We start from the raw sequence: 126952 nt of genomic DNA on the forward strand, positions 1-126952 counted from the left end.
ATGTAGCAATAATTAAAAGAATCAGGTGATATATATATCACCACTGAAGAAAGTAAAGAATGAGAGATATAAACAGGAGATCTTGCTTTCTAATTTAATACTGTGTAGAGTAAGCTTCCAAGAATAAATAAAATGTAACTCTCTCATGGAAATTTCAGATTTTAATTAACATATTTTAAGAAAAATTAAGGCGGTGAAGGAGGGAACCCTAAAGAAGATCAAGGAGAATCAGCCTTCTAGATCCATTATTCTCAAATACTCAGATTAGCGTCATCACCTGGGAACATGTTAGAAAAGCAAGTTCTTGCATCCCAGCCCTTCTGAATCAGAAATGCTGAGAGTGGGGTCCAGCAACCTATGTTTTAATAAGCCCCCAGGTGATTCTGCTGCATGCTAAAGCTTAAGAACCTCTGATGTAGATAATTAATAAAGACCATTTCCAGGTAGTTTCTTTTTTTCCCTTTTTACGGCCACACCTGCTGCATATGGAAGTTCCGGGGCTAGGGGTCAAAATGGAGCCGCAGCTGCAGGCCTATGCCACAGCCTTAACCACTGAGCGAGGTCAGAGATCGAACCCACATCCTCACAGAGATAATATCGGGTTCTTACCCCTCTGAGACACAATGGGAACTCCTCTTGTAGTTTCTATATGTTGGTGATAAAGATTCTGTTGAATTCTTCCTTAAAGGCAGAATGGGATTAAAATATCCTTTACTTAGAACTTCCTAATTATAGAGATTCTGAACAAGACAGCAAAGTAGGAAACAAAGTAGGCTTATTGACAAGTTTCATCCACTCAGATGTTCCTCAAACTTGGTTGGGGTCTATAAACCATAGTGCCTGTGGTATTCAGTAGGGCACTACATATAAACAACATATAAGACTGGTTCTGGGAATTCCCGTCGTGGCTCAGCAGCCAGCAAACCCGACTAGCATCCATGAGGATGCAGGTTTGATCCCTGGCCTCGCTCAGTGGGTTAAGGATCCTGCATTGCTGTGGCATAGGGCAGTGGCCACAGCTCCAATTAGACCCCTAGCCTGGGAACCTCCATATGCTGCAGGTACGGCCTTAAAAAGATAAAAAAACAAAACAAAACACAGACTGCTTCTGTCCCCAACTGTGTAATCTTGGGGCAAATAAAGTCCTAGTTTCTCATTTGTAAAATTTGAGCATTAAATGAAATAATTTTTCAGGTCTCTCTTGATTTTACATTTGCATGATTCTAGGTCTCCTGGCTCCCTTTTAATTTGTTGGGCCATCTAAGATTCCTGGATCACTTGAGAAGAATCCTCCCTAGGATTTCTTTAATTCTTTTTTTTTTTTTTTTTTTAAACAAGTGGCTGCACCTGCAGCATATGGAAGTTCCCAGGCCAGGGGTCGAGCCACAGCCACTGTAGAAGCAACGCCGAGTAGTTATGTTGTGAGCCACACGGGAAGTCCGGATTTCTTTAATTCTAAAAACTTAGTGTAAATCAATATTATGTATGCCATATTACCCCTCAAAATAGGAAGAAACCAAGGGTTACTATCCCTGTGTCTTTAACAGGAGAAACTGAAGTCGTGAGGAATGAAAATGCTTCATTTAATATAGCTTAACACAGGTGTCCCAACTGTAGCTTTCAGAAAGCCTGATGACTTTTAAGATTGATTTTTTTTTTAAATCCAATAGTTTTATTCATTATTACTATTTTTTTGGTCACTCCCCAGCATGTGGAAGTTCCCAGGCCAGGGATCGAACCCAAGCCACAGCAGTGTCGATGCAGAATCCTTAACCACTAGGCCACCAGAGAATTCCTCCTATTTCTTTAAATTTCAAGTGTCTTGTTTCAAATTTGGGCACTTCTCTACATTACTAAAATACAGTCTCAGAGTTCCCATCTTGCAGAGTGCAAATGAATCTGACTAGGAACCATGAGGTTTTGAGTTCAATCCGTGGCTGCCTTCAGTGGGCTAAGGATCCAGCGTTGCCGTGAGCTGTGGTGTAGGTCACAGACACGGCTCGGATCTGGTGTTGCTGTGGCTGTGGTATAGGCCGGCAGCTGTAGCTCCGATTAGACCCCTAGCCTGGGAACCTCCATATACCTTGGGTGTGGCCCTAAAAATGAAAAAAAAAAAAAAAAAAAAGTCTCTAGGGAGACCTTTTCTTTGCAGCAGTTTAGTGAGAAATGTGAATATTTCCCAATAGAATAAAGCCTTATCAGACACAAAACTAAGTGTAAATAATTTAACTTATTTTCTAAAAGCAACAAGAGATACATACTGTAAGTTTCTTCCATGTTGGAAACGAAGGTGCCAAATCCAAGTGCTGGAGGGGTGGAGGGGAAAAAAAAAGGCAATAGTTCAGAGAATCAGAAATGAAAGGTAGCAAAAGTAGCTCTAAGAAGTGGAGTCAATCTAGAATTGAAGTTACCCAAGTTCAATTTATATCGAACACGCTTAGAGCACCTCCCCACCCCTCCCCCAGCTTCTCCTCTTTAAGGCATTCTTTGCTACTTTGAACCATTTTAAAATCATTGCCTAATTCACACTCTTGGAATAAATTCTAGGTCTCACCAACAGTTAAGAAAAACCAAATATGACTACTAAAACTGTATTCAGGTGATAAGAAGTCTTTTCTAAGTGCCCTTACAAACACTGTTTGTCACTGTTTATCGTCTATTAGGGTTTGGTACTATTTAACATTAGAGAGGCCAAATCAAACCCACAAGAATACTGTTATTTAAACTTCAGGATAAACAAAGGAATAGGGTACTATTTTAAAGCTCCCCTTTCAAGTCCTTAAAAATACAGGATGGGCAAGGTTGCCAATCTTGCTTCCCCTCCGGGACCTGGGAACCCTGGAAGCCTCTATCAGACTACACACTCAATTCATCCAATGTGCCCAGAGACATTCTAGTTCAGTACTTCCATGACTTTTCTTTTCTTTTTTTGTCTTTTTGCCTTTTTCTAGGGCTCCTTCCCGAAGCACATGGAGGTTCCTAGGCTAGTGGTCTAATCAGAGCTGTAGACGCCAGCCTTCGCCAAAGTCACAGCAACGCGGGATCCAAGCCGCATTTGCAACCTACACCACAGCTCAGGGCAGCGCCGGATCCTTAACCCACTGAGCAAGGCCAGGGATCGAACCTGCAACCTCATGGTTACTAGTCGGATTAGTTTCCACTGAGCCGCCAAGGGAACTCTTGACTTTTCTTAAATAAGATCAGGAGGGAGTTCCCGTCATGGAGCAGTGGTTAGCGAATCTGACTAGGAACCATGAGGTTGCAGGTTCGATCCCTGCCCTTGCTCAGTGGGTTAACGATCCAGCATTGCCGTGAGCTGTGGTGTAGGTTGCAGACGCGGCTCGGATCCAGCGTTGCTGTGGCTCTGGCGTAGGCTGGCAGCTACAGCTCCGATTCGACCCCTAGCCTGGGAACCTCCATATGCTGTGGGAGCGGCCCAAGAAATGGCAAAAAAAAAAAAAAAAAAAATACGATCAGGAGTGCCACACTCTTTCCAGTTTGCTTCACCTCCCCCTTCCCCCCATCTCCTATGCTAAAATGGATAGAAACTTGGTTATTTAAATCTTTCCAGTTAATACTTATTTCTTCTACGCATTAAGGGAAAACTTCTGAATGCTAGGACTTAAGAACTGTCCATTTTTGGAGTTCCCATTGTGGTGCAGCAGAAACGAATCTGACTAGTATCCATGAGGATGTGGGTACCATCCCTGGCCTCGCTAGTGGGTTGGGTATCTGGGCTTTGCCGTGAGCTGTGGTGTAGGTCGCAGATTCGGCTCAGATGCTGTGTTGTTGTGGCTGTGGTATAGGCTGGTAGCTGTAGCTCTGATTCGATCCCTAGCCTGGGAATCTCCATATGCTGTGAGTACGACCCTAAAAAGCAAACAAACAAACAAACAAAAAAAACCCAAAACCAAAACCCTCCCAAAAAACTATTTTATGCGTAACACAGTCATAAAAGAACAAGTCTGTAACAGAAATGTGAAAAATTAAAAGACAAAAAAAAATTTTTTTTTAAGTTTGAATCCTCTTCTGAGATCCCCTTATTGAGCACTGTGATTAAATAATCACTATGGGAAAAAACTAAATTTAGGTAAAACCATCCCCATAGGAAACTTCTGAAAAGTGGCCAGATTTACAGCTCTTGTCTCCAGAGGCAGCTCACCTTTGCCATCTCATATAATTCCACACCCTTCCCCCCCATTCTATGACATAAGCAGCCTTGGAACCTATGATAGGAAATACAAGTGATCAGCTGGAACTCTAGTTTAGTAATTTGCTGCAGCTCCCACCTGTAAATGCCCATCATTGGGGGAAACTGCCATAAAAGTTTTTTCATGTCTGGATTAAGGAATTCTGACTTTCTTTTTGACACGTTTTACTTATACATACTTTACATTTTTTCAATAAAAATAAAAGAATTGGAAAGAAGAACCAAGTACTATGTCCTCTGATTTTAAGACATTTAAAGGCATCAGTGCCAGCTTCAACACCTTAGAGGAAGCCACCCTATCCTTGGGGGGCAAAAAGACTAAATTACAAGCAGATGAAAGGCACTGGAATCCACAGTCTCATCAGTCACTCAGCCCTGTCCACTTAAGTATCTTCCGTACCAAACTGTTAAGAAGTGCTTCTTTACACTTTCCCTAGTACCAGGCCACAGAGAAACGGACAAATTACGGTTGGTCCAGCTTGGGGGCTGGTTGTGTGTAGTTTGAAGAAACTGGTTAAAATCGTAACAGAGCTGGGGTCTCACTAACACCGTTTTTTCTTCCTTAAAACAATCAGAGTTGATTTAAATCATGGAACTAAACTGGAGAGGGTGGGGAAGGTGGTTCAAAGAACGGAGACAAAGGAGGCGGGGAGGCCTTCGAGGGGACGAAGCAGCCGCGGCACCACCAGTTGCCAAAACTCACGAGGCTGAAAGCTCTGGCTGGAAAAGAGAAGATACTAGACGTGACGGTGTCCCAGCCCATTAAAGGGGAGTTGTTTGAATGCCCCAAGCCAGGGCCGGGGTACTTTTCCTACCTCGGCGGAGACACGCTCTCCCTACAGCCGCCTTCTCCAGACACCCGCGCCCCAGCAACGCTCACTTCCGGCCCCTGACGTTAGGGGGTGGGGCTCCCACTTCCTGTGACGGAGGTGGCGTGGGGGAGGGGCTGGGCTGCGCCCGAGCGAGGGCCGTGGGCCTCCTCGGCCCTCCCGCCTCAGGCACCTCTCACCCCTCAGGCCTGTGCTTTGCTGGCTCCCTGACGTAACGACCCTGACCGTGGCCTTGTGTGGATGGAGCTCACCCTGCCTCCCCCAGCCTTGCGGCGGCCATCTTAGAAAAGACAATGGGCGCTTAGAAATGGGCGTTCGAGTCGGGGATGGGACTCCTTAGAGGTTGGTGGATACCGGTGAGAAAGAAGCTTGTTTGTGGAAGATGTCCAGGTAGTAAGATAAAGTAGATTTTTGAGGGTAGGGAAGAGGAAAATTGGAAAGGAGAGAAGCAGACGGAACCGGCCCCCCCCAACCCAATAACTAATCTCTGAGAATAGGAATCTAGTTGTTTTTGTCTAGCACACGTTTTAGATTCTCAAAAATCAATAATAGTTTGAGACTGCTTGGTAGGATGGATGCCCTAGTCAGATTAAAGGGAGTTTTATTTTATTTATTTTTTTGTCTTTTTGCCTTATCCTAGGGCTGCTCCTGTGGCATATGGAGGTTCCCAGGCTAGGGGTCGAATTGGAGCTGTAGCCGCCGGCCTACGCCAGAGCCACAGCAACGCGAGATTTGAGCCGCGTCTGCAACCTACATCACAGCTCAGGGCAACGCCGGATCCTTAACCCACTGAGCAAGGGCAGGGACCGAACCTGCAACCTCATGGTTCCTAGTCGGATTCGTTAACCACTGCACCACGACGGGAACTCCTAAAGGGAGTTTTAGAGTTGAGGTGAGAACTCAAGGTAAAGAGGGCTAGAAAATTATAATTTGATAGGGGAAAACCAAACATATTGTGAACCTTTGTTTTGGAAACTGTGATACCAAAAAAAAAAAAAAAAAAAAAGGAAGCAGTAGTTCTTGTCTCCAAGGTGCTAGGAAAACAGGCCCCAAAGTGGATAAAAGGTTAAATGGCAGTGTAACAGATGCTAGAAAAGTGGCTGAGACTGTAAATTATATTAGGAAATCAGTGGGGCCCACAGTGACCTGAGGAGGGCTTTATGGAGAAAAGGGACTTGTGACCTTTGGAGATTTAAACAGGAAAAAGGAAGGGGTTGACACTACAGGTAGATCTTGCATTTTTCAAAACCAAGAAGTAAAAGATATTACAAATTTTTGTATTGCCCAAGGTAGGAGGAGGCACTCTGGGATTAGTCTGGTGCTGAAATATTGGGGGTTTTAGAACATTTCAGTGGTTTATAGAGCCTAAACATGATTTTGGAGAACTTATCCTGACAGCAAGAACTAAATGAGGCTTTAGCGAAAAAGATCATGAGACATTTTATTTTTACATAAATGATGTGTAAGCATTGCTATCAGTCCCCGCCCCCCCAACTTGCATCATGAGGAAGTTCTACAGCTGGAGCTCAAACCCACGCCATTGCAGTAACCAGTCATTGCTGTGATAATGCCAGATCCTTAACCCCTGAGCCACAAGGGAACTCCTGTTGTTTTTTTTTTTTTTTAAATAATCATCCCTGAGGCTGAAGAGAGTGTGTTTCACAGCCTTTGGTTCATATTAAGATCCTGAAAGAAACATGATGGAAATAGGGCCCAAGCCATTCTTGTTTGGAGGCTACTGTTATCTTTGGGTTTTTTTTTTTTTTTTGTCTTTTTACGGCATGTGGAGGTTCTCAGGCTAGGGGTCCAATTGGATCTATAGTTGCTGGCCTACACCACAGCCACAGCAATGTGAGATACAAGCTGTGTCTGTGACCTACACCACAGCTTATGGCAACGCTAGATCCTTAAACCACTGAGTGAGGCTAGGGTTTGAACCTGCGTCCTCATGGATGCTAGTTGGGTTCTTAACTGCTGAGCCACTGGGAACTCCTGATTCTTAATCTTATTTGAACGTTAGAATCATCTGAAGGGTTTTAAGACACACTAGGCCACGTTCTGGTCCCAGATCAATTAATCAGAAAGGGCTGGGCATAATTATTTTTTAAAAGCTACCCAGATGATTCTAATGCTCAGTCAGGGTTTTGAACCACTGACCTAGGCACTGTTTTGAATTTACAAAAGCTCTTCTTTCACCTGCATGGCCTAGATGATTCCTTGAAGGAGGAGCAAGCTGTTAAAGTGCCTTTCGAAAGATGATTGCTAAGAATGAAAGCTTCATTGTAAGCTCAGCACAAAGCTTTTTAGAAAAAGCTGCTGTTTTGGCAAACCAGTTTCAGATTGTTAGGAATATCTTAAAAGTAATGTTTATGAAATCCTAAACCTCTGGATTTATTGCAGCATCATTCATGTAGAATTAGTGGGACCAGTGTGATCTGAATCAAAAGTGATTTTTCAGGCTTTAAATTGCAGTAATCTGGTGGAAATTTATGGTGACCCATCCATTCTTTTCATTCAGATACCTGCAGATTGAAATTTGTGGGAAAGAAAGAGCTAAGAGCTTGAGAAGACAGGCAGTGGGTGCCAAACCAGAATCCAAAGTCAGGCTTCAGTGCATTCAGTAATGGCTTGTCAGGGTGACAGCATTCTCAGCTGATAAAACTGTTCCATTTAGCACCAGTGAATGAGCCCACCAACTTTCAGACAAACAAACAAAAATACCAAACCTGTCTTTCAGTGGAGCGATTTTAAAATAAAAATGCACCACACATTTATTCTTTCTATCCTTAAATGCTTTGTTGGTTCTTTTCCGACCCAGAAAGTTCCTGTTGTATCTGAGAGTCCTGCTGAGCTTTCTTTCAGACTGCTTTTCCAGCCAGGTTGAATATTTTTGAAAAAGAGAAAAAAAATTAAAAATAAAGAGAGACACCAGGCACTTACACAGGGTCATTCTAAGAGCTAGCTGGGATTAATACCCTAAACTGATTTTGATGCTTGCTGGTTCTGCCTGTGGATATGATTGCATTTATCCCTAAATCATAGATTATATTTTTAGAGTTAACAGTTATTAGTTAAAAATAAAGATTCTGGAGTTCTTTTGTGACACAGTGGGTTAAGGATCTTGACACAGGGGATTCGGTGTTGTTACTGCAGCAGCTTGTGTTGTTGCTGTGGTGCAGTTTCAGTCCCTGGCCGGAAATTTTGGGGCACGGCCAAAAAGAAAAATAAAACCCAAAAAACTCTGAACTAATGAGACATCTGTATGCTAGTGACTGAAAAGAAAAATCTTTGTGAGAAGATGAGTTTTATCAGCTTTTAGGCTTGACGGAATCCCCATAGTCCTATCAGATTCTTTAGACATTTTCAGTATTTCAGAAAGCCTGATAAAAGTTAAACTTTTGCCCATCAAAAAACTAAAACATCAAATTTCTCTGTTTCTGGCTTGAATTTTACCAACTAAATCCTGGTTCTCTCATCTAATTATTATTTCTGATTGGTAGTTAAGTGTACAATTTTTTTTTTTTTTTTTTTGTCTTTTTGCCTTTTCTAGGGCCGAACCCATGGCATGTGGAGGTTCCCAGGCTAGGGGTCTAATCAGAGCTACAGCTGCCGGCCTACACCATAGCCACAACAACGCGGGATCTGAGTCGAGTCTGCAACCTATACCACAGCTCATGGCAACGCCAGATCCTGAACCCACTGACCGAGGCCAGGGTTCGAACCCCAACCTCATGGTTCCTAGTCGGATTCGTTAACCTTTGAGCCATGACGGGAACTCCCTAAGCATACAATTTAAAATTAGAAGAGTATTCAGTAAGTGCTGTTGCAAAATATTTCAAGAAGAGATTTATGGGGGAACATAATAGTTGTTCTTATTGGTGGGATAGTTTGGGAAGTACTACTTTAAAGAAGCATGAAAAGTTGGAGCTGGTTACAACTTTTTAGGCAAAATAGCAAAGAGAGGTGTTGCCACCGGTGAGCCACTGAAAATAAATTTGTGTTTGAAAAAGAGTCACCGATGGGAGTTTACCAAGAACTGCCAGCATCGCACTCTAGAAATACAGGATGATACAAGATAAATGAAAAAACCAGTAGTGACTAAAAAAAATTTCAGTCATTAAATTCATTTTGTGTCCTAAATATATAAATATTATACATCTCTGTAATCCACATTGCCTGTAATAGTTGTCAGTGTACCTGAGCAATCTGTTTTCCGTGTTTTTCTTTGATTTCTAGGTAGTTCCTTTTCCCAGGACTCAGCAGTAAATAGCCTCTCACACCCATTCTGGTGCTGGCATCTAAGATGTAAATTGTAAGTCAAAGTTTGCAAACCTTTGGTAAAGCTTCATGAACAGATCAGTAAGGAAATGGAAATTTCTTCTTTTTTTTTAGGGCTGCACCCGAGGCATATGGAAGTTCCCAGGCGGGGTGTTAAACTGGAGCAGTAGCTGCCAGTAGCCACAGCAACTCTGGATCCGAGCTGCATCTGTGACCTACACCAGAGCTCATGGCAACGCCGGATCCTTAACCCACTGACCGAGGCCAGGGATGGAACCCACAACCTCATGGTTACTGGTCGGATTAGTTTCCGCTGAGCCACCACGGGAACTCCAGGAAACTTCTTGGAAAAGTTGTTGGAACGAAAAAAGATGGTGGAGTGGCAGAATTATCCTAAAGAAATTTTATCTACTAAAAATTGTGTAAAGGGCTTTTACACAACAGTTCTAAAATTTCAATATTTCTCTTCCTTTGATGTTATTTTAAGGAATGTCAGATGTTTAAACCCAAGAGTCATTTTCTTTTTGAAGTATTCACCTAATCTCTGCCTGGGATTAAGTTCTCATGTTTGCTTGTAACCCCCTTTCCTCCCAATACTTAAACTGTGTCATGCCAGTTCTCAAAGTGTGGTCTCCAGACCAGCAACATCAGCATTACTTGGGAACTGGAGAAAATGCAAATTCTTGGGCCTTGCTCCAGACCTACTAAGTCAGAATCTCAGGGGTGGGATGCCCTACAGTCTGTGTTTTAATAAGCCTTCCAGGTGATTTTGATACTCACTAAAATTTGAGAACTGTTGCCTTATACTCTAGTTGTTAACACTTTTCCTTCATCATGGACCATGGTTCTTAACATGGTGCTGCAAACTTAGTAGATACTTGATTGTTTGACTTGAGAGCACAGGTATACTTTGTCAGGTCAACTGTAAGACATCATCTGTCTTGTAAGAGAATACGTGAGAAGAAGAGATTAAAATATGTGAGGTTTTTTTCTTGTTTTATATCACAGCTGCTTGGAAAGCCTGAACAAAAAGGCCCATAAAGTATGGACCAACAAAAGGATAAAGATGTGGAATCAATGAGATGTGTTTTGGTATGTATCTAGGATATGAGTAATGGGCCTCAGCAGTTTTTTCCCGGCAGTTAATACTGTGAATGTAAGGGTAGAAACCCCAAAACCCGATTTCAGGGGATTAACTTTATAGCTGGAAAGTCTTACTACTGTTACATAAATTAAAACGCTGTGATGGGACTTTTTGGTGAAGATGAGTGAACCTGGTTACCAAGGTTTTTGAAAGGTTGATTTATTCAATATAAATATTTAGCCCAGAGTTCTGAATTTCTTTTTACTGCACCGTGTGTGTTGATTCTGCATATTCAGCTACTTTGATTTTGTGTGGGGACAGGACTAGTATATAGTCAGATCATGTCTTTCCTAAAGCATATTGTGATTTAATAGTAATAAACCAGAATGAAAGGAGGTTAAATGGAGACATAAGCCACCTGTTATGGGAGCTTGGAGGAATAGTTAGGACTTTGGGGAATTGAGGCAAACTTTGAGGCAATTCTTTTCTTTTTTTCTTTTTTTGTCTTTTTAGGTGCGGCAAATGGAGGTTCCTAGGCTAGGGGTCTAATAGGAGCTACAACTGCTGGCCACAGTCACAGCAACGCAGGATCCTTAACCCACTGAGTGAGGCCAGGGATGGTACCTATATCCTCATGGGCGCAATGTCAGGTTCTTAACCTGCTGAGCCACAAGAAACTCCTCAAACTTTGCTTTTGTAAAAAGTATTTTCCATAAGTTTATTTGATCTTTTTGAAGCTATGACCGAATGTTAGAAGCCAAAAAAGTGATATTTTAGCTTCTATTGTGTCTTCTCCCAAGGGGCTCCAAACCTCTTACAGCAAGATTTGAAGAGTTCTGGCAACTGTGTTTTAAATGACACAACTGCCTAATAAGTAATAATTTATCCCTTTAGACTAGGGTGACTGACTTGGTTTGCCTGGTTACTACCCCAGGATAATTACTGCTCCCCCTTTCAAGCTCAAGAATATCTTGGTTTGGAGGGAAAATTATGTGGTCCTCCAGTTAAGACTGCATGGTCTTTTAGGGGAAAATTCTGTATACCTGAAATATGATGAAGATATCTTTATCTTTGGGGGCCATTTTTTTTCTCTTGGAAACCTTTTGTTTTTATATAGTCTGATGTTAATATACCAGTGTGTAATTTAAAAAATTCAAAATATGTGTCAGGACTTAGTCAAGAGATAAAAGTAATTCTTGTTTATGTTATGTAAAGCTAAGGGAAATTCAGTAGCCCCCTACCCCCTCCACTTTGTACAAAATATACTAGAATGTGCTGGATGCTAAAAGTGTTTAGTTGTTCTCCCTTCTATTTTCTGTTCTAGCTGATGAATAAAAAAATCATTTGAAAAGGATCTAGAAAATACTTAGGGGTAAAACTACTAAGGGCAGAAAATGTTCATTTAACTTAAACTTCTACTTTTAATTGTAAGTCTAAATATATCTGAACTAGTCAATAAACTAGAAAAACCCCAGACTTATTTTAAAAGGATTAGCTAGCTATAATACAAATTACAGCTTAAGAACTAATTTTGGCCTCTCTTAAATTGGGTTTTGGTTCAGTTTAAACACCGAGGGTTTGAATATCTCCTAGATACTTAGCACCAGGATAGTGGTGGAAACAAATAGAAAGTGGAATGTGATTCTGCCTTCCCTCATGAAGTTTTGTGGTATGGTTGAGGTAGGAGACAGGGAAGGTTTAAATGAGGTGAGGATTCGAATTGGACTTCAGGAGTTCCCATTGTGGCTCAGCAAGTTAAGAACCTGCCACGGTCTCTCCGAGCAGGTTTGATCCCTGGCCTTGCTCAGTGGGTTAAGGATCTAGTGCTGCCGCAAACTGCAGTGTAGATCGCAGATACTGATGCAGCTTGGATCTGGTGTTGCTGTGGCTGCCACTCCGGATTTGACCCCTAGCCTGGGAACTTACATATGCTGCAGGTGCAGCCTTAAAAAAAATAATTGGACTTAAAAAAAAGCTAGAACATGGATTTGAATAGTTTAAGGGCAAGTGGTGATGTTTAAAAATGAACAGGGTGAAGAAGAATAAAGCATATTTAACGTGGGAGTAAACTGACTTCTGCAGTTAGGAAAGTAGATTTGGAGCCATGTTCCAAACTCAGCTTGTCATAAAAGCTATATCCTTTAAGCACGGAGGATTTGTATGGAGAATTGACTGAAGAAGGTTGGTATGGTGGTCATATAGTAAGTGACTTGGAAGTAGGAGAAAAAAGTTGGGGAATAAAGAATCTAATCAGAATTCCCTGGTGGCCTAGCAGTTAAGGACTTGGAATTGTCACTGCTGTGGCTCGGGTTCAGTCTCTGGCCCAGGAACTTCTGCATGCTGCAGGCATGGCCAAAAAATAAAATAAAATGGAAAAATCAACCAAACAAATCTAACCAAAGGTTGGCATTACAGCCCACATGGTGACTATTTCCCCTGCTATGGGAAATAGGCAAATGAGCCCTCTAACCATTTGGCTGATAAATGAGGATATGAAACAAGGAAGAAAATAAAAAAAACCAAGTGAACCTTGTCATAGGGAAAATATTCTTTATTTAAATAAGTAAAAACATGTTAAAATGCCAAGAATGAAAAGAGTTTCTACCTAAAACTTAATAGTTAAAAGATTTCCTCAAAGTTTTAAAAGGACATAATAAATCTTCCATTGGCTGGCTCTTTAATCCACAACTCCTCCATCAGTTTTCCTGACCTAAGGGTAGAAAGAGAACATTCAGGCAGTGTCATTTTGATGGCAAGCATTTTTATGGGAGACCTGATGTAAGCTCGATGTACATCAGTAGCATTTCAAATAGAGTACTAGACAGCTTTCTCCAAAGTCAGATTTAAAGGCATCAGGACTTTCCCTGCATTCTGTTGTGAGAGGAGGAGGACATAGAAAATACAGCTTATTTTTTAAAGAAGATAAGCTCGTCTAAGAATCTTTGAAGATTTAAAATACAATTAGTAATATTAGTTAAAACTATGCTTTTTTTTAAAAAAACTATGTTAATACATTAAACTATGTTCATAAATGTTAAAAATATGTTAAAAAAATTACCTTTTCTCCAGGACTTAGGGTTGTTAGGATGTTTATCATCCATAGTCTCTTTTTTAATGTCTCTTGAGTCACTGTAGGAGATGACCAAAATAGGAAAGTCAGCTGTAAATCAGAACTAGAAAATTAGTCTAGATAACCAGTTCTAGGAGATTAAAGTGACTTTAACAAAAATGGTTGTTACTATTTACATGACAGAGAAGGAATTATTGGTTTTATACTAGCTTCTGTTTTTTTTTTTTTTTTGTTGTTGTTGTTTTGTCTTTTCTAGGGCTGCACCCTTGGCATATGGAGGTTCCCAGACTAGGGGTTTAATCAGAGCTGTAGCTGCCAAGCCTACACCAGAGCCATAGCAACTCGGGATCCGAGCCATGTCTGCCGCCTACACCACAGCTCACAGCAATGCTGGATCCTTAACCTACTGAGCAAGACCAGGGATCAAACCCGCAACCTCATGGTTCCTAGTCGGATTCATTAACCACTGAGCCACGACAGGAACTCCTAGCTTCTGTTTTATGTAATTCCTTTGCACCTTTCATTGCCTTTGTGTGTCTGATGGGTAACTCCATTGATGGCTCCTCTAACTCTTGGCTGTGCCCTTCAAGCTTGTTTGGTTGGGGATCTTGACCTAGTTCATGTATAATATGCTAATTCTTTTCCCTTCATAGTTTTAGGAATTGGTTTTGTTTTTTTTTTTTAATTCTTTGAAAATCTTAACACAGAATTGAGAACCTTGTGTAGTCAAGACCTTTTAGTATTAAAGCCCTAAATGGAACCTTAGGGAAGGAATCGAAGTACTCAGAGCCCACGAATACAGCTCTTTTAAAATTTATAATTGAAGCTTAAGCCTCTACCATGCCTGTGATCTAGTGGCCATCTCACTCCAAGAGTCTAACTTAAAAGTTATTCTTAGAATATTCTTTATATTCCGGGAACTTCTATAAGGGATTTATCTTACCTTTCACAAAACAGCGTTTTTGGAGCAAATGACTTAAGGACAAATGGAGAACGTTGTGTGTTATCTAGAAAGAAAAAAAGAGCAGTGGAAACACAAGTACTAAGCGTTTTTATATTATTGCAGAGAAGGCTAGCTGGCAGATTTGAAGGGTAGCTGGCCAGAGGCCCTTCCCTAATTGTTGCAGGGACTACATTCCAAGTCAGATGTGGAAGGTGATAGTCAAGGGATAAAAGGAGCCTGTGTTCTTGAATCACCACCCTCCTTGAATACTTACAGTGAACTGCATTCAAGGAAACTTCTGTTGGGTTAAACCATGATCTTAACATAATTTGGACATTATCTGTTAAATAATGCATTTAAAGTTTGCATTGTTTTAAAACATATGTATATCTTCATTTAATGGAAATATACCTTATGAGGTAGATAGTATTCTTCTTATAGATGAGGAAGATGTATTTGAGAAGTAACTTTCCTTAAGGCCAGAGCAGATAGTTAGACATAGATCTGTCTGAAAAGCTAGTGAGTTCTTCAGTATAACGTGCTGCATCTTAGAGAAAGGATATCACTTGAGAGAGCCAGGACCAACCTTTCAGATCACAAATTTCAGTTATACCAGTAGTTTTTTCTCTGGAAAGTGACTAGGTATTGGTAAGATAAGAATTTTTTAACTGTTAAAATTTTTTTTTTTTGCTTTTTAGGATCGCACCCGAGACACATGGAAGTTCCCAGGCTAGGGGTGGAATCGGAGCTGTAGCCACCAGCCTACACCAGATCCATAGCAACTCGGGATCTGAACCACATCTGTGACCTAAACCACAGCTCAAGGCAACGTCGGATCCTTAACCCACTGAGTGAGGCCAGGAATTGAACCCACGTCCTCAGGGATGCTAGTTGGGTTCGTTAACTGTTGAGCCATCATGGGAACTCCTGTTATAAGTTAATTTAGATTTAATTAGACTTCTTTTTACTGGGTTGACTCCAGAGACAGAAATTCTCAAATTTACTCTTTTTTACTCAGCTGTGCCTACAGCATGTGGAAGTTCCCAGGCAAGGGATCAAACCCTCACCACAGCTGTAACCAGAGACACAGCAGTGACAATGCCAGATTCTTAACCCACTGAGCCATGAGGGAACTCCCTCAAATTTATTCTTTTGATTGCATTGGTGGAGGATTTTGTGGGAGGGAGTATTAAGATTTAATCACTGCAGGGCTGTGATTAAGCCTTTACTTATGACTGTGTCCACTGTCTCACCCTTGCTTACCTATGTTCCAGACATCAGGGTCAGGCATCTGATTGGCAGCATTAGGAAGTTTTTCGTTTGGTTCCATACTTGGAGACATAACCGTTGGAAGATTAAATGGCTCTGAAATAAAGCAGACCAGAAGTTATAGAAGCAGAGTAGAAACTTTCTTTTGTTTATCATTCCTCATTTGGCTAAGGTTTCACTATGAAATATGGAGGGTGGGGGCAGTAGAACTTGTCTCCACTTATCTGCCTCCCCCCCCCCCGCCCCGGTAAACTTACCATCATCTATAGCAGTTCTGTTGGCACAGGTAGCCTCATGTTCTTTGAGCGTTTTTATTGGGACCACATGACAAGCATTATATTTGCAGTTAGCCATCTTTTTAGCTACCTTTGGATTTTTCTGAAAGGAAGAAGTTCTTGTTAAATGGCTGTTAGGTTTTGCCTGTATTCCACCCTCCATTCCTTTTTGGAATACTGAAGGCCTACCATGTTCCAACATTAAGAACTTCCAGGTGTTGTCTATGGTCAGAAGTTTTTTTTTTTTTTGTCTTTTTGCTATTTCTTTGGGCCGCTTCTCGGAGCTGTAGCCGCCGGCCTACGCCACAGCAACTCGGGCTCCGAGCAGCGTCTGCAACCTCTACCACAGCTCACGGCAACGCCGGATCGTTAACCCACTGAGCAAGGCCAGGGACTGAACCTGCAACCTCATGGTTCCTAGTCGGATTCGTTAACCACTGTGCCACGCCGGGAACTCCAGAAGTTCTTTTTTTTTTTTTTGGCCGCCCCATGGCGTATGGAGTTCCCTGGCCAGGGATCAGATCAAGCCACAGCTGCAATCTGTACCGCAGCTGCACCAACACCAAATCCTTAACCACTGTGCTAGGGCAGGGATCACACCCTCATCCCTGCTGTTGCAGAGACACCATCAATCCTGTTGTGCCACTGTGGGAACTCAGAATTTTATCTTTTTTTTTTTTTTAATAAAGTCTTTAACCTTTTATATTCTGAGCTTATTTTTCTCCCTCCAGTGACTTAACAGTTTTCATCAGTGGAACTTACCATTCTACATGATGCCAGGTGATACTGTAACCTGTTGGCTGGCACCCTGTGGTTTGGGTCATAAGGACATGTTTCTAAGGCTTCTGGCTCCATGAGGCCTAAATAGCAGGAACCATAGGTTCCAAAGAAAATATTGACATGTAAGATCAGGTAATCTTAACATAGGCTTACTTTCTGTTCTCAAAGAGTGGTATGAAAGATATGGGCGTCTTAAGGCTTACCCATGAAAGTTTTCGATAACTAAACAATAGCCTAGCCAGTTAGATAATAGGGAACAAATTCACTGCTTATATGCCTTGGAAGACCAGAAATTAACACTCGTACATATTTTTTAGTCTCAAAGCTAGTATTACATAGCTTTTTTTTTTTTTTTTTTTTTTTTTTTTGGTCCTCCAATAGAGGATTAAACAGGCAGGATTCCTTGGAAAACTCACAACCCTGGGGTAAGATGAATTTTAGCACCCCAAGCTTGAGTGTTGGAGAAAGCAAGGCTGGGCAGCTGACTCCTTTACTGTTCACTGCTCCCTTCCACCTCTTCACCAAACCTGTCTAAATTAAGCTCTTTGCCAGACAAGGATGTCACTTGTCAGATAGGTCAGCATAGCCAAAAAGGGGATAGGGATTTGGAAGAATGAACAGTACCATGTTCAAGATCAGGCTATTTTATGATTATTTGAGAATGCCAGTCTGAAGAAGGTACTAACATATGAAGACTTCAAGAAGTGAACTAAGAATACACTGTCTCAAGTCTGCCGCATTTTACTGCCAATAGGAGGCCTCCTTTCCCTTATGGCTAGCTGTCTTTAGCTATCCTCGCAGACATTCACTTCAAGGACTCCCTAGTTTCCAAGCAACAGCTACAGCTGAGATTTCTGCAAAACAGACAGCATAGTCTGATGGGGGTAAAAAAGATCAAGGCAGACTGGCATAAGCAATAGGGATAGAAAAGTGCCTAGAATAGCCCATTTCAATTCTACTTTGCATCATGCCTAGGGCATAGACAAAGGGCACAGAGCTAGACTGTTAAATGTCAGATTTTCCTGAGGGCACTTAGGTGATTAAGTCCAGGGATTTAGACTCAGGTATCTTTCAGGAGCATAAGCCAAGATGTTTTTTTAAAGCTTACAATGCATATTAATGACTACATTAGAGCCACGAACACTTATTATGAAGTGAACTGTCTCCCTGAATATAAAGGCTGCAGTATAATTCAATATTGTACAGCTAGCTTTAGATTCTTAAAGATGATAGAAAAAGTTTTAATACCTAAATGTAGTCTTCAGATCACCCTTATTTTTAGCCAGCAGCCTAGAAAAGTATGAAGTTTGACTATACTGATAAGGCTGGTGGTTTGGTTTTTTTTTTTTTTTTTTTTTTTGGTCTTTTCAGGGCATGTGGAGCTTCCCAGGCTAGGGGTCGAATCAGAGCTGTAGCTGCCAGCCTATGCTCAGCCACAGCAACGTGGAATGTGAGCCGAGGCTCTGACCTACACCACAGCTCACGGCAATGCTACTCAGGTTTGTTAACCACTGAGCCACGATGAGAACTCCACGATAAGGCTGGTCTTAATAAACAAAGAGTGCTGCAGAATGGGCCTTAAGAATCGGTGACCTGGGATCATTCATCTAACTTTTGATATCTGAATATCCCATGTAAGAGGCCAAGACTATAATGGAGGCCATTTGGTTTAATACATGTTAGACTCGGCAAGGGTATTTCAACCTTGATGCTAGCTTGACACTTAAACCTAGTCTAAACGTTCTTTAGACCTACCTTCTTCTTGAAGCAGTGTCTCTCAACAATCCAAAGGGAAGTGTCACTTGAAGAGGAAAACAATCCTTCTGTAAGGCAAAACAAGTCAAATAGCTGAAGTTTGACAACAGAGAAACCACAGTACATTTCAGTCTAGTGATGTGAAGCAGCTTTCTGTTCAAGCTATTCAATTCCTCATCTCCCACTATGTGGTTTCTCAAAGGTTTGGAAGTTTTTGATGTCATAGTTAAAGTCTCGAGAAGTGGTTCTCAATCCTCCTTGTGCATGAGAATCACTGGGTAGTTTTAGAGTGGCAGAGCCTTTGGCCCTACTCCAGAACCATTGGATTAGAACCTTTACAAATGGGGGAGTTCCCGTTGTGGCGCAGTGGTTAACAAATCCGACTAGGAACCATGAAGTTGCGGGTTCGATCCCTGGCCTCACTCAGTGGGTTAAGGATCCGGCATTGCGTGAGCTGTGGTGTAGGTCGCAGATGTGGCTCAGATCCTGTGTTGCTCTGGCTCTGGCGTAGGCCAGCGGCTACAGCTCCGATTCGACCCCTAGCCTCTGGGAACCTCCATATGCTGCAGGAGCGGCCCAAGAAATGGCAAAAAAGACAAAAAAACAAAAACAAAACAAAAAACAAATGGGGTCTGGCTAACTGACTTTAAAAGAGTTCCACAGGGGATTCTGATTTGTAACCAGGGTTACTAGACCCTGCTCTGGAGTAATTAAACTACCTTTAGAAGGATTCTTAAAGAATCCTTCCAGCAGGAACTGCCGCATAATGTTTCTAATGAAGTTGCTCTAAAGATTACCTGTTGGTATGATTAATCTCATCTTTAAACCCGGCCTTTTTCTTTATGGGGTGCCAAATAGAATTCTCACAGAAAGCAACATAACCTCACTACATGCCAAAAATAAATAAATAAATAAATAAAAGATTTATATTTGGCTTTCCTAATATAATATACTAGGCCTGAGCCAAATGTTTACATATACTGTGTCATATAATTACTTCCTTGGTTGTGTGCGGGATTACCGCCATTGCATAGATTAGGAAATCAACTCAGAGGTAATAGCCTAAAGTTACAAAGCTAGTGTTTGAATATCATTATTAATATTATTTGGGAGTTACCATTGTGGCTCAACAGTTAACAAACCCTCGGCTAGTATCCGTGAGGTTGCTAGTTCGATCCCTGGCCCAGCTCAGTGGGTTAAGGATCTGGCATTACCGTGAGCTGTGGTGTCGGTCGCAGACATGGCTTGGATCCTGAGTTGCTATGGCTGTGGCACAGGCTGGCAGTTGCAGCTCTAATTTGACTCCTTGCCTGGGAACTTCTATATGCTGTAGGTACCGTCCTAAAAAAAAGCAAAAAGCAAAAAAAAAGAAAAAACCCAAAAAACCCAACCCACCAAAAAACTCTACTAACCCAGATGGAGGCCGCTGCTGTACTGCTACTCAACTTCCTAGATGTTGGTGTCTTACTGCCTGCCCTTTATTCTCTCCCATCAAGGTGAAAGACCAACAGAAACCTCACAGATTTCTTTAGTAGAACTTGAGTTTCTTTGGTAACAGCAGGTGATTCAAATATTCAGGGCCAATATCATCTTATACGAGGCCCTTAGCCTTCTAGGGATTCAATTGCTATAGGTAAATTGGAAGGCAGATTCTGTTTTCCAAAAATGCTAAGTCTACCTTAGAGATGTTTGAATTTTTTTTTTTTTTTTTTTACCATCTTCTTGTTTCTTTGAAAACATATTGGAAAGGAGGTAGATATGAAGATAATTCTATTTAGTTTAGAATTTTCTGAGGACTTTCTGCTTTTTGCCTTGAAAGAAACTTGAAAGTGAGTTGATTTTCTTGAGTGAGGGAGTTAAGGCCTAACTTGGAATGGCAAGAGTATTTCAGTGCTAAAATTTATCTGGTCTTCTAAGATTTAAAGTCTATTATTAATTTACCTTCGTTAATCTCAGTTAATTTTGTTCTTCATGGGGCTTATTTGCCAATTTAATCTTAATAATTGGATAGTTAAATCAGCATATTTATTGAGTGGCTTCTGTGTCCAAGACATGGTGTTTTAAATCAGGGTTTCTCAACATGTATCTGATGGAATCTTTGCACCAAAACTCCCTAGGGTACTTGTTAATGCAGACTCCTAGACTCCACTGCAGACCAACCAAGCCTGACATCATTGATCTCAGTTTCATAAGCACCTTTAAGAATAGTACTTAAGTACAAACCTGAGAGAACATTGAAGTCACCTGGAGGGCTTGTTAAACCAGAGTACTGGATCCTATCCCAGAGTTTCAGATTCAGTAGGTCTGGGGTGGGACCTGAGGATTTGCAGGTTTGCTAAGTTTCCAGGTGATGTTGATATAACCACACTTTGAGAACTACTATGCTAGTTACAAAGAAGCATTAGATATAATTCCTGTCATTAAGGAGCTTAGGATGTAGTTGGGGAGATAAGACATATTCTTAAAAATTTATAACAAGAAATTCAACATTATGTGCAATATTTGACATTGAATGGGGGTAATTTGGAAGAGGTGGGATTTAATCTGGGCCCTAAAAAGGTGGATAGGCCTAAGTTCAGAGAGAATAATAACATAGGGATTCTTGATGGGAATATGAAAGGGAAAGTGTAAAGATATATGGGAGAGTAGGGTGGTTGATACTTGTTTGTCTGGTCTCTATAAGGACACTGGTGGAACGGTAAGGCCAAAAAGATTGATGCCAGCCTGTGAAGAGCCTTGAAAGCCTGCCCCTCTCCTCTACCTCCACCCATTTCACAGTCTGACCAAAAATGCTGCACAGCTAGAAAGAGGAAGTTTCCCCTGCTGAAAGAGCAAGAGGAAGCACAGAAGATTCTGAGGGCCTGTGAGGCGTAATGACTGCTTTCACCCCTGAGCCAATTGTAGAAGTTACAGGAAGATCAGCGCACCAACCAGGCTGGGTGCCTCCGCCCAGAGGGTGTCACCACCCAAGCTGAAAGTGTTTGGGGAGATCAGGCATTGCTGTCCGGATGCTCCTCTCTCTTGGCCATCATGTCTTTGACCTCTGCCTACCAGCATAAATTAGCAGAGAAGCTCACTATCCTGAATGATCGAGGTCAGGGGGTTCTCATCCGAATGTATAACATCAAGAAGGTAAGCATGGTCAGCTGGGCTAGTGCTGATTATCCCAGCAATAGTAGGGCAGGGAACCCTGAGGCCTGCAGTTCCTTGGTTAGACTCTCTCCACTTTCCTGCTGGTTTAACTGGCCTTGAGTCACTCGTATTATATAGGGCAGCTGGTGCTGGGAGGCAGAAGGGGAGGCTTTTTTTCAGGACTTCCCCCTTTCTTGGTATGATTCTCATCCCAACAGGAGGGTCTGCTTTCTCCTGGGTATGGGGGTAGAGGTGGGATGGGAAATAATTGTGTACCAAGTTGTCTGGTTAAAGGTCTGGGGTCTAACGTTTTAGGTCTTACTGTTTAGTACTAATCCTCCACACTCTGAAGATATCCGAAGTTGGGTCTCTGGCAAAAACTTTTTCATGAAAGTATTTTCCCTGAAAGGAAAAATTAGAGGTGATATTTGGATAAGAAAAGAGTAGGTACCTTTTGAGGTACTTAGAGTCTGAGACAGTTCTTGCTGTGGTTGTATGTATGTGTGTTTAGGATAGGAACTGTGGCACTGAGTGAAGCCGATGGCAAGAGGTGGGCCAGGGGCCAGGCCTAGTGAAATTAAGACAAAGACGGGTGGGTGTGGGGAGTTTCTGGAAGAGAAAACAGGGGTTGTAGAGGAGGGGACTTTTGTGTATTTCATAATAAAACAAATCACTGGGAACATAGTTTCTCTGTCCCTGTGTCTCCTATAAATGTCCTTTGGGATGAGATGCTTATATGATGGACATAATTGTGACACTGGGTCTCCCACAGAGTCTTAAATCCTGAGCAGCTGCTTTTCTCACTCCTTCCGGCTTCGGCTTAGGGGTGGGGAGAGAGCTTCCTCTTTGTGCTGGGCCAAGCAGACATTAAGCTTTACCCAGCAAGCCGAGATTCCCAGGTTATTCAGCTCTTCTGATAGTTGGGTTAAGGTCCTGAAACTTGTTCCCAACCTACTCTTATGCTTTTATAATTAATTCCCAGATTCCCTTTCCCTAAGAGAGTGTGTGAGAACGCTTATGCAGGAAGAGGTATGTTTCCGAGGAGCAGGAAGAAGTGTTGAAATATAGTGTCATTTATCTATGCAGACTTGTTCGGACCCCAAATCCAAGCCCCCTTTCTTACTGGAAAAGTCCATGGAATCATCTCTCAAGTACATCAACAAGAAATTTCCCAACATAGATGTCCGAAACAGCACGGTGAGAATGCCATCTCCTTGCTCAGAATATCTCTGTGCTCAGATGTTCAAACTCTCTTTTGACTGCCTCTTTTTGAACTTGGCAGGGGGTGGAGTAAGTAGCCTTCTTTTAGTTTTTCTAGGCTCAACCACCAGGCTTCAGGTTGTAGATAAGATGGGATTCTGCTAGGATAAGGTGGAGCAAAGCCGTGCCCCTTTCTCCATTGTAAGATTCGCAAGAATACTTTGTTCTTATGGAGAAAGACAGCTCTATCGACCCAAGAGTTGCATGTATTTTATTGTTTTTCTTGTTTCCCACTCAGTGCTTTCTTATCTGAGAATTATGCATCTAGTGACATATCCTTTACTTCTCTCTTATTAAATGTTAGCTCTAGGTTTCTTACCATCTTGCCTGTTAACATCTCATTTTGCTTCTTTTGATTGATACAAGTAGTAAATCTCTTTAGCTGAAAGAGACTTTGAAATTTCTTCTCATTTCATGCCCTGTATCTAGTCAGGATTACATGCACCCATCCTACCTAAAGCGAGACTATCCTGTTTAAAAAACCTTCAGAGTTTGAAGATTTTTCTAACTTCTCTGTTAGTGTATTTTAACCCTTTTTAAGAATGTTTTAGGTATAACCCCTGTTCTTCTTGGGTTATTTTGATCAGTTATGTTCTTATTTTGTGTTTTTTACTTTATGTTTCTCTTAGCAACATTTAGGACCAGTACATCGGGAAAAATCTGAGATAATTAGATTCCTCACCAACTACTACCAATCATTTGTGGATGTAATGGAGTTTCGGGTGAGCTCTCTCTAGTCCAGGTCCTCAATGTTGGGATGTTCATTTATGTTCCTTTTCACTCTTTCGTGAAAAAATAAGATATACGGATATGGAAGGATATCTAAGTTATATTGTTAAATGAAAGTGAGTTGCAAAATGGAATAATAGAGACAATTAGATTTTTGTTGTAAAAGATAAACTTATATGCACATAGTATTGGTATATGCATAGGAAAGATTTGGAATATACATTAAACTGTTAAAAGTACCTACCTTTGGGGGTGGATTGTTATGATTGGTTTATTACCCCGTACATTTTTGTATTGTTTGAGTAAAACATTTTAAGTATTATTCCTCAATATTTTATTACACATCTACTGAAAAATTCTAAGAATAGTACAATGAGTATTGTACTACTTTCCCCTGGATATCCTAATTTTTAATATTTGGCCATGTTTGCTTATGTTTTTTTTTTTTGAACCATTTGAGTTAGTTGCAGACATCATGACATTTCCCTTCCTAAATACTTTAGCGTACATCTGCTAAGAACAAGAATATTTTCTTGTATAACCCTAATATAATTATCATACTTGGGAAATGTAACATTGTTACAAATGTTATAGTTAATATATAGCCCATTTTCACATTCCTTTAGATGTCTCAAGGATCATACATTGAATTTATGATGTCATGTTTCTTAGTAGTTTCGTCTCTTTAGTCTTTTTTTTTTGCTTTTTGGGGCCACACCTGCGGCATATGGAAGTTCCCAGGTTAGGGGTCCAATTGGAGCTGCAGCTGATGGCCTACACCACAGCTACAGCAATGCAGGATCTGAACTACATCTGCAACCTACACTCCAGCTCATGGCAACACTGGAACCTTAACCCACTGAGTGAGGTCAGGGATGGAACCCACATCCTCATGGATACTAGTTGGGTTTGTTACCACTGAGCCACAATGGGAACTCCCTAGTCTTTAATCTAGGATAGTTCCTAGCTATTTTTGTCTTTCATGACACTGACCTTCTTGAAGGGTCCAGACTAGTTATTTTTCATAATTTTCCTCAGTTTGAATTTTTGTAATTGTTAACAGTGTTTGGTAACATAATACATGGATTATATTTTATATGAATTTTAAACAATTAACAGGTACTTTTTTGTAAACGTAGACTGCAAAAAATTATTTAGAGTAATGTTTCTGAAGCCCAGATTGATAATGGTGTTTCGTGAGTCTTAAAATACATACCTTTATTTATTTATTTATTTTATGTCCTTTTAGGGCCACACCTTTGGCATATGGAAGTTCCCAGACTAGATGTCAAATTGGAGCTGCAACTGCCCGCCTATACCACAGCCACGGGAATGCCAGATCCAAGCCGCATCTGTGACCTACACAAGAGCTCTTGGCAGTGCTGGATCTGTAATCCACTGAGCGAGGCCACGGATTGAACTCGCTTCCTCATGGATACTAGTTGGGTTCATTACTGCTGAGCCATGATGGGAACTCCTCTCATATGTTAGTTTAGATACAGCCTTTTGGGGAAGATAACTTGGAAACTTTTTTTCCCCCGTATGTTTAAAAGTTTCATAAATTTATATACCTGGGTAACAACCATCATAAAGTATATAGAAAATATCCATCAACACAAAGGTTCCCTGTGACTTTTTTTTTCTCAGTCAATCACTACCTCCCCAACTCTACCCCAGCCAACCACTGATCTGCTTTCTAGATGAGATTTTTCTTTTTCAGAGGTTCATGTATGTAATTAGAATCTATATTCACTGGCTTAGAAGCCAGTGAAAGTCTGGCTTCTTTCACTCAGCATAATGATTTTAAGGTTTGTTGTGTTTCACATATCTGTGATTCATTTTGTTTTTGCTGAGCACTATTTCATTGTATGGATACAGTCTGTCCATTTACTTATTGATGGATTTTTGGGTTATGTCCGGTTTTTGGCCATTATGCATATGTTGCCATAAACATTTGAATACAAATCATTGTGGGGACATACTTATCATTCCACTTGGGTAAATAATATAGAAGATGAGTTACTAAATCATATGGTTGTATACGTTTAATTTTATAAGAAACTGCTGGGAGTTCCTGTCGTGGCTCAGTGGTTAACGTATCTGACTAGGAACACAAGGTTGCAGGTTCAATTCCTGGCCTTGCTTAGTGGGTTAAGGATCCGGCGTTGCCGTGAGCTGTGGTGTAGGTCACAGATGCGGTTCAGATCCCGAGTTGCTGTGGCTCTGATGTAGGCCAGCAGCTACAGCTCTGATTCGACCCCTAGCCTGGTAACCTCTGTATACCATGGGTGTGGCTCTAGAAAGAGACAAACAAACAAACAAAAAAAAGAGAGACCCCAGAAAGCTTCCTTGCCCCTGCCACTGTATAAGGACACAACAACAACAACAACAAAGAAACTGCCAAACTTTTTCCCAAAGTCTTTGTTCCATTTCCCCTCCCCTTCCCATCAGCAATATGTTAGTGTTCCAGTTGCTCCACATTCTCATCAACACTTGCTATTATCAGACTTAAATTTTAGTCATTCTAGCAGGTATATAGTGGTATCTTGTGGTTTTAATTTACATTTCCCTGATGAATAATATTATTGAGCATCTTTTTATGTGTTTCTTGGTCATTTGGATATTTCTTATTTTAAAATTCCTGTTCAAATCTTTTGGCAACATATTAAAAGAATGAAAATACATATACTCTTTGATTTAGCAGTTCTAATTTTATAGAAATTAAAGTACCACTATACAGTGGTTAGGGCTAAGAATTGGAACAAAGCAAATACTCATTAGTGGGAAAAAGGCTGAATGAATTGGCCATACCATGGGCTATTATGCAGCCATTAAAAAGAAGTGCATTAGTGCTCTACCAGATGACTTGAGGACTTTTAGCAGGTAAGGTTGAATAAGAAAAGTAAAGTGTCCCGAATGGTGTAATATTATCTCCATTTTGTAACAAATGTTTTTTAAAAAAACTCTCTCTCTTTTTTCCCTCCCTCTCTGTCTGTGTAGGATTATATAAATAGGGTGAAAATTAAGAAAGGACATAACAGGTTGCTAAGGCGGTTTACCTGAGGGTTGGGCAGGATGGCGGGTGGATGCTGATGTTGGGGGAGGGAAGTCTCTACAATAAAACCGTATGATTATTTAGGTAAAATTATGTATGAAAAGAAAAAGAATCATTCTCACACTGGATTGAGGGTTAAATGAAGTATATGCAATTACTTAGTAAGTACATAGCAGGTGATCAGTGAATAGAAATATGTAGAAAGTTGGGTAGTATTCCCACTTATTAATGATTAACTTCTGAGAAGAGATGAAATCAAAGAAATGAGTCTGATTTTTGGTATTTTAGAAAGTCTATCAGATGATCTGTATTTTGTAACTTTTTTTTTTTTTTTTTTTTTTTGGAGGAAGGGGACACTGGGATGATAAGATCAGGAAAAGTGCGCATAATGTAGTAGTGACTTGTGCCTGTGGAGACCTGGGCACTGGCAGGGTATCCAGATGGGGGCCCACGACACCTTATGGAGGAGGAACTCCCTCCACTCAGCAGGCCTCCCTTGTGTTATTCAGTGGCTCTTTAGGATCTCCAAGGGAGAGAAGCCTTCCCTTGAGTTCTGGAAGTACATGTTATCTTCTCTTTATTCATTCTCATCTCCAATTCTACCCCCAGGATCATGTATATGAACTTCTCAACACCATTGATGCCTGCCAGTGCCATTTTGATATCGTAAGATTCTTTGCAATTCTCTTCTATCCTAAAGCCACAGAAATGGTCTCCGTTGGGGCAGTGTGGAGTCGGTTGGGACTAGAAGAATGGCTGTTTCCCCAGGACTATAGTACATACTACATAATGAATGAATTGCTATTAATTTCAGGACTATAATTCTTTTGTAAAAAGTATTGAAGTTAAAGTGTATTTACATGTTAAACAGATCAGCATTGTGATTTCTTTAATACAAAATGTATGAAAAATGTTCTTATTCCCCTTCTTCCAACCTCTAAATGCCACCTTATTTCCTGGCCTCCTTAAAGCTTGAGCTCACTTTTAGCCCCTGACTTTTGTTCCAGTTTTGTCCTTCTGAATTTGCAATCTTGTCAGTTTCCCCTTCTAAATAGACCTTTTCAGAGTCTACTTAGCACCGTCTGGAATGATTGGGGAAGTAGAGATTAATAAGCCTTGCTGTTCTTGGCTTTCTGTGTATTTTCCTTGTAGAATCTTAACTTTGACTTCACCCGGAGTTACCTGGACTTGATTGTGACTTATACCTCAGTTATTTTACTTCTGTCACGGATTGAGGATCGACGGGTACTCATTGGCATGTACAATTGCGCCCATGAGATGCTCCATGGACACAGGTGAGTTAAGATGAAGAATCTCATAACATGGTGCTATGAGGTAAAGGTGGGTACAAGGGAAATAGATGGCATACTTTTTCATGTGAGAATCTGTAACCTACATGATGATCCAGGCAAAACAAAACAATTCGGAATAAGGGCATACACTAACAAGTGCACTTTTACATGTAGTTAGCTCTTGAATACCTGCTAGTGGATTATCCAGTTTGCACTGTCTCTGATCATTTTTTAATCCTGGGCTGGCTGCCACTCTGCTTTTCAGGTTATTGTGAGAGGCAAAAAAAATTATTTTTAGTATTGGTAGGAATAATATTAGTAAGGTTAAAGACATTAGCGGTGAGTAATGTATGACAGTACATTTGAAGCCAGATATAAATGGATTTTGGATTATCTGTAATTCTTTGCCTTTCCATTAGTGCAAGTAAAAGTATTTAAGGGCTGAAAAAATGAAGACCAGAGAAATCAGAGTGGGCTGTGTAACTTTGTTCTATGTATGATATGTATTTCCATATGCCTACATGAATACTTAAGCATGTGACTTACCATTTGCTTTGAATGTGTGTGCGTGTGTGTATACACATACATATATACATAGACACATATATACTTTTGGGTTGTATACAGATTTGGGCCAAGCCATATTACTTGATTGATAACAATCAACATGAATTTATAGAGTACCTATCATGTGTCCAACCCAACTTCAGGTGCTTATGAGGTAGAAACTTTCATGGACCTGCCCCAAACCATGTGGTTCTGTCTAACCATAGCTCAGTATACCTGGGCCTGGAGTAGGTATATGAAACTCTCAGTGTAGTATCTTTGGAGGGGTGGAGAATGCCAGCCTTTGTACACATAGTTATCCTGAATGCAGCATGAGCATTTCCTCTAAATGTATCATGAGTGTTTACATCGTGTTTAAGGGAGGGCTGTAACTCCTTTTTCCTATGCTTTCTTCCAGTGATCCCAGTTTTGCCCGTCTGGGTCAGATGGTCTTGGAGTATGACCACCCTCTGAAGAAGCTGACAGAGGAGTTTGGGCCTCACACAAAGGCAAGTTCCTTGAGAGAATGGAGAATTCCTCAGGCGGAAGTGTATTGTCTCCATCATTGATGTTAAGGATTAATTTGTTTTCCCCCCACAGGCTGTGAGTGGAGCCCTCCTCTCTTTGCACTTCCTCTTTGTCCGAAGGAACCAGGGGGCTGAGCAGTGGCGCAGTGCCCAGCTTCTCAGTCTCATCAGCACCCCTCCAGCCATGATTAACCCTGCTAATTCAGACACGGTGAGTTCTCTTTTCCTCTCGTCAGTGGAAGCATTTTCTTTCCAAAGCCATCTCTGTAGAGGATGCTTCTTTTCAGGAAATATCAGCCCTAAAGAGTACTTTTGCCCTCTTCCAAGGTATGCCTCCAAGTTGAACACCTCTTGTAGCTAAAAAAAAAAAAAAAAAAAAAATCATGGTAGGGTTAGAGCTTTTCTTTGGACCCAGATTAGTGTGTGCCTGCTCATAGAAGGAATTTAATAAATGTTCATAGAATGGATGGATGAAACTGAATCATTAGGCACCTATTCAGCTGAGCAGGAACTTGAGTATAGATGTCAGTTAATTAACAGATGTTTTTATTCAACCGGTACTGGCCCAATCAAAAAACTTACAGTCTTGTAGGGAAGATATGCCATGTAGTCATAAACATACAAATGACAGTACGGGATGAAAGAGAATCACCGAATGAGTGATTTATTCTTTACATGATAAAAGAATCCAAAGGAGGGAGAAATCATGAGAGATTTTTGAGTTTACTCTCCTGAACTGTTGAAGAGAAGTTATGTCAAACCTTTTGTTTGCCCTGACTTCCAGGCCAAGGTCCTTTTTCTTTTCTCAACTGTATTTTTTCATTCAGTGCACTTCTACTGCCTCACCTCCATCATTGACAGGTTTCCCAGATATTGACTTATCTTATCCAGTCTAGTAAAGTAAATTTAGTTTCGATACTCAAATTCTGACTTGACTGCTCTTGTCTTGACTGCCTTAATCTGTAGGGCAGACCAAGTTAAACAACTGCTTGACCATCTCGGCCTCTCTTCTCATAGATGGCCTGTGAGTACCTGTCTGTGGAAGTGATGGAGCGCTGGATTGTCAGTAAGTTTTGTGGGATGAAATGGGAATAGATAGAGCTGCATGTTACGTGAATATCAAGTTCTAAAAGCCTTCCTCTGCACTGTTTTACCTACCTGTAGTCGGGTTTCTTCTTTGTCACGGGTGCCTCAACTCCAATAACCAGTGCCAGAAGCTGTGGAAGCTGTGTCTGCAGGGCTCCTTGTACATCACCCTCATCCGGGAGGATGTGCTCCAGGTGCACAAGGTCACCGAGGACCTGTTTAGCAGTTTGAAAGGGTGAGATGTGAGAGCCCAATTAATCTTCTTTGGGGATTTTTAGCCCCTCCTGACATCCTTCTCTAGTCTCCATGAATGTCCCAAGTATCAGCGTTAAGGATTAATTCTTTATTTATTTTTGTCTTTTCAGGGCCGCATCTGCGGCATATGGAGGTTCCCAGAACAGGGGTCTAATCGGAGCTGTAGCTGCTGGCCTACACCAGAGCCACAGCAATGCTAGATCCAAGCCACGTCTGCGACCTACACCAGAGCTCACGGCAACACTGGATCGTTAACCCACTGAGCAAGGGCAGGGATCAAACCTGCAGCCTCATGGTTCCTAGTGGGATTCATTAACCACTGCGCTACGATGGGAACTCCCATTCCAGATTTTTTGATTCTTAATCCTCTCGCTTTCCAACGTACCATGTAGAGGATGAAATAATTACCCACTAGGAATGCTGTGGATTTGAATCCTGATTTGATTAAAATACTTTCCAACTCTAAATTTCTTTGATTCTGTGCTAAGCTCAATAAGGGGGGTGTTTGGAGAAGAGAAATGAAAGGTTATAAATTCAACTAATGTGGTGACAACAGATGCGGGACCAGAGAAGACATATGTAAGAGATATAGAGAGCACAGAGCCTAAAGTAATGTGGGACTTTTGAGCATGGGTCACTAATAGAAAAAAGAAATTTGGTCAGAAGAATCAAATATTGCAGATAAACAAAGCACAATGAAAAGACCATCCAATTTGGTGATTTCAGAAGTTCATGGTGACCTTAGAGAGTGGAGTTTTGTTTACTATCAAAAGTTGTGTGGGCTTCAGGGGTCAGTGAAAGTGAAAAAGTGTAAAGGTATTTCTGGAGGAGTTTGGTGCTGTGGCAAAGTTCAGTAGATTGTCATGATCAAGCCAAGGGGAACTTCGTGTAGTGGCAGAAGAGAATAAACCAGTAGAGAGAGAAACATTGAAGTGACAAAGGTACAACAACATGGATGGGCCTGGAGGATATTATGCTTAGTGAAATGTCAGAAAAAGACAAATACCCTATGTTATCACTTATATGTGAAATCTAACATATGAGGCAAACAAATGAATATAACAAAACAAACAGTTACAGATAATAGAGAACAAACTAGTGGTTATGGGGTGGGGGCTGCTGGGAGGGGCAAGATAGGTGAAGGGGATTTAGAGGTACAAGCTACTATGTATAAAATAAATATGCTACAAAGACATATTGTACAGCACAGAGTATAGCCAGTATTTTATAGTAATGTGTTTTTTTTTTTTTTTTTTTTTTTTTGTCTGTTGTTGTTGTTGCTGTTGTTGCTATTTCTTGGGCCGCTCCCGCGGCATATGGAGGTTCCCAGGCTAGGGGTTGAATCGGAGCTGTAGCCACCGGCCTACGCCAGAGCCACAGCAACACGGGATCCGAGCCGCGTCTGCGACCTACACCACAGCTCACGGCAACGCCGGATCATTAACCCACTGAGCAAGGGCAGGGATCGAACCTGCGACCTCATGGTTCCTAGTCGGATTCTTTAACCACTGCGCCACGACGGGAACTCCTATAGTAATGTTAAATGGAGTATAATCTATAAAAATATTGAATCACTATGTCGTACACCTGAAATTCACATAAATAAATATATTTTTAAAAGGGAAAATACTTTGGCTACAGGGTTGTTAGGGTGATTAAATATGAAATGAATGAAAAATAGAGTGCTCTAGCAGATTATCAATAAATAAAATTAGCATTAGATGGAATGCTCAAAAAAAAAGTGACAAAGGGATAACTGAGAAGGTTATATTCTAAGAAGAGGTGGGCGGGAACCGGGACCCAGGGGAGAGCTGGAGTAACTACTTTTACTGGAGAACAGGGCCTGTGTCATATTTGTGTACTCCTTCTTTGTATTTCCATTAAACCTGGAAGAGTACTTTGGCCTGAAGGTGTCAAGGCAGGAGGACAGGACAAGAAATCTAGTCCCAGCTTTGCCATTAAAACCCTATGTGACCTTGTGCAAGTCACTTCTCCTCCCTAGGTATTATTTTTCTTTATCTGCAAAATAATGACAAGAACTGTATCATCTCTAAGCTCTATGAGTCTGTTGTAAATAGGCCAGGTAAAAAGTAGGGTTTGGAAAGATCCTGGTGGTGAGGGCTGCTCGTGCTCCCCACAGGCTGTAGTTGGAATCTCTGAGGACTGGGAAGGTGGGACAAGGCCTCTAATCGGTGGTATGGCCAACCTTGCTGTGCTTGTGTCAATCTTCAGGTATGGCAAGCGAGTGGCGGACATAAAGGAGAGCAAGGAACATGTAATTGCGAACAGGTAAAGGTGGGGAGTGTGCTCTCCCAGAAGGGATGGAATCAGAATCTTGACCTTTGGTCTCACCTAAGCCACCCCAGTTTCTCTACAGCCTTATTGTCTCAACCCAAGAACTGGCTGCTGCCCCACAGGTTCTTTTGTTTCCTTCCTAGTTCTGAGACATTGAACCTTCCTCCTGGCTGACCCCCCTTTCTAAATGCAGCTCTCTTCTGCACTGCCTTTGGAGGATTTTTAAGGGTGGGAGGGGCAACATCTTCTAATTTCCACTTTCTTTCCTCAGTGGCCAGTTTCATTCCCAACGGCGCCAATTTCTGCGGATGGCTGTGAAGGAGCTGGAGACTGTGTTAGCTGATGAACCAGGACTACTGGGTCCCAAGGCAAGAGGGGGCTGATGTCCAATGATAGAAGACTCTGCTATGGGCAATGACCTTGGCGTTCACGAGTTTTTGCATTTCTTGAGTTGTGTGTGTGTGTGTGTGTGTGTGTGTGTGTGTGTGTGTGTGTGATCTGTTTGTATATGTATATACTGATTCCCCTGAATCTTCTTGGAGGATCCCCAACCCAAACTTTTTGTATCTCTTTTTTAGGCACTACTATAGTATATCTTACAACTATTTGTGTACTTGTCCTATCCTTTGAGTGTGAACTAATTGAAGACAGAGCTTACTTTTTTTTAGGGCCGCACCCGAGGCATATGGAGGGTCCCAGGCTAGGGGTCCAGTCGGAGCTACAACTGCTGGCTTATACCACAGCCACAGCAGTGCCAGATCTGAGCTGCATCTGTGACCTATACTACAGCTCACAGCAAGCTCAATCCTTAGCACACTGAGTGAGCTAGGGATTGAACCCGCAACCTCATGGTTCCTAGTCGGATTCATTTCCGTTGTGCCACGATGGGAACTCCAGAGCTTACTTTTTAAAACCACATAAATAAATACTTAGTAAATATTCCTCTTCTCTCTCTCTCTCTCTCTTTTTAGGGCTGCACCTGCAGCATATGAAAGTTCCCAGGCTAGGGGTCGAATCAGAGCTGCAGCTGCTGGCCCACACCACAGCCACAACAATGCCAGATCTAAGCGGCCTCTGACCTACATGGCCTCTCACGGCAGCACTGGATCCTTAACTCACTGAGCAAGGCCAGAGATCGAACCAAATCCTCATGGATACTAGTTGGGTTTGTTACCGCCGAGCCACAATGGGAACTCCCCAGTAAATATTTCTAAAATTTAATTTGATAAGGAGATAGTGACTGTGAGCTAATGTCAACATATGTACATGTCTGATTCTTGTCAGATAGGTTTCTCTGAGTCTCTGTGTTTAATATTAGATACTATTGTTGATATGGTTACACAGTTGTATCCATAGGTATATTTTCATGATAGTTTTCTTTGTGCTTGGAAATCCATTTTTAAAGTTGAAAAGTCTCATGGTTCCTTGTCCCCTCCTTAGGCCCTTTTTGCATTCATGGCCTTGTCCTTCATTCGTGATGAGGTCACTTGGCTAGTTCGCCACACAGAGAACGTCACCAAGACGAAGACACCTGAGGACTACGCTGACTCGTTAGTACTTGGCGTAGTTAAGACGCTTCAATTTAGATGGATTGGGAAAAGGGACCGGGGGGGGGGGGGCATCTGTGACCTTGGTGGGGGAGGTGTCACAGTTTCTGCCCTGTTGTCATTGTCTTTGTCTCAGGTCAATTTTTCAGTCTCATACAGCTCTCTGTTCTCATCATTGACTTTGTAGGAACATTGCAGAACTGCTTTTCTTGTTGGAGGAGATTAGGGCTCTGGTCCGAAAACACATCAAGGTGATACAGCAATACCACCTTCAGTACCTGGCCAGATTTGATGCTCTTGTGCTGAGTGACATCATTCAAGTATGTTTAAATGATGATACTTTGGAAATATCGGGGTGGTCCTTGGTCATTTCCCCAAGGGGCCACCTTGGCTGAATCTCATGCTCTGTAGATTGTGAGCCAAAAAGCCTGATTTCTCTTTCTACATTTTTTTTTAAAGGCTAATAATCTCAGCACTTTTCTCCCCGAAATGAAGCTACATAGAAATAGGAGAGAGAAATAGAGGGCACAGTTGGGTATCAGCATGGCAGGGAACCTGGGGAATTTCCTCCATGTCTTGCTTGGCACTCTCTCACTGTTTGTGGCACTTGGCACTTCCTTCCTCCTCATGCACTCCGACTGAGCCTGGTGGTCCTTGTTTCTCTCCTGGTGGAACTTATGCCCCCTCGATGGTAACTCCACCTTCTCTTTTAGAACCTGTCCGTGTGTCCTGAGGAGGAGTCCATCATAATGTCCTCATTCGTCAGTACTCTCTCCTCCCTGAATCTCAAACAAGGTAACTGGAGGGAAGTGGAGGAGGAAGAGTATATGTGAGGATGAACATCTTTTTTTTTTTTTTTTCTCTCTTTCTAGAATTATTTATCTCTTGAGCCAGGGAGTGGGCCAAGATGACTTTGAGGAAGACCTACTGTTCCACACAGTGGGCTATAGGTGCTGTTTTATTATTATCTTTTAAATTTCTGTTTTTCTTGCAGTTGATAATGGAGAGAAATTTGAATTTTCTGGATTGAGGCTGGACTGGTTCCGTCTACAGGTACATCTGTTCCCGTTTGTAAATGGTCCCCCATTCTCAAGGTTTTTTTTCTCTCACAATTCCTTCTTTTTTAATCTCTTAAATGGATGATTCAATGCTGAAAACTGCCAAAACAGTTGTGGACAAGAAAAACCCCAGTCAAACTGTAGTCCCGAGGCTACAGTTTTCATTTATCTTGTTTTTCTCCTTCCTTTTCTCAACTCCAACCATAGGCATATACCAGTGTGGCTAAGGCTCCCCTGCACCTGCATGAGAACCCTGACTTAGCCAAGGTGATGAACCTCATTGTCTTTCACTCCCGAATGCTGGACTCAGTAGAGAATATGCTGGTGGAAACTTCTGATTTATCTACTTTCTGGTATGTCCTGATTCAGAGCTCTTTATCTTGCCCTATCTCTTGCCTGGCCTCTATGGAGGACTCTTAATTCCCCCAGATAGATTGGAACAGCTTGTTTTCTTTGAGATCTCCTTAAGGGCAGAGGCTCAAATCTATGGTTTCCTCATACAAACTTTCATCAAGTGTTAGGAATTTTTTGTTTGTTTGATTTTTTAAGGCTGTAGTGCAGCATGGAAGTTCCCAGGCTAGGGGTTGAATCAGAGCTGCAGCTGCTGGCCTACACCACAGCCACAGCAATACCAGATTCAAGCTGCATCTGTGACCTACACCATAGCTCATGGTAAGGCTGGATCCTTAACCTACTGAAAGAGGCCAGGGATCTAACCCAGGTCCTCATGGATACTAGTTGTGTCCGTTACTGCTGAGCCACAACAGGAACTCCTCAAGTGTTAGGAATTTGAAGTTGATCCCCTTTTGTGCTGAACTTTACACAGCCTTCACTTCTCTGGGGTAATTAATTCATCTATTGTCTTTTCCTCACTGTTATCTTTGGACACTTCAGCTTCTCTTTATTCTTGGGGCATTGTGATTTAAAAGAAATGTGGAAAACTTGGAGGTTTAGTGGAATGAACTGAAAATAATTGGGAGGCCTGGGGAACAGGGCCTTTGGAGAATGCAAATTAGTTTGTCTTCCTTAGGTATCTACAGCATTTGCTAAGTGACTGCTGGTTGTGCATAACTCTACCCTTTGAGAGATCACACAAACCACAAAACATGTTGGCTCTGCTTCCTGCATTTGACACAGGTGGGGTGGGGAAGTATAATACATGACAAGGCCATCAACCTAATAATTACAGTTATAAGAAAGTGGTAAAAGGAGTGGGATGTTGAGAGAATGTTGAGAGGACACAGGGTTGAAGAAAGATCAATCTCATGGAATTTATCTGAGAAAGTTTCTGGAGCCTAAATGTTATATTTTGGGAGAGATCTGCATTAGTAGTATTGAGGGACTTCTAAATCAGAGCCCAGCTCATGCAGAGGTTCGGAGGGAAGAATAGCAAATTTTGTACAAGAAGAGGGAAGAAGATATTACTAACCTGCCCTGGGGTCCAGCAAAGAAGTCTGAGAGGGAGAGTTTCCTCTGTGGCATAACAGGATTAGTGGTGTCTCTGGAGCATCAGGATGCAGGGTCAATCCCTGGTGTGGCATGGTGAGTTAAGGATCTGGCATTGCCACAGTTATGGCAAAGATGGCAGCTGCAGCTTGGATCTGATCCCTGGCCGGGAAACTCCATATGCTGTGGGGTGGCCAAAAAAAAAAGTCTGAAAGGGTTGAGTTTCTTGGGGTTTCCATCTATCTTAAGGGCAGGGAAATTAAAGAGGGAAGGGTTGAATATCAATAAATACTTGTTACGGGGAGTTCCATCATGGATCAGGGGTTAACGAACCTGACTAGTATCCATGAGGACGTGGGTTTGATCCCTGGCCTCGCTCAGTGGGTTAAGGATCTGGTGTTGCAGTGAACTGTCATGTAGGTCACAAGCTAGGCTTGGATCTCGAGTTGCTGTGACTGTGGCCACAGTGGCTACAGCTCCAATTCGATCCCTAGCCTGGGAACCTCCATATGCCACGTGGGTGGCCCTAAAAAAGACAAAAAAGACCAAAAAAAAAAAATGTTGAAAGAATGACTATTCTCTCTACCTCAGAAGGACCAGCTCCTAAATCCTGGTTCTAAGTCTTCTCCCTTTTCCTCAGCTTTCATCTCCGTACCTTTGAGAAGATGTTTGCTATGACCCTGGAAGAACCTGCCATGTTGCGTTATGCCATTGCTTTTCCCTTGATTTGTGCTCATTTTGTCCACTGTACTCATGAGATGTGCCCAGAGGAGGTGAGTACCTTGAACTCCAAACCTTGTTATCTCTCTAATCACATCTCATTCTTATTCCCCCAAAACACAATTCCAAGGGTCGATTTTGGTCCCAGGAGGGGAACAAACATAGGTATCTGATAGAGGTTCCTAACTGTCTCAGCGTTCTCTACAAGGTGTCCTTCCTGGGTCGCAGTTTCTTCTTCTGTAGGAGTGGGTGGCTCAGGCAGGGGGAGCAGAGCAGTATCATGAGGAGGAAGTGGCCGTCTTGGTGATGACAGTTTCTTCCTTGGTTTCTCTTTCTCAAAGTACCCCCACCTGAAGAACCATGGCCTTCATCACTGCAACTCCTTCCTGGAAGAGTTGGCCAAACAGACCAGCAACTGTGTCCTGGAGATCTGTGCTGAGCAGCGAAACCTGAGCGAGCAGGTAGGCTCAGCCCTCTCTCTGTTTCAGTCTCCCCTCTGCCATGCCTCCGTGCCTTCCCTCTACTTCCCTTTGGCTTCCTTTCCAACACCAAGTTCTCTAGCCCTTTCACAAGGGAGTTGGGCTTTTGTGTACTTAAGTTTATGGCAGCTCCTTTTCTTAGTGTAGTCCTCCAGTCTTTACTCCCTTAGCACTAGATAGAGGTGTCTAAAAATACTCTTATTTGAACAGCTGCACTCAACAAAATCTGTGCTTTTTGAAGAGTTCCAAGAGATGAGTTAACTTTCTAATTTACTTCCCCTCCTCTCTGCCCAGTATACATATTCTTGAGGCAGTGACCCCTAGGTCACCTGGCTTGTCTCGCCGTTCTCTCCATCTGCACCCTAATCTGTGGCCATGTGAACATTTTCAGGCACTTCCTCTGTGTTTATACTCAGGGCTGCTCTTGTGGCCTTGTCTGTTGGTTTCCCCTCCCGCCCTTGACTGAGTCACAGCACCTGGTCATGATTAACTCAGCCTAAATTTACAGAAAATTTGAAAATGAGGAACTTGTTCTGCTGTTGCCCTGGAGTCTTTTAGGTTTCCTAGACTACCCTCCCTTCCTGGGTTTGAATCAGGCTTTGTAGCAACTTTGGTAGGAGGGGAGTCAGATTGTGTACATGTGCATGCGCGTGTGTGTGTGTGTACATATGCACAATTATATTATTTAACCTTTCCATTTTCTCATATGTAAAATGGGGATAAAAATAATTTCTTCATAGCAGTATCATAAAGATTAAATTAAGGAATAGGTTAAATATTTGATATGCAGTTTTCAATGGATGTTAATGTCTATATATTTGATACTTATTGGGCACTAAGCCCTGTGCTGGGTTTTTGGGATGGAGTTCCAGAAGGAAAGGTACACTGTTTCTGCCTTTGGGGAATGTCCCAGTTTAAGGGAAAAGGCCTACAAATACGAGTTTGAAAGAAATTTAAATTATTAATGAAAGAAAGCCATGTAAACAAGTATAATTATTCACCAATTTGAATACCTACTACATGCAGGGGACCCAGTTAAAGATACTTGTTCAGTGCTGTGTTAGAAATGACTAAATCATGATGCGAGTATTGTTTTCACACACACCAGAACTTTTGCAAATGAATATTGATCCCTCCAAAGTTATCATTTTGAATAAATACTTAGTGATGTTGCCATTAGTAATGGAATCACATATTTTGCAACTACTTTCAGAATCTACTACAGACACCTTTGCATAATTTCAGGGTTGACACATCTTTGCTCATCAAGGCAGACTTGAATTTTTGGGAACAGTAAGAGCTTGGACTTAAAAAAAAAAACAGCAAAGTGTGACTATAAAGTAATGAAACCAGTTTTCTCATGGCTGTTATCCTGCTCTAAGAATAATTCCAAATGAAGAGTTTCCAGACTCGTTAAAGGAGATGCCTGAATATATAACTCTGTCTTATGTTTTCTGAATGACTAATGGGTGTCTCAGTGAAGAGGAGAGGTACAGGATTGATGTTTAACTAGCAAGACACTTAAAAAAAAAACAGTGAAGGAGTTCCCGTTGCGGCTCAGTTGTTAACGAATCTGACTAGGAACCATGAGGTTGCGGGTTCGATCCCTGACCTTGCTCAGTGGGTTAAGGATCTGGCATTGCCAGTGAGCTGTGGTGTAGGTTGCAGATGTGGCTCAGATCCCGTGTTGCTGTGGCTCTTGTGTAGGCTGGCGGCTACAGCTCTGATTCGACCCCTAGCCTGGGAACCTCCATATGCCGTGGGAGTGGCTGAAGAAATGGCAAAAAGACAGGAAAAAAAAAAAAAGTGGAAAGAGAATGCTGGCCACATTGTCAACTCTCAGTCTTTGGAGGGCTTGGTAGTATGGGTGACTATCCCTATGAAACTAAATAGGAAGGAATGTAGCAAAAGAGATGGTAGTTCAATCCTAGCAACAAACTTATCTTCCCAGATTGGAAGACCCTAGAAAGCACAACTGGGTGGAGCTCTTAAATCTTTTTTTTTTTTTTTTGTCTTTTGTCTTTTTTTGTCTTTTGTTGTTGTTGTTGTTGTTGCTATTTCTTGGGCCGCTCCCACAGCATATGGAGGTTCCCAGGCTAGGGGTTGAATCGGAGCTGTAGCCACCGGCCTACGCCAGAGCCACAGCAACGCAGGATCCGAGCCGCGTCTGCAACCTACACCACAGCTCACGGCAACGCCGGATCCTTCACCCACTGAGCAAGGGCAGGGACCGAACCCGCAACCTCATGGTTCCTAGTCGGATTCGTTAACCACTGCGCCACGACGGGAACTCCGGAGCTCTTAAATCTTATTCTTTTTACTCGAATTTTTCTGTGAGGAAAGGCCCTCTCTTGGGAAGTGTTGGGGATCAATGACCTGATCCCTGAAGGACACTGCCATGTTGAAATGTTGAGCCTATACATGGGGAGATATTTAATGAAAACTGAAAGAGGTGAGCACACTCCTCATAGGCCCCTATTAGAGAAAGAAATGCGTGGAAGGAGAGAGAGAGAGGCAGAACAAGAAAAGAACAGACAATAAGGGAGGCACCTATTTCTGTCAGGTGGACTCCTTGGAAGTTTTAGGAATGAATCTCATTTCTCCATTCACTTGTCTTTGTTTCTAAAGCTTCTACCTAAGCACTGTGCCACTACCATCAGCAAGGCCAAGAACAAGAAAACCATGAAGCAGAGGCAAACTCCCAGAAAAGGAGAGCCTGAGAGGGACAAGCCAGGCGCTGAGAGTCACAGGAAGAACCGCAGCATTGTCACCAAGTGAGGACCTGGGCCTTTGAGAGCCAGCCGGGCACTACATTAAAGAAGGGGGAACAGGGAGGAGGGAAGATGATGCCTCAGAAGAGTACGGAAGGGGTGGCGGGTAACGGCAGATATGGAAAAGCACTTAAATGTGAATTTGCTGCTTTGTCTTTGAAATCAGCATCAATGTGTACTTGTTGTAGGCTGAGCTTTTCTAGAAGATGAAAGGGGTCTGAGGGTCATGGGCCAGATAGCTACTTCCCAGATACTAGTAGACAGTGCCAAACCTGTTATCAAGGCTCATCTCCCTTTCTCGATTTTACCCAGCATGGACAAGCTACACCTAAACTTGACAGAGTTGGTGCTGGCAATGAATCATGTGCACAGCTTCTCTGTATTTGAACACACCGTCTTCCCTTCTGAGTATCTCAACAGCCATCTGGAGGCCAGACTCAACAGGTAGCACTGCTTGTCCTCTGTTTGAGTGGTATGGTAGTTCTCAAAGCTGGGTTCCATTAGAGTCGTCTTGGTGGTCATTCTGATGCAGTCAGTCTGACACAGGTCTCAAACATCTCTATTAAAAACAAATAAACCCAAAGAACCCCAAACCTCCACAAGTGGTTTTGACGAACAACCGGAACTGGTCATCACTGGTTTAACAGAGTGAGTGGGGCCTTTGCAGTCAGCAGACCTGTGTTGACATCCAGGGTGTTAGCTAAGACACCAGAGCAGGTCATCTAACTTGTTTGAGCCTTAGCTTCCTAACCTATAAAGTAAGGATAATGATATTTACCTTATAATGAGAATTACCTGTAATTGAGAATTGGTAGAGAATTAAAGATAATGAGTGACATATACAGGCCTCGACAAAATAAATTCCCTTCCCTCTACTTTGACCCTCATTCCATTGCCCCCTAAGTTTGCAAGAACTTTCTTTATATTGAAATTGGGCACTGTAGTCAGCAGATTAGGGGAATGAGGGCAAGAATTATTATGAATAATCTCCTAGACCTCTCTGTTTCTTTTTGGAATATGCAATATATTTATTCATGCATTCAACAATTATTTATTGAATATCTGTTGGGTATCAGCAGTGTTCTAGGAGCTGTTGATATGGCAGTATACAAAAGAAATTAAGATCCCTGGCCATGTAAAGCTGACTTTCTACTGGGAGAGAGAGCGACAAGCCAAATAAGAAAGTAGGATATGATATGTAGTAGATTAGATAACAGTAAGTGCTAAGCAGAAGAATAAAGCAGGAAAAGAAGAAAGGAAGTGTGCGGCGGTGGTAGAGTGGCCAGGGAAGGCTTTTGCTTGAGAAAGTGACATTTGAGTAAACTCATGAAAGAATCGAGGAAGCCAAGTGTGTGACTATCTGAGGAAAGAAAATTCTAGGCAGAGGAATAGCAAATGCACAGGCTCTGACATGGGAACATGCCTGGTGTGTTTAGGGAACCTGAAGGAGGTAGTGAGAGGCAGGGGGAGATGGTAGGACACGAGGTCAGAGGAGGGGCAGCCTGACTATTCACGTGCCCTTGTAAGCACTTCGGCCTTGATTCTGAGTCCGGCAGGGAGCCTCAGTGGGGTGTGAGCAGAGTGGGAACACGTTTCACTGGTTATTTAAATAGATTCACTAGTGGGGCAAGGACAGAGTAGGGAAAAAAGTTAGGAGTCTGTGTTTTGACTGTAGGAGATGCAGATTTATTTTTCAATTAGGTTTTTGCGTAGGTGACAGTAAAATTAGTTTGTTTTCATTCCATACACTTTGGCTATGTAGAAGGAAGTGTCTCAGGTGCAAACAAAATGTCAAGATGACAATTTGATAATCATCCATGTGCAGACTTTCAGAAGCTGGCAGTGGTTGGTTTCTAGGCCCTGGAGCTGCATGGTTGCGATGTTCTACTTTTCCCTGAATATCTCTAATAATTTCTTTCTTTCTTTTCTTTTTTTCTTTTCTTTTCTTTCACTTTTTAGGGCCATACCTGTGACATATGGAGGTTCTCAGGCTAGGGGTCAAATCGGAGCTACAGCTGCCAGCCTACACCACAGCCACAGCAATGCCGGATCGTTAACCCACTGAGCGAAGCCAGGGATCAAACCCACAACCTCATGGTTCCTAGTCAGATTTGTTTCTGCTGCACCACGATGGGAACTACTCTAAAAATTTCTTAATCGACATCACCATTCTTCAAGCCCTCAGGTTAGCCTAAAAGTTTGACTTGGATGAAAACTCTAAAATAGATTAGGAGTTCCTGTCGTGGCACAGCGGAAACGAATATGCCGTGGTGCGGCCCTAAAAAGACAAAAGACAAAAAAAAAAAAAAAAGATTAAGCTTGCCTCCATTCTGTCCCTTCCATATTATTTTTCCTCAAGTGGTACCTTCTCTCTTTTTCTTTTCAGCTGGGGAACAGACTCCTGTTCTCTTCCGCTCCTCTGACATAAACATTTTTTCCAAAACACAAAACAAAAAACCCCCAAACATCTGTGGCTTTAGAAAGAACTGATGAACTCATTCATATTGATGCACAGATGACTGACAAAAGCTTGTCACTGGCAAAGTCTGATGTTCCTCTTTCCCCTCCTGTTCACATTGTAACAAGGAAGAAAGCCTTAAGGCAGAGGACTGACTGTTAACTGCAAATCCTCAGGTTCCTGGGAGGGTATTCGGGAAGGAGCTGGGGGGTCTGGTAAGGAGGAGTGTTCCTGGCGTGCCCCTAAAACACTACAGTGTGGGCAGTTTTTCTGCCTCCTCTAAAGTTGGCTGTAGCTGTGCGCCAGCCAAGTGTAGTTTCTCCACCTGGCATCCTGTGGCCACCTGGGATTGCACTTCACGTCTAAGGATTTCTGGGTGTGGTTTTCCATTTCTGACAGTGGCTGGAACTAATTCTTTCCAGGGAGAAAAGACGGGTGCTGGCCCTGAGAATGCAGGTGGTATGAACCAGCACATAGAGTTAGGTGGCATTGAGGAGCCCAGGTCTTCACCACCTGACCTAATTTCTCCAGAGGCGGCCAAGAGCATAGTGGGTGAGGATGAAATGTTATTGGATTCAGGTCCCAGCTCTGCCACTTGCCAGCTGTGTGGTCACCATAGATGACAAGTGGCTTACTATCTCTGTGTCTCAGTTTCTTCATCCGTAAAATGGGGATAATAACTGCACCTACCTTTTTGGCTTGCTGTGAGGTTTTCATGGGATAGCACATGTAAGTTCCAGTGCAGCCCCTGGAACACAGTATAAATGTGATAACTGTTACTGTGCTTGTCATTATGATTGTGACTGTGGTTTTTGTCACCCAGGGCCATTGTGTGGCTGGCTGGTTACAATGCCACAACCCAGGAGATTGCAAGGCCTTCTGAGCTGTTGGCAGGAGTCAAAGCGTACATCAGCTTCATACAGTCACTGGCCCAGTTTTTGGGTACAGATGTATCCCGAGTCATCCGCAATGCCCTCCTGCAGCAGACACAGCCTCTGGACTCGTGTGGGGAACAGACTCTCACCACTCTCTACACAAATTGGTCAGTGCTGCTTCTCTCTCACTGCCTTCCTTCTGTTATCACTTTTTCCTTCACGCAGTAGGACCTCAGAATCAGGCACTTTAGCACCTAGGGTCATAGACCCCCAAATAGAGGCTTGTTTCTGCTTGAGGGCTGGAGCTGGAGCTGGGCCAAACTCAGATCCCCTTCTGTCTACCCAGAGGTTTCATTCTAAGCTTCCATGTGACATCCATAGACCTACTCTGCAGCAATTTGACCTTCTCCAATTAATCTGCAGTTCCTAACCTTCATTTCTGTATTCTTACTGTTTTAATTTCAAATGATCTCTCTTTCTCTTTCTGTAGTTCTCTTATTTCTCTTTTGTCCAGCTTCTCCCTCTGAAGACCACTGTCTCTCACACCATCTCTCCGGAGCACTGTCTCCTCACCTCCTGACATGACCATGTCGAGAATAAGCAGATTGTTCTTCATAGGGAAGGGGACCCGTTCCCAAAACTGGAGGAGGCAGGAATCAGCAATGTTTCCTTTGAGGTTTTAAAGATGCAAAGGAGCTGGATTCCTACCTCCCTAAGCCACTGGGTGGCGCTCTTAATCCAGTATCTGCTCTTCGGAGTCAGTCTGCAAAGAATCCCACCCCCCAGGAGGGGGAAAGACGGGGGCAAGGTTTGCAGCACAAATGCCAACTGGGGCCTGGCAGGTAAGGTAAAGGGGTGCTGTGGGCTAGGTGGGGACTTTGAGTACTGGGAGAGGGCATGCCCCTCTGGAGGGGACAGCCACCACTTAGCTCCACCTGATCTTTGCCCCACTAAATCCTTATTTTTAATGTAAAATCTCTCTGTTTCAAAATTTTGACAACTAATTCAAGTTAAAAAGGAAAAAACCCTCATGTCTGAGTGCTAGATTTGACCTGCCTGTGGCTGGCTTATGACTTATGTAAGACCCAGGCCCAGGGGTAGTGCCTGGGTGAGTGGCAGGGGTTGGCCAAGCTCTCTGCTGACACTGGCTGGAGGCCTTCTCACATTGCCCAGACAGCAGAAGGCAGTGTTTGGAGACTGGATGACAAGTTCATGGGGCTTCTCTGTCCAGGAGGTTTGACTTGAGATCCGCTTCCAGGATCCTAGGCCCTTAGTCCAACACTCTCATTGGAGAGGTTGAGACAAGTATATTTCAGAGGAGCCCAATTAGTAGGAATTTTTTCCCTGTCAGCTTGGGCTGGTCTTGACTGATCGAGAAAGGCCCAGGGTAAGGGGAGTCAGTAGTTGAAAAAAAGGGGGCAGCGTACACCGTTACATTTGACAGCACAGCGAAAGGCCCTGCAGGGTTTAGAGGCAAAGCGGAGTCACTTTGCTGCCAGGGGTTTTTGAGCCAACAGCTTGGGATGTTAATTAGGATGTCGTACCATCTACTGAGTCTCTTCTCCCCACCCCAGCCTTCGGAGGAGTTTCTCTTCCTGGGCCCAGTGGTGGTGGGAGGGAGAAGGGATTGAACACTAATCTTCTGTGCTTTCCTGGCCAACCTTGTAGGTACCTAGAAAGTCTGCTTAGACAGGCAAGCAGTGGGACCATCACCCTCTCACCAGCCATGCAGGCCTTCATCAGCCTCCCCAGAGAGGGGGAGCAGAACTTCAGCGCAGAGGAATTCTCAGACGTCTCTGGTGAGCCCAGGGCCTGGTCTCCCGTCAGGGAGCTGAGCCTTTCCCCTCAATACGCGATCTCAACCTACACACCCCATCTAAGTTCTCCTACCTTCCCAGAGGCTCATTCTATTCTCTTCTCAGGTCTCTGCTGGATTCCACTTCATGAGCAATAAAAAGAGATTCCCAGTGAGACCCAGATTGAGGGGTGGCTTAAAGGTTAAAGGTGGAGAGGGAAGATGAGGGGAGTTAGGAGCTAGGCAGGGGCATCTCAGGTCACTGAAAGGATTTATTCTTTGAAGGGTAGTAAGTGGTTATTTTCCATTTCCACAAAGGGTCAAGAGTGAGACATATAATAGAGGGTAAAGGATGATCGCAAGGAGGACATCCTGATGTTTGGAATTATTAAACAGTGGTGTGACGTTCTGGCATTTTCTGCTTTGGGAATACATTTTATTTTTAAATTAAAAAAAGTTTTTGGCTGCACCTGTGGCATGTGGAAGTTCCTGGGCCAGGGATTGAACCCATACCACAGCAGTGACCCAAGCCACAGCACCAAGCCACCAGGGATCTCCTTTAGGGATAAATTTTAGAGCCTTAGCTAGGGCTTGGACTGTTGATGTTGATAATGATGATGAGATAATGGATGATGTTTAGTGTGGGCGAGGTTCTAAATGTTCATGTGTATTAACTCCTTAATCCTCACTACAGCCTTGAGGTAGACACTTTTATTCCCCACATTTTATAGATGAGGACACTGAGATGCAGAGGTTAAGGAGCTTGATTAAGGTCGAACATTCATAGGTGGTAGAACTGGGATTTCAACTCAAGGCAGTCACATTCCAGAAACTGGGTGCTTAATATTTTTTTTTTGGTCTTTTTAGGGCTGCACCCACAGCGTATGGAGGTTCCCAGGCTAGGTGTTGAATCGGAGCTGTAGCCGCTGGCCTACACCACAGCTCATAGCAACGCTGGATCCTTAACCCACTGAGCAAGGCCAGGAATCGAACCTGCGTCCTCATGGATGGTAGTCAGATTTGTTTCCTCTGAGCCACGACGGGAACTCCTGGGTGCTTAATCATTATGTTGCACTGCTTCCCACTGTATAGCAGTGCTTTTGTGTCTCAAGGCAGGTGAGGAGTGTGTTGTGAATGAGTTGGAAAGTTGTTCTCTTTTTTAAAAGAGGGCTCGAAACCATACAGATCCTTTTTAATAGATTTGTTTCACTGACTCACTGATTCATGAACAGTCCCAATGCTTCCTCCTTCCTCTCACCTCCATGTAAATCATGGACCCCACATGGTATCTGTGACAGGTAGGAGATGTTTCAGTGACCCTGTCCTCTCCATTCTCCCCCTTCCCTGGGGGGTGTTAACCAAAGTCAGAGTACACAGTTCTGTGTTCCCGCCTGCCTTCTTCTTACCCTCATACTGACTCCATCAGTGAGCTGACCCTACTCTTTACCTGCTGGAGGCTTCAGATGTCCCCTTCTCATCAGTTCTTCCCACAAACTGTAGGCAGCATCTAAAATCAGCTTTAGGTCTTGCTGACAACTGACGAGCAGCAGGAGGTAATGCTGATTCCCCCTTCTACCACCCCCACCCCCATTTCCCTGGGTTACCATGGTGATGGGGCAATGCTGTTGCAAAAATAGATAGATGGATAGAGAAGGATGCCCTAGGGTTACTAGCCTAGAGTAGAGAAGGCTGGAGTAAGGAAGGCTGGTAGGCCGGTAGATCAGTGTGTCTTTTCCCCAGAGAAGGCAATTCAGCCCCTCTGCTTCTCTGTCAGCCATTTTAGCATTATCTCAGTTGACCAGTTAGGAAATCCTTTTCTAGTTCTCAGCTCAGTTGTTCCTGTTGTAAATAGGTTGCTCTAAAAATGTCTAGCATTTATTCCACATGAGGTTCTGTGTCAGCTGCTGTGACCAATTTTATTCCCTCTGTCAGTGGTAGACGTGGAGATCAACTGGTCCTGCCTTTAAACACTTGTGGAGCCTCGGCTTCCTTTTCCCTCTGAACTCTTACTGTGTTCAACTGACCTTTTTTCTCCTGGTCTCTTGCTACTTCTGGTCTTTATGGTTTTCTCTGCTGAGATGGCCCATAGCCAAAGATCTTCCCTTTGTCTGAATTTGTCACTAGCTTTTTTTTTTTTTTTCTTTTGTTTTTCCTTTAAGGGCTGCACCTGCAGCATATGAAAGTTTCTGGACTAGGAGTTGAATCAGAGCCGCAGCTGCCGGCCTATGCCACAACCACAGCAACGCAGGATTTGAGCCACGTCTGTAACCTACACCACAGCTCACAGCAGCACCGGATCTTTAACCCACTGAGCGAGTAGGCTAGGGATCGAACCCGCATCCTCATGGATACTAGTCAGTTTCATCTCTGCTGAGCCAAAACGGGAACTCCTGAATTTGTCACTAGTGTTTTCAACATGGGATTTTCCCAACTGGGTTTTTAATTAATTCACAAAGGACTAGAAGGAAGCTGGTAGGGAGGGAAAAGGTAATGGGGCCAACTAGAAGGAAGAAGGATTTAGAGGGAAAAACAACTGGGACTCTGAGGATGTGTGTTGATTATGTTCTCATGTCGACTCTGGGAAGTACTGAGGATGGATATTAATTTCTTCATTTTCAGAGAAGTAAACTTGGAGAGGGTCAGTGGCTTGTTTAAGGTCTTATACCTGATAAAGCTAGTGCAGCTGGCCCAGCAAGAGTAAAGCCCAGGTGCCATGCAAAGGGACTTGGGAAAGTATAGACTCTTATAAGAATGGAAGGTGAATAGTTATCATTTGTGGTATATCTTGGTGGGGAAAGTGTAAATTGTCCCATAGGCAGGCCAGACCTGTCACCTGAATGCATGATTTCGGGCTACTTTTGATCTCCAACTTCCCATTTCTTTCCCTTGCTGAAAAACATTTAAAATGTTCAAATGACCCTTTGGCCATTGTGCAAATGCACCAGTGCCCTCTGAGTCCCACCTGGGACTCCTGCGACTCTATTCCAGAGATGCGGGCCTTGGCTGAACTCTTGGGCCCCTATGGCATGAAGTTCCTGAGTGAAAACCTGATGTGGCACGTGACCTCGCAGATTGTGGAGCTGAAGGTACTGTGGAAGCAAGCCCCCCAGGAAGAAGGTCCAGCCTCAGGGGTAGGGGGACGGGAGTAGGAGACTGGGGGGAAGACGTACCATGGGTCTCATCTTTTCCTGCTTAATGGCTCTGTGTCCCGGCTGCAGAAGCTGGTGATGGAGAACATGGATGTACTTGTTCAGATCAGATCCAACTTCAGCAAGCCGGACTTGATGGCTTCTCTCCTGCCCCAGCTGATGGGTGAGCATGTCCCCTGAAGGGAGAAGGAGCTATGGGAGAAGGATTGTGGATGGATGACAGGGGTTTTTGGAGATCTGGGGGCCAGGCTGGGTCTGAAGAAGGAACGCTGTTGCCATTCTCCTAAGTTCTCTTCTTAATGTTCTTCTTTCTCCTCAGGGGCTGATAATGTGCTGAAGCGCATGACCATCATTGGCGTTATCCTCAGTTTCAGGGCCATGGCCCAGGAGGGACTTCGGGAGGTGATTTGGTCGGGGGGTTGCCACAGAAGAAACAGCCACCTCCCTGAGTGGGGCTCGTATGGGAAGCTGTGGAAAGGGTTGTGAGCGCTGAGAAGAAAGGAGCTTAATTCAGTAGAGGTCCTGGGAGATCTTCGAGGAAAGATGAGCCTAGAGGCATGAGGAGAGAGGGAGCCTGGGAAGCAGGCAGTTTTTAATCTAAGCAGAGGCCCTATTTTTGGTGTTTGTTTCAACTGATATTTGAAGGCACTGCTGCTGTCCTGTGGACTCATTTGTCCTCTTTCCTCCAGGTTTTCTCCTCCCACTGCCCATTTCTTATGGGTCCCATTGAGAGCCTGAAGGAGTTTGTCACTCCAGACACAGATATCAAGGTATGAGGGAGTGCGAAGTGGAATCAGGAGATTTTGTTGTTGAAAAAGGATGGAGCTCAACCTTGTAAGGGAGAGGGGGCTCTGAAGAACACTGCAGAGAGAAGGGCCAGGATTTGAACTAGGGGAGGTGTTGTGGAGGGAGGGGCATTGGTCAGGTATATTCTTGGAGAGAGAGTGCAGAGCCTCGGAGCCCTAGGGGCATGGAGGGAAGCGGGAGTCTGGGCCCCTGTGGGAGATGGAGAGGAGTAAGGTCTAGGATAGTATCTATAGGTTTTCTCCTCAAATGTGCAAATTAGATACCAAACTATGTACAGACAAGTCCCCTCTTTAGTCAGGAGCTTGGGTCCTTTTTTGTAAAATGTGTTCCTTCCATTTCCACCCACTCTGCTTGCCCTCAGAGCTTTCTCTTTTTCTGGCCTTTCCTTCCTCCTATTTCCAAAACTTTCTGGCTCCTCTACATGTCTGTCACCTGCCTCAGGCCCCATTTCCTACAGAGATGGAGAAAGCTTCGAAGAGGGGCCTCTGTAGCTGCCTAAGTTATATATATCCATTCCCTCTTCCCTCCCCCACCTCACGTCATCTCGCCTTTGAGACACTGGAACAATATGTTTTGCAGAAAATACAGCTGAAGTCTGGGAACAAGGTCCTTCAAATCATAAGGCAGGGTACTTTGATAATTCATTCCATTAACGGAAAGAGGTCTGTGAGTAAAGGAAACCAGTTAACAGGAAGTATTATTATTATTATTATTATTGTCTTTTTGCTGTTTTCTTGGGCCGCTCTCGCGGCATATGGAAGTTCCCAGGCTAGGGGTCGAATCGGAGTTGTAGCCACCAGCCTACGCCAGAGCCACAGTACACCACAGCTCACGGCAACGCTGGATTGTTAACCCACTGAGCAAGGGCAGGGACCGAACCCACAACCTCATGGTTCCTAGTCGGATTCGTTAACCACTGTGCCACGACGGCAACTCCAACAGGAAGTATTAAAGTTAGATGTTAGGAGAAAAAAAAGGAGTTCCTTACCTTGAGGTCAAAAGAGTTATGAAAATTTCCCCTTTCTCTGCCTGAAGTCAGATGAGGGTCAAGGGGTCATAGGCCATGAGGGGGCGATGTTTCACTGGCATGGCTGCTCCTTTAAACCTGGTCTTCGATTTCACAGTGAGCCTGGGTTTCTGGCAGCTGTTGATGTTGGGGCTGAAGGCTCTAGCCTGTCAGGAGCACGTCTGGCTGGCATCTCAGGGCAGCTCCGAGGAGCTTTAGGCTCTGTCTACCTGTGAAAATAAGCAGGCAGGGTAGGGGGAAGGATGCCCTGTCCATCAGAGCTTCTGTTATTGCCTCAGGGGAGCGAGAAAATTAGGAGGAAAGACACTTCCTTCAGTCATCCCTTTCTTCCTCCAGAAAACTATAGGTCAGGGACCAGGCCCCTCATCTCCTAGGTCATGGTTGCCTCGAGGTGGGTTATTTAGTAGGGAATTTTATTTTATTTATTATTATTATTTTACTTTTTAGGGCTGCAGCTGAAGCATATGGAGGTTCCCAGGCTAGGGGTTGAATTAGAGTTAGGATCTGAGCCACATCTACAACCCTACACCACAGCTCATGGCAACACTGGATCCTTAACCCACTGAGTGAGGCCAGGGATCAAACCTGCATCCTAATGGTTCCTACTTGCATTCATTTCCGGTGCTCCACGACAAGAACTCCTAGTTAGTAGGGAATTTTAATAAAGGGCGGGGCAGAATGTGGGTAAGGTTTGCCTCCTGTGTCCAGTACCATAGACAGTGTGTATTTATTGTTATGTCTGTGGGGTTCTTCGCATAAGATGCTCTACTTAGCTGTCTACTATTGAAACAATTATCCTTGTTCTCTCAGAATTTTTTTTTTTTTAATGGCCACACCTGCAGCACATGGAAGTTCCCAGGTTAGGGGTAGAATCAGAGCTGTAGCTGCCGGTGAGATCAGCAATGCGGGATCTGAGCTGTGTCTGTGACCTACACCACAGCTCTTGGCAATGCCAGATCCTTAACCCACTAAGTGAGGCCAGGGATCGAACTTTTGTCCTTATGGATACTACTCAGGTTTGTTACTGCTGAGCCATGAAGGGAACTCCTCTCAGAATGTTTTTAATTTTTTTATTTTTTTTGTCTTTTTGCCTTTTCTAGAGCCACTCCTGCAGCATGTGGAGGTTCCCAGGCTAGGGGTCTAATCGGAGCTACAGCTGCCAGCTTACACCACAGCCACAGCAACGTGGGATCTGAGCCAGGTCTGCAACCTACACCACAGCTCACGGCAACGCCAGATCCTTAACCCACTGAGCAAGGCCAGGGATGGAACCCGCAGTTAACCCTCAGTTAACCACTGAGCCATGATGGAACTCCTCAGAATGTTTTTAAGTCATTTTTTTTAACCTTAAAAGGTGTCCAAGTACATGGGGTAGGGGTAGTGGTATGGGGCTACATCTTGGGAACCTGATTTTAAGTTCAATGAGGGATTGAGTAATCACTCACTAAATACTAATTGAATGCCTTCTATGTGCTTAGCATTGTGTTATAACCTAGAGAGTTTAAAAAGAAATGCAAAGTTCCTGGATGTTCAGTCTCTTAGTGACTCTGTGAGTCATTAGAGTAGGTGCTTTACACATGCGGTATAATTTAATCTTCACAGCGACTCCTTGAGGTGTAGGTATTATGATCCATTTTACAGATGAGAAAACAGAGGCTAGAAGAAGTTAAGTAACTTTTAGCTGAGTTCACACATTTAGTAAGTGGTGGTGCTAGAATTTGAACCCAGTTCTTCTCACTCCAAAGCTTTTCTCTCCCCTCTCTCTGCCATGAGATTAAAAAAAATGTATAATCTAGCTGGTGAGATAAGCCATACTCTCACCTCCAATCTGAAAAGATAACTGATGGTACCAGTGTGATCAGTGTAAGTAAGCGATACCAGCTTAAGGAGGGAGAGATGAGCTTGGGCTGAAGTTAACAGGGAGGGCTCCACAGAGAATGAGATTTGAGTTAGGCCTCAAGGGTGAGTGTCACTTAGATAGAAGTAGAAAAGAGGTGATTAGGACAAACTCTGGTCTTTTTCTCCTTCCTATGTAGGGAAAAACCTGGTTCTTCCCCTACTCTGTGTGTCTATCCTGTGAGTCTCCTTTACTCTCCCATAGAACACTGTGACACTTCTGGTCACCAAATGTGTGGAGGTTTTCCTCCACACCAATTCTTTGTGACATCAGTTGGGTGTCCTACAATTTAACTCAATTCTGACACTATCTACCAGGAGACAGTGTCAGATCACATAGGTTAAGGGCTCAGCCCCACAAGTCTGCACCTCCTTCTCCCCTTTCAGAAGCCAGTTGCAAGCCTGGGTAATCACATGTGCTTCTAACCAACCGGCTACAGATCAGAGGTTCTGATATCCTCCTCCTTAGGTTCCATTAATTTGTTAGAGTGGCTCACAGAATTCAGGGAAACATTTACTGGTTTGTTAAAGGATGTGATAAAGGATGCAGATGAGCAGCCAGATGGCAAAATACATAGGGTGAGGCCTGAGAGGGTCGTAATGGCAGGAGCTTCTGCCCCGTGGAGTTGGGGTGCATCACCCTCGTGGGACATGGATGTGTTCCCAACCTGGAAGGTCTCTGAGCCCCATGCTACTGGGATTTTAGAAAGGCTTCCTCATGTAAGCATGATCAATTATTAACTCCATTTCCAGGCCTTCTCCCCTCTCTGGAGAAGTGGGGGGAGGGTGCTGAAAATTCCCAGATTCTAATCAAGGCTTCGTCTTTCTGGTGACCAGCCCCTATTCAGGAGCCTACCTAGAGTTGCTGCATAGGAACAAAAAATGCTGGTATTTTTATCACTTAGGAAGTTATGAGAGTTTTAGAAGACCTGTGTCAGGAACCAGGGGTAGGGACCGACATGCATCTATCTTATCTCTCAAGAAGAAAGGACACTCTAGAAGAGGGACGCACGTGAGCCAAAGTAAATTGTAAGAAAGTAAATGGTAGTTTGGAGACAGTGAATAAATTGGCTGCACTGACTGAGATTGAAAAAGCAAATTTGTACTGTGAAGTATCTGAATGCCAAGCTAAAGCATTATTTTCCACCTCCACCCCCACCCCCCTACCCCTCTAGTTTTGGGAGCTCTATGAAAGGAATATTTAGAAAAGCTGGTAGCACACCAAAGGTTTAAAATCTGTGATCCAGGGGTCTTGACTACCTGTAGCTTCTGCCAAGCACTTCTCTCCTATGATACTTCTCCAGAATGTCATTTTCTTCTCTGCCAGGTAACTCTGAGTGTCTTTGAGCTGGCATCTGCTGCGGGGGTGGGCTGTGACATTGACCCAGCCCTGGTGGCTGCCATTGCCAATCTGAAAACAGGTAAGATTTGGGAAAGGGGGCAGTGAAGGGCTTGGGCCCCATTTTGGGGTGGGAAAATGTCACTGTCAGAGAAGGCTTTATTTGGGATTGTGAATTCCAAGGTTAGAAACTGGGAGCTAAGGAAAGACTTAAAGCACAGTCCCTAATCCCCAGAAAATTCTTCCACAGGCAATTTAGATTTCTAGTAAGGTTCTATCCAGTTGATCTGTCAATCAGCTAAAAAGTATTCAGTGAGAGTCTGATACTCAGCAAGTGCTCAAAGGAATTTCCAGTCTGGTTGGGGAATAAGATTAATGCAAACAAAACAGCGCATAATACGTAGTAGGCATGATTTCATGCTAAGTTGTGTGATTTAGCATCCAAGTTCCCTAGAATGATCTTGTGCTCTCCCTTCCCCTCCTCTGTAATCACCTTGACACCATTCACTTCTTCCCCCGGTCTCACACTTGTCTCTTAAATTTCCATCACATATTTCCTCTGATTAGCACATTCATACTTGTACACACTCAGAATAGGATGGAAGCAGGGGGCTGGCATTAAGCCCTTTCAAAATTGCCAGACTTACTCTCCTTCTTCTCTCGGCTTTGATGAGACTCTTTCCTCTCCTTCCTGCCTCTCCACCCCATCAGGCAGCTGACAGAGTGCCCTCAGACTGCGTATCAGCAGAGCCCTTTGCCAAGGGCTCTGCTCAGATGACAGGGAAGGCCTCCAGGACCCAGGCACCTCACTGTAAGTGGGGCTGGTACTGTCCCCAGCACAATAATGACTTGCCTATAGTGGTCTGTATTTTCACAGATATTTTCTCATGTGATCCTCCCTGTAATTCTGTGAAGAAGGACCCCATAGAAGAAAACTCCTAGGAGTTCCCGTCGTGGCTCAGTGGTTAACGAATCCAGCTAGGAATCATGAGGTTTCGGGTTCGATCCCTGGCCTTGCTCAGTGGGTTAAGGATCCGGCGTTGTCATGAGCTGTGGTGCAGGTTGCAGATGCAGCTCGGATCCCAGGTTGCTGTGGTTGTGGTGTAGGCCGGCAGCTACAGCTCTGATTAGACCCCTAGCCTGGGAGCCTCCATATGCCGTGGGAGCGGCCCTAGAAAAGGCAAAAAAAAAAGAAAACTCCTGTTTGCTGACCTTACTCTCTTTTCCTCTTTCCAGATGCATCATCCCCTGAGGAAGAATATAAGGTGGCCTGCCTGCTTTTGATCTTTCTTGCTGTTTCCCTCCCCCTCCTTGCCACAGACCCTTCTTCCTTCTACAGCATTGAGAAAGATGGTAAGTAAGGAGTAGGCTTGAGGGGCCAGTGCAGTTGAGGTCAGTGTCATGGGGTAGGGAGATGAGATGGAGACATATATTTGGAAAATATAGACTTTTGACTCAGATGTAAAGTTCTGTTTCAAAAAGCGCTTGAGAGTGAACGGTCCATAAAATTCAATTCTAGTAAAATTTCATAGGACTCTCGCTCTCCTAATCCCCAAATACCTTCCAGTCCTTTGGTGTCAAATAGGGGTAGCCTAGCCTGAAAAAATGAGAAGTGACCGGCAAGGGTGGCTTGGAGTGGCTCACATTCCTTTCCTTTTTCTCCCCTTCCATCAATAATAACCTAGGTTACAGCAACAATATTCACTGCTTGACCAAAGCCATCATCCAGGTGTCAGCTGCCCTCTTCACACTCTATAACAAGAACATTGAAACGCACCTCAAGGAATTTCTGGTGGTGAGTGGGTCTAGGTTATAAAGAATGGATGATTGCAAAGTCTGGGGGGAACTGTTTTGACTTAAATCCATAGACATTTATTGTTGAGCAGGCCTTGGCATCTAAGTCCCATCCTGTTCATTCATTAAGCAGTGAGAGACCACTTTGTGAAAGGCAGGGCTTTCTTCTAAGTTCCCCTATAGCTGGCATTTCAGCCTCTGCCCAAGTGCTTGGCCTAAGAGTCAGCAAGTCTGAGTTCTAGTTCTGGATCTGCCACTGAGAAGTTGTATAACCTGAGGAGCCAAACTTTTGGGGGCCTCAGTTTTCCCATTTGTTAAATTGAGAGATTAAACAGAATCCATGATTTACTACCTTGCTGTACATTAGGATATCCTGAAGAGTTTCTTGAAATACAGATTTCAACAAACAAACAAACAAAAACCGGATTACTGATCCTCACCCCAGACCTACTGAAGTAGAATATTCTAGGGTGAGTCTGTTTTTAAGAACGTGTCCAGGAGACCTGATGCACAGTGAAGTTGGAGAGATACTGAGTTTTATAATCTGTAAAGCCTTTTCCAACTCATAACACTGATAAAAAGTCAAACTTTTTTCATATTCTCAAATTTCATTGTAAATCAGCATCTCCTTGAAAAATTCTGATTCAGTAGATTAGAGGTGGGACTGGAAAATTTGCATGTCAACAAGTTCCCAGGTAATACTGATGCTGCCCATCCTGGTGTCTCACTTTGAGAAGCGCTTGTCTAGCTTTCAAGGAACTGGAACTTACAGTTAGGCAGCTGATTTTATTGTAGGTTATGTCCAATTTGTTTGAAAAGTATTGTTAAAATTTTTTTATTTCAGCTGAAGTTTGACTCCCTGTAACTATCATCATTGATCTTAGTTTGGCCTCTGGAAAAACACGGAATAAGTAATCTCTTTCCATTGTTGAAAGAGGCCCCAGAGTTTTCCTTTCTAAATCCTCCATGGAGAAATCCTAGCCATACACTTCTGATGCATGGTCCATTACCCATTGCCTGCTAGAGCATTCTCAGCAATGGGGAGCTTATTCCTTTTCAAAGCATGGTCGTGATTTAAAAACTAGGGCCTCATCTGTCTCCATGTTTTGGAGGAAACAGTAGATCATATTCTCTATGGACTCATACCTTTGTCCTGAGAAGTATGTGTCAGAGACTTGGAAGCTTAGTGAGAGGGTCTCTATTTAAACTGGGGCAGCAAGCCAGACAGAATGGGGTCTGAGCCTCTTAGATATAAAGAGGATTCACTCCAGATCTCAAAGATGGGGTGAGAAGGGATTTTCCCCCTTCCTTGTTTTTCCCTCTTTGTTTGCTAAATGCAGGTAACCTGGGCCTGGGTTAAAATTAATCACATTTTCCCCTCCCTCTTTGATCTATTGGAAGCCTGGAGGTGAATGGAGAGAGCAGCCATTTGGGAGTTGACAGGAGGAGAATAGCAAAAGCACTGTGTCTGAATCAGAGGCCTAGCTCTGCCTCTAGTTGGCGGGGGGGGGGAGTTAGCTGTAAACAGCCTGATGACAGTGGTGTCTGGAGGCTGCCCAGGAAAAGAGATTAATCTATTGCCATTACCTGCCTCTGTTGCAGGTTCTTTCTTTGCCCCTTGCAGCCTCTCCTTCAGCACCCCCAGAAACCTCCTGTTGTCTGCACTGGCTGATTTAGAGGCAGTGTGCATTTCTGAAACCTGGGGGATTTGCCACTTTTCCACCCTGAGCCTCCAGGAATATCCCAGCCCTTCTTAACTCTCCTCCTTGATCTTTTCTTGACTTCCTGTAGCCCAAGGCTGTCTACTCTGACCTCCATAAAAATCTGCTTCCTTACAAATTCTTCTCTTACAGGTGGCCTCTGTCAGCCTCCTGCAACTGGGCCAGGAGACTGACAAGCTTAAAACCAGAAATCGGGAATCCATTTCTCTGCTCATGCGCTTGGTATGTATCTGGTTTAAGTTGGCCTTAGAGGAAGGGCTAGAGGGAGACTCCTCTTTAGGGTCCTTGGCTCTCAGCCACTGTTATCACCCAAAAGCATTAATTTAGAACTTAATTCTGCCTGAATAGGTCTAGTCCTCACATTCTGGCTGATATTTTAGACTTGTGCTATAATCCCAAGGTAGGGTCTTCCTTAGCCTCTTGCTGACTGGGTGCCTTTCCCTGCAGTCTTCTTGAGTCTGATCTGGTGCAGCAGCTGTTCCCTAATCCATAAGTACCTACCTGTCCAGTATGTGTGTAGTTTTACTTGATCACTTTCTACTGCTGTATTTCTTGTCCTTAAAGAGTACCATGAAGGGTGTTCCCGCTGGTGCAGTGGGTTAAGAATATGACTGCAGTGGCTCAGGTCCCTGCAGAGATGCGGGTTCGATCCCCACCCGACACAGTGTGTTAAGGATCCAGCATTGCTGCAGCTGTGGCATAGGACACTGCTGGAGTAGGTCGATGCTGCCGCTCAGATTTAATCCCTGGCTGGGAAACTTCGATATGCCGTGGGTGTGGCCATAAAAAAAGAAATGCCATGAAGAAGATGCTGAGTAGCACAGAGCTGAACTGGGGGAAGAGGATGGGGGCTCAGGGGAGGGAAGGGATATTTGCTGAAAAGCTATGAGGGAGGGAGCCAAGTGGGCCGAGAACCAGGCAGCTCCTGCTGTCTCTTCTGTCTTCCCAAGCTGTGGGCTTTCCCCTATTTTGGCAGGAAGTTCTGGGAACTCTGACTCAACTAACTCTTAAAAAATCTTTTCTTCATGACCCTCTTTCCCTCTTAAGCATGCTTACTCACTCTTTCGCTCTAAAGTTGGATTCCCCAAGCTAGTGCTACACTTAGATGGGGACAGGAGGGGCTCCTGCCCAGGGTCCCGCTCTGGCCTACGGGGTGAGGACATGCCTACCTGGAGCCTGTGCTGGAGATTTCTGGGGCCTTCTCTTCTAAGCAGCTCCAGCCTACTTGTAGGGCTTGTGTGGGTCTTCCTCAGGTCCACCCTACTGAGGCGGACTGTGCTGCTGGCAGGTACACCTCTAGAGCCCACAGAATGTTAGGCTGGAGTTTAGATGTACAGATAGGAAGTAGACTGAGGGTGGGAGGGAAGCAGGGGGCAGACTGGAGGCTGATTCTCTCTTTTCACCCTATTCTGGTGCAAAACTTTGCAGAATCTAAGAATTCTTTTTTTTTTTTTTTTTTTTTTTTGTCTTTTTGCTATTTCTCGGTCCGCTCCCGTGGCATATGGAGATTCCCAGGCTAGGGGTCCAATTGGAGCTGTAGCCACCGGCCTACGCCAGAGCCACAGCAACGCAGGATCTGAGCCGCATCTGCAACCTACACCACAGCTCACGGCAATGCCGGATCGTTAACCCACTGAGCAAGGGCAGGGACCGAACCCGCAACTTCATGGTTCCTAGTCGGATTCGTTAACCACTGCGCCACGACGGGAACTCCAAGAATTCTTAATTAAAACCTGCCTTCCGTGAAATTGTAAAGGTGCACTCAGCCCATCATATGCACAGGTTCTATAGCCACAGATTCAACCATACATGGATTGAAAATATTCCGGAAAGTTCCATAAAACACAACTTCAATTTGCCCACACCAGCAACTATTTACATTTCATTTACATTGTATTTACAAGTGTTTACATAGCATTTACATTGTATGTGGTATTATAAGTAATCTAGAGATGATTTAAAGTTTATGGGAAGATATTGTAGGTTATATGCAAATATTGTGCCATTTTATATAAGGAACTTGGGCAACCATGGAGACAACTACATATTGTGAAGGCTGAAAGAAAGAATATAATAGTTTGTCTGATTTATTTAGTCATATGGTATGTGGGCTTCCATTTGTACTCTTGGCCAAGCCCACAAATATTAGGGGCGGGCAGGCCTGAGACTCCCACTGGGTATTCTTTAAATACACAGCCACTAAGTGGAATCTGTATCTCTCTTTCTCCAGCTAGAAAAAGGCCTAAGTTAGGTTGATTAAGAATATTGGTGGAGGAGTTCCCATTGTGGCTCAGTGGTATGAATCTCACTAGTATCCTTGAAGGATGTGGGTTTGATCCCTGGCCTTACTCAGTGGGTTAAGGATCTGGTCATGCCATGCATGAGCTGTGGTGAAGGTTGCAGATGCGGCTCAGATCCAGCGTTGCAGTGGCTGTGGCTGTGGTTTAGGCCGGCAGCTGCAGCTCCAGTTCGACCCCTAGCCTGGGAACTTCTATATGCCATGGGTGCAAAAAAAAAATAAAAAAGACACAAAAAAGAATTATGATGAAGAGAATGGACATGAGGGTGTGTGTGTGTAGTGAGGGTTGAGAAGGCAGAGGGGGAAGGCCAAGTGCAGTGTGCTAGATAGAGCACAGTCCAAGCAGCATGACCTGGGCGAGTTAATTAACCTTTCTGAGACTCTTGATTCTTTAGTCCTAAAAGTGGGCAATTATCTTTTTTAAGAAAACTTTAATTTTTTTTTTTTTGGTCTTTTTGCCATTTCTTGGGCCACTCCCGCAGCATATGGAGGTTCTCAGGCTAGGGGTTGAATCAGAGCTATAGCCACCGGCCTACGCCAGAGCCATAGCAATGCGGGATCCGAGCCGCGTCTGCAACCTACACCATAGCTCACGCATGGCAATGCCTGATCCTTAACCCACTGAGAAAGACCAGGGATAGAACCTGCAACTTCATGGTTCATAGTCAGATTCGTTAATCACTGAGCCACGATGGGAACGCCAAGAAAACTTTAATTTTTAAAAAATTTTACAAAATTTTATTGAAGTATAGTTGATTTACAATGTTGTGATAATTTCTGCTGTACAACATAGTGATTCAGCAATACGTATATGCACATCCATTCTTTCTCAGATTCTTTTCCCATATAGATTATCACAGAATGTAAGATGGACAATTATCCTTATGATAGAGTGGTGAGGATTCATGACATAGTATATATGAAAGTGCCTACCACATAGTAGATGCCAAACAAATGTTTGTTCTCTCTCTCTGCTGCTCATTTTAGTTTCTGGATGACTTAGGCATGCCTGTTCATTTCCTTGAGAAGTTTTCACCTCTGTAAAGCTGGGGGTGATTCTGTATTGCCACTCAGCACTGCTTCCTCTCTCTGTTTTGTGTGCCCCCCACTTCCCCCAAAGCGTGGGAAGGTGTCTGCCCCTTGTGGCGTCATAGTGAGGCCTGCACAGTGGCTGGAACAGAGCTAGGACCAGGTGCTTTTTGTAGGAGGGACGAGACAGAGGGACTAGCTGCTGCAAAGCAATTTAAATGCAAATATTTCCCCAGAGAAATTGGAAATGACTGAAGGGAAGGAGCTGTATTCTGAGTTAACAGGCTACTCTTGTTTCCCCAAATCCTGGCCAGGCACCTTTCTCCCTGGGATCTTCCTGTCTTAGCTCTCAAGCCTCAGCAGTGCCCACTCCCACTATTGCCAGATTGTTCCTGGCATGGGTTTCACAGGGGAAGGAATGGCTCTCATAGAATCATGGAATCCTAGATGTCAGAACCAACCAGATGCTGGCAGTTAGTGCAGTCCTCATAACTCATAGGTGAGGAAAGGGAGGGAAAGATGAGAGCTAGGGTTTACCCCCAAATATATGGGCAGATTTAGGGCTAGAATCATTTCTTGGCCTGCACGCTAGGGCTCTTTCCACTACTGTGAATTTCCTCTAGTTAGGAACCATGTGATTTCCTGTGCTTAATAGAGCAAAGAATAGAAGTCCTGGGCCAGTGGATCCTCCTTGAAGCCATCACTCATTTCCCTGCACCCGAGGGTCATAGCCTGGAAAAGAGGTCTTATCTCTCTCCTGGCTTAAGGTTTAAAAGTCTTGCCTAACAGGAAATTCTGTTATCCAACATAAGATCAGAGCTCCAGTTTTACAGGCAGATTTCCTTTCCTTCAGCCTGCAGTGTTGGCTCTTCTGAGGTTGTTGTGTGTATTGTGTGGGCATAGTTTGAGAATAGTAGTATCTTACAAATTTTGAAACTTGAAAGGACTTCAGAGAGAGAAACATGTTAGAGTAGAGATGGTAGCTTGTTTTTCCTTAGTAAATTTTTAGGAACTGAAACACCAGACGTATTGGGAAGGCCTATCTGTGTGAACTGCCAGAGGATATGGGACACTTCTCTCTAGAGTGTATTTTTTAGTCCCACAACCTCTTGGATGAGGAAAATAGCAAAGAAAACACACGCTATTTCTTCCTTAGGGAAGGGGACGCTCTGGCCCAGCACTAGGCTATGCCGCTCTTGGCTTATATCCCCCTGCCCCCTCCCCTCAGCCTTACCCAGGCATCTTCATCTGTCTTTCTGCATGGCTGTGGGGGCTGCCGGGATTACCACAGCACACAGGCTTCTAATTAAACTAATTAATCATGCCTGCTCCTTTATGCAGCATCCTTACTGTTCCCTAAGCGCTGTACTAAGGGAGGGAGGAGACTGAGGCCCAGCACAAGGGGACCCATGTGGATTCGAGGCCCCTCTTTCTTGGCTTGCAGTGGTGACTGTTTGTTTCTCTGCAAAGCTTTGTCATTAGCGCTTTTATCCATCCTTACCTGCATCTGTGCTGCCCACCCACATATGATTTGGCATCTAGAATGGGAAGAATGGGAGTTTTTCTGCCGCTAGAAAAGGGATTCTTTGCTGCCTTCTGCTTCTGAGCCCTTCATATAACCCTTAGGAGGGGCAGGGGTGCCATTATAATGGAGCTGAAGAGGCTACATTGCTTTCCTAGAGCGACGTGAAGTGAGGGAGGAAGCGGTCTTGGAACCCTGTTCACCTGTAACTCTAAGGGTCCCCGAGGGCCCAGGAACCTGAATAAAGAGGGGCAGGATGTCACAGAGGTAAGCGATACTTGGGGTTCTCATCTCTCTTGGCCCCTTCTCTTCCAGGTGGTGGAGGAGTCCTCCTTCCTGACCCTGGACATGCTGGAGTCCTGCTTCCCTTATGTCCTGCTTCGAAATGCCTATCGCGAGGTGTCCCGGGCCTTCCACCTGAACCGAGTGCTGGCCAGTACCCACTGAAGGGCCCTTTGCACCTGCCTGAATTCATGCTGTCCTGGAAGCTGTGGTCATTGTCTCAAAGGGTGGGGTCGCCAGGGAGAGGATCAGCCAGAGCTGGTAATGAAGGATATGGAGGAACAGCCCAGGGCTGAGGAATCCTAGAGAAATGGGGCTGGTGGGGGGTGGTGGTGGGGGAAGATGGAGGACTTTTTTATGGAGAAAAGTTAGGGGATTGGGGCCACATGTATCAATTTTTACAATGAAAAAAACGTGGCATGCAAGTATGTTTTCTGTCTTCTGGGGACTAGAGCTTGAGCTCTGACTGGCATGGGTGTCTCCGACCTTCATCACTATTCTAGGATAATGCTGGCGGGCAGAGATGATCAATCATCATATTAAACCATAATGAGCTTATAATCCTCCCACTGGAGCTGCTATTGTCTCCTGCACATTCATTAGGACGATTATCTCCTCTCTTCCTTTTCCAAATGTGTTCAGCAAACATTCAGCCTGCTCCTCCTGCAAAATAGTCTCAATGGAACCCCTTTTTTCCTTTGGGGGGGCTCTTTTAGAAGTCGTGGGTCTCTTCCTGTGCTTCCAGCTCCACAGCCTGCAGGGGCAGTGAGGGAGGTGCTTGTGAGAGATTTTCATTGCCCCAACACCCCCTTCACCTGCCCTACCACACCTTGTAGGTAACCAGTAAGTTCTCTCGTTTAACCCCTCCTGCTTTTCCTTGACATCGCCACAACCCAGAGCAGAGGGTGAGTCTAGATTAGTTCTAGGTCATAGGAAAACTGACTGGACCAGAGTCATGTGAGTTTCCGTCACATACCATTTTAGGGGTGTTCTCCCTCCTATTTGGAGGGACTAATTTAACCCAAATCCCCTTGTCAGCCTGGGTACAGCTGTTGCTCCAGGCAGGGATTTCTCTTCTACATCTTAAATTTCATAGACCTCATTAGTTTATAGGGACCTGAGAGTGAGTATACTTGAGGGAGTACAAGCTGTTTCAACTTAGCCCTTTTCTGCACTAATTAGAATTTCAAGTGTCACAAAGCCTGGGGCGCTCAAGATAGCACTAAACTAGGTTTAGTTAACTCCCAGGAAACAGTGGGCCCCATCCATCACTTCTGTGTACCCAGTGCCAGGGAGGACTAGAGCAACAGATCATACATATCACCAGTATAGAGCGGTTGGAATGGGCAAAAATAATTAACTAGTTAATTAGGCTCACGTCTATACTTCATGAAAAAAGGGATGCACTTGGTTTTCAAAAACCATCCGGAGTTCATTAAAGCTATTTGTTAGCTGTTTTTAGATTTTTGTGTGTCTTGATCTTTATTTCTCAAGACCCAGGCTTAGTTAATATTTTTAAAACTTGGCACCCATAATCACTACACAGATTTTTCATAGCAACAGTTGTCTACTCTTTAGGATAGAAGCATCAAAGGCTCCTGCTTTGGGCATCCCCTAATTGTCCTTCCTTGCTGTGGAAAGAACATTGTGTTCTTAGGAGTGATTTGGGGTCAGGCCTACTGAGACTGAGGGCGAATTTGATGAGGAAGAGAAAGCTCAAAAGTATCTGAACAACTACCCTTACACTCTTATTATCTCTGCTGGGATCTTCCTGAGGAGACGGGAGATCCCTTTTCCATCTGCATGTGGAACTGCTTAAGAGGAGTCTCCCAGAGGATAGCAAGACAAGTCGCTGCAGGGGAGTGGATGGTAGATATTAATACTTGTAATATTTTTTAAAAATTTTATTGAGATAACTGATGCACATGCACTTTTAGGAAATAGTTCAGAGAGGTCCTGCGTACCTTTATCAGTTTCCCTCAGTGGTAACGTCTTGCAAAACTATAGTATACCATCATAAGCAGGATGTTGACATTGATCCAACCCACCAATGTTCTTTATAGATTTCTCCAGTTTTACTTGTACTTGTTTCACTGTGTGTATTTAGTTCTGTACAGCTTTATCACGTGAAGGTTCGTACATCTGCTACCATGGTCAAGATCAGAATAATTCCATCACTACAAGGACCCCTCATGTTGTTCTTTTATGTCCCTCCCACAGCCCCCTTCCTCTTCAACCCTAATCGTTGGCAACACAAATCTTTTTCTAAAATTTTGTCTTGTGACATAATATCTATGTATAAGCATATACTTAACAAACACACTTCTCTATCATACTTTTTCAAAGTGCTCTTACATCCTTAAGGCAATTCTGCAAGGTAGCCAGGGATGCCTTTCCTATTTCAGGCCAGTAAGCAGATGCAGAGACGTAAATGACTTAATGAAGGTCACATGTTTGGCAGTACATCTGGGACTGGGACCCAGGTCTGACATTCAGTCCTAGGCGACATTTGCACTGACTGCCTCTTCACCTGGGAGGACTTAGCTGTTAGGATCAAGAGAGAGTAGAAAGAGCAAAAATAGGAGGAGGTGAGGATATATGGCCTTTACTGCCTGGAACAAAAGATGAATGTCTGGAAGTGAAGAACAGATGAGGTATCAGAACCTATTGGCATTTTAGGCAGTTGGTTTCCTTGACCAGGAGGATCTCTGACCTCTTACAGTCTGGGATGAAATCAACTATGAACTGGTTTCTGCTCTCAGGTTCCCAGCAGGCTTTATTTAGGCCTAAAAGGAACTGAAGAATGAATATCAGAAAGAAATTCTGACCCCAATTGTTTTGTCTCGCGGGCAGAGAGTAGGTTCTAGCCTCAGCATTTTCATTAGTTCAGTGTTTTCATTAAAATCTCCATTAACTTGTTTCAAGCAGCAATGAGATGGAATTATCCCTCCCACCAGACCTGGGGCGAGATGCTAGCAAAGGAGCTTTGGTTCTTTGGGCAGTAAAAACAGTGCTTCCTCCACTGCGGTGTTCAGTCCAGTGGGCAGGTGTGGGCAGCCTCTACCCTTTGGCACTTTGCCTGTGAGGAAGTGAACAACCATGGTTTGAGCACAGGGACCCAGAAGGGTAAGGAGGTCCCTGCTAGGGACATGACTTCCCTAACCTTAGGCCTTCACACCTAGATCATTTCTTCGCCAACAAAGTTTGACTTTGAGAAGAAGCTGGCACATGGTTGAGCAGCACTCACGCGGTTGGGGGAAGAGTGTTCTTCCAGTCCTCCGCCCTACAGGGCCTCCTGCTCTTCCTAAGTACCTGTCATCAAAGGAGACGAAGATGAACCCCCCCCTCAGCCCCCACACCTCAATGAGTTGTCAAGCTCTCTCCCTCCCACCTGAATAGGAAGCAGGAGCAGCAGGCCAGATTGCAGGTTGAGGAAGTCAGAAGTGAACTTGAGCTGAGTTTGCAGCTCTGGAGAGATTGAGGAGCAGGCTTTTCTCTTGTCACTTTGGAAGGAGAGGATTGTGAGGCCGCCCCTTTAAATAGCATTCCCGTGGGAGGTAGATCACATCCAGCCGTCACCTGCTGCCAAAGCATCATTTTTGGTCTCTATCAAACTCAAAGCTTGTCGGAAGGGATTGCGGGGTTAGGGAATTGAGGAGGCATGGTCTCCAAAGAGCAGGGGCAGTTTGGAAGCTGAAAAGGAGAAGGATGAGGTTGAGCAGAAGCCTGGGAATGCTGCCAGTGGGGGACAAGGGGGAAAGATGGAGTGAAGAGCAGTGGTCTTTTGAGCCTATGAATGGAGCAGTCATACCCTATTCTTATCTCTCTAGCGGTAGGATAAGGCAGAAATGGGATTGCACTGAAACAAGAGGGATGAGGTTGAGGTTAAATGCCAGGACTGGTGATGAAAGAAAGAGAAAGAGAGCCACAGAGCAGAAAAGCACTAGAAAAGAGACTTGGCCCTGGTTTTATCACTTACTCTCTGTGGAACCGCATAATTTTTCTGGGCTTAGTTTTCCCATTTGTTAAATAAATTGGGTTAGACTAGATGACTATGAAGTATCTTTCATGAATAATGTGTGCGTGTGTATGAGACTTTTTTTTTTTTTTTCTGACTGTGGCATGCGGAGGTTCCTGGCCAGGAATTGAACCCATGCCACAGTAGAAACCAGAGCCACAGCAGTGATAACTGCAAGATCCTTAACCTGCTGAGCCACCAGGGAACTCCAATTTTTCCTTTTCTTTCTTTTTTTTTTTTTTTTTTTTTTTTTTTGCTATTTCTTGGGCCGCTCTCACGGCATATGGAGGTTCCCAGGCTAGGGGTCGAATCGGAGCTGTAGCCACCGGCCTACGCCAGAGCCACAGCAACGTGGGATCCGAGCCAAGTCTGCAACCTACACCACAGCTCACGGCAATGCCGGATCGTTAACCCACTGAGCAACGGCAGGGACCGAACCCGCAACCTCATGGTTCCTAGTCGGATTCGTTAACCACTGCACCACAATGGGAACTCCTCTTTTCTTAAAATGGGTTAGGAGCTGGGGACCTGGGAGAGCAGGAGTGGGATATGCCTCTGTTTTAACAAGAAACATTAAGAGATCCCTCTGGAAGTACATTTCCTGCCTCTTTCCCATCTCTTCTAGTGAAATACCTGTCTACTTTGGGGAGCTCCTTAGCTCTAATCCCAATTTCCTAACTAGAACTCTTTAGTTCTAATCGTATTTTGGAATTCTTTTATAGGTTTCTATCCCATTCTTTTTCATTTGATAGGGAAAGTGATTGCACTCAAATTTTGAGAACTGGATTGTGCAGGAGTCTGAGTTGGGTCTCAGATGCAGCTCTATCCTGGCTGGGATGGTTCCCCTGGCCAGGAGGGGAAAGGGCTGTGTGTGCTAAAGTTAGATGGACAGAAATGCCAAAGTCCCGATGTTCTTACTGATTTTTTTCTCCATCTCTGACTGCCATCTCCTTCTGCCTCCATACTTCCTGGAAGCCGGGTCTGCTGATACTTCTCTGTCCTGCCAGATCTGAAGGCCTGTCCTAAACTCATTGCCTAAAAGGCAATCCTTTTATGTCAGGAGTCTTCACTTTTTTTCTCCACTGACTGCGGAGGGGGTGCTTCCACCTGATATTTAGAATGGAGTACATGCCTTCTTCTGATAGCCCCTCCCTCCAACCTCCAGAGTTCTTGAAATTAAAACTCACATTCAAGATTCCTGAATTAGTGAATACATCTCCTCTGTTTACATAGAATTTCCTGCAGTGCCAAAGTAGGTGGTCATTAAGGAGGAGAAATTTAAGGAAATCTGACGTGGGTCCTACCAGAGTCCCAGGTGGGACTCAGTTTGGTGGAAGAGGCTTTGCCCTGTTAAGAGTCTTGAGATCAAATTCTGTATCATTCGTTCCATAGATGTTTTAAGCAGCTAAGCTGTTTTGTGCTGGGCCCTGAGCCATTAGATTCCTTTCACAGAAGACAGAATGAGGGGAAATAAACTGGAAAGGCCATAGGAGGGGTTGAGATGAGCTAGGAGTGATTTCCTGGCCTTTACAGAGTTAGATATAGTCAAATGAAGACCTGATGCTGTCTGCTCAGGTGGATTCTCTCTGCAAGGCTTGACCCTTAGGAGAAACTCCCACAGCCAGGTGGGTATTTAGAGGTACCAGGGGGAAGGCCACAGGATGGAGACGTGTCAGGAAGACCAAGCTAAGGGAACCGGGGAGAGGAGCGGGATACCACGGCCACTTAGAGCAGGCCCTGGACTTTTCCTTCAAAGGGAAGAGCACACGCGTGAGAGTCTGGTCTGGGGCTAGGTTCCTTCCGGGGATGAGTGGCTTCACTCAGCCCGAGCGCCCAGGACCCCAGGCAGAGCTCTCATCTCCACCCCCATCTCCCCGCACACCTGGGATCCACCCGCGGCTAGGCACACGTGGATACGACACGCACATACACAGAACTCAAAACACACCCCCAGGGAACCCACACAACCGCCCACAGCGAAGTCCTGCCGCCCGCCGCCTGAGCCGCACTCTGTAAACACGCACTCGCATCCACCCGCGCGGGGCACGCGCAGCCTCCCGTCCCCGGCGCCTGGGTGCGTGCCTTCGCCCTTGGGCGCTGCTGTGTGCCCCCCCGCTTCCAAGCGATCCTTTGAGAGGGGGAGGAGAGGCTGCGAGGAGTGAGAGACAAGCGGCAGGCAGAGGAGAAGGGAGGGGGGGAAGGAGGGGAAGCCGGCCCGGGAGGAGGAGAGAGGCGAGGAGGCGGCTCTGGCAGCGCGCGGCGGCGGCGGCGGCGGCGGCGGCGGCGCGGAGAGCTTGGACCGGGAGCCCAGAGCTCGGCTGGGCAGCCGGAGAGGAGGAGCCACAAGGAACTGCAGCTCAGCCAGCTTGGGCCGAGCCTAGAGACACCGGCCTGGCTGGTCCTCGCCAGCCGCAGGTGGGAAGGGGCTGGGATGGGGGGTGCGGGTCTCCCGGCTAGGGGCTGAGTCTGAGCCGAGGTGCTGTCTCCTCCCTCTGTTTCACAGACAGAGGCTGAGCATGGAGCTGTCCCCCCGCAGCCCTCCCGAGATGTTGGAGTCGGATTGCCCGTCACCCCTGGAGCTGAAGTCAGCCCCCAGCAAGAAGATGTGGATCAAGCTTCGGTCTCTGTGAGTCCCCCCGCAGGGGGTGGGGGGTGGTGGGGGGAAGGGATCTTAGGGAGTCTGGAAAGCGGGGCGGAAGGGTTGTGGTGTAGCTGAAGCCAGGCCGGTGAATTCTCTTGGGCACACATGTTGGTAGGTGCGAGGAAATAAGCTACCCTGACACGCGTGGCCAGGCCACATGTGCAAGGTATGTGCGGAGCAAGCCGGCCGGTTGGAGCGGGTTTAGGAGTTGCAGGGCTAACAGTGTGCCTGCGGACACCCCCCCCTCCTCCGGTGACACATGCAGCACAGAGAGGTGGCACAAGATTTGCAGTGTGGCAGGGCTGCGGACCAGCAGCATTCAGAAGGTGCCAGGCTGACTCACACGTATCCATGCGCAGGGTTGTGCAGATATGACACACAGATCACATGTGTGTGCATGAGTGTCCAGGGGTCACAGAGGTCTGTGTAGAGTGGTTGCATACAGATGCAGATCTAGTGCATGGGGATACTTGTGCCAACCTGTGGGTCATATATATGTCGGTTGGGATTGGTGGTTTCTGCCTCCAGCAGCCTACAGGGCATGGGGGTGGGGATCGCCCCATACCTGAGCTGCTCATTTCTCTTGGGGCCTGGAAGCCCACTTTTCCTGTCAATGCTAGGTGACCCAGCTGGGATCTAGAGAAGGGGTGGGCCCCAGACCTGGGATCTGAGGAGGGGGTTATGGAGCCCCTACCCAGGAGCTGGGGTGGTGGTGAAGAATGATTGACGGACAGGGGCAAGGTAACTGTCAAAGCCTTTTTGTTGCTGAAGGATCCCCAAGCATATTTAGGCATCTTCTCTTATTGTTGCAGGAAGAGGGCATGTGGGGAGGAATAAATGGGAAAGGGAAGGACTCAGGTGTCCCATACTCCAGTTCCAGGGATGGAAAGGAACTTTTCTTCCTGTTCCTCAGAGGAGATGATTGGGTCAAAGACAAGCCATGCATCATGTTTATCTCCCCATCAGTGCCATCGGGTAATCTCTGCAGTCTGTTGGTTCTTAACCAGAGAGTAAGGGAAGGTGCTCCTCTCCTGCTCTGAACCCCCCACCCCCACCCCCGTGGCCCTATGAAAGAGGCTGCGGATGTTTGGTGAGAAAATACAGGAAACACAGCATTTAAACCCAGTTCCTCCCCAATATCCTCAATAGTGAGCATTGAAGCTTTCCATTTCAGGGTTCTGGCAGAGGGAGGGATGGGGGTAGAATATAGATAGATGCTTATGATTGTGTCGTTTTAAAAATACTGCACCTGTGGCGATGAGACAAGATGACGCCTTTATATTGGGCCACTGGGTCTGATTTACACACTAGCGAGGCTTACACTTAGAGAGGCTATAGGGAGAACGGAGGCATGGTGGGCAACAAGGCTTGGAATCCAAATGTGCTTCTCCGTCCCCTCCTTTACTGCCTCTGGCCAATGTAATCTGTGGGCTCCATGAAGCGCAGCCTTGGAATGAGGTTCTGGGATGAAGAAATGGAAAACCGGATTGATTTTTGTTGGGAGGACCACCCAGGTGATTCTTGATAGAAAACGCTGCTCTGTTAATGGTAACTAAGCTGGGAAGAAGAGTAGGTAAGGATGTGGTTGAAAGGTAAAGCAGGGACCCCAGGGTCTAAAGGGGGAGAATTCAGGCTGTCCCAGGATGCTTCCCCCCAGCACTAGTGGCTCATCGCATTCCTCCCTGGCCTCCATTCCAGATAGCGGGCCTGCAAAAGAACAGATTCTACCAGGTTCACTTTCTCCCACACTTTTCTAACCAAAAGCCTTACCTGGAAGCAAATTGCTGCTATGTCTTCCTTCAGTGTGAGACGTGCTCAATGGCGAGAGAAGAGGAACCTCAGAAGGAAATCTGGGGAAAGAAGAGAGTAGAGGCAGCTGCTCCTGGAGAGTGTGCTGGCTGACATGTCCTTACAGGAGATCAGAGTGGACAAGGATCACTAATCTTATTGATGAGATCGTTCTGGCTTTCACTCACTTCAGCAGTCTGTTCCTTAGGAGTGCTAGTTGCATGTAATAACTTACCCAGAAAAGTTCCGTCTCCTCAAAGTTAATCACCAGGAATAGATTCCCAGTCTCATTATTTCAAAGCAGCAGAAGATCTTGATATCAAGGTAGATCCCGAGTTGATGGCTTATTGGATTTGGTCCTGTTTGAATATTGAGGAGGCTTCGTCAATCAGATGAAAGGAAATGAAAGGATTTAGGGCTTTTGCTGAGTAGGAGAGAGAAACAAGTCTGGGGTCGTGCGGTTTCTGAAAAGGTGAGCAAAGGGGGCATTTCCTCCTTTAAAAGGAAATAGATGCCCTACCCCACTCCCAATAGGCCTGGGTGGAAAGGGACTATTTAGTCTGGGAATAGGGGAGTGGACCTGATTATCTCAGGACTAGATACTGAATAGAAATGAAAACGGATGGAATATATATATATTTATTTATATACTGATATATAAATAAATATATATATATATTTATATACTGATATATAAATATAAATATATATATATTTATATATCGATTCCCCTTCTCAACATATCCTATCTCCCCCACCCCAACTACCCTTTTAATTTCTAATCTGGGACACCTAGATTCTCTCTAGGGAAGCTGGGCCTGGTGTTTTTTTTTTCTCTGGTTGAAAAAGCCCATATTAATATAATTATGCAGGGCAATTTCTTCTTGGGAAGGGCATCAAGCAGTTCTGTTTTCCATATGAGCGCTCTGCCAAAGATAAATTCAGAATCTGGAGCATATTGGCTGGAGAGTCTCTAACTGTGGGATTTCACCTCTACCTCGCAGGAAATTTTCCTAACTAGTTAGAGTCATACACTGAGGCCTGAGAGAAGCTGAGACAGACAGTTTGGGGATGGTGGGTTGACCAGGATGAGTTTCAGCATCTCTAACCTAAGATGAAGGATTGGACTTGCCTCCTCTGAGACCAGAGGGCCTTGAGGAGTATGGGGAGGGCCAGTAGAAGTTGAAAGGGTTTTCTGTGTCTTCTGCGAAACAAGAAAAACTGTGAGCAGAGATTGCTTTACCATTCTTAGCTCATTCTGTCATTCAGCAACTATTAATTGAGTGCCTCCTATGGGTCAGATGCTAGGGATATAGTGGTGGACAAAATGTACATAGCTCCTGATTCTTTGGCTTGTAATTAGGTTCAACTCCATCAAATGGAGTGGAGAGTATGTTAGAACAGGCACTCAGTTCTTCGTTTTGCTACACCCACCCAAGTGGTAAAATTCAATCACTTTGGTTTCTGCCTCATCTTTTCCTTTGAGGGGGTTATACACACAGCAAAAGCACATACATGAATTCTCTCTCTCTCCCCCAGGATAATACAAGTATCACTCTGTTCTTCTCTGCTCCAGTTTCTCCTGAAAGAGGGACAGAACTTCCCTCTTCCTTGGGACAGTACAGACACAATCCCTTTTTCTTCTCCCTTCTCCACATGGTGCTTACTGAGGCTCCTGTGGTCTAGGCCCAATGTCCTAAGCTGTAATTCAAGGTCATTTCAGGGGAGTTGAAGTAAGGACCCCAATGGAGATTATTTTTGCTCATCTTTGTTTCATCAGAATCTAGTGTGGTACCTGGAACATAATAGGTACTCGATAGTTGCTGTTAAATGAAGAAATGAACAAATGAATTAATGAATATATGTGTATATGTCACAGAGCCAGTTCTGTCTCTGATTCTGTGGTGCATGAGTTCCCGTGTGCAGGGGTGGGGGAGAGGGGGGGAATGGGGATGAAAGAAAGGAAGAGGTTGTTGTTGTTATTGTTTTAAAGGATGATATTCAAAAAGTGTGGGGGTATGAGGACCTCAGAACAGAGTCTGGAACTGAAGGAGTTACAGAGAGGATACAGAAACAATCTGGACATGCAAACGAGACGTATCAGGATGAAATTGTGAATGCCTGATGTGTATACATATATATTTGGGTACAGGTTGATGTGTGTGACGAGGACAGTTGGTGGAGTCAGACCTCTGTGATAATGCCTTTGTTTTTATGTTTATAAATGGCATGTGCGATGATAAATATGTCAGGATAATAAATATGCACTTAACCTGAATACCCGAAGATGTCCTGTGTATGAGTGAGATGATAGATGTGTGTACGTGAGTGTATGTGTAGGTAATGGGATAATACGTTATGTGTGATCTGGTGTGTGTATTTGTGACACACTCAGATTTCTTGACATTCCTGGGGAGAGCTAATGCACAGGCGGAAGAAGCCGAGGGACTGGGCTGGGTGCTTCACTGATGTATCCCACCTTTTGGCCTCATTTTGTATGTGCCTCATGGAATGATCTTACCAGTTTTGAAAACCTTTCCCTGCATATGGCTCTGGAGCTGCTGTGAAGATTGCAGGATAAACTGCAAGTGGCTGCCTAGACCTCTGGAGAAAAAGGAGCATCATTTCTCCCAGGCCTTGGCGGGAATGATTTTCAGTGCCTTGCCCCCTGGATCGGCCCTTCCGCCTTTATTTCCAGCCATGGCAAAGGGGATCTCTCCTCCTGGGTTTCTCTTTCCACTCTCCCATCTGATGTCTCGATTTTCCTCTATCAGCTCTGTCCTGAATGAGGCATCTTTCGATGGTGGAGGGTGGAAAATTCCTGCAGGAAGGTGAAGGGGAGGTGCAGAGATAGGGGAAATCAAATTCAAATGAAAGGAAGAACTTCACAAACCTCTGGTCAGAATACCTGGCTGGAGGGAGTCAGGGAGGCTGGGGGTAGTAGCGAAAGAGCATAGGGAATAGTGGGGGGCTTTGGGTTTGAGTTCATGTTCCCACCTTGCTAAATACTAGCTGCATGATCTTGAAGTCACGTAGTCTCTCTGCATCTCAGTTCTTTATTTGGTATCATCCACGCGAAAGTGGTCTTTAAATGGTGAAGATTGGAGTTCTTTCAACATGGGCGAGCTTGCTGTGTGAAGAGGCAGCAGAATGGGAATACACGGGTGACCACTGGCTTGGATGGGGAAAAAATAAAGACTGAGGAGGCAGAAATAGGAGTTCCTGTTGTGGCTCAGCAGGCTAGGAACCTGACTGGTATCCATGAGGAGGCTGCAGGTTCGGTCCCTGGCCTCACTCAGTGGGTTAAGGAGGCGGCGTTGCCACAAGCAGCTGTGTAGGTTGCAGATGCAGCTTGGATCTGACATTGCTGTGGCTGTGGTGTTGGCCCTCAGCTGCAGCTCTGATTTGACGCCTAGCCCAAGGAACTTATATATGCCCTAAAAAAAAAAAAAAAAAAAAGAGGTAGGAATAATTGTGACGTAATAGGTTTGAGTCCTGGTGACTGGGACATGATTTGGATCTTGTTGAGTGGTTGTCTGGAGCGGGTGAGGCGAGTGTCTGAACTTAAAGAATAGAAGGCTGGACGGGGCTGGAGGAGGGCTGTTCCACAAAGGGTGTGGGTCCCTGAGGTCCAAAGAAAAGAGAGAAACTCCTTGTCATGGCTTTTCAAGTGGTCGAACTAGAAGTGGACGAAGCATGTGCAGTTCTAAGATGTGGTGGGTGTAGGGAGCCCAGGAACAATTGTTGGTGAGTCCTGTGAGCCTTGGAGGAATTCCCCACTGGCATTTATCCTGTCTTTGGGCCTGGAGGTGACATGACCAAGGATGACACATCCTATTTTAGAGCATCTCTGAAGTCCCTTAAAACCCAATATCACTCTGCTTGCACAGGAGCCCCAGGAGGCCGATTAAAAAGACAGAGAGGAGATCCCACATTGGAGGTTGCATTTATCACTTTGGCCAGGAGGAGGGTGAAGGGTTGGGGATGATGCTATGGGACTGGAAGGCCAGGTGAGAGACTCAGCAGGAGAGATAATTGGATGCCTCTAGACCCTAGACCTGCTCCACCTGCCCCCTGTCCAGGAGCTCCTGAAGTCAGTGAAGTAAGTGCTTGTCTTTTATCTCCTCCCCCTCCCCCTTTTTGTCACTCCCATCAAACTGGGAAGGAGGAGCTGGGAATCCTTATAACAGATCTTTCCTTTTTTTTTTTTTTTTTTTTTTTTTTTTGTGGGCGCCCACAGCATTCTGAAGTTCCCAGACCAAGGACTGAACCTGTGCCATAGCAGTGATTGTGCCACTGCAGTGATGCCAGATCCTTAACCTACTGTGCCACCAGGGAACTCCTCTTTCCCTCTCTTTTGAATCTTTCAAGGAATCATGGGAGGATTTGTTTCCAACTTTGGTGCTCCCCCTGCTTTCCTCTTCTTTGGTTCCTCCTGCATCCTTTCCTCTGCCCCCTCCCTCCTTTGCTCCTGTCCTTCTCTGGTTTCTCTTTCTCTGCTGGGCTCTGCTTGCTCTCCTCCTCTCTCTTTCCTTTCCCTTTGACTTAGCCCCTCACTCTAGCCTTCAGTGTTCCTACTCCTCCCTCACCTTGGCCAGGAGTCAGGAACCCCTGGGGCTTTCCTTGGCCCAGGCATTGTTGCAGGGATGGTTCAGAGCAGGTGCACTGCAGGCACTCTTTGGGGCCAGCTTAGGAGTCCAGCCTCAACTCCGGTATTCCGCAAGGGCCTGTATTTTGCCTCCTCAGTGACCTCATCCTTCCAGTTCCTCTGGGGAGGAAGCCAAGTAATTGCCTTTGGATCTCAGAGGGGCTGATTTTCACAGGCCCGGAAGTGGAGGAGCTATTTTCCAGCTCTCTTCAGGACAGCAGCAGAGAAAGGGGGACAGAACCAGGGCAGCAGGTGGGGTGCAGCAGAGACCAGTGGAAGACTGGAAGTGGTTAGATAATGAGATTCTCTCCTAAGGGAGGACGACTTTGTGGTCTGAGAGAGCTGGGGGAGAGAATCCTGGGAATGGTGAGGGGGGCAAGCTGGAACTTGAAGGGAAGAGGGGCTACTGAGAAGGGCAAAGGAGAAAAGCGAGTTGTGATCCATTCACTGCAGGGAGGTCCCTGGAGTCAGTGCTCTTGCCCCTCTGTCCCCCACGTCCCCAGCTCTGCAGCTGCTCTTCTCCCCTCAGCTCCTGCTGCATCTTCTCCCTGGCTGGGAAGAGAACAGCAGGTTAGGATACGACTTCAGCATCCCAGAGCTGGCAGAAGTCCACTGACGGAGCTGCGATGGGGTTTTGTTGCAGAAGGCGGGCTTGGAGTGGGGGAGGGCATATCCACGGAGAGGCCTGGGTCCAGGAGCTGGGAGGAAAGCTAGAAAGGGGGTGCTCAGGTGGTACTGTTGGATGCAGCCAGGCCCCCAGGTCAGTTGAGTCCGCAGCTGCAAATAATAAGTCAGAATTTGCAAATAATTATGGTGGCTGCAGCGGGATGATTAGGCTGCCAGCTGGTGTTGGCACCATTTAGGTTGAGAAGGGAGCTTGGCTTCCAGGGGGCTTAGTGATTGTCTGGCAGGCAGGACCTGGGGGCTAGAGAAGCCTCTTTCTTTCCGATAGCTTGGCTTCCATGCTCCCCTGTTTATCAGCTTTTGCACATCTAACTTGGCACCATCCCCCTAGTTTTCTCCTCTGTGCCCACCTTGTTTGGAAACTTCTCAGGGCCTGGGATGAGTGAACACACATACACACAGTGTTGCCAAGCTCCCTAAACCCCAACAATCTCCCTATAAGCAGTAGCTTTAGAGATTCCATTCTGAAAGAAATATAATAAATCTCATGGCAGCAGACTCACCCCAAAGACTTCTTTGCCTCGCCTGTTCTCGTCTTTTTTTTTTTTTTTTAAAAAGGCTGCACTTGCAGCATATGGAAGTTCCTGGGCTACGGGTTGGATCAGAGCTGCAGCTGCAGGCCTACACCACAGTCATAGCAACACTGGATCTGAGCCGTATCTGCAACCTATGCTGCAGCTTGTGGCAACTCCAGTTCTTTAACCCACGGACACTATGTCAGGTTCATAACCTGCTGAGCCATGATGGGAACTCCCCTTTGTGTCTTTTTTTGAAATGCCAAGAAAATCTGCTGCTGTTTTCATTGCAATGAGATGGATTGAAGACAGATGCAGGAGACCTTCTGGAAAGTTCATGGAGGTTAGATGTAACCTTCCCATGATAAAGCCAGCTTGCCCTCCTTTAAAGAAAGCATCAGGTTAGGGCTGAGCTGGGTAAAGCAGTGAGCCATTCAGAAAAGATAAACTCCAACCAGGGAATCAAGACCCAGGCGCCTTCCTTCCCTAGGGCCTCCAACCCAGGCACTGAATCTGGGGACCACAGCATCTTGTTACGGTGGGAAAACTGATGCCTATGAATAGTTGGTAATGTGGAGGGCAGGGCTGGGACCAGACTCAGGTCCCGCTGATCCACAGTTTAGGGCTGCTCCCATCACACTGGCAGTCGGTCCCCTGTCAAGCTTCCAATTCACATGCCCATTCCAGGCCACCTTCAACATCTGTTAGGTCTCCTGGAAGCAGGGCATCTGCTGGGAACATCTGTTGAGATGTGGTTTGGAGGGCCGGTGGGATGGTCCACGTGGAGGTAGTTAATAAGCAGAATTAAATAGTGCAGGGAGGGAGTTCCCGTTGTGGTGCAGTGGAAACGAATCCAACTAGTATCCAAGGTTTGAACCCTGGCCTCGCTCAGTGGGTTAAGGATCTGGTGTTGCTGTGAGCTGTGGTGTAGGTCACAGATGCAGCTCAGATCCAGCGTTGCTGTGGCTATGGCTATGGTGTAGGCGGGCAGCTGCAGCTCTGTTTTGACCCCTAGCTTGGGAACCTCCATATGCCCCAGGTGCATCCCCAAAAAACAAAAACAAAAAATAGTGCAGGGAGGGAGAAGAGGTCTGGACAAGTGAGCCAGAGCCTGAGTTTCTCGGGACTGGGGGCCTCCTCTTTGATTAGCCTTCCTGAGCTTCTTGCCCACCCCGCCCATGTTCTCCCTCTTTCAAGGGCTGAAACCTGAGGACGAGGTGACTCACTTGTGTGCTGAGCAGGGAGCTGGGATATTTGGGTTCTTATTAGTCTGGGCTGAGGCTCAAGCTGCTTAGATCACCCCCTTCCTCAGCTGAGCTGAGCTGCTGGGTTGTTGCTAGGAACACCTGTTAGAAACGGCTCTGGTCAGGAGGTGGAGGGGGAGCTGTCTTCAGACACACACACACACACACACACACACACTCCTCCTCCTCCTCCTCCTCTTTTTCAGTGTTTCTCAGACCTTTTATAGCACTTTTTACATCTCCCTTCTCTCTCTGCCCCTCTCCATCATCTACCTCTACTCAACTGGTTTCTATCCCCCCCATCCTGCCCTGTTCTCCCTCGACGCTCCCTCCATCCAGCTCCTCTGTCCAGTGTCTAGAGATGTCTCACCACCGCTGCCATGTCAACCTGAGGCCTGCCGCCTCCCAGGATGGCACCCCAGCTCTGCCACCAGAGGGGCTATTTTTATCTCTGGAGCCACCCCCGCCACTGTGCCCAGCCAGCTGCCAGAAGCGGGGCTGCTTGTATAGTAATGAGAAGCCAGGGGAGTGAGGGGAGTGGCAGTGCTTGGGGAAGGTGGGAATTTGGTTGGTTCTTGTTTCGTGAGCTGTGTATCCCCAGCTTCTGCTTCCACTGCTTTGATGGTCCCTGTGGAATAAGGAGCTGGGAGGGGGAGCCCCAGACATCTGGCGTGGTGGTGGTCAGGAGACAGGGCTTTTCCACATCAGGGGCCCTAGGTATGTGGGTGGGCACAGGGACTTGGTTCATGGAGGACTTTTAGTGAACATTTGCTGGACTAAGTAAAAATTACATAGTTTTGCACATATGCATCACTTTATAGTTCCCCAGGTGCTCTCATATGATCTCATTTGATGCTTGTGAGGATTCTGTGAAGTGTATATTTACCTGTTTGGAAGACATGGAAACTGGAGCCCAGAGTGTCATGTCCAAGGTCACACATAGTGATCAAGTCTAGGTAAAATCTCTTGATTTTAATTCACTCCTCTTTCTATTGGATTTAGCCATTTTCCTCAGTTCTTTCAATTTCTGCGATTTTTGGAGCCTTTAGATCAATCAGCCAGTTAGTTAATCCCTTTCCCCACAACCTCCCCCCACCCACATTCACCACCCCCCCTTCTCTGACCAGAGGCAGAGTCTCTTATGGTTTGTTCTTTCCCTATTCCAATTCCTGTTCTTCAGTGCAAATGGGGAAGGGTGGGGATGGACCAAGGAGGGAGGCATTATAGTTGGGCTCCTTTAAAACTACACTTAAGGGCTAAAGGAAAATTCACACTGGGGTCACCACATCTAAGCCTTGCCTCCCACCCAGAGGACAGTCTCCTTAGCTCAGAAAGAAGCAGAGTGTGGCATGTGTGTATATGTGTGGGTGAGTGGAAATGTGTGAAAAAATTTAAAAACCATTTATTTATCTATTTATTGGCTGTGCCTGCAGCATGCAGAAGTTCCCAGGCCAGGGATCCAACCTGTGCCACAGCAACAACCCAAGCCACAGCAAAGACAATGCCAGATACTTAACCCACTTAGCCACCAAGGAACTCCCATATGTGTGAATGTTCCCCCCCACCAAGGAAGGAATGATGGTTGATTAATATCCTTTGTAATTAGGAATAGTAACTAATGGGCTGGGGTAAACGTGTGTGGGATGCATGCTGGGGTGTATGTAGGTGGGGTGATGTGGTAAGCCATTATTTGTCCAACCAGCTTTGGTTCTACTGGGCAAAAGAGCAGAAGGATGGGCAAGATATCTTCTTTAAAGCTTTTCTAGTCTAAGAAATCTCTACCTTTCAGTCGGTAGGTTGAAGTTAGTGCCTTTTTGGCTTAGTTGGTTGGGCCTGGAGTCAGGTGAGGGAGAGGAGGGGGACTGGTTTGGTGTTTTTTGGTGTTCCAGGCTGGGTGCAGCTGGCTACCACCTGCTCACACTCTCACCCACCTCAACCTCTCCAAGCGAGCAGAGAAGGCCAAATTACTTGTCCCACCTCTCCTGGGTGCAGTTATAGGTCTCTGAGTCTGGGTTTAGTCCTTTCTCTCTAAAAACACTTACCACCACAACAGACCTGCTTCGTGGCTACCAGGACTTCACTAGAACGCAGCTTCGTAGTCATTTAACCTCCATTCCTCTCGTTCCCACTTCCACTTGTTTTGGTAATTTCCCAAACTTCATTTGTTTATAATCCCTCAAGGTTATGGCACAGCGACAAGGTGTTTTAATTTCTCCCTGTTTTTGGTGGGTAGGGGTGCGGGGAAATAGACTTCCCATCATAAAATCCTGGCTCTTGGCCCTTTTCCTTTCCTTTCTCCTGTCGTACTCATCCCCACACTGCCCCCAGCCCCTATATGAGGGAGACTGTAGTCCTAGAGAACTCACTTCACCGGCTGCATCTGGCTTCACCCCCAGCTCTCCTCCTTAGCCCCGCCCAGCCTTTCCACTGACCAATCGCAGCCCCAATGCACTTGTGCTGGTGACGTCATCCCACAGCCAATCAGGAGGCGGGCTGGGGCTGTATGCGCACGTTCACTTACCGCTGCAGCGGCTGGATTCTTCTTAACCTGAGCAAGAGCAAAGCTTGGAGGAGGAAGAAGGGGTCTTGGTCCTTAGACCCTTTCTGGGCTATGCCATCATTTCTCCCTCTGGGCTGGATTGACCTTACTCCAGTTGATTCACAGTTATTTCCCAGGACTCGTTTTACAGATGAGAAAACTGGGGCTGGGAAAGTTAAACTTGCCCAGTTTCTCAGTTTTGATGAGCAAGTCCTCCTGACTTTCGGTCCCTGCTTGAGCGAGGGCTCCCCTCCCTGCTGAGCAGGTCTCTGGGTAGGGATCCCCGGATCCCTAGCTTCAGCAAGCCCCTCCCCTCCAATTTCTAGTTCTCCTCCTGTCTTGCTTTCATCCTTTTAGGTGGGTTGAAGCTCATTTTGAAGAATGGCCCTGGCAAAAGACCCTGGGAGGGAATTGAATCTGCCTTAGTCCCGTTGGGGGGCTCCTGCTGGGCCCCTTCCTCTCCATTCCAGACTTCCTCTCCGGGACAGATTCAGGATGGTTCCCTGGCCCTGCACCCTTAAGCCTCCTCTAACTCATTCCTTCTCCCCAAAGAGGAGCCCCACCTCCTTAGAGCTAAGGGCTGGCCTGTGCTATTTCTGTCCTTTCTGGGATTCTTCTGAGAACAGATTCTTGTTTTCAGTCTGATTCAGATGTGAAACTTTTCCCGTGGCCTCTCACCCAGTTGTTGTGGGCTGGGTCTCTGCCTCATCACTCCTTCCTCCAGCCAGGCTCTTCCTGTTCCCCTCCCCAAAATTCTCTCTGGTCAGTCACTCAATTTTGCTGAGACCTGGAGAAGGAAGTCAGGGGCCCAAGAGGGAGCCATTCCCCTCAGGGGCCTGGGTGCCCTGGGGACAGCATTTTGATATTCCGAAGTAGGAAACTTTGATTCCCATGGCAAGCCCTGTTCCTGTGCAAAGGAGTCACCTCCAGGGCCCCATCCTCAGGTAGGCCCAGGGATGAGGAAGGGAGAGGGGCGGAGGAGGACAGGCTGCTGTGGGTCTACTAGTTGTAGTTTGGTGGAGGGGAGGGATCAAGACTTGACACTCCCATATCGTGTGTGTTTGTGTGTGTGTGTTTGTGTGTGTGTGTGTGTGTGTGTGTGTGTGTGTGTGAGAGAGAGAGAGAGAGAGAGAGAGAGAGAGAAAGACTTGGCAATGGCAAGTGATTTAGTGTTTCCCCTCCTTCTTGCCTTCCTGGCCCCCATCATCCTCAGGATCTCACATTTCTCCAATATCTCCTCACCTGGTCCTGAAAACCCAAAAGGGAAATAGAATTCTTCTCTCAGCTCCCAGCCCCGTAGCTTGAGGCTGCCCTGTGACGTTTTAGGGAATGTGGATGCTGAAAGTAGCAGCAGGGGGCTTGGAAATCATCAGATCATCTGATGGGGCCTGGGGAAACTGCAGTCTTCTGGGACTTTGGGATTGGTAGCCGGGAGCTGCCTTTTCCAGCTGGCTGCATAGAGACTGGGGCCTCCAGGGGTCAGAATCTGAGGCATTCCTGTGGTGCAGGGACAGAAGGTAAAGGAGGGAGAGGTGTGCTGGTGAACCAGAGCGAGGGGTGGCATGGAACAACAGTTGGGAAGCTTCCAGTTTTCCTTTGGTCTGAATGAGAACTGGACACGGGTGAGCATCCTGCTCATGCAAGCAGAGGGGTGGCAAAATGAGGGCTTTGGGGAAGTCTGGGGTGGGGGGGGTGGTTCGTAAGTCTGAAGGACGTTAGAATCCACGAGGCCCCCCGCCAGGCCAGGAAGCTTTGTGCAGGGGAGTTATGTAACTTCCCGAGGAGGAAGGCCAGCACCTGGATCCTTCCAGCTGCCTGAGTCCAGGTCCCCTCCTTGGACTCCTCATTTGTCAAATTTATTCTTTAATCTTTCTTGCCCTCCTTCCTGCCTCCCTTCTGGTATCTGGAGGTGTAGGGTTCAGATTTCAACAGGAGCTCCTGGACAAGATTGAGAGGTGGAGGAGGCGGGAGGCACTTGGAGGGAAGGCCGTGTTGAAAGCCAATCTGCAACCTCACTCTTCTTCCCAGGCGCTCCATTCAAGTTTCACAAACCCTGGCTCTGAGATATCAGTTGTGAGTGCTGGGGGATAGCACCCCGCCTGATTGATCTGTCCCCTTTCCCTTTTGTTTAATGAACATTTACTGAGCATGTACTGTGTGCCCTGAGCCCAGCAGCCTTGATAGACGAATCACTGTCAGTGCCATCAAGATGCCCCCAGCCTCTTGTGGGCTGGCAGACATGGTCACCCCCTGAAGCACAGATGACTGAGACTGAAGGAGCTGTGAGGCAGTGGGGTCCAGCCTCACCCTTGACGTTTGGTGCACAGTTAGGCCTCAGGAGCGTGAGTTGTAGGCTTGCTGACCTGATTGAGATTGACAAGCTGGTTGATCTTGGACTAGCCATATAACCTCCCCCAAGATGATTGTGAGGCTCAGGTCAGGTTTGTAATTATAAAGAAGTGATCATGGCCATTATCATCCTCTCATTTCCTGATGGGGCGGGGGTGGAGGGCTTCCTAATTACCAGCCTCCATCCAAACTAGGCTCTCTTTTTTCCGCCCGGACTTGGGATGGCGAAGGCACGCGCTTGCTGGGTTTGAGGTGTGAGCTGGGTAAGGCCTGTGTGTGATGCTGATCAGTTAATTCCCATTCAGGTCATATTTATAGAGCCTCATTGTATATGCCAGGTCCTTAGCATACATTATTTCATTTAATCCTCTTATTAACAGCCCTTCACAGGTGGTTTATTATTATCCACACTGTCTTATAGATGAAGGAACTGAAGCTTGAAAATAAAGGTTCTCAAACTTCAGCGTGTATGAGAATCATCTCTGATGTTTGTTAAACATGCAGATCCTTGGACCCAAACCTTAATGCTGTCCAGGGAGGCCCAGAATCTAAAATTTTCACAAGTATCCCAGGTGATTCGGATGCCACAGGTCTACAGGCCACATTTTGACAGGCACGGATTAAGAATGAGTGACTTGCCCAGGGCTCAGAGGAAGTGAGAAGTTTGAATGCAGGACTCTAGCCTCCCAGAGCTGTGCCAGGAACCCGTTTCTGCATTGGAAATAGGGGTAGCCATGCCTTCCCGCCTCCCTCCCTCTCTCTAGGCCCATTGTGAGGATAAAAGGAGATAATGTAGGAGAAAGCGCTTTTTAAAATGTAGAGCTGGCAGCATTGTTAGAGATTATGCGAATACATGCAAATGAGCACCCGTGGGCTTGGCTGCTCAGTTGGGGAGCCTGTGTTTCCCAAGGTGGCTCAAGAAAGAAGAGGAGTTCCCCCTTGTGGCTCAGCGGGTTAAAAACTCTACTGGTATCCATGAGGTTGTGGGTTCAATCCCTGCTCTCGCTCAGTGGGTTAAGGATCTGGCATTGCCATGGGCTGTGGTGTAGGTCGCAGACGAGGCTTGGATTTGGTGTGGTTGTGGCCAGCAGCTGCAGCGAACTTACATATGCTCAGGTGTGGCTGTAAAAAGGGCTGATCCAGGTGGAAGATTTAGGCTAGGATGGGAATCTGGGGGGATATGGAACCAGAGACATTTTTTCTTTCTTCCCTGGATTGTGTGTCCCCAGATTTGAGGTCTCCTGGCCACAGGGACTGACCGGGAGAGGGAAGCCCCAGCTTGTGCCTTGGCCCCAAAGGTGGAGCCAGACCTCTTTGCTCTGTGAGCTCCAGTTGGCTCCTAGTCGCCCCTTTCCAGCTCATTGACTGGAAAGCCTTTTTTATGTCATTCAGCCTCTATTCCTCCTCCCCAGTGATGCCTGAGCTGAGGCTGAGCTGTACTGAGCCCAGGCTCTTTCTTGTTGAACAACCTGCTCTTTCCACCTGGAGTTGGGATAGCAGGAAGGTGGGCAGAGGGATTTGAAGGTAGCCCACCGAGGAGGCTTCAGTGTCACCCTCCAACTTCTTTCCCTGCCCATTTTCCCCTTTCCTTTCTGCCCCACTTGCATTCAGACTTGTCCTTGGCCAGGACTGCTGGTCCCGGAGGTGAGAGTTGACCAGTGATGATTCCTGGGGCTGGCTGGCTATTTTGGGCACCCCTATTCCAAAGCTGCTGAGACCCCAGGTTTCTAGAGTTGCTTCTGTTCGGGAGTGCCATTGTTCTCCCTCCCCCGGCATCCCTGGGAATTGATGCTAATTTCAGCCTCTGGTCCCTGACTCATTCTCTTCTCCTCCCTGACTCATAGGGCGACCTTGGGCTTCTGAAGCCCCTCTCAGTGGGGAACTGTGCCGGTCACTGGTTCTCCCCACCTTGGTTTTGGATGGGTTTGGGCAGGGCTGGGGGAAGGAGCCGGAGGGAAATGTTCAATCGCTTTCTTTAAAATTACCATCGAAAGTCAGAGAGCTTTGCTTTGTGATTGCCTGGGCTGGACTCAGACAGTCAAAGACCAGACTTTTAAGAAGCCTCCCAGTTAATCACCATCCCCCAGAATTTGTGAGTGCAAAAAAAGTGAGGGGTTGTCCCTTCAGGCAAAGCACTCAGGAAGTGAGACACCTGACCCCACCCTCACTACTGTGGCTCTGGGGGAAGCTGATGCCAGCCAGAAGGAGGAGGTAGGTTCAGTCACCCTTTGCCAGAGGTTTTCTCTGGAACAGCACTGGGGAGGCAGGGGTTAATCCTGCCTTGTCCTGGTTGATGGATTCTGGAATCATAATCCATTAGCTCTGCCTGGGTGGAGTGAGGCCAGGCGAAAGCATTCAGATTGGTCTTTGTTCTGCGTCTTTGCCATCCCTGCCAGGGACAGTGGAGCTGTGGACATGTACCCCCTCCCCACCAAGATCAAGAGACATAATGGAGGAATCCTGGGTGCTCTTTTGATGGCTGTTAATCCCAAAGTCCTCTCTCAGCGGGGAAATAGACGGTTTCAGTCTTATTTAGACTATGAAACAGATCATCCCCCCAAACCTCACCCTAGGGGCTTGTACCTGCCCAGGCAATCTAAACAAGAGTTTTTCAGGAAACATTAGTTAAAAGGGGGGTATTGAGAGGTCAGAGGGGGTCGGGGGCCATGGAGGCAGGAAGAGCCCGGGATTTAACTTTGGGGGGTAGATAAACTTAGTACAGGCAGTGGCAAGCGCCTGTGATGAAAAACCTTAGCTGCTGTTACTCTGTGAGAAAGATGAAGGGTTTGTAGAGTGCTGAGGCTGTTTCTGTAAAATGCATCCCATTAGAGGGTATCCGGTTTTCATGACAAGGTGGCAGTGCCTAAGCAGGTTATCTGTACCCACCCCTACAGGCTGCGCTACATGGTGAAGCAGTTGGAGAACGGAGAGGTGAACATTGAGGAGCTGAAGAAAAACCTGGAGTACACAGCTTCCCTGCTGGAGGCCGTCTATATCGATGAGACGCGGTGCGACTGGAGATACTGGGCCTCTGGGAGAGACCCACACACAGAGGAGAAAGATACCAGACAGACACTGTGATCTCGGGACAGGGAGTCAGACAGAAAGCGGGAGATACACACGAGTGACAGGGCCAGAGCAGGGCTGGGAGGGGAGCAGACACGTCTATAGGTAGAAATATCCCCAGAGTTAAGGAGGCAGAGACAAACACCCATGTCAAGAGGAGGAGAAGACTGTTCCAGAGCTGGACGGGACCTTAAAGCTCATCTGGTCCTCACCTTCTTCCTGTGCAGAGGCCTTCCAGCCCTCTGCTGCCCGGGATAGGAGCCACTGGTCACATGTGGCTCTTGGGGCTTGAAACCGTGGCCAGTGTGAATTAAGATGTGGATATATACAGGTTGGATTCTAAAGACTTAGAGAAAAGAATGTAAAATAGCTCATTAGTGTGTGTGTATATATACTGTCTTTTGTCTTTTTAGGGCCGCGCCCACGGCCTATGGAGGTTCCCAGGCTAGGGGTCAAATCAGAGCTACAGCTGCTGGCCTACACCACAGCCACAGCAACTCAGGATCTGAGGCGTGTCTGCAACCTACACAGTTGCTCACAGCAATGTGGGATCCTTGACCCACTGAGCAACGCCAGGGATCGAACCCTTGACCTCATGGTTCCTAGTCATATCCATTTCTGCTGTGCCACTATGGGAACTCCTGGTTTTTTTTTTTAATTTTTTTTTTAGGACGGCACTTATGGCATATGGAAGTTCCCAGGCTATAGGTTGAATCAGCGCTGAGCTGCTGGCCTTCACCTCAGCTACAGCAATACCAGATCCAAGCCGTGTCTGCGATCTAAACCACAGCTCATGGCAATGCTGGATCCTTAACCCTCTGAGCAAGGCCAGGGACAGAACCTGCGTCCTCACGGATACTAGTCAGATTCGTTTCCACTGAGCCCTGGAGGGAACTCCATCAGTATATTTTATATTGATTCCACATCGAAATGAGAAAAGTTGGGTGTATTAGGTTAAAGAAAATGTATCATTAAAATGAATTTCACCTGTTTCTTTTTACCCTTTGTGGCTGCTAGAAAATTTGGTTCCTTATATGTGGCTTGCATTTTATTTCTGCTGGACAGTGCTGCTGGTCTGTAGCATCCTCGACGGATGCAGTGTCCATCCACTGTCTGCTTGAACACTTTCAGAGTTGGGAGTCTCACTACCTTACATAGTGACCAGTTTCATTATTGGAGACCTCAGATAGAGAAACAGAAGTAAAAAGACTTAGTGAAAGAAAGGAAGGGGAGGGTCGGAGAAGGGAGAGAGCCAGTGTGAGAGTCCGCAAGGGGTGGGGTGTGGACGGGCCCAGGGTCTAGGCTGTGGAAGCAGCGGCTGTCTCTCCTCTGTGACTTCCCTTCTGGGGCCTCAGACAAATCTTGGACACGGAGGACGAGTTACAGGAGCTGCGGTCTGACGCGGTGCCTTCAGAGGTGCGGGACTGGCTGGCCTCCACCTTCACCCAGCAGACCCGGGCCAAAGGCCGCCGAGCGGAGGAGAAGCCCAAGTTCCGGAGCATCGTCCACGCAGTGCAGGCCGGGATCTTCGTGGAACGGTGAGGCCGGCCCTGCCCTGCCTCCCTCTGCCTCTAGCGGTGTCCCTCTTTCCCAGCCACCCGGTCTTCCAGGGCCCCACAGCACCAGCAGCCCCACCTGTTCAGACCCCAGCCTCTGGCCCCACCCCAGGCTTGTCATTCTTCATTCTCCTCCCGCAGGATGTTCCGGAGAACCTACACCTCGGTGGGCCCCACCTATTCCACTGCTGTCCTCAACTGTCTCAAGGTGACCCTGGGGTTCTGAGGAAGGGGAGAAGGTTGGGGGGTGGAGTAGTCCTTGGGGTGTTCAGACTCTGTTTTTACCTTCCTTTTTAACTGTCATTCCCATGTTCCTCAAAAGAACTTTTGCCACTCAAGAGGCAAGCTCCTGACTTCTTGTCACTCCTGTACTGAGAGATACCTGGAGAGAAAGAGGCCTGGTTCACCACTTCTTTGTTTTCTGGCTTCCCAAGCCTCTGTAATCATTGGGAAGTCCTCCTTGAAGTCTAACTGCGGCCCTTGCTGCTGTTGGGATTGCCCCCCCCCCCCATTGGGAGTCTCCCAGCCTAATTCCTTATTTTTCTACAGAATCTGGACCTCTGGTGCTTTAATGTCTTTTCCTTGAACCGGGCAGCTGATGACCACGCCCTGAGGACCATCGTTTTTGAGTTGCTGACTCGGCACAACCTCATCAGCCGCTTTAAGGTTGGGCAGCCTCCTTCCTAGTGGGATTCTCCACTCCCGCCACGCCTGTTCTTAGAGTGGCACCAAGCGGGTCCACAGGCTCCCTCACTGTCAGGGAAGTCTCCTGTGCCCACCCCGGTCTAGCCTTCCCTTCACTTGCTGCAGTCACAGCCACTGCCTTCATTTCTTGCTTTCTAGGGGAAGATTCTAGCCCTGCAACTGTCCAGCTCAGGATTCTGCCCTCTCCCCCTTGCTCTGTCCCCTGGCGGGCTGCAGGTTCAGCTGTCCGATGCAGCCCTCCTGCCCCTGGAGGCCTAGAGTCCAGATGCTGTCAGCTGGTCCCCTGTGGGACTAGCATCTCTCCGTTTGGTGGGGGGGGCTCTTCCTCCCCTCTCCCTCCAGCTCTAGTCTCTGTCCAAGGAATTTTATGGAGAGGATCAGCTCTTGGCAAGGCTAGGTAGGGCTGTCGGAGGGGAGGAGGGGGTTGTGGACTCCATTTGCTCTTCAGCTCGGCTGGCCAGGAAGCACAGGGGATTAAAGCTCTCTTTAGATCCTGTGCCAGGAGGGAAAGGGGGCTGGAAAAAGTCAGTTCCATGTGGAAAAACCACACTTGGAAGTGGAGGGCAAGGGGGGCTGAAGAGTTGCAATGGGGTTATTTGGTCACGTTAGGGTGGAGGGAACGTGCGTGTTCTGAAGAGAATGAGAGACTCAGAGGAGTCCAGTTGGAGGCCCCTCCTAGAGGCTCTGGAGAGTCCCCTGCCTCCGTCTGCCTCTGCTTTACTGAAACAGATCATCGAGAGCCTTTCCTTGACCCCTGACTCCTCCTTTTACAACTCCCTAGAGTGTTTCCAGAACTTTCCTGAGATGCTCGGCTAGGATTTTCTTCTGAGGCCTGTTCTTCTGCAGTTTTGTTTTCTTCTCTCCAGTCCTGCCCTCTCCAGGACAGACAACAGCAGGCTGCTCTTTTTCCTAAGACTTCCTTCCAGCTCCTCTTTCTCCAAACTGGTTCTCGGACTTACTCCAGACACCAGGTTCTCCTACAGGTGCTTCCTCACCTGGACGGCCTGGTTCTGGGGGACCCCAAGAATGACTGCATCAGGTTGGGTCTGGCCCAGCCACAGCCTGCTTTGCTCCAAGGCTGTTGGAGAGAGGAGCCTTCTTGCTCCAGTGTCTCTCCCGGGAGACACCTTAGCTGGAGCCGCCCTTCTCAAGCCCCACATTCCCTTCCTGGGCACCCAGCCCCTCCCCTGCTCCCCCCTTCCCTTCCCTTCCTCAGGGACACCATGGCAACGCAAAAGCAAGGGCAGTTGTCACGGAAACGGTCCTTTAAATTCCGTGAATTTGGGGCACAGCCCTCCAGGGGTGGGGGCAGGGGATGTTGGGGTCCGACTGACTAGTGGCGCCTCTTCTGGGTCTCACCGCTGTGGTTCATCTCTACAGAAGCTTCCCCTGGTCCTGAACCCTGCTCTCCTCCCAGCCCCAGAGATCCAGGGACAGGAGCAAATACCAGCCCTGCCCTCTGGGAGCCTGGAGCCTCTGAAGGAGGCAGATGTAGCCCTGGGGCTTATGCACAGCTTGAGGTGGGATTGAGTAACCCCACAGAGCTCTGGCTTTCAGGGTCTTGTGTGAGTGGGGTGGTTGGAGGGTGGGGGAAGGCTTCTCAGACGAGGGGTGATCTGTCTGGCTAGAGGGGTCTTCCCCCCTGGGCGTCTTATTCTTTCCCCTCCTTCTGGGCCCCTCCCCATGGTACTGGCTTAGGGATGGGTGGGGTGGTAGGAAGGAGGGGAGATTTCTTTTCTCTTCTGAGAAATCTCCTGGGAAATCATAGTAATTATAACTACTCTTTAGAGAGCACTTACTAAGTGCCTGTACTTATCACATTAAATTCAAGGTAGGTGGTATTCTCTTCAGTCTGCACTTCATACTTCAAGTAAGTGTCTGAGGCACAGGGAGGCTGGTGACTTGCCCAAGGTCACACAGCCAGCGGGTGGTAGAGCCGGAATGTGGGCCCAGGTTCACTGGAGGGCCAGCCCTCTCCTCAATCCTCTTGCCTTCTAAAGAAAGAGGGCCTCAATCCCTGGCACCTCCACCCCATCACCACCCACAAAAACAGAGGGCCTTGCTGGCCCCTGTCCTCAGCCACCAGCCATTCCCGCGTGTCTTCCACGGATCTCAGTTTCCTCCCTCCTACTGCAGATTCCCACTGTGTTTTTGATGACTTTCCTGGACGCCTTGGAGACAGGCTATGGGAAGTACAAGAACCCTTACCACAACCAGATCCACGCAGCCGATGTTACCCAGACGGTCCACTGCTTCTTGCTCCGCACAGGGATGGTGGTAGGTGCCCAGAGATCACCCTTCTGTGACTCAGGGTCTTAACGGCTGCAGAACTGGCAAGTCTGGATTAGACTCCCGTTTCCCGTTTCTTCTCTTCGGCTCCTCCCCTTTGGCATCCCAGAGTCTTTACAGCGTCAGATTGTACTTACTCTAGAGAATTCCTGAGTGGACCCTGACTTCCTGGGCAACCCTGGGGATGGGAGGCAGTGAGCTGTTGCAGGTTGGGATGGAGGAGGGTCTTTGGCGCTTCCAGGAGCTGAGCGGCCTGGCTGCATTAGCCCCAAGAGCTGGCTTGGAAGAATGGAAGGGCTGGGCTGAGTGGTCTGGCCTGTGTGTGGAGGTCTTCAGGCAGAGGGTGCCAGGGCTCAGCCCCCTCTCACCCTCTGTCTCTGTCTCTGTCTCTCTCTCCCAGCACTGCCTGTCGGAGATCGAGGTCCTGGCCATCATCTTTGCTGCAGCCATTCATGACTATGAGCACACAGGCACTACCAACAGCTTCCACATCCAGACCAAGTGAGGGGTGGGGACGTGGCAGGGGCACGGGGGGCAAGCGGAGGCACAGAGGGCTGGACAAGGTGACCTTGGGCTTTGCAGGTCAGAATGTGCCATCCTGTACAACGATCGCTCAGTGCTGGAGAATCACCACATCAGCTCTGTTTTCCGGATGATGCAGGACGACGAGATGAACATATTCATCAACCTCACCAAGGATGAGTTTGTGTAAGTGGGGAGCTGGGGGTGGGCACCCCTAGAGGCCCCTCCCCTCCCCCTCTGTTCCCACTTCCGGGACCTCCTGCCTGGCAGGGCTGGTCACTCCTTGGTTTCCGTCCCTTTCAGAGAGCTGCGGGCCCTGGTCATCGAGATGGTATTGGCCACAGACATGTCCTGCCATTTCCAGCAAGTGAAGTCCATGAAGACGGCCTTGCAGCAGCTGGAGAGGTGACACCTGGTGGGGTGTGGCCAGGGATAAGCCAGACTGAGGGGTGTGTGAACTGGGGGTGCATCCACGTGGGTAATGGGTGTGCCAAGTCTTTGCCAGGCTGTGGGAATGCTCCTGGCCCCAGGCATCTGAGTGCATCTCGTGTATGTGGTGCGTGTGCGCGCATGGCTCTGGGTTTGTGTGCAGCCCAGGCAGCCGGTCCACTGCACCTGGGCTGGGGGCCTGAGACGGCCATTCTCAGGACAACTTGAGGACAGGCTGAATCTGGAATGTTGCAAAAATTGTCCGGCCGTCTGGACTCGTTTCCTTACCTGTGAAATGTGAAAATGATGGGCCTCCCCCCAATAACAGCCCGCCGCTGGTGCCTCCTCTAAAGGGCTATCAGGAGAGTTGTGTGAGGTTAAAGAAAGAGCCCAGAACAAATGTTGTAATTACGTCTCTTTTTGCTTAAAAGTGGGTGGGAGAATAGAAAGGTAAGAGAGAACAGACTGTGTTTGTGTGTGTCCTGAAGGTGTGTGTTAATGTGTGGTGTCTGCGTGTGCAGTGTCAGAGCGTGTCATTGTTGGGGAATAATAATAATAATTATTATAATAATCATTATAGATAGCATCTACCGAGCCATTATTAGGTGCCAGATACTCTTCTAAATACTTGTACGTCACTTAACTCGCAGAACAACCCTGTGTGGCAGATTCTGTTTTCATTTCCACTTAGGACTGAGGAAAATGAAATCTGGAAATTTTAAGTAACTTGCTCTGTGTCACACAGCTAGTGTGTGAGAGTTGTGACGGGGATTCGAACCCAGCCCTTTGATCCTGGGAGCCTGGGCTGCTTCCTTTATGTGTGTGTATGTGTGTGTGTCTAGCCTCAGAGGGTGTTTGGAGTTAGAGCTGAGAGAGGGCGTGTGATGGGAAGTTAGGAATGGTTCAGCCTTCCTTTTCCTAAAAGATCATTCTCCCTTCTCTTGCCACCTGCTCCGACAGGATTGACAAGTCCAAGGCCCTGTCTCTACTGCTCCATGCTGCTGACATCAGCCACCCGACCAAGCAGTGGTCAGTTCACAGCCGCTGGACCAAGGCCCTCATGGAGGAATTCTTCCGCCAGGTATGGGGCATCTTGGGCTGCCTCTCTCGGGGGCCTCCTCTCCGCGTTGTTCTCCAAGTTCCCTCGTCCTACTCCAGCTCTTCATTCAGCTGCCTGCAGCTGCTGACCTGACCCCAGACCCATGGGATAAATGGTCATCTCTGAATAGCTTAACAGTAATTGCTGGCAGTGGCGTTCCATTTGCATGTCACCCATTTCCAGGTCAAAGGCACAGAGATCCCCCTTCTTCCCCAACAGCCCCTCCCCACCAGCGGCACCCCGATCTGTAGACTGAGGTGCTTCCCCACCCTTTCTGCTCCCCCAGGGTGACAAGGAGGCAGAGCTGGGCCTGCCCTTTTCTCCGCTCTGTGACCGCACCTCCACTCTCGTGGCACAGTCCCAGATTGGTGAGTGTCCCGCCCTGGAGGGAGGAGAGGATTGGAAGGGGAGACAATGCTGGCTCGGCTGGGGCGGGACAGCTCCAAGTCCCCACCCCTCAAAGCCAGGCTTCCCATTCAGGCCAGCCTGCTGTGCTAGAGCATGGGGTGTCCTGGGCAGAAGGCCAGGGAGTGTGATGGTGGGGAGTTCTCTGGGGTCACAAAGACATCATCCCAAAGGCTGTCCCCACTGGGAACTTGTCAGCCCCAGGTGACCCCAGGCAGCCATAACCTCTGCCCAGCCCCCGGGTCAGACGCCTCCATTGTGTCACCCCTGTGCTGCAGGTTTCATTGACTTCATTGTGGAGCCCACATTCTCTGTGCTGACTGATGTGGCCGAGAAGAGTGTCCAGCCTATGGGGGATGAGGACTCCAAGTCTAAAAATCAGCCCAGGTGAGGGTGGCAGGGTTGGCCAGGAGCTACAGGGAGGAGGTACATGCATGGCTGGGGTGAAGAAGCTGGTGACTCTAAACCCTCTGCTGTGGGTCACACTCACGGGCAGAAGGATGGGGGCAGGGGCTGTGGCCACACCTGTGTCCCTTCCACCATATTTTTGTCTTTGTTGCCTTTCTGCTAATCTGCTTTTGTTTTCCTTCCAGTGGGAGGGAAGGCGTGGACAGAGATGGGGACTGGGGGTACCTGGCGGTGGGAAAAGAGGAGAAGGACAATCTCCTTGAGCCCCCCCCCCCCCCCGTCTTCCATCCCCCCCACTCCAAGGCTGTGAAGATGGTTCTGGAGCGGGCGGGGTTTCACGTCTGCACTGTGGGGGGTCCCTGCTTCTAGCTTCCAGTGGCGCCAGCCTTCTCTGGATGTGGAAGTGGGAGATCCCAACCCTGACGTTGTCAGCTTCCGCTCTACTTGGACCAAATACATTCAGGAGAACAAGCAGAAATGGAAGGAACGGGCAGCAAGTGGTGGGTCCACCGGGAGGATGCGGCCGTGGGGGCAGGGCTGCTGATGGAGCAGTGGCGGGTCCATTTTCCTTAACCCCCTGGAGCTACCCTTTGACTCCTTCCCAGAGCTGGGAGGGGAATTGCTCAGGCTGACGTTAGATCACAGGAACGACTGACTAGCTGACTGGTTTGGACTGTTCTAGAATGGGTTCTGAAAAGACAGCCATATTCCACAACCCAAGGGACCCCATGCACCTGGTGGCCTGGCTGAGATATCATATCCTTAGCGTGGGAGCTGAGGGTTGTGCATTTTCGGGGAGAGGCTCTCCCCAAGTGGGCAGGAGTCGAACATGGCTCAGCTTGAAGGAAGGGGGTTGCCTGAGAAGCCCTTACTTCTCTCCACACGTTCCTTGGGCTTGGGGGGAAATACTGCTTGGTCTGGTTCCAGCTGCCTTCATGCCCCTCTGCAGGCATCACCAACCAGATGTCCATTGACGAGCTGTCGCCCTGTGAGGAAGAGGCCCCGGCCTGCCCTGCTGAAGGCGAGCACAACCAGAATGGGAATCTGGACTAGCCTGGGGCTGGCCCGGGTGAGCCCGTGTGGTGGACGGGGAGGGGCTTGAGGTTCTGCAGGAAGTGGGGCGAGCTGGGTGTCGACAGGCTTCTTTGAAGGGTCCTCTCTGGGGTTCAGCGCATGTGAGGGTCTCCCACTCTCCAGGCAGGAAAATGGAGGAAGTGAACACAGAACTGAGCTGGGGCGTGAGCGGGAAGTGGGGGTCCTCCTGCCCCTTCTTTCCCAGGCCCTGCAGGAAGAGAGGAGGCAGCTCCTCTGCCCTGGGTGGGGCCCTGCAACTCCTTGGTGAGGGGTCGGAGAGGAAGCAGCCAGGGTGTAAGAATCCGGGAGGGCAGCTGGGCAGTCTTCTGCTCCAGCCCCGGCCACCTCCTTGTAGGGCACTTTTGGGCACAGCTACACGTGGGACTGAATGGGGATCTGGCGGGACAGGAGGAAGGTAAGTCAGGCTGGAGATGAAGGCAAAGGTCAGGGCACTGAGGCTTCTTCCTCTTCCCCCAGGTCCTCCTCGAGTCCAGAGTCTTTGATGTCATCAGCATCATCCATCGGGACTGGCTCCCCCATCTGCTCCAAGGGAGCATGGAGGTCGCGGAACAGACAGCCCACCCAAAGGACAAATGCCAGAGATTGTGGGGTTGGGGGAAGGGCCCCTCCCCACCCGACACCCATTGGGGCGCACTTTAGTCTCCCAGCGGCCAGACTGGGGAACTTCAGGCCCCCAGTGGTCACTGTGTCCATCCCCCTGCCTCTGGACTCTCCCCATGGCCAGATGACTGGCTGGAGGGGGCCCTTCCTGGAGGCGTCCCAGGGCCTGGGGGGAGGGGCAGAGATGCCAGCCCCCTGGGCCCTCCCCCATCCTTTTTGCCTCCAAGTTTCTAAGCAATACATTTTGGGGGTTCCTCAGCCCCCCACCCCAGATCTTAGCTGGCAGGTCTGGGTCCCCCTTTTCCTCCCCTGGGAGGGGCTGGAATAGGACAGAAGGCTGGGGGGTTCCAGAGCCCTGTGCACGGGGAGGGGGCTCCCTCAGGACATGGTACCTTTCCAGGGCCTGGGGATGGGGGGACATCCTCTTACCCAAGACCTGCACGGCCCCGCCCCCGCAGCCTTCCCTCTCTCCCATTCTGAAATGGTGACTGGGGGAACAGGAGCCATTGGGACCAGGGGCTGAGAGGAGGCCTTTCCTGGGATCCTCAAGGACTCGGGACTGGTCTCGGCCCTGGGGGCTTGTCACTTGCCCTGGCTGAGTCCTGAACCCATTGCCTCCTTCCCGTCCCCTGGGGCTGGGAGGCTCCCATCCGACCAATGTCTGTAAAACGCTTCGAGGTCTTTGCAGCAAAGCACCGTCAGGTTGCTTTCTATGAGCGCAGGTGGCAGAGATCAGCTGGGCTGGGGGTCACGGGTGTGTGGGGGGGTGAGGTATAGCCCAGACAGAGGATCCCTCCCCTCCCAGCACCCGCCCACTTCTGGGGCCAAGAGGGCCCTCCTGGGAGGAGTAGGGAGTGGGGGGTGGAAGGCAGATGGGGAGGGGCTCAGGGCTGCTGCTGTCCTGTCTTCTGAAGGGAGCCCAGCCAGGCCCCTGCTCCATCCTCTCCTCAGGCTCCTCTCACCCCGCTTTGTCCCAGGAAAGGTTCAAGTCCAGGTGACTGCCCTCCTCCTCTCTTGTACATACCAGCCATGCATTTGTACAGTGGGCCCTGTTCGTGTGAAGTCATATCACGGTCTCTTAGACCTGCCACCGGCCACTTGTCCCTCCTACCCCACCCTGAGTGGGGCAGAGACGCATGTGACTCACCCCTGCCCTTGGTCTCCCAGAACCCTGCTATCGCCAGAGATCAATAAAGAAGGGAGACAGGCCTGCTGTGTGTGCTGTTTGCCGGGTGAAAGTGCACGGGGCATCTTGATGTACACTGTCTCTTCAAGTCCCGTAAAAGCCCAGCCCAGGGCAGTGTCCGCCCTGTCACAGGTGCAGTGGGCGAGCTGAGGCCCAGAGAGGCGGGCTCTTGCCTGAGGACGTACGGCAGGGATGGCAGAAGGGGACCTTACACTTCTCAAGTTCCCCTTTCTCTCCATTATGCTACTTCTTCAGGAAAGGGGGCGAATCTTGCCTTCCCGCCTCCCCTCTCCCCTCCACTGCCTGGAAAACTCAAAAGCAGAGGGCAGGAGCGGCCTGGATGTGCGGTCTGAGGAAGTTTCTTCACCTCTGCTCAGCCTCTGTCATTTACCCTGGCCCCTCAGTGTCTAGGACAAGGGGGAGAGGTGACCCCTCCAGTTCCCAGCAGGGGCTTCTTTGTGAATAGCCACCGTGTTCTCAATCCAGCTTTGCTAACAGGGGTGTTGGTCTCCTCAAAGCTGGAGAAGGGAACCTGTCCTGAAGCTTGGGAACCACTGAGGCTTCCAGGGCAGGCAAGGAGGCATCCATGCAACACCCCTCTTTTCGGTGGGCTGAGGGCCAGGGTGCCGTTCCCAGCTTTGTCCAGCAGACGGCGCCCATAGCACAGTCACGACTGGGCAGGTCTTAGGGCTCCAAGTCTCCTAGCTGCAGGGCAGCCATACAGGGAGGTGGAATCTTTTCCTCAGTATGAAGAGAACTTCCTTCTTGGTACCCTGGTAGTCAGTCCTCCCACCTATCTGACCCTTCAGTGAGTAAGTCTGGGGCCAGGAGAAAACTCCCCTCTCAAGGCTCCCGCCCAGCTCCTCCACTTCCTCCGCTTCCTCCGGGAAGAGGGAGCGGGGCAGAAGGGAAGGGGGCTACAGAGAAGGCATGACAGGAGCGGAGAGAGAAGAGATGCTCCAAGTCGGGAAAGAAGGAAGATGCCAAGGGCTTAACACCAAATTTATCGCTTTTTAAAAACAAGAGATTTTTCCCCAAAAGTGAAGAAATAAGAAACAAATCCAGTGTCCATGCATTCCCAACTGCAGTCTTGATTCCAAGACACCTGCTTCACTCTGAAACCTGTTGTGAAGGAAGTGGGCAGAAAGAGGTGAGAGAGGCCAGAGGTCCTGTTGTCCCCTCCCCGCTGGTCTACACAACCATCCCGTTTGCCAGGCATTGAACTTTTGATGTCTGACACTATTCCCTGCCCACTTGTCCAGCCTACACAGGGGAGGGGGAGACCCTAAAATCAGAGCTTGCCAGGTTATTTCATCAGTGTCTCCACTCCAGGCGGAACCCCTGCTCCCCCAGCCTGGACAGGCGAGGACCTCCCTTTGGGTTCCAAATGCCCTTTATCAGAACATCCACTGTCTACTTCCATCATCCATTCCAGGAGCCAGAAACCCTAGGACAGAGTCTAACCTCCATCCCTCCTGCTGCAGCTTCATCCCACTTCTCTTTGCCCATCAGGGGAGATGCAAATCCTCTGGCCATAGAGAACAGCATGCCATGGACTGAGGCTGGTCCTCTGGTCCCCTTTCCCTTGACTCCAGATCTCAGCCCTTGCCCGCTCAACACAGCCTGCTCTCCCGCAGGTGAAACAGCCCAGCCCTGGGATCTTACCGAATTGGCTCCCTGGGAATCCCACGGTGGTCACTGGGTGGAGGGTTCCTCTGTGCTCGGTTTCTCACTGCCCCTCTCCTGAGGGATGGATTCTGCAGGCTCTGAGGAGGGACAATGAGTGGCGGGAGGGAGAGGTGGTGTCCATGAGGCCTTGGAGAGGGGGGGGGCTTCTGCTTCCCCATCCTGGACAGGAACTCAAGACCAAGCTGGGTGCAATGCGGCAAGACCAACAGGGTTGTCTCTGGTCACCATTACTCTCTGGGTTCACTATTTTTTTTTTTTTTTAATTTTATGGCTGCCCCCTTGGCATATGGAAGTTTCCCGGGCCAGGGATGGAATCTAAGCCACATCTGTAACCTAGACCACAGCTGTGGCAATACCAGATCCTTTAACCCACAGCTCTGCAGTGACCCGAGTGGCTGCTGTTGGATTCTTAACACACTGCACCACGATGGGAATGCCTGGGTTCACTATTTTAAAAATCTGCTATCAGAAATTAAAAAAAAAAAAAAGCCCAGTAAGAAAAGCTTAAAAATTTGGGCACAAGTTCAATGTGTGGCTAACTCTGACCTGAAAAGGGATGAGGCTAGTGGGGCCATTCATTTCACTGCAGAAATATTAATGTGTTTGATTACAGGGGGCTCTGCTGGGGGTATTATATAACATATATATATATATATACATACATATATATATGTGTTATATATATGTTATATATATACATGTATATGGTGTCACCTTCATAAAACTGGAAGAATTCTTTTTTTTTTTTGTCTTTTGTCTTTTTGTTGTTGTTGTTGTTGCTATTTCTTGGGCCGCTCCCGCGGCATATGGAGGTTCCCAGGCTAGGGGTTGAATCGGAGCTGTAGCCACCGGCCTACGCCAGAGCCACAGCAACTCGGGATCCGAGCCGCGTCTGCAACCTACACCACAGCTCACGGCAACGCCGGATCATTAACCCACTGAGCAAGGGCAGGGACCGAACCCGCAACCTCATGGTTCCTAGTCGGATTCGCTAACCACTGCGCCACAACGGGAACTCCAAGAATTCTTTTTTTTTTTTTTTTGGTCTTTTTGCCATTTCTTGGGCTGCTCCTGCGGCACATGGAGGTTCCCAGGATAGGGGTTGAATTGGAGCTGTGGCCACTGGGCTACACCAGAGCCACAGCAATGCCGGGATCTGAGCTGCATCTACAACCTACACCACAGCCCACGGCAACGCCAGATCCTTAACCTATTGATCAAGGCCAGGGATTGAACCCACAACCTCATGATTCCTAGTTGGATTTGTTAACCACAAGCCATGATGGGAACTGCAAAACTGGAAAAATTCTGACTTCTGGCCCACATCTGGGATAAGGGCCTGGGGACATGCAGCTTCCATTTTTTGGGGCTGCACTCGTGGCATATGGAAGTTCCAGGACCAGGGACTGAATCCAAGCTGCAGCTACAAATGTATACCACAGCTGCAGCAGCACTGGATCCTTAACCCACTGTGCCGGACTGGAGATCGAACCCACGCTGCCACAGAGACATGCTGGATCCTTAACTCCTGTGCCACAATGGGAGCTCACAGCTTACATTTCTTACAAGGTTCGTGTGTGTCAGCTGCTGGACTAAGAACTGGTCTCATTTAATTTTCACAAACCACTCAATGCCATAGGTACCATCATTTTCAATTCACAGACCAAGGTGAAATTGCTCAAGGCCTCTGGGCTGGCAAACTTGCAGAGCCAGGATTCCGGCCTGGGAGTTTTGCTCCCATCAAGGCAGGCTCCCCCGCATACAACACGGAGCTCTGAAGTCCAGGTTGGGAGGGGGTGGTGTCGTTCAGTAAGGAAAGGCTAAGAGAGGCAAATACATGCTGTACACGCCCAGAATCCGTACTCTCAAGACGGTTTCTGGCTACTGCTGGGCCCCTCCCCATCAAGGGTAAAGCTGGCCTCCCCCGGGGCTGGTGGGCCCTCCCCAGCCTGAACGTACTGTCTGCTTTCCCAGTGGCTCCCGGCCGTGACTCTGCTCCTGTGGTTGTGATCCCAGGTGGGCAGGACTCCTGGGTCCCTGTGCTCTCGGCGGCTCCTTCGGGCTCCTCTCCCGGCTGCTGTTGCCCCAGGTGATGTTCAACCATCATCTGGAGCTCTGGGGGCACAGAGAAAGGGAGAGCGCATTGCACAGGACTGCCAGCCCCCTCCGTGGGCCCTCAAATTCCACAGCCCCACTCAAGGGCCACAGCACACACTGCCCGCGTGGTTTGATGTTCTCGTCCGAGATCCAACCAGGAGGGACATTCGCTGGGCAGTAAGGAGGGACTAAAGCTAGATGATACAACGTACTTCCTTTAAAGGTAAGGGAGGGGAAGGGAAGAGCCTTTATGAGCAAAAGATCCTCTTGACCCGCCGGGATACCTGGCCTCCCTTGGGGGTGGGAGAAAACACTCAATTTAGATTCAAGAAATATATATATATATGTATATGTATATTTGGAGTTCCCGTCGAGGCTCAGCAGTAATGAACCAGACTAGTATCCGTGAGGATGCAGGTTTGATCCCTGGCCTCGCTCCGTGGGTTAAGGATCCAGCGTTGCCGTGAGCTGTGGTGTAGGTCGCAGACACGGCTCGGATTCCGTGTTGCTGTGGCTGTGGCATAGGCCAGGAGCCCCAGCTCCGGTCTGACCCCTGGCATGGGAACTTAGTGCCGCTAAGCCATAATAGGAACTCCCAGATTCAAGGACTATTTGAATACCTCCTCTGTGCTGTGCACTACGCTGGGTGAGTTCACATACTTTATTTAACTGCCAAAGTGAGGCAGCATTCAGGGCCCAGTAGGTTAAGTGGGTTCTCCAAGGCCACCCAGCTAGTCGGTGGCAGAGCCGGAACGTGGCCCCGGTTGGTTCAGCAACAACTCTCCTTTAATAAAGGCAGATGTGATGACTTCCCAAGGATTCCTTCCCAAGGGGTCATCACGCCTATGGCTCAGCATCAGGCACCACGGCGGGGAAGGGTCTTCCGAACCTTTCATTGTGGGTGTGGTCCTCGTCACCTTCTTCTGTTGCCGTGGAGACATGGACAAAGTGGGCTGTGAAGGGCACAGAGCACAGGTGGGCACCTGCCCTTCTCACCGTACCCTTCCCCCACCCTGCCTCACCAGGCTTTTGGACTGGAGACTGGGGGTATGTGTGGGCTTCAGAAAGTGGGGAAGAGGGAGTTCCCGTCGTGGCACAGCAGAAATGAATCCACCTAGGAGCCATGAGGTTGAGGGTTTGCTCTCTGGCCTCACTCAGTGGGTTAAGGATCTGGCGTTGCCCTGAGCTGTGGTGTAGGTTGCAGACGCAGCTTGGATCTGACATTGCTGTGGCTCTGGCATAGGCTGACAGCAACAGCTCCGATTAGACCCCTAGCCTGGGAAACTCCACATGCTGTGGGTGCAGCCCTCAAAAGACAGAAAAAGAAAGTGCAGGAGGAAAATTCCTGCTTCCCTGATCCCCCTACCAGCAAGAAGGTGAGCAAGTAGACTTGTGGGGGACCTAGGGGAGCATGCATGTACATCCACTCAAGCACATGTTTGGGGGGTGTACAGGGAAGAGGGAGACAAAGGGTCCTACAGATGGGGGGAGGTTGAGGAATAATGCCCTCATGAATCTGGGGGTTCTCTGCCCTGGGCTGAGCAAGGGGGGCCAGCTCACCTTGAGAAGTGGGTTGGGGATCCGGTCTTCATCGACCTCTGAGGGAAAGGAGAAAGTGATAAGGATGGAATAATCCAGGGGGTCCCCGCAGACCGACTTCCCAAGGGGAGGAGCCTCTGCAGTCACCTCCTTCCAGATCTGTCCCTCACATGTGCCCCCAGGAGGCTGGTCCCGATGGCCGTGCCCAGCCTCCTCTTTCCATGTCCCTCCTGTTCTGCTGGCTGGACTGTACTCCTGCTTCTAGTCCTGTCCTTGCCTCTGTGGTCAGCCTGCGTCCCCATCCTTGCCTCAGACCTGGAGGTTCCTGAAGGCAGGGTCTGTGATCTTTTCCTCACACTGAAGTATCCATTCTCCATCTCCTTCCAGCCCTCAGCCCAGACCCAGAACTGCCCCATGCCTAGGAGAGCACACCGGACCAAGAAGAGCAAACTATCCCATGCAGGGCCCGGGAGGGGACACTCCTTTTCAGTAATTGGAGGGCAACTGGAGACTCTAGTCTGGCTTATTAGAACAACCAGTTCTCTTGGCGCCCCTGACATTCTCTGGGACCTTGTTCTTTCCCTAGACCTTGATGGGGACACGGGTGACCAGAATGCCAGCTGCTCCCTGAGCTGTTTCTAACCTTCCCCTTGTCCTCTGGGGGCCGAGGAGATAGCTGATGGGGGCGGTCCCTCCCCCTCGCAGCTGTCACCGCCTCTGGGGGATGGGGGCAGCAGCCTCTCAGTTGCTGGAGAAACGTGGAAGGCTGTTGCCATAGCAACCAGCAAGCGGTTGACCACCCCAACTCCTGGGGGGCTTGGGAACCAGGTGGTCTCGCTCCCCTTCCTCATGCTGCTCTGTCTTTCCCAAGCAAAGGAGCTCCTCCTGCTAGTCCAGCCACGGCTTTCCTGACTCCAGGCTGGAGGGGATCTCTGGCTCCTCAGATCCGCCCTTCTACCTGGCACCCACCTTTTCTCACCGGGACCCAGCTGTCCTCAGCAGCCCCCAATCCCGTCAGCGACCCATCCTGGGGTTACCTGGAGATGACTGGTCACTAGTCAGCACGAGGGTGGCAGGGGTGGGGCGGCGCCTCCGGATCTGGGGGGAGATGTCAAATACAATGGAGGCGTCAAAGCCAAGGCACCCAGCAACATAATCCAGGCCACCCGCTCGGCACACCTCACAAATGCCATGTTACCCTGAACCCACTGTCCCAGGGTGGACAGTCTTGCGCCCACCCCTCTTCCCTGGGGGCCCAGAAGACCACCCCCACGCGCTGCTTCCCCCAACCCCCTTTCTGTCTCTGCCTCTGCCGGGTCCCGGCCCCAGCCCTCCACCTCAGCAGCTATATCTGCGCCAGTGCATCGATTGCTGGCCTGCTGTCCTTCCGTCCATCCTGGATCAATGCTCAGAAATAATCTGAGAGGGCATGAAGCGTTTCCCCTCAGTCTCCCAGCCCACTCCCCAAACGGACGTGAACCTCTTGTGGGCCAGCGCCTGCGGAGAGCACCCCTCAGTCCCCACCCAGCCTGGGAGGATGGCACAGAGAAGGTGGGTCTGAATGTGCCTTCTCTTGGCCCAAGCTCCTCACTCCCTCATCGCCTCCCTCTCCTTGGACACACCGCTTTTCTGATTTGTCAGGAAAAAAAAGGATCTGGAGAAATCCTTGTCACGGTAAATATAATAAGAGGAGGAGCCTGAGGCAGGACCCTCGTCAGGGACTAAAGCTTAGCTGAAAAACCTTATCCCAGGCTCCAGAGTCTCATTCTAAGAAATTAACAGATAAGAGCTGATTGACTGCTGGGCCTCTGAGCCCCCATTTCCCCACCTCTGTTCTGTGGTCATGCTGCCAATAAAGTTGATTTTTGTTGAAGGCAGTCCAAGGACTCTTGGGACACGTAGTTTTTTCCTTCCCTCTGGAGGCTTGGAAGTGAAGGGAACCATGGGGTTGGAGTCCCTGCAGCTCCCTCCAGGGCAGAAGAGGAGAGGGAAGACTAATGGGGCTTGGAAAGAGGCTAAAATTATCCGGGGCTGAGAGGAGTAGACTGAGGACACCGAATGATCAAATTCTGTCTCTGTGTGTCCATCATCTAGAATCATTACCATTGGGGGTGGGGGTGGGGGTGGTAAGACCCCTGCCTCTCCCTGTGCCCAGAGGGTGGGTACCAGCCATAGCATGAGGGGCAGGGTCTGTCTGAGAGAGGGACTCCTCGAAGAAATGGCTGCATGGAATGGGGGTAGGCTGGGGTAGGCACTGTTTTCTCAGGAGAATCCAGCATCTGCTTTTGGTGACATTTCAAGGTCCCTGGTGATACCAGTCCTGTGCGTGTGTGTGTGTGTGTGTGTGTGTGTGTGTGTGTGTGTGTATGCGCATGTGCATTCATGCGTACACTGCACAGACATTATTTGTGAGTCTGTCTCTGGTTCATCCTGGTGCAAATGTGCTGGGGGCCAGTGGGTGGGCAGGTGTGCTTCATGCATGTGGGGTGAGACCATCCTTCTAGGAGAGGGCACGTCCCTATTTCTTTCTTGCCCTTGGGGGAAGGGAGCTGGAGACAGGGAGCGGGTGGATTGTGGATTAGTAGGAGGTGGGAGCCTGAGAAGGAGATTGCAAGTATGACTGAAAAGGCCTTCGAGAGGGCAGCAGGGTTCTGTGAGCTTGGATGCATCCCTTTTTTAACCAGTTCTTTGCCTGGGACAAGATTTGTAAGCACTGAGAGTCCTTGAGAATTTTCATGTCCTACAGCAGGAGGGAGGAAAGTTAGGTTTCCTGAAGCACCTCCCAGGCACCTGAATGACTAGGAAACAAGTAGGCAGTCTCTTTTCTTTGTCTCGCCCCTATCTCAAATCCTAGCTCTCAAGGACACTTGGTACCTTTGCCTCTGATTTATTTCCAAACCAGTTACGCCAAGGACCTGGTAGTTGTGGGCAATCCTCCATTGCCTGCCACTCTGTGCTCCATAACTCAGAGTTTCCAACCCTGCCGCCCTCGAATGTTGGGTGCTCCTGCCAAGCCTGGAGCTTTTTGCCTACCCGCTTGGGTAACACAGCAAGAGGGGCTGAGGTTAGACTGCAGGTAGAATTTCAGGCTGAGCAGACCCAGATTTCCGAAGATGAGAGAAGAGCAGGCTAAAGCCCCAGCTCTCTTTTTCTCTCTGGCTCCTTAGCCCTGCCTCATCCTCCTCCCTGCCCCCCGGACCCCTCCCTGCACCAGCTGGCCTACCCCTCCTCCTCCCAATCCACACCTACAACTGTCTGCTCTAACACCAAACAGACGCAGGTGTCAGGCAGTGAACTCGGCTGTGCCAGTGGAAGGCAGTTCTGCTGGAACCTCACCCCTCAGCCCTCAGCCCGCTCTCTTGGGCCCTTTACCCTGGGTCTGAGGTTGTCTTAGCCAGGCCCCTCCTTCCAGGCCTAACCACATTTCCCCTGACCCCAAGGGAGTGCCCCCAGCTCCCCTGTGCTCCTGGCACTCCACCCTCCTTATCCTCAAGAGGCTGGCAGGCTCACCACCCCCTGTCCTACCACCACACCTTGGAGGCCTGGAGACGAGGCTCCCTCCAGGCCAGGGAGAGGGCGGAGACACGAGTCCCTCCCCGCTCCCCACACTTCGGGCAGCTGAAGTTATCGGGAGAGCCTGTGAACCCAGCCTTTCCCTTCCCATCCAGACCTCATTCTCCCACAGAGCTGGAGCAACAGCAAGAACTCTCTCTCCACCCCATCCCTCGAGGTCAGAGATTTTTCAGGGGAGGTCCAGCCGGAGCCCGGGCAGCTGGTTGGGGGACAGAGAGCAGTGACCTTGTGGGAAATGGATATTAATGGATAGTCTTTAGGGCTGGGGATGTCTAGGCAAATGGATGGAGAACCCAAAAAAGAGATGGAGCAAAGAGCAAATGGGCAAATATTTGGCAAATGGGCGGGTAGTAACAACCGCGGGTGGTCACTGGCTCCACACACATGCTCACTCTCCCTGAGACACACACTTGCTCACACACACTCATACACTGCCGCCTCTGCCAGGCTGCTCTGAGCTAAAAATAGGCCAGGCCGGGAGGCTGGGCCAGGGCCCTGGACTCCCACCCCTTGAGCCCAGGCCAGCAGAGTGCTTCTTCCTTGCCGATACTCACCTAGGACCCTGGCCCCTAGAAAGCGCCCCCGCCTCCAGCTTCCCAGGGCGGTTCTCTCCATGGCCTCCCCGCGCCCCCACTACGATCCAAAGGGCAGGAGTTGGGAAAAAGGGCCCACGTGTTCAGACTTGCAGAGACGCGAGTCAGCCTGCGGACCCGGATCACTCCTCTCCCCAAAGCCACAGCCCTCCAAGATTTATTTCTGCAGCCCCTCCTTGTCCTCACTCTGGAGTCAGGCAGGGTCACCCCCAGTTAGGAGAGAGCTTGGGGGAGGGGGCTCTTTTATCACCCTCCATTACCTGCCCCTCTCCCTTAACCTCTCAGACACCCGTGGGCGACCCAGCTGAGCTCAGAAACTCTGGCGGGGGTTGACTGGGTGGGGGATGCAAGGCCGGCGAAGGGGGGAGGGGTCGTGTCCTCAAGCAGGCCCCCTCCCCCAGGGGTGGGGAGGCAACGAGCGAGTCTCGCGGGGACCCGCTTCGAGCGCTGGCGCTGGTCCTTCTGTCCGTCTCGAAGAAGCACAGACGGGGAGAGGGGGCTCCCACGGTGGGGGAGGGGATAGAAGACCCCCAAACAGCGCGCTGGCCCTCGCAGGGGCGCACCGCTGAGGGAGGACTGAGCGGGGGTCTGGGATCGCAACGTCCAGGGGTCCCTCGTCCTCTGCGGGGCGAGTCCCCTGCCGCCCCGCCCCGCTCCGCACCTGCTCCGCCGCCTCGGGGTCAAGGTGCGGCTCCAGCAGCGGGACGGTGAATTGGATCTTCCGGGGGCTGTGGTCTTGCTCCATGGCTGGGGCGGCGGCCGCTGGGCCGGCGGCGGCGACGGCGGGCGGGCAGGCGGCGGACTCGGGGCTGGGGCGGGCGCGCTCCTTCTCCGCTCCGCTCCGGCCCGGCCCCAGCCCGGCGCGCTCGGCTCCCGGCTCCCGGCACAGAGCTCCCGGCTCCCGGCCCCGGGGACTCTGCGGCCGCCGATTGGCTCGGCCCCCGCCCCTCCCGGCCCCCCTCCCCCTCCCCCCGCCCGGAGCCTTAACCCCGTCGTGGCTGCGCCGCCGGCTGCCGGGGGTCACCGCCCCGTGGGCGGGCGAGCGGGGTGTGGCCGGGTCCCCGTCTCGGAGCACACAGCGCGGGCGGGTATCCGGGGGTCCTCAGAGTTCTGGGTGGGGAGCGGAGGTGGGGAGGGACCACGAAGAACTTCTCCAAGCTGGGGCAGAATTGAGGGGCTGGGAAGGTGGAGGGGCGCTGCGAGAGATGAGGCAGCAAACGCGAGAGGACGATTTTTTATGATCTTAAAGGGGTCGCTTCATAGAAGAAAGAAAGGGGATTTAGGCTTGCAGCCGGAGGGATTAAAGTTAGACCAGGAGAAGGACTTTCCTTTGAGCGGAAAACACTAGAGTGGAGGTGAACACTTGGAGGGGAGGAGTGGGTCTGGGCACAGATCTGGGTACCCTCTGCAGCGGGAGGGGAAACGGAAGACCTCAGAGGGTCTCCAGAGCTTGTCTCTTGAAGTGTTGATGGCCGTGGGTGCAGGGCTGCTGGCCGTGGGTGGAGGGCTCAGGGAGCGGGAGCATCTGGGACACGGCAGAAGGAGCAATGGGGGTGGGGAGCCAGTAATGCTTGTGAAATAGGCTTCTCTTTCTGCTTGCTAAATTCTGGGGATGCAAAGCAGGTGAAAGGCCTGCCAGCCGAGAAGGCTCCACGGGGCTGGAGGGGGGAACTCCTTTGGTGGGGTGGCTTGTTTACAGGTGGGGTTGGTTTCCAGTTCCATCGCTGGCAGATTAATGAAAAGAATCTGCTGTAACTGAACAGATGACAGTAAGACTATGTGAAGAACTTACTAGTTTGATATAGGGACCAAGATATCACTACTAGAGAGTGGGGGGATAGGATAGTTGCTGAGCTGGTGGGTACTCTGCCAGGGGCAGGGGGGTCACTGGATAGAGAGAGGAGAGTTGCTGGGCACTGGGGAGGGGCAGGGCTGGATGTGTCTTTGGGGAAGGAGAAGAGCCTGGCTCAGGAAGGGACAAGGAGTTCTGAGAGAGGGGCAGGGCAGAGACCAAGGCCAGAGATCTGTTTCTTTAGCCTTAAACTGGGTAACTGGCAAGTTCCATGCAGATTTGATGCTCGGTCCTCTGGGGACCCCAGGACCATCCTTTCCTCCAAGGGGTCAGCCTAAATCCTCAGTTGCCTCCCCTCCTGGGCAGTCCCTCCCTGGCCTGGATTTCGCATTGCCCCTTTCCCTCTTACCTCCCAAAATAACCTCCCCTGCCCTTCCCCCCTAACCGTATCCCTTTACACACAACAGGCCTGGCTCAGTTTTCTCAGGGCAAGGCTGGGGTTATAGGGACCCAGTGGGCCAGCCAGTCCTCTATCTGCTTGTAACTGGCCCCTATTTTGCTGTCATTTGGACTTCAGGAATATCCCCCTACATTTGTGTGGTCCCCTTGTTCTCTCTTTGATGTAACAGGGCCAGCCTGGAAAACAGCTGCGTGGGATCCCAAGCTCCACCCCCCTCCAATTTCTCCCCCCTCCCCAGTGACAGTAGGTGTGTGTGTGTGTGTGTGTGTGTGTGTGTGTGTGTGTGTGAGAAGGCACTAGAGCCAAGAGGATAAGGATGGGGTGGGGGACACAGGGGCTCAGTAGGACCCAGGTGCTCTTTCTGGCTTTTCCTCCACTTCCTCACCTCCTGTCTACACATACACAGAGCAGGGTCCAAGGTGTCCTTTAAGGAGGTGACTTGTCCATCTCCTACCCCATTCCACCAGGACCCAAGAAACTAGAACTTGAAGCCAGGATTCCCCCACCCCCACCCCTGAGCCTCGATTTCCACATCTGTAAAATGGGCAGAATAGTCCCTACAGGACAGAGTTGAGCCTCATAGGAGATAAGGTACCCGACATGAAGACAGTCTTCAACTAGTTGCTAGCTGCTGTTACTATCATCTTGTTATCTTCTGGCAGGACAGCAGAGTTGGGGGAGGCACCTGTCCAGGCTCTCATAAGAAGACCCTCTGCACCCACCCCTGTCACCCAGTTAGCCTAGGCATCTCCTCTTCCCTTCTCTCCCTCACACTTGGGTTTGGTCAGGGAAATTCCACCCCAAGCCTCACACCCATCTTTCAGGTTGCCTTCTCAAGCTCCAGCTTCTCAGACTCTTTGCCCTGAAAGCTTTGGGTCAGGAGAGGGCCCAGGACGCTGAGGCTTTGGAGAGATGGCTGATGGGGGCTGCGTGGGCTGAGGGTCCCAGGAGCAGCCGGTGCTGGGGTGGAGGCAGGGGAGGCAAGCAGGGAGTGGGAGGAGAGGCAGCTCCTGGTTCTGGCTTCGGGAGGAGACTCTGGGTGGGTGGGTGAAGCGTTTATGTGTAGTGGGGAGGGGAGTGTGGCTGGGGTGCCACTTTGGGTACTGGGGTCTCCACATGAGCTGGAAGGGGTCTGTCTGGGAAGGTGTGTGGGTGTCATTTTGACCTTTTTTATGCCCAGAACTGGATGAGTGACAGTGGGTGTCTGTTATTGTGTGTGGAAGAAACCATGGGTCGCTCACATGCAGGGCTGGGAGTTGCCACACCTGCTCTTGGAGCCTGCCCGCCCCAGCCCTTCCCCGGCTTGCACGTGTCTGTGCAAGGTGTGCTTGGGTGTGTGCAAGCGTTCACGTCCCTGCCGCAGTCCCAGCCCTGCAGGAAAAGCAGCAGCTGTTTCACGTGGTGCCCTTCTGGGTCCATGAAATATTTAAGGTTATAGGGATGTGACTTGGTGATGCAATTACTTAACAGCTCCCACCTGCCCCTACTCTCGGAGCTGGACTCGCTTAATGGGCCGCTCTTTGTGGCTCTCAGCACTTTCTGCTTTTATTTGTCTATCCTCCTCACTCCCCACCCTGCTAACTTCCTGCATTAATTCACAAATCCCCACCCCCAACAAGGAAGGCGGGCAGGAATTAGGATCTTTATTTTACTTTTCAAGGGCAGGGGCATGTCAATAGGTGAGACTGGGATGGGCCACCTAGGTTGGGCTTTGGGAGGTCAGAGTTAAATCCTTCCCCCTGCTGCCGACTTTCTGGACCACCTTGGGGCCATCACTCCCCCCCCCCCCAACACACACACACACACACACACACACACACTGAGCTCAGTCTCCTCATCTGTGAAATGAGGGGGACCAGGTGACTGCATGGGTTTCTTCCTGTTCTAATATTTGTCATCTGGAGTTAGAGATGCTCCCGTCACATAGGCAGGAAGTCTCAGAACCAAGGTTAGAACCCGGGAGGCCTAGACCTCACCTCTATCTTTGCATCTCCCTGCCTGTTGAATACATGACACACGCGCTCTCATCACACACTCAGCTCTGAGGACTTTCGGCACCCAAGGGCGCAATGGCCCTATCCAAGTGGGCTCCCTTGGGAAGCCATATCCTTGTACCAGTTTGCTGCCGTTTCTCAAACATTTCTGGAAACTCCTCTGGAATCATCTCAGAACTCTTGGCATCAGAACTTGTGAGGCTATCTGTCCCCTGGGGCTCCAAAGCCCACCTAGAAAGCATCTCTCCAAGAGAAGTTTCCAGAGCTTGGGAGCCCCGGCAGCACCGTTGGAGCAGATGTGTGGCCTCTCAGATGTGTGGATGACTTGGAGGGCCCAGCCTCCTCCAACTGCAGGAGTCCTGGTTTGCCTGCAAAAAAGCCTGTGATTATGTTTCTGCCAGGCTTGGGTACACACCCCCTTGCAGGCGGCACTCTCGGGAATGGGGCCAGAGCTGGTGATTCACACGGAGGGGGTGCTCCTTTCCAAAGTGCTTTGCCTCTTCTTGAACCACAAACTGGTAGAGACGGAAGAGACTTAAAGATCAGCCAACCTAACCCCCTGGAGCTAGAGAGGGGAAACTGAGGCTGCGAGAGAGGAAGCAGCTCTCCCAAGGGTTTGAACCCATGCCAATGCTTTTCCCAATAAACTTGATTTGGAGGCTATGGCTGGGCAACGGCCGAACTTGAAGCAGGGGTGTGGACCGGAGGACCTCTTGAGATGCATTTCAACCCAATGATCATCCCCAAACTAGCAGACCCAATTCCTACCTAGCCTCTAGCGAGCGTCTTCCACTCCAACTCTCTGACAGGCAAATTTACACCCCAACCAGTCTTCACTGGGTATTCATATGTGCCCGGCATTGTGCTAAGCGCCGGGGATGCAGTGGAGCACAAAAGAAGGGCAGTCTCTGTCCACTGGCATCTTACAGCCTAGCAGGGCTCCGGGTAGAGCAGGGTAATTAAGTAATTATAAATGATAGATATTGCAAAGTGGAAGTGCAAGAATGCGGTGCATCAAGGAAGAAGGCAGATCTCAGATAACAGAGTCTCCTGGGTTCAAATCCCAGCTCTGCCACCTTGGGCAAGATGCTTAACCTCTCTGAGCCTTGTTTTTTTTTTTTTTTTTTTTTTTTTTTTTTTTAATCTGTAAACTACAGGTATTTCTGTTATCCTAGTGAAGGTGGGATGAGGTGCCTGGCACCCATCAAGGCCTCGAGAAGTGAACACGAGTAGGGGGAAGCTCATCTTAGCAAATGCTTTCTCCTTCGACTCTAGAAGAGGAAGAGATGAAGAAATGGGGACTTCGAAGCTTTCAGAATTGGGAGAGGGTCGGAAGAACAGCCCCCTGCCCCTTTGCAGCCAGATCGCTGTCCTCCCACCCTTTTCTGATCTTGGTGGCCAGCTGTGTCCTCATCAGCATGGATGATCACTCTGCCCTGCTAATTAACACCCGCCCTGTTAATGATTAAATCTAATGACTTTGACTTGGGGGTGGGATGGAAAATTCCCCAGTCACAGGATCGGAGGTAGGTTACCAGGAGTAGGAGGGAAGGGCCCCCTGGGCTCAGGGTGCGTTGTAAATGGTAGGTGGCTGGGAAGCAGATGCCTGGGTTTCTCCCCAGGCTGCTCGACAGAGGATGGTGGATGAAGGGGGGTCATTTGAAAGTCACAGCCCATCCCACCATCCCCCATTTCAATCAGGCTTGGCAGAAGGCCCTGGGCCCCAGCCCAAGCCCTGGCATTCCTCTTGCCAGGGGTTGGCCATGGAATGCTGCTACAGCCAGAAGGACAGGGGAGACGGCGCATTCGTTCCTAGGGCTGTGACAAAGTACCACTACCTGGGTGGCTTAAAACAGTAGGGATTTATTCTCTTAGAGCTCTGGAGGCTAAGAACTGGAAATCAAGGTGTCAGCAAGGCCATGCTCCCTTTGCAGGCTCTAGGGGCGACTCCTTTTGTCTATTTTATGGCCCCACCCAGGCCAAGGTTTGAATCCTCAACCTATGCTGCAGCTGTGGCAATGCCAGATCCTTTAACCCACTGCGCAGGGCCGGGGGTTGAACCCACACCTCTGCAGAGATCCAAGCCACTGCAGTCAAGATTCTGAATCCACTGTGGCACAGCGGGAACTCCTCTCTCAACTTTGGATGGCCCTAGGCGTTCCTGAGTTTGTGGCAGCGTAACTGTAGTAACTGTAATCTCTGCCTCTGTCTTCACCTGGCCTGCTTCCTTCTTGTGTGTCTCTGTACCCTCCCTTCTTCTTGCAAAGACATCGGTCATTGGATTTGAGACCCACCCTAAATCCAGGATAATTTCATCTCAATATCCCTAATTAACTGCATCAGCAAAGGCCCTATTTCCAAATAAGGTTGCATCCTGAGGTTCTGGGTGGAAGCAAATTTTTTTGAAAGCGTGTTCAAGCCACTACAGAGAGTGAGCGTGTCTGGTCGGGCAGGAAGCTGGTGGGTGTCTGGGAGACTGTGCTGGAGCTGGCACTGGAGGCCGAGGCTCTGTGTCCTGCCCCCAAGAGGTAGAGGGAGTCCTCAGGACCCATGGGTGGGGTTGGACTGGGTCTCAAAAGGCTACTGGTGGGACAGAGGCAAAGAGATGGGAGGAGGAGTATTCGAGACTGGAGGAAAGAAGGCTGAGGGGACTTTCAAGGGGAAATCCCGAGTCTGTAATTTAGTCTCACTGGGGAGAGAGTGTAACCTGATTCATATTATATACCGTATATTATGCATATAATTGTGCATATTCTATATTGCATATTGCACACACAATGTATAAGTACACATTATATTTTATACTGTATATATTTTATACGTCAACCACAACTTGTCATGTAATAAGGGAATAAATTTGCTTTTCGGTTGCTTGATGAATTGGATTTCATGACTCAGTCCTTTCCACTTTATTGGGCCAGTGGGCAAAGCTACTTTACTCTCTTGCTCTTGGGTGAAAACCCAAGAAATCCTCTTCTCTATCCTGCTCACTCTCAGATAAGAGATAGGCTTCATTCAGAAATTAGAATGACCGGGCCAATAGATGAACCCAAATCTGAAATTAACCTGTTTTTCGGGCTTGCTACACTTAGTCTTTGTTTTTTCTTTAATTGAAATATAGTCGATATACAATACCGCATAAGTTTCAGGTGTAGTACAGCATAGCGATTGAGGTTTTTTGTTTTGTGTTTTGCTTTTTTTTTTTTTTTTTTTTTTTTGGTCTTTTTGCCATTTCTTGGGCCACTCCCATGGCATATGGAGGTTCCCAGGCTAGGGGTCGAATCGGAGCTGTAGCCGCCAACCTACGCCAGAGCCACAGCAACGCAGGATCCGAACCATGTCTGCAACCCACACCACAGCTCACGGCAACGCTGGATCGTTAACCCACTGAGCAAGGCCAGGGATCCAACCCGCAACTTCGTGGTTCCTAGTCGGATTCATTAACCACTGCGCCACGACAGGAACTCCCTGTGTTTTGCTTTTGTTTTTGCAGATTACGTTCCATTATAGGTTATTATAAGATATTGAGTATAGTTCCCTGTGCTCTACAGTGCATCCTTGTTGCTTATCTTTTTTTTTTTTTTTTGTCTTTTTTAGGGCCGCACCCTCAGCATGCGGAAGTTCTCAGGCTAGGGGTCCCATCGGAGCTACAGCTGCCAGCCTACGCCACAGCCACAGCAACGAGGAATCCAAGCCACGTCTTTGACCTACGCCACAGCTCACAGCAATGTCGGATCCTTAACCCACTGAGCAAAGCCAGGGATCGAACCTGCATCCTCATGGATGCTAGTCAGATTCGCTAACCGCTGAGCCATGACGGGAACTCCCTTGTGGCTTATCAAGTATCTGTTAGTTCCATGCTCCTCATTTGTCCCTCCTTCCTTCTCCCTTTGGTAACCATGAGTTTTCTATGTCTATGAGTCTGTTTCTGTTTTGTACATGGATTCATTTGTAGTATAAGATTCCACATACAAGTAATATTGTACAGCATTTGTCTTTCTCTGACTTACGTCACTCAGCATAAGTGAAATAGATAAGGCTACTCTTCTTTATGCAATGTCACTATTCTTTGGGCTGCTGGGTCTTGCTTCAGTTGAAGCAGGGGACAGGGCGAGTGTCTGGCTTCTCCCTCCTCTGCCTCCCTGCCCTGCCCCTACCCATTCTTACAAGTAGTTGTTTCAGAGTGAGGTGTGCTGGTGAGGAGGTGGGGGTGCACAGAGCAGATGAGAGGGGAAGGTGAGTTTTTACTCCCTTTTGCACTCAGCCTCCTCCTTTGTCAGCTAGTAGTGTCCTCAGCTGGCAGTGTCCCCGGCCTTCCTCTCCGATGTTCATGTGGAAAGACTAAGGCTCGGTAATTAATAACCGAGCCGATGTTCTCAGGTGACCAGTCCTGGCTTTTTAGAGCTTTGCCCCTTCACCTGTGTTTCTGTGTCTCAGGAACTTGAACCTCCTTCCTCAGCTGCTGAGGTCTCTTTGTCCTTTGGGGTCACCCTATCGGACAGCACCCAAGATGGCTGCATGAAGATACACCTGTTTCTCTCCCAGGACCCCCTAGTTGCCTCTTCCTTTGCCAGGCAAACTGTGGGAGCCCAGGATATCGCAGAGCACCTGCTTGGCCAGCCTGCCCACAGGCTGATCCTTGGCCCTTGTCTCTCCTTTTAAACGTCTCGGAGACATCCAGGCTCCAGACCTTCTAGGGGGCCACATATTCAGCTCTTGGGGTCACCCATGCCAGTATCCACTGGGTTTGCTGGGAGAGAGGGGACAGGGCTCACAGCACACCTTCCTCCATGCATCTCTTCCTTGCAAAATCCTCCCTTTGTTATGGGGTGCAATGGGTCCGCTGCTTGGGGTACTTAGCCAATGAACACACCAAGTCCTTTCGATCAAAGCAGAAGCATTTATTACTTGGGACAAGTAAGGAGATGGAGAGATAGCTCTTGGAATCAGTCTCCTTGAAGAGTGAGATCTAGGAAGTTTTCAGCTAAGGGCACATGCATATTCATGAGAGGGTGAGTGGATCGGCCAGAGGTGGCATTCCCGTTGCGTTTGTGCAAAAATGGTGATGGTTCCTGCCCTTGGGGATTTTAAAATGAAAAGGAAGTAAAGGTCACTCTAAGGTTGACAAAATCCAGACACCCAGTTGGGTGAAGTCACAAGGGTCAGCAAAGGTCAGCAGCATCATCCTCGAAGCTCCAGTGAATCTGGTGATTGAGTGGTTGAGTGGGTTTGAATCCTGCTGCAGAACAGCTCAAGAATCTGCTTCGGTTTCCACTGAAACAGAACAGGGAGGTTTTTGGTCTGTTTGTTTGTTTTCCTTTTATGACCACCCTGTGGCATATAGAGTTCCCCGGCCAGGGGTCATATCACAGCCACAGTTGCAACCTACACCGCAGCCATGGCATGGCCAGATACTTGAACCCATTTTGCCAGACGGGGGTTTGGCACCTGCATCCTGGCGCTGCGGAGAGCCACGATCCGGTTGTGCCACAGCAGGAACTCCAGAACTGGGAGTCTTTATAACTGATTTATAACATTTGCTATGGTTACTTCTTTTGCTTGTTGATAGTTGTTTCCGCATGCTTTGTTCTTTTAAAAGTTATTAATTACCGAGCCTTAGTCTTTCCACATGAAGACCTAGGAGGACATGGCTCAGCTTTCTCTCAATCATCAGTAAAGAGAACACAGAGGAGTTCTGAAGCTTACACCGGTTCTTAACCCAAGCTTGTCTAGCACATGATACAGTTTCTCTTATTGCCAGGCCTCTACCTCTGCAAGATATGACATATTCTGGTTTAGCCACCCCCTCCCCTTCCTTGTTACTGTCTCGCTAACAGCTTCTCTCCACATAATGATGCCTTTGTGTCTCCTTCATCCGGCCGAGAGTGTCAGAAACTGGTTCTTAAATTTCTTTTGAAAGTCTCCATATGATGATTTGGCCCCTCGCTTTAAAATTTCATCTGTGTATCTTGGTGCCTAGTTGAACATTTAATTTTAATGTTCTGTTACAAAAGCATTTGGGACAGTCAAGATTGCGTGGAGAGAGAGGGCCATTGGGTTTTAAATTCACACCCGCATCTTCTTTACGTAGGAAGACCCCAAACAAACGGCCCTAAGATGGAATGGCCACCAGAGGGCAGCAGATCCCGCTTCAAGCCCTGTTCCCTTCCTTGGACTCTTGGGAAGTAGAGCCTTTCCCTCCGGTTCCAGAGCCCAGGTGGGCCCAGGGACTGCGCCACCGTGGAGGGGCTCAGCTCTCAGTTATCTCAACCGGTTCCTCAACTTTGGCCCCACTTTATGCGGTCTAACTATCATTCTTCCAGCTGAAGGATCAAAGTTGTCAGTCTGCATTGGAAAGTAACCCCCGGTTACCAAACACCTACACTGCAGTGGCCCTAGGCATTAAAGCCACAGTCTCTGTCTTAGAGAAGCCTAGTCAGGGCTGCGAGCATATGTGATGAAATGCAAAATATCAACTACTGTTGCAGAGGGAGAACTAAGAGCTTTGTGCCAAAGCCATAGAAACAGCAGGCCGATGGTTGCCAGGGGTGGGGGTGGGGCAAATAGATGAAGGGGGTCAAAAGATGCGAACTTCCAGTTAGCAGATAAATAAGTTTGGGGATGTAACATACAGCGCGGTGACCAGAGTTAACAATATTGTGTAGCGTATTTGTGAGTTGCTCAGAGAGTTGGTCTTAGAAATTCTCATTGCACATTCACACACACACACAGCTGTGACTATGTGAGGTCATGGATGTGCTAAAATTATTGTGATAATCACTTTGCAATATATGCATATATCAAAGCATTACATTGTACACTTTAAATATATACAATGTTATGTCACATATCTCCATAAAGGTAGAAAAAGAAGAAATAAATGCTTTGGGAGCACTGAGGAAGGAGCCTGAGCTGGAGAAGACTTCATGAAGTGGGGGGCAGGAATGGGAGTTGATTTTTTTTTTTTTAAGGATGAGTAGGACTTCGGGGAAGAAGAGTTGTGAGATAAAGGGGAGGCAGATGGGCAAATCCTGGGGGACAAGGGAGTTGACAGAGGGAGGTGGAGGGTAACGGAAATTGGTGGGTTATCAGGGCTGTGTTTAAGGACCCAAGGGAGACTGTGGCCTGGGGCAGGGGGAGGGGGGAAACTTTGGGAAGACTCCATTTTCTTTCTTTTTTGGGGGGGAGGATTTTTTTTTTTAATATAATGATTTTTATTTTTTTGCATTATAGCTGGTTTCCAGTGTTCTGTCAATTCAATGAATGTTCTTATATTTATAGTTGTACAACCATCATCACAACCTAATTTTAGAACATGTCTATCCCAAATCCCCATTCCGTTCCTCCCCGCCACAACCCGTTTCCTTTGGTAACCGTAAGTTTTTCAAAGTCTGTAGGAAAAACTCCATTTTCTGCTGTCACAGAAACAGAGGTTGCTGTTCTGCTCTGCTGTCTCCAGGGACAGGGTCTGAGGCTAGATGACCGCAAGGATTTGATTGAACTTGGAGGTCATGGAGAAAAGGGGGGAGAGGGGCTCCTTGAGGGTCCCTTCGAAGAAACACTTGAAGGATTTGGTGCTGTTTGGTGGGCATCGAAAAAGACGCAGCTGGGGTGGGGTGATTTTGAATAACAGGAGAAGTGAGGGCACAGGCTTTAGATGGCGTTAGGTGGGCCTTGGAACAAATCCTGATTCTTCTAAGCGACCCTGGGCTGATTGCTTTAATTCTCAAGCTTATTTTCTTTCCTTCTTCCTCCCTCCCTCCCCTCCCTCCTCCCCCCCCCTCTTTCTTTTTTTTTATGGTGCATCTGGGGCCTGTGGAAGTTCCCAGGCTAGGGGTGGAATAAGAGCTGCAGCTCTCGGCCTACACCACAGCCATGGCAGTGCCAGATCTGAGCCACATCTGTGACCTATGCTGCAGCTTGTGGCTATACCAGAGCCTTAATCCACCGAGTGAGGCCACGGATCGAACCCTCGTCCTTATGGACACTTTGTCAGGTTCTTAATCCGCTGAGCCACAATGGGAACTCCATCAAGTTTGTTCCCTAATCTGCAAATGGGAATAGTAATTCCCCAATGCTAGGGATGCCGCAAGGATTGAATTGAGATAATATACATAAAATGCTTAGCACAGAGCCTGGTAAGCGTTCATTAAATGGTAGCATTTATTATTAGAATGATAATTGCCTTCAGATGTTTCAAAGGTTGTCACATGGAAACAACCGGCTTATTTGTGCTGGTTCACCAGACTGAACCAGTGATGCAAGGGTGGGGAGACAGATGTGGGCCGGCAGGGAGGAGGAACCTCTTACAGTCAGAGCTGCCCAAGCCTGGAAGAGGCTGCACTGTGTTTAAGGAGATCTCTGTCTTGGAAGTATCCAGAGGCTGTCTGGGGTATATTAGACCTAAAGCTGGACCTTTAAGGACTCTTCCTAACTCAATTCTTGGGGATGCTGGGTTATTCTGAAACTGTACATCAGAGTCTAGGAATGGAAGATTCTGTGATTCCCCCTGGAGGAGAAGGGCCTCTGGGATGGGGAAATAGGGCCGACAGTGGAGAGAACCAGAGTCTGTCCTGGTCCAGGGCCAGATCACTCCAGGCCTTAGCCTCCCTGGCTTCCTGGGTGAAAGGGGCAGGCAGGAGGCTCTGTGGAGGGTGTCCCATCCCTCTTCCTGCCTCCAGGGGATGGAACATCCATATTCTGTGCAGGAAGTCTGGACGTGATGGGAGATATTCATCTTAAATACTCTTCCCTCACCTCCAGTAAAAGAAAGTCCCTGGGAGTTCCCTGATGGCCTAGCAATTAAGGATTTAGTGTTGTCACTGCTGTGGCTCAGGTTTGATCCCTGGGAACGGCTGCATGTGGTGGGTGTGGCCAAAAAAAAAAAGTCCCCATTCAGGGACACCCCCCTCCCCCCCCGACACCTGTATGTGTGTTGAGAAGACCTTCCTGAGACTTCAGCTCAGGCTTCCTCAGTGCAGGGCCTGGACCTCTGATGCCATACGAATCTCCCTGGGAATGTGGTCGCCTCATCTCTGCATTAATCCCGTAGAGGCTGGGAAGGGAGTCCTGGGCCTTTGAGCAGGATCTTCTCTTCCCAACCCCTCCGAGGGAGGGAGACCCTTATCTGCTGCCCCCTCCCTGTGCCCCTTTCCATTAGCAGAGAGGACCTTGCTCCCTTCTTCACTGAGGGTGAGTGTTGGAGAGAAACTTCTAGTCTCCTCTGTCCCTTGCTGGCTCCTTCCTAGGAAAGGGGTAGTTAATTTCACAAATGACTGCATTCATGCATGCATTTAATCCACTCATGAATTCTTTTTTTTTTTTTTTTTTTTGGTCTTTGTCTGTTCTAGGGCTGCACCCTCGGCACATGGAGGTTCCCAGGCTAGGGGTCTAATTGGAGCTGGAGCCACCGACCTACACCACAGCCACAGCAATGCAGGATCTGAGCCGCGTCTGCAACCTACACCACAGCTCATGGCAATGCCGGATCCTTAACCCACTGAGCGAGGCCAGGGATTGAACCCGCAACCTCATGGTTCCTCGTCAGATTTGTTAACCACTGCGCCACGATGACGGGAACTCCCACTCATTAATTCAGTTCAGCTTCATTCATTGAACTCCAGCAGTTTACCCAGTTATTACCGTTCAAGGTACTGGAGAGAAACTGGTGAATACTCATGATTGACGAGTGGCCAGGTTTTATTGGAGCTTACATTTTTTGGTGAGGTAGAAAGCATATAAATAAATAAACAAGCCTATAAATAAGGTAATTTCAAAGTGTGGTAAATGCTACACAGGAATAAACAGGGTGAGGTGACAGAAGTAATGGCTGGGAAGGTAGGTAGGGCAGGCACTGGATGGGATGGCTGCGGAAGTTCTCTCTGAGAAGAGATGATTGAGCTGAGACCTGAAGGATGGATGAGCGGGAGTCAGCTGTGAAAAGAACAAGAGGTGCAGGGTCCTGAGCAGAAGGAATAGCCCTGAGGATGAAAGCCCCGACCTGGTAAGGATGCTGTGTGTCCTGGGACCATGAAGGATGCCAGCATGGCCGTGAGGTGTTGAGAGAAGAGGAGCGAGTGATGAGGTTGGGGGGGATACAGGTGGGAGCCTGAGGGCCCTGGGAAAGGGCTTGGGGTTTACATGAAGTGTGAACTGGAAAACACCTAGGGCTTTGAAGCAGCAGACTGACTGACATGATCTGATATATCTTAAAAATATACCTTAACAATATCTATTGTCAGGAGTTCCCATTGTGGCTCAGCAGCTCATGAACCTGACTAGTATCCATGAGGATTCGGGTTCGACCCCTGGCCTTGCTCAGTGGGTTAAGGATCTGGCACTGCTGTGAGCTGTGGTGTAGGTCACAGACACAGCTTGGATCCCACATTGCTGTGCCTGTGGTGTAGGCTGGTGGCTACAGCTCCAATTTGACCCCTAGCCTGGGAACATCCATATGCTGCAGGGTGCAGCCCTAAAAAGCAACAAACAAACAAACAAAACCCCAAATCAAAAAACCCCCACTTATCTAAATGCTGAATGGAGGGTAGACTAGAAGCAGAGAGGTTAGCCAGGAGGCTGTCGAAAGCATCTAAGTGATAAACAGCGGTGGTGGAACTAGGGAGCGGGGAGAGGGAGGAAGTCAAGTTATATTCTGGAGCTAGAGTTCATGGTTGTGGGGATTGAGGGAAAGGCAGAAATCAAGACTGACTCTCAGGCTTTTAATTTGAATAATTGATTATATGGACGTTATATTTAGTGACATATCAAGATAAAGCGTACAAGTTTATTAAGATACTAGTTCAGCTGCAGTAATAAAGTCATAATACCACAGCTTTAACTAGAGCTAAACAGGGTAATGAGGCAGCTCCACAATATTCAGGACTCAGGCTCTTTCTAGCTTGTAATTTTTTTTTTAATTTAAAATTAGGGCTCTATGATGGCTGCTCCAGCTCCCACCTCCTCATCTCATTTCAGTGGGAAGGGAGGGAAGAGAAGGGGAGGACACACACCTCTTCCGTCAAGGACACTGCCCCATAATTGCCCTTATCATATTTGCCAGCATCCTTGGTCTAGTCACATGGCCACATCTAGCTGCAAAGAAGCCTGGGAAATGTAGTCCTTAGCTACCCGGAAACAATGGCAGTCAGTAGATCAGAGGTCTGGAAAAGGTGAAAAAGTTGTTATAACTGGCCTTCTAGAGTGGAGGAGATGGGAGGCAGGGAGGTGGTAGACAGAGGAGGGGATTCGTGAATTGGAGGTTTAGGAGGTTACTATAGCAAAGTGTAGGCTGAGGCACAAAAGTCAAGGGCTGAAAGGCCTGAGTGGATGAGAGGGCATCTGTGTGACGGACAGGGAGTTCCCGTCGTGGCTCCGTGGTAATGAACCTGACTAGTGTCCTTGAGGACGTGGGTTTAATCCCTGACCTTGGTCAGTGGGTTAAGGATCTGGCATTGCTGTGAGCTGTGGTGTAGACTGCAGATGTGGCTCCGATGAGGTGTTACTATGGCTCTGGTGTAGGCCAGCAGCAGCAGCAGCTCCAATTTGATCCCTAGCCTGGAAACTTCCATACGCCTCGAGTGCAGCCCTAAAACAAAGCAAAAAAAAAAAAAAAAAAAAAAAAAAAAGAATGAAGATGGGGAGTTCCCATTGTGGCTCAGTGGTAATGAATCTGAATAGCATCCATGGGCATTCAGGTGCGATCACCGGCCTCACTCAGGGGGTTAAGGATCCACTGTTGTGTGTGTGGCATATAGGTCGAAGTTGTGGCTTGAATCTGACATTGCTGTGGCAGCTGCGGACCCCTAGCTTGGGAACTTCCATATGTTGCAGGCACAGCCCTAAAAAGGAAAAAAAGAGAAGAAAATGGTGGTAAGGGAGAAAGCTAGCGGCTTCCACTTGGGAATCTTGTAGAGGCTGTGGGAGTTTTAGGAAATTTTAAAATGTCATTTAAAATTAGGCAATTAAGAGAACATTCAAAATAAGACATTGGCAATATCAAGGCATTTGCTGATCAGGGATCAGGAATTCTAGAGGGCACAGGAAAAGGGCATGGGAGAGAGAGGCTGGGTGAGAACTGAGTTGGATTGGGGGCAGACAGAGCCAAATGCAGATGGGAGTCTGGATAATAGGGTCCTGGTGACGGGTGGAGGGACAGCAGGGACCCAGTTGCTCACATCCTCTAAGAGCAATCGGGACAGGGTGTAGACCTGAGGACCTGGCTGGATGGTTTGGGGCCTCTGGCTGGAGTAACCGATTTCTATGTTACCAAGAATTAGGGCGTGTGCGTAGCAGCCAGTCCCATGGGAGCAGGACTTGTGTAGTAACAGGATAAGTGTCCCCGAAGGTGTCCATGTCCTAATCCCCAGAACCTGTGAGTCTGTTAGATCATGTGGCAAAAGGGAAAATAAGGATTCAGATGGAATTAAGGTTGCTTTATTTATTTTATTTATTTATTTTTTGTCTTTTTGCCTTTTCTGGGGCTGCTCCCACGGCATATGGAGGTTCCCAGGCTAGGGGTCAAATCGGAGCTGTAGCCGCAACGGGGATCGGTGCCACATCTGCGACCTACACCACAGCTCACAGCAACGCCGGATCCTTAACCTACTGAGCAAGGCCAGGGATCGAACCGGCAACTTCATGGTTCCTAGTCCGATTCATTAACCGCTGAGCCATGATGGAAACTCCAAGGTTGCTTTAAAATGGAAAGATTACCCTAGATTACCTGGGTGGGTCCAGTGAGATCACAAGGGTCCTTAAGGGTGGAAGAGGGATGCAGAGAGAGAAACAAATTGATAGTCAAGTCAGAATGTGGCGGGATGTTGCTGGGTTTGACAGTGGGAGAATGGGACCATAAGCCGAGGCATGTAGTGACCTCGAGACACTGGAAAGGGGCCCCGAATGGATGCTCTCCTTCCGAAAGGAGTATGGCCCTGCTGACACCTTGATTTTAGCCCAGGGACACCTGTCTGGGACCTGTGAACCCCAGAACGACAAGGTAAGAAACCTGTGGTATTTTAAGCCAGTGCATTTGTGGTCATTTGTCATTAGAAACTAATTATAGAACATTAATACCAGAGGGAAGGATTTCCTCTCCGGGGTGACTGCAGGGCGGGATGCTGTGGCAGCTGTGAGCCAGAACATCTCTTGAACCATGGCTGCCTGGGGCGTGGAGGTACCGCACTAAGAGGAAGATTCCTGAATAGCCTTGCCTCCTTCTCCGCAGCCCTCTCCTGATTCGAACCCTCCCACTTGGACAGGGCTCCCCTCCCCCATGCCTCCTCCCTACCCTCAGCCCTGGGGGCGCCTGCCATTGCCCCTTCTCTAGTCCATGACTCAGGCAGGCAGGAAGAAGAGGAGGTCCCTCTGAGACTCGTGTCTCAATCGGGTTCTCCAGCTCGGCCTGCCAGAGAGATCAGAGTGCTGTGTGTTTTCTGGTGCTGGTCTGGTCATTAATAAAACAGATGCTTGGCTCTCCTTTCTGCTCTCCGTTCTCTGGGCACATTCTCCATTGGCTGGATTCAGAGGGTGGAGGGATGATACGATGGTAAAATCAAGGACTGGCCGTGGGGGAGCCAGGTCAGTGGATTTGAACAGGCAAAGGCTCTGAAGCTACCTCTGACCTGCAGCTTGATAGGTGCAGCGGAAGCTGGAAAGAGGTTACCCCAGTTCTGTGTGGGGGTACAGAGCACAAGACTGGTAACTTTTGGCTTCAGATTCTTTGTGTTAACCTTGAGTAAGGGACGCTGAGTTTGCGGTCCCAGATGCTGATTGTCTGCTTTGTTAGAACTTCATTTAGGGCCACAGAAGCAAGCCTGGAGTGGTTTTACTTAGAGCTGCTCCACAGGCTCTTAGAATTATTTCTCACCACCCAGGCTCAAATTGATTTGGGGTTGTACCTTTATTAAGTAAGCTTTGTGGATTTCCAAAGTTGCGTGTTTCAGACGCATGCTATGGGATTAACCACAGAAGGGTGGTGGACTTCATGCCGATAAAGAGGACCAGGACCTCTTCAATGGAGGAGATGCCAGTGTGTGTAAAAGTGGAGAAAAACTCAAGGGAATTATAACAAACCTGAAAGACAAGAGAGAAACGAACAATTCTTGTACCTGGAACATGCTCTCTCTAGAAATCAGACTTATTCAGGAAAGCAAGGAGATATAGGGTCCATGGTGAGCTACAAGTCTTGGTCTTGTGATGAGAAAAGTTGGCAAGAAAAGGAAAGAAAAGAAGAAGGAAGTTCTTTTGACCGAGCTTGGGGTGGGATGGGTATCAGTTTTTCTTGGGTTAAAGGTTGAGTTCTTAAAGGCCATGCCTGAGATGTATAAAGAGAAAATGGAAGTGTTTCCATACCCAAGTGCTTTTAAGGATGGAACTAGAAAAGAGCAAAATTTTCATTTCTAGCTCAGAGAGGACAAATGGGTAAATTTAACAACTGCGCAAAGCAAAGTGAGGCCGCTAGAGGGCGTATGGGACCCAGGAAACTATTCCAGATAATGGCTTGCTCAGCTTGAGGGAGGAAAGGACCGGGTGTTTAGCGGTGAACCCGGGGAGTATCTGTATCGTTAGGTAAGTTTCAAAGGGACAGTTATTTGGCGGGCGTGGGGAGGTGGTGTTGGTATCGTCCACACCCTGAGGAGCGAGGTCGAGGAATTTGTGGAGCCAGGGCGCAGCCCCCACGTAGTTATCCAAACACACACTAAGGGGAATTCATGCAGGCAAGAAAAAGATCTAGTCACATCGGAGTTAAAGTGGGACTATCGGGTGCATGCATTAATTAATTAATTCATTAATTTGCTTTTTAGGGCCACATGTGTGGCATATAGAGGTTCCCAGTCTAAGGGTCGAATCAGAGCTACAGCTGCTGGCCTACGCCAAAGCCACAGCAGTGCAGGATCTGAGCCCTGTCTGTGACCTACACCACAGCTCACAGCAGCGCCAGATCCTTAACCCACTGAGCAAAGCCAGGAATCCAACTTGCGTCCTCATGGACAGTAGTCGGTTCGTTGTTGCTGAGTCACAAGGGGAACTCCTGGGTGCCTTGTTTTAAATTTTACATATCACAGGATGACAGACATGTCTTAAAGGCTTCTCTCTGAGGGAAGAGATAGTAGGCATCCCCCTCCCGCTTCCCGGCGCTGATAAACTGAATGCCCAAATCATCCTCTCCTTGGGAATTTTCTCCCAGTTGAGGTTTAAGTTCTGTGTGTTGGGAAAGAGCTGGCCCTGACCCAGAGCAGCCTGGAGAGGTGAAGTCAGGTTTTCCCTCTTCTCTCAGGTATGCCTGAGTGTCTGCCCTGGCGGTGCTGGCACTGGCGACTTGACTGGCTGAGCTCAGTGCCCCCATGTGTCAGGAGGAGCCTGTCAAGGAGAGTCTGGCCATCACCCCTTGTGTTCCAACTGCATCTGGCCCTGGCCGAGCCAGCCAGCCTCTTGCCATAAGCTGCTCATTGACGATCCCATTCAAGAGGAGCACAGAGGAGGCAGGCTCTTAACAGCTGCAGCCACAACTGTACTGCTTGAGAGCCCCCACGGAGCACGCACTGTGGGGAGTCTCACAACATCTTTCTCTTGCACCTTGAAGCCTCGTTAAAGATTTCTTTGCCCCCTTGTCCCCCTCAACCCCCCCTCCCCCGCACCATGAAACCAAACCATGCACTAGGTTCTAAGCACATTATCGCCCCGGGGCCTGAGAATATGCTTGGGTTTCTAAGTTTTATTGGTGTAGAGCTGGTGCCATAGTATTCTGTGTCCCAGCTACTCTGGCTTTGAGAAGGAAGAATCTTGGAGCTACCTGGGGATGAGTTAAGTCAGCGTGAAGGTGCAGGAGGAACTGCTCACATTTCTTCAGTGGGGAGGGGAGACCAGGATGCAAGATGCAGGCAGCAGGAGGCAAGGCTACCCCTGCTTCTGGGCCTAACCACCTTTCCCCTGACCCCAAGTGCTCCCTGCTCCCCTGTGCTCCTAGTGCTCCACCCTCCTCATCCTTAGGAGGCTGGCAGGCTCACCACCCCCTGTCCTACCACCACACCTTGGAGGCCTGGAGACGAGGCTCCCTCCAGGCCAGGGAGAGGGCGGAGACACGAGTCCCTCCCCGCTCCCCACACTTCGGGCAGCTGAAGTTATCGGGAGAGCCTGTGAACCCAGCCTTTCCCTTCCCATCCAGACCTCATTCTCCCACAGAGCTGGAGCAACAGCAAGAACTCTCTCTCCACCCCATCCCTCGAGGTCAGAGATTTTTCAGGGGAGGTCCAGCCGGAGCCCGGGCAGCTGGTTGGGGGACAGAGAGCAGTGACCTTGTGGGAAATGGATATTAATGGATAGTCTTTAGGGCCGGAATGTCTAGGCAAATACAAAAATCAGTTTCCTTTGGAGAGAGCAGAATAAGAAATTGGAAGAATTTTGGGGTTCATTTCCTTGCATTTTAATTTAAAAGAAAGTGTATTTAAAATTTGCTCTTTGTTGCTTTTGAAATTAGGAGGTGGTGTGTGTTAACCTTTAGGGTATTTTGGGGGTTGCTAGTGTTCTATTATTTGATGTAAAATAAACTGCTGTGTAATGGAAAAAATAAAAATCATTAAAAAAAAAAATAAAGTGCCAGGCAGTGCTTTTTTTTTTTTTTTGTCTTTTTGCCTTTTCTAGGGCTGCTTCCACTGCATATGGAGGTTCCCAGGCTAGGGGTCGAATAAGAGCTGTAGCCGCCAGACTACACCAGAGCTACAGCAACGCCAGATCCGAGCCACGTCTT

At 47.9% G+C, this 126952-nt stretch overlaps 5 protein-coding genes across 10 annotated transcripts in view; 2 read left to right on the top strand and 3 right to left on the bottom strand.

Annotated features, from left to right (window-relative positions):
* GTSF1 (gametocyte specific factor 1) overlaps positions 1–5084 on the bottom strand; it is a 22165-nt gene extending 17081 nt beyond the window's left edge. The window contains exons 1-2 of the mRNA XM_003126205.7: positions 5026–5084; positions 2262–2306 (exon numbers count right to left, since the gene is read on the bottom strand). Of these exons, the coding sequence (XP_003126253.1) occupies positions 2262–2277 (16 nt within the window). The 5' untranslated portion in view covers positions 2278–2306; positions 5026–5084. The remainder of the gene's footprint in view (positions 1–2261; positions 2307–5025) is intronic.
* Positions 5085–12932: 7848 nt separating this feature from the next.
* On the bottom strand, positions 12933–19945 carry GTSF2 (gametocyte specific factor 2). The gene is made up of 8 exons (XM_021091747.2): positions 19907–19945; positions 18495–18562; positions 16722–16819; positions 15942–16062; positions 15679–15780; positions 14416–14479; positions 13461–13531; positions 12933–13112 (listed from the first exon to the last, which is right to left on the bottom strand). Exons 3-8 carry the CDS (start codon positions 16812–16814, stop codon positions 13099–13101), a joined length of 465 nt encoding a protein of 154 aa, XP_020947406.1. The 5' UTR covers positions 16815–16819; positions 18495–18562; positions 19907–19945; the 3' UTR covers positions 12933–13098.
* A 1525-nt stretch (positions 19946–21470) lies between these two features.
* On the top strand, positions 21471–63246 carry NCKAP1L (NCK associated protein 1 like). 4 transcript variants are annotated; one of them, XM_021091746.2, is made up of 31 exons: positions 21471–21626; positions 22713–22823; positions 23516–23608; positions 27280–27336; positions 27823–27965; positions 28927–29017; positions 29109–29246; positions 30053–30101; positions 30200–30356; positions 32609–32665; positions 32943–33039; positions 34112–34221; positions 34406–34538; positions 34932–35013; positions 35213–35271; positions 35484–35629; positions 37363–37495; positions 37784–37903; positions 40550–40695; positions 41005–41136; positions 43974–44192; positions 45694–45824; positions 48809–48906; positions 49039–49132; positions 49289–49371; positions 49659–49739; positions 54027–54120; positions 55275–55391; positions 55724–55833; positions 57686–57775; positions 62719–63246. In XM_021091746.2, exons 1-31 carry the CDS (start codon positions 21525–21527, stop codon positions 62848–62850), a joined length of 3405 nt encoding a protein of 1134 aa, XP_020947405.1. In that variant the 5' UTR covers positions 21471–21524; the 3' UTR covers positions 62851–63246. The 4 variants fall into 4 exon arrangements, 3 of the variants coding, with proteins under 3 accessions (XP_020947405.1, XP_084811926.1, XP_084811925.1); XM_084955800.1 differs by lacking the exon at positions 21471–21626 and adding an exon at positions 21680–21823; XM_084955799.1 differs by lacking the exon at positions 21471–21626 and adding an exon at positions 22489–22525 and having other exon boundaries at positions 22627–22823.
* A 5724-nt stretch (positions 63247–68970) lies between these two features.
* On the top strand, positions 68971–96494 carry PDE1B (phosphodiesterase 1B). 2 transcript variants are annotated; one of them, XM_003126207.7, is made up of 16 exons: positions 68971–69118; positions 69207–69329; positions 86006–86119; positions 87533–87715; positions 87875–87941; positions 88283–88399; positions 90575–90715; positions 91128–91228; positions 91310–91435; positions 91553–91654; positions 92639–92759; positions 93064–93145; positions 93461–93569; positions 93960–94090; positions 94540–94659; positions 95142–96494. In XM_003126207.7, exons 2-15 carry the CDS (start codon positions 69220–69222, stop codon positions 94641–94643), a joined length of 1608 nt encoding a protein of 535 aa, XP_003126255.5. In that variant the 5' UTR covers positions 68971–69118; positions 69207–69219; the 3' UTR covers positions 94644–94659; positions 95142–96494. The 2 variants fall into 2 exon arrangements, with proteins under 2 accessions (XP_003126255.5, XP_003481646.2); XM_003481598.5 differs by lacking the exons at positions 68971–69118; positions 69207–69329 and adding an exon at positions 81524–81706.
* Positions 96495–97454: 960 nt separating this feature from the next.
* Positions 97455–106843, bottom strand: PPP1R1A (protein phosphatase 1 regulatory inhibitor subunit 1A). Of its 2 annotated transcripts, XM_021091751.2 has the most exons (7): positions 106624–106843; positions 102834–102894; positions 101818–101855; positions 101147–101210; positions 100120–100275; positions 98137–98237; positions 97455–97593 (listed from the first exon to the last, which is right to left on the bottom strand). In XM_021091751.2, the coding sequence occupies exons 1-6, from the start codon at positions 106705–106707 to the stop codon at positions 98167–98169; spliced, it is 474 nt and encodes a 157-aa protein (XP_020947410.1). In that variant the 5' UTR covers positions 106708–106843; the 3' UTR covers positions 97455–97593; positions 98137–98166. The 2 variants fall into 2 exon arrangements, with proteins under 2 accessions (XP_020947410.1, XP_084811961.1); XM_084955835.1 differs by lacking the exons at positions 101147–101210; positions 101818–101855.
* Positions 106844–126952: the final 20109 nt, after the last annotated feature.

This window comes from Sus scrofa, chromosome 5, assembly GCF_054392235.1.
Source record: "Sus scrofa isolate SSC_HxYL_T2T_F1_AM1 chromosome 5, Sscrofa_HxYL_maternal_Yorkshire_Landrace_v2.0, whole genome shotgun sequence".
NCBI classification, from domain to species: Eukaryota; Metazoa; Chordata; class Mammalia; order Artiodactyla; family Suidae; genus Sus; species Sus scrofa.

Excerpts from the sequence above, each read along its gene's own strand:
- GTSF2 (XM_021091747.2), bottom strand. The coding sequence starts at position 16,814 with ATGGAGCCAGAAGCCTTAGAAACATGTCCTTATGACCCAAACCACAGG. Across the intron at positions 16,063-16,721 it reads ACCTGGCATCATGTAGAATG|AAAAATCCAAAGGTAGCTAA; the intron begins GTAAGTTCCACT and ends TCTTCCTTTCAG. Across the intron at positions 14,480-15,678 it reads CCCTGATGTCTGGAACATAG|ATAACACACAACGTTCTCCA; the intron begins GTAAGCAAGGGT and ends TTTTCTTTCTAG.
- NCKAP1L (XM_021091746.2), top strand. The coding sequence starts at position 21,525 with ATGTCTTTGACCTCTGCCTACCAGCATAAATTAGCAGAGAAGCTCACT. Across the intron at positions 35,014-35,212 it reads CTCCCTGAATCTCAAACAAG|TTGATAATGGAGAGAAATTT; the intron begins GTAACTGGAGGG and ends TTTTTCTTGCAG. Across the intron at positions 35,630-37,362 it reads TCTGATTTATCTACTTTCTG|CTTTCATCTCCGTACCTTTG; the intron begins GTATGTCCTGAT and ends CCTTTTCCTCAG.
- PDE1B (XM_003126207.7), top strand. The coding sequence starts at position 69,220 with ATGGAGCTGTCCCCCCGCAGCCCTCCCGAGATGTTGGAGTCGGATTGC. Across the intron at positions 87,942-88,282 it reads CTGTCCTCAACTGTCTCAAG|AATCTGGACCTCTGGTGCTT; the intron begins GTGACCCTGGGG and ends ATTTTTCTACAG. Across the intron at positions 88,400-90,574 it reads ACCTCATCAGCCGCTTTAAG|ATTCCCACTGTGTTTTTGAT; the intron begins GTTGGGCAGCCT and ends CTCCTACTGCAG.
- PPP1R1A (XM_021091751.2), bottom strand. The coding sequence starts at position 106,707 with ATGGAGCAAGACCACAGCCCCCGGAAGATCCAATTCACCGTCCCGCTG. Across the intron at positions 102,895-106,623 it reads ACCCCGAGGCGGCGGAGCAG|ATCCGGAGGCGCCGCCCCAC; the intron begins GTGCGGAGCGGG and ends ATCTCCCCCCAG. Across the intron at positions 101,856-102,833 it reads TAGTGACCAGTCATCTCCAG|AGGTCGATGAAGACCGGATC; the intron begins GTAACCCCAGGA and ends CCTTTCCCTCAG.